At 39.8% G+C, this 144,179-nt stretch overlaps 3 protein-coding genes across 3 annotated transcripts; 1 reads left to right on the forward strand and 2 right to left on the reverse strand.

The window, feature by feature from the left end:
• Positions 1–5,103: 5,103 nt before the first annotated feature.
• Positions 5,104–14,573, forward strand: SUMO1 (small ubiquitin like modifier 1). Its single transcript, XM_088135653.1, has 5 exons — positions 5,104–5,262; positions 7,078–7,152; positions 9,348–9,425; positions 9,636–9,707; positions 12,648–14,573. The coding sequence occupies exons 1-5, from the start codon at positions 5,251–5,253 to the stop codon at positions 12,714–12,716; spliced, it is 306 nt and encodes a 101-aa protein (XP_087991779.1). The 5' UTR covers positions 5,104–5,250; the 3' UTR covers positions 12,717–14,573.
• Positions 14,574–14,684: 111 nt separating this feature from the next.
• On the reverse strand, positions 14,685–83,627 carry KIAA2012 (KIAA2012 ortholog). Its single transcript, XM_088135813.1, has 21 exons — positions 83,276–83,627; positions 78,185–78,457; positions 73,008–73,011; positions 71,399–71,557; positions 70,773–70,928; positions 70,230–70,423; positions 67,691–67,880; positions 66,484–66,614; positions 65,283–65,433; positions 62,847–63,144; positions 61,831–62,097; positions 43,527–43,603; positions 42,560–42,721; positions 30,404–30,497; positions 28,548–28,722; positions 23,524–23,713; positions 21,888–22,276; positions 19,998–20,200; positions 19,337–19,509; positions 16,813–17,032; positions 14,685–15,858 (listed from the first exon to the last, which is right to left on the reverse strand). The coding sequence occupies exons 1-21, from the start codon at positions 83,384–83,386 to the stop codon at positions 15,711–15,713; spliced, it is 3,765 nt and encodes a 1,254-aa protein (XP_087991939.1). The 5' UTR covers positions 83,387–83,627; the 3' UTR covers positions 14,685–15,710.
• Positions 83,628–114,364: 30,737 nt separating this feature from the next.
• FZD7 (frizzled class receptor 7) lies at positions 114,365–119,300 on the reverse strand. The gene has a single exon (XM_007422021.4). The coding sequence runs from the start codon at positions 118,467–118,469 to the stop codon at positions 116,757–116,759; it is 1,713 nt and encodes a 570-aa protein (XP_007422083.1). The 5' UTR covers positions 118,470–119,300; the 3' UTR covers positions 114,365–116,756.
• Positions 119,301–144,179: the final 24,879 nt, after the last annotated feature.

Raw genomic sequence — 144,179 nt, forward strand, 5'->3', positions numbered from 1 at the left:
TGTGGAGGCTCACCAAAAGATCCAAAATAGCCTCTCCATGTTCACAGGCTAGAGCATGTTCTCTGTCTTAGCCTCACTTCCCCACATGTTCCTCCCCAGAGTCAGCTGGTGTACAGTACAAGAATCAATCAGTGGCTGGCAACTGGTTTACCGAAGCATTTCAATAATACAAGTATACATGTGGGTTCTAAAGTTCAGAAAAAGGGATATTGAACATGTCTTAAGTAAAGTTTCTAAGTTTATAAATGAAAACTGGAAAGCAATCCCCTTCCCCCTGCCACAATTGGGAATATGGTGGGAAAAAGAAGGGAATATGGTAATGTATGTCTAAAAATGGTATTTCATTGGACTGGAGATATACTTGCCCCTAGGTCCTTAATATTGAGAGTTTTCTACTGAAGAACATTCTTGGCAGCAGGTTTGTGCTAAGAGTTGTTATTATCATGGGGTACATAACATAATTTGAATTGTAAATAAATATTTAATATTGGATTAAATTTTTTGGTACAAAATTCAGTTTAAAAAGATTTTTAAATGTGACAGAATTGAGTTAAAGGGTTTCTTCCAAACTAATTCAACTTCCAATGTTTCTTTATTTAGAGTATGTAAATCCAGTAAATGTTTACAAGAGGATTATTTATTTCTTTGGCACTGAACAGAAAGAAAGCCATGCAAAAAACAGGATATATTGTTGAATGATTTGAAGCAATTATAATCAAGACACAAGCAGAATCTGATGTTGCATATAGAACAAAATTGTCACTGTAGTCAGCCAGAACTTCTGGAAGTAAATGAGACTTTTAAGATGAATTTTGCTAAGCAGAAATATATTGAGATCTGGTTACAAACCAGATAAATTGTTGGTCTATCAAATGAGAAAAGAACAAGAGAAAAGAATTCTCAGTTCAGTTTCAGACAGTAAGAAGTATGTTTCAACCTTGGAAGAGATGATGAATCAATTTGTTAAATACTATTCTCAGCTGCATGGAAAACTGACATCAAGTTCAGAGAAGATTTTAGAGTATTTGGATACAACACAGATTATCAAATTTACAGCAAAAGGAATTACATAACAAACCCGTTATAGAAAATGTCACAAAAGAAGCAATACAGAAGTAAAACTGATTAAATCTCCAGGACCAGTTTTTTTCTCTGCAATATACTTGATGATGATAAAACTATTAACACAAGTAATAAATGAGTTACAATGTCAAGTACTTCCTCCTTCATGGCAGGAAGCTTTCATATCTTTGATTTATACAGAAGGGAACAACCTAATTCTTCCAGGGTCTTACAAGACTATCTCCTTATTGAATACAGGCTATAAGCTTTTTACATCCATTCTTGCAAAGAGGTTAAATAAACTTTAGCCAACATAATTCATCCTGGAATTTTTTCCTATTTTTTCCAAAGACATACATAATGGATAATATCAGATATATTGACACTGATAATATTAATCAGAAAAATAAGAAAAGATTTATGATTTTTCTTGATGTGGAGCAAGTTTTGGATAATTTGGAACGGCCTTTTATGTTCATCACCTTCAAAATGAATTGGGTTCAGTTTTATTTCATGGATACAGAGTATTTACAATGAACTGTAATTATAATATATAATATAATTATAATAATATAATATAAGTTGATAATTATAAATGGATTTCTATCACAAAAATAAATGTCTACAAAAGGGATAAGACAAGGTTGCCCCCTCTTTCCTTCTCTGATTTTATTGGCATTAGAAATACTAGCAAGGAGCATATAGCAAAAGAGTAATATCTCAGGAATCAAACTGGCAAATCAAAAGCATAAAATTATATGCTGCTGATGTTGTACTTAACTTTTCCAAAGGGTTCCTTAGAATCAACAATGAAACACATAGAACAGTACAGTTTGGTATCAGGATAATGGAGTAACAGTTTACATGAAATCTATCTGAAGAGGAAAACAGCACTTGAAGCAAACAACAGGATTTAATATCAGCGTTAAACTGATCACGTTTGAGAGAATTTACTTAATTAGAAACAATAAAGACTTATTCAACCTGAAAAAAAAAATCTTGTCTAGGAAGAATATCAGCTATAAAAATAAATACCTTACCAAGAATCAGCATTTTGTTTTAAATAGGAAGTTTTTTAAAAAGCCATTGAATGAATGGCAAAGACAAATAAGTAATTTAATTTGGTCAAATAAAAGCCCAGGAATCACTCAGGATTCTACAAAATGCAAAGTGAGTGGACTGACTGTACCAAATGTTAAGCTATACTACTGAGCTAGCTGTTTAGTCAGGATCACAAACTGAATTATATCACAGTTTACTTTTATGGAAGGGACAGGACTCTTAGAAGGCTTGCATAAATATCTACAGTACAAACAGAAGTGCTCACTATATAAGAGATCATTCAATTATAAGTAGGATAAAAGCAAATAAAAATAAGTATTCCCAGAATTATCACCTCTTGCTTCAATATTAAATATTTATTTTCATGAAGGCAAATATGCTAAAAATATTGTTCAGTGGAGAGATACACTGATACGCTGCATATACCCTAACCTTTAATAAACAAAGATGACATATTTCAAGATTCTCTCCTTGGAATGGTTTTAATACCTCCAAATAAGTAATATAGTTTAAAAACAAAGAAGCATACTTAGAATTTGATTGAATATGACATGCTTGTAACACAAAGCTTAGAACATCTGTTAGGGCACATATATAAGTTGCTACTGAAATATGATTCAGAAACTGAACAAGTCAAAGGATGGATATAGAATTTAAATAGGACAGTTGATATACAACAATCAAAATATCAGTGGAAGACAAATGAAATTCACCATGAAAATTACACTTAAAGAAAATTGATTTGTTTTTTATTGGTATATTACTCCAGTGCTGATTGCCAAAATGGATGATACATATTCAAAAAACTGCTTCAAATGTAATAATCAGGTTGGAACATTCTTTCATATTTATTTATCAAATTTATACAGCCACCCATCTCATTACCATGACTTTGGGTGGCATACAATAAAACCAATATATGGACATTATCATCACATATTTGGTGGTAATATCACAAAGCTCAGAAATTCTGAAAGATGATTCATCATAGGAGGAAATATATTTTTAATATTCACTTTCCATTCTGCCAGATGTTTTTCTATTAAATATTAACAGCCTTAAATTCCCATAAAGTATACTGAGTTGGCTGATATACATAAAGTATACATAATAACAGCTGCTAGGATGATTTATGTCTCCCATTGGAAATTACATTCAATTCCTTCATTGGAAGACAGACAGATTAAGCTTTGGAAGTGTGCGACAATGTCAAAAATAGCTTCACATTTAAAAAATAAGCCTGATACTAATTTTAATTTGGAAACTGTTTATGGAATATAACTTTGCACAGATTTCTGCCATACCTGAAGTTTGGATTTCTACATAAGATTTTAAAACACTACATTCTCTCTGGCCATAAAGGAACTGCTTCAGAATTCTTGCTAGTTCTTACTGCGTTCTTACTATCTTGACTGACAGTTCTTACCATTTTGGCAGTTCTTGTCAACTTTTAAATCTGATTTTAACATTAGTTCTTAAAGTGTCAAACTGATCAATTATTTAATATTTGTTCCAGTTCAATGTTCCTTGTAAGAATGGTGTTTCCCCTTTTTTTAAATACATGTAATTTTATATTTTATTCATTGTCAATGTATTTTTTAATTTTTTTTCTTCTTCTATTTTTTCTTTTTTCCTTACAATAGAAGTTTTTTTTCCCCCCCAAAAATGATGGAAATAGACAGCATTTGAAAATAGACAGGCTAGATCAAGCATATGCCCTTTCTATCTAAATGATGGCCCACAAGGTACATCTTGGAAGCCCATTGAGAGCTTCCTCCTATCCCATTGTTTCTCCTGTGTGCTTAATACATAGAGGAAGAACTTTAGCAAATAATGTGAACTTCCATGCTTTTAAAGATGTTGGTCTCTGCATTTTCTGATTTTTTTTTCTGTTGTGCACAACTGCAGAAATTTTGAGAACACTCACAAACGGTCATTTGTCTCACTCCCACCTTTGCTGCTGCACTTCAGCTCCCCAAAAATATTAGCTTGACCATTAGGATTTTAGAAAGACCAACCATGTAGCATTCAGAGACCAAGCTTTCGTGTTCTCAGGTGTAAGTTGGGGTGGGGGGAGAGAAGAAAGTAGGGTGTGACTTTAAAGCTTGAAATCTGCAGTTCTTGTTGTGACACCTACATGAAGATGCAGTTCAGCATGTCAGCCAGGCATCTTTTTTCCCTAGGTTGAGTGGCCACATATCCTCCATAGTAATATATGTCATCTGCTTGAAAGTCTAGTCCCAAATAACAAGGGAGAAGGGGACTCTAGTTGTTGCTTAACAGCATCTGCCTGTACCAAACTGAGCAGGCATGCAAGCTGTCATAACTTTACCTGCAAGATGAGACAAGATGCATTCCTATATAAATATTTCTGAGTTTGCACATTAATATATGCAAACAACATGCCATTCATATGTTTTGCAACTCGTTTTCTTTGGCAACGAGCACTCTTATCTGCTGCCGTCCAACCATGTGGATTGCAAACTCGACATCATCACCCCTATAATGTGACGTGGTTATACTTGAAATGTAGGTAGACGGCCCCTCATCGAAAACTGCATAGCTTCACCTCTCTCTACCCAGGCACAAGATGGGGGGAGGGGTAATCAATGGCTGCTCTGTTTCAGCGAAGTTGGAAAATACGCCGCTTTCCAGGTCTTATGAAACGACAGCTTCCAACCTCGCTGCTAGTTAGGAAGGGTAGCTTCGCAACCTCGGGGAAGGCCGATGAACGATGCAACGGGGAAAGGCTACACGTCGCAACCGCCCTCCGCTCCTAGGAGGCCTTGGGCAAAGCCCCCTAGACTTAGAAGCTAAGTTGCGGATGTCAAGAGAGCCGCACGCGGGCGGCGCGCTGCGAAGCGTGGGGCGCGAGCGGTTCCAGAATCTGCGCGGGGCCCTCCCCCCAGTCCCTCGGCGGGGGCGGGGGTCGACGGGGGCGGAGCGGCGCTTCTTCGGGTGGGCTGTGCCTGGAGAGCGGGAAGTGAGCTCAGGCGCAGAGGAAATCCCGCCCGCCCGCGCCCGGCCTGTGTGTTGTGCTCTCCGTGTTGGCGACACCGAGAGCGAGGTTGGCGAGGCGCTTCTCCGGGCGGTGGCGGAGGGGCCGGCTGCGTCTGCGAGGGAGACATGTCGGACCAGGTGGGAGGCTCGCACTTGCCCCGCCGGCGCCGGGCAGGAAGCAGCCCGCAGGCGGCCGCCCCAACTGCCCAGCTGAAAGGCGGCCGGGCGGCCAAGCCGGGGCCACGGCAGCAAGCCGGGTCCCCCTGGCCGGAGGGGCTCGCAGGCAGGGGCACCCGCGGCGACCCTCGCCTGGGCCGGCTTGGCGGCCGGCCTCCTGCCTTTCCGCGTCCCCAGCCTGTGCTCCGTTTCGTCCCCCTAAGCCGCTTCTGGGGCATGAAGTAGGGTCGCCTCCTTCTTCCGAAATGCCCGCGTGGGATGTGGTGGAGCCGGAGGGATAGACTGGAGTTGTCTCCTACGGAGGAAGCCCATCGGGAGAAATAACAAAAGGCCAAAGTTTCTCTTTTGGCTTCGTTTTGTCTGTCCGCTCTCTTCCGCCTCCACCATCCCGTTTTTCTTTAGACGCCGCTTGTCTTTCAGTCTGGCTTTCAGAAAACGGGGCGAAATTTTTTCCGTAGAAACGACCACGATTATTGTAAATGAACCATTGTTTTGAGATACTCTGTGCTCTGGCACTTTCTGAGCCATATAGAGTTAAAAGGTCTAGCCCAGGTTCAAATAAGCAGAAGGGAACATACATTTAATTAGGAACTTCCAGTAGGTTGTTTTTCCAGTAAGTAAGTACACTAGGTCTATTTTATGTATTTACTGTATTTTCAGGTAGTCGAAAATTCTGTCTGCAAATAGATTGTGGGTAACAGAAATCTCATATTTACTATTCATTAGCAAAACAAGCTGAAATTTAACTGTGCTCTACTTACAGAAGAAAGGCATAAGCTTGTTTATTTGCTAGTACATATTTTACCATAACCTTTGTGATTTGAGTTAAAGAAGCAGGTAATACATATTTTTATAGCTGTTTCTTAGGAGCTGTCAGTTCTCACCTCAGTGAATTTATTGTGGTGAGAGCTGCTTTGTCTGGACCCTGTGAAATATAACACCAGCAGTCTTTAGACTATGGATAAATATATAGGCAAGCTGAGTGCAAAATAATAATTTATACTACCTTTTACTGTCCCACATAAATGAATGAACCTGTGCCTCATGAATGAATGAAACTCTGGTTTTGTGTATGTGTTCGCCTCCCAGAGTTTCCTGGATAGATGGGTGGCCTTATAAATTGGATTAATAAAAATAAATACATTGAACCAACCTCTTCATTGTGTTTGTGCTAAATAATGGGCAATTTTGTATAAACCTTTGTTAGCTGAATTCTTTCAGGATCTTGACATTTAAAAAGAATACATATTTGTAATAGTAATCTTAGATATAATCTTATATCTAGATATAATTTTGCACATGAACCAAGCATCCAGACAGCTATAATTTTGCTCATTGAGGGTATTTGATTCTCAGTTATTTTTCCTCTCAGTTTGCTAACTATATTGTTTGTTGCATAGGAATTAAAAAGTTGAACTTAGAGCTTTTTTGAAGCCACATTTTCTGAATGTGTGCTTTATCAAAAAGTATCTTCAACTATAAAATGAATATTATTGGAACTCTAAAATTTGGGAATCTTCCAATATTGTGTAGCATCTTAGTTGCAGCTTTAACAGATATTTTATGTTTTTATTAATGAAGATAGCCTTATTGTGTTTTTGTTTATGCTATTCCTCTCCCTCTAGTTTTGTCCGAGGAGGACAGAAGAGCTAGAGGAAAGTCCAAAAAACTTATTATGGAGCTAATCCACTGTTAATATGCAAAAAAGAGAACCATAAATACAGTATTCTCATAGTGTTCTGTGTGTGTGTGTGTGTGTGTTGTTTTTTACTGCAGGAAGCCAAACCTTCAGCAGAGGATTTGGGTGATAAAAAAGAGGGGGAATACATTAAACTCAAAGTCATTGGGCAGGTGAGTTCTAATATATTCTATTTAACGTTTATCCTTCTTAATTTCACAGGTATAAGCATGTAGATAGTTGGAATTATATATCAGTTATGTCTGTTACAAATATGTTTGAATGTAGTATATATCTAGACTAGTAAATGAAGTTTGTATTTTGTAAACGTAAATATTCTTGCGTAAGAGGACTGTACAAAAATTCAGTTTCTTACAGTCCTGTAATAATCAAGGGTATGATTTTGTACTAGATTTGAGCTTTGTTGGTAATATACAAGTTGTAATTTATAGAAGCAAAAATAGATGTGGCCATTCTTCTAAGCATGCATCTAAAATAGACATTGGGAAATAAACAAATTGACGAATAAGAATCACTGGTGTTGTGAGTTTGGTCAAATCTTTAGAAAGAGTATGTATAATTATTATTGCCTTGAAATTTCTTGCACAACATTTCTTTTCCCCATAACGTATTTAAAGTTACTATTAGGTGACATAACACCACCAGTTTTTATAAACACATATTTATTTACATTTATATAGAACCATCTATAAAGTGCTTTACAAAACAGAGTGACAGAGCATTGCCCAAGAAGTTTGGAATCTAAACATAGATATAATGAATCCATAAATAATAGGATAAATGATTAAGCAAGGGAAGAATGTTTTCATTTCAGTTACTTTCATTACAGTAGTGTATTTTTCAAAAGTATTGAGGTTCATCCTGTTGTGAATTATCCCTTCTAGACAACATCTCTTTTGTACTGCTGAGCCTGTTTTGAAGAGCTCCAGTCTCCATGGCCAATAATAGAGTTTTGTGGAATAGGTGATCCTCTAGACATTGCTCAACTACATGTTATAGAGCTGTAGTTCAGCTCAATCTACCTTGTATAACTTTCCAGCCTACTGAAAATTTAAAAATATAGCTGTTAAAGTAATGGACTGAATGGGCAGGTAGAAGTTTTTAAAATCCAAAATGGGTGGTGGGTTATTTTTTGCTGATTTTTCCCTTCCTCTTTAGCCCCCATTTTATATTACACAAATATATTCAAAATTATCCACCAATCTCAGAAGTAGATTTCCTGCAGGGATCTGCAGGAGAAAAGGAGTAATTGATGGAAAATACTTATCCCCTTCTTAATTTAACTTTAAAAAAAAAGGATTTTTAGTGTTAGATTATCCATTACCACTGAATGTATAGTGAAAGACAACTTGCAAGTATAATTTTCCATTGTAAAAATTGTGTTTAAAGGAAACAGAGGCACAAAATAACATTTTGTTCAAAGTATGAAACAAAGCTTGAAATACTTCAGATGTTCCTCTATAAAGGAATAATGGGAAATTGAAATATGGTCCGTTTTCTTTTTTTTTTTAGGTCACAAAAGTTCCCATTGTTCTCTGTAATAGAACATTCGAAACATTTCAAGCTTTGTTCCAAACTCGGAACAAAATGGTATTGTGTCCCGCTTCTTTGTTTTTTTAAACCGTATTTTTACAATGGAAGATTATACTTGCAAGTTCATCTTTCAATATGGATTCAGTGATAATTAACTGACAGTAAAAATCTATTAAATTTAAAGCTATTTACTTACCAAATCTATGCTGCTACTTAACACCTTGCCTACAGAAAAGTTGACAGGGTTTTTTTCTTTAAATTAAAATTACTATTTTTTTTTTTATAATAAGTTGGGAAACAGTTAAATCTGCTTTTTGCAGCCCCTATTGCCAAAAAACCTACAGAATTGACACCAGCAGCACAATGGATTCACTTCAACACAGCCCATGAATAATCAGTGAAGTCTAACTTTCACACACAGCAAAGAATGTAAAAACGTAGGAAACCTATTTCAAGCAGGCTGCAGTCTTTCTTTTCTGTCCAAAAGACCTCTCAGCGCATGCTCCAAAGGGTTCTTCCTTATTCCTAACGCCACTGCAAGCTACTGGCAGCAGGTATGCATCCTGTTTTATTGGAGAGTGCCTTCCCCAAACCTCTGTGTGCGGAAGAATTTAAGACAAAGCAGATTGTGAGAGGTTAAGAAAGCCTGAAACTCAAAAAGTGTGGAATGACTCATCCTGTTATATCTCAAGCATAGGACCAAACTTAAAAACAAAAGGTGGCAGATCCAAGCTCAAAACATGTCGCATACCAATAAAAAGTGTCATTTTAATAGTATGTAGAAGAATTACTATATTTTGTGTTCAATTTGTAGGACAGCAGCGAAATTCACTTCAAGGTGAAAATGACAACGCATCTAAAGAAACTTAAAGAATCATACTGTCAGAGACAGGTTTGTGGCTTGAACTTTTCCTTGCTCACATGGTATGAAATATAAGAGTGCCTTAAAGTACAGTTTTCATGCTACTTTGCATCTGACTGAATTTTTAAGTACATAACCCAAAAATTAAAAGAAATGGAGAAATGGATGGTAGACAGTAGTGAACATCTGGGGTTTGGTTCATTTTAAATTGATTCTCCACATTTTTCTTTTATTTTTTAGGGAGTTCCAATGAATTCACTCAGGTTCCTCTTTGAGGGTCAGAGAATTACTGATAATCATACTCCAAAAGAGGTAAGTTTTCATAGACATCAGTTCCTAATACTATTTGTATTATTTTAGTGTTGGATAGCTTCCAAAATAAGAAATGACAATAGCTTTTGTCACTATTCAAAGAAGCTAGATTGACCTAAAAGAAGCAAAACACCCTGATTATTTAACAGTAGAAGCAACAAAATGAATTCCCATTCTAAATTATACTGCTGAAATGAACAAAGCTTGAGGAAACCTGGGGTGGACATTTGCTTTGAAGAATTGTGAGCACTTTTCAGTTATGCAATACAAAATACATTTCTGGATTCATTATTATTTATTTATAAATATCTATCTTTTGTACCAGACTCTAATTGATACATCTTAAGCTTTTAGAAAAACCAGATTAGATCCTGGATGTGTGCAGTCTCTTATCTCTCATGTAAATGCACTCAAGAGCGTGCACTACCCGGCAATATTCAAGAGAAGTTTTCTTGAAAAGCAACCTGCTCCCTCCAATATGTTGTAACATAAACTGTGATTTAAAGTCCTCATGTTTGACAAGGTTCTCCAGAATGGTTCAAAAACATCTGACTGGAGACTATTAAACTATAAAACTTACATTTTCATTTTCTGGAGAGGAAACATAGTTGATACAAATGCACTGACCTTAACATTTTCTAAAAATGTCCCTGGTATGTAGTTTTTAGACATCTGTTGTGCATGTGTTTCCTCTGGCATATAGTTTATCTAGTCATTTAAAACATTTTTCATCTGTATGAATACTAGGATGATATAGAATAGTGAATAAAAGTTTGATTAAAAGAAAATTATATAAGCAAACATTGCCTGAAAGGGCACGTTCTAAAGGTTAATGATGGCTCTGAAACTGTCCTGTATTCCCTGAATGGATTCAAATAAATAAAAATTATGTCCCAATATATTACAGAACTTATTTTCAAGTACGTTAGTTTAAACTTTTGTTTCTAAGTATTTATAAAATTCTGTCCTGACTGTAAATTAAAGGTTGTACGTGTAATTCATGTGCTGCCTTTGTTGATACATGACGGAATAAAATATATGGTTTTCCAGAAAATGATGTCCAGACATTTTAAAGATAGCAAGGTACTATTAAGAAGCCTTTCCTACATGTGCAGTCCATGTGATTATTACCATGACAGTTCTGTTGGATCTGACCTCTTCTGGAAGGCTTTACCAGTAACTTTTAAAAGTTCATGTTTAATTTTTAATGTGTTTTCTAAAATCAGAAGAGTTTCAAATGTTACCTGAATGTTAAATGATAGAGCAACATTTGCACTTTATAGACTGATTTTCAAAATTCACCCATTAAATTGGCAAGTGTTTGGTTTTTCTTTCTAGGAAAGAATCCTCTTCCAGGAGTTAGGGAAACAAAATGTGAGAAAATTCATTGGTCTTTGGAAATTGGAAGGGAGGGTGCATGAAAATCTGCTTTCCCTGCTTTCTTTCATATTTATAACTCTGGATTCAACCCGTTGTTCCCCTAAAATATAATTAAAATTGGTAACAAACACAGCTTGGATGATTTTATTAAGTAAATAGTAAAATTCTGCTTTGGGGGATTTGAATGTATATGTACAATGTGTATTGCTTGCTAGGTGGCAATGAGTAGTCAACTTTGGTGATCTAACGTACCAGATAGGCTCAAACCTGGCTAGTACTTAAAAGGGAACCCTCAGAAGATCTAAGGCTGTAGGCTAGATTAGATACTTAAAAAACTTCTTAGAAGGTGGCAATGGCAAATCACTTCCGTTTTGTTGCTATGAAAATTATGAAATTCCCAGGAGTCAAGCTTAATGTGGAGATTTTACCTCTTATTATAGGTGGTCTTTGTTTAAAGACTACTCATTCAGCAACTGTTTGAACTTACCATGATGCTGAATGAATGGTACTTACAACTGCTCCTCAAAGTTCTGCCCATCATAGTGTCCCTGTGATCATGTGATTGTGACGTCACAGTGTCCTGCAGTCACATGATCACCATTTGCGACCTTCTTTGCTGGCTTCCTACAAGCAGAGTCAATGGGGAAGCCAGCAGAGGCAGTCAACGTGACAACCTCGCTTAACTACCTGCAGTAATTCATTTAACAACGGCAACAGGAAGTGACAGCATTTCCATCGCTAAGCAGCATGGTCACGTGACTCACGCTTTACAACTATATTGCTTAGCAATGGAAATTCCAGTCCCTATTACTATAATGATGGTAAAAAACTGTCAAGACACTAAAACACAGCTGCTGTTCCTGGAGATACCACCCTGTATCTTTCCTACATTATCCACAGAACTCATGAGAATGACCTTTTGTTCTTATTCTATGCCCATTTATTTATTAAATTTATATGGTCAGCCATCTCAAGTACATGATTCTGGGTGGCTAACAATTAAAAACAGAAGAAAAACAGAAGAAATTATCACCCGAGCTCTGCAAAGCATTTATAATCTACACTATACTACCAAAACAGCACTGCGTTTCACAGAAGACATTAACTTCATACTTTCTTACACATGCGTGGAGAAAATGAAACAGATATCTGTGGCTTATATAAACAATTTGATAATTATCTTAATATAGTTGACAGAAGACATAACCAAAGAGTAAGTTACCAATATGTCTGGTATTATTTTTTAAAACTAAAAACTCGGGCTTAAACCATGCTTTGTGATATAAGATTTTTATTTACTTGTAAAGCTATAATTTAAATGTTTATATTGAGCAACGATTCTGCATTGTAGGGTATTAATTTTTTAAAAAACAAAGTTTTAGAAAACCTGATACTTGCTGAGAATCTCTTTATATAAGCAAAATAAATGTTTACTTATCAGTTTTGCTACTAGTTTCTGGCTATTGCAGAAAATCCACTGAACTGATGTGCATGCTGAACAACCAACATGGCTGTGCATTTTGGCATTTTTAAAATAAAATTGTGATTTTTATTTTACAGCTTGGAATGGAAGAAGAAGATGTGATTGAAGTTTATCAGGAACAGACAGGAGGCCATTCAAAAATTTAGAATGTTTGCTTTTTTCCCTTTCCCCTTCCCCTTTATCCTTTTTTATTTTTAAATAATAGTTCTTTTGTAATGTGGTATATAACACTGAATTAAATCCAATGCCCCATTCCTATGTTTGAAATATTATTTCCAGTTGTCTGTTTTGAATTCTTGTGCTCATTATACACTGTCATTGTGTCAGACTCTTGTGATCCTACTGCAGTTGTGCTTCCCAATTTTTCCTGTTTTCTCTTTAGAAATGCAACTGTCTACACATGTGGTTATGTGTTGGCAAGGCTTGCGTATTCAAGCCTGTTGACAAATTTGCCAGTGGGCAAAGATTCCTAATATTCATATTGGCCTGAAATTTAGGTGTGTGACTTTTATTTGTGGATTTTAAGATAAAAAGGTATGAAAGATTTTTGAAATCTAAACAGAAGGATTGTGTCCTAAAATTAAGAGTTTTCTGTAGGTTTTACTGGGAAGTATTCAAATGCTGATGGCAAAAATGTAGTTTCTTTATGGTAATATTATCTTTGAAATGGCTTCACTGAAGATAACATGGACATTTTTAGGATTTTTGTCAACAGAAGATCCTAGGAAGTTCTAATTTTTAGTAATGTACACCTTCATGCAACAAGACTTATGATTTTTATGTTGTACCTGTTTGCCTGGAATGTGGTTTTTCAATGGACATAGATTGTATTGGCTTCCCTTTAAATAAATAAGAGGAAACAAATTCATACACCTCCGCATTTTCTTTTAAGACATGAATCTGGAAGATTATTTGAAAAACTAGTGAGGAATATTAAAAGTAGTTTCATATCAATACTTGAGGATGTAATATAGGAAAAATTGTTAACTTGATTCATTTTTGAGAATTAGCAGTTTCCCTGCTGCTTGCTTTCAGTTTATAAGTAGAAATAAAGAATTTATCTTTCACTGGGAGTTGTATTTTGTACATGCAATGTGTAGCTCCTGAACTCTGAAAATTCATGTTACTGTAAAGTAACGATGGAAAAATGAAGAAGAAATGAAAATAAATGAATACTCAAAACATCCTTCTTTAGGTGTTTAAAAAACAGGGATGTACCAAGTCCTCAGTTTCAGAGAATCACATAAAATACTGGGACTCAGTTATGAATAACCTAATCTATTGATTTCAGTGAAATTTAACCTTGAAAATCCTCGGTACTTTGCAGACAAGTGCATCCTGTATAAGATGCACTTATTCTTCAGATGCTTCAGAAATTCTTCAGATTCTTCAGAAATGCTGAAAAAACATTGACCTAAGATCAAGATTCTCACCTTTTAAAATCCAGAGCTTTTCCTTTTGACTTCAGTAGGTTCAGGATTGAAGACCTTGCATTAAATCCTGTTTGTTTGTATAAAGAAGTAAACTAATTGATTTTCAGACAGCTCACGTTGGCAATCTTAGAGTATAGATACCTCTAAAAAAAAGATGTCTGGAAATAAGTTACTCATTGATGTTTGGAAATTATGTGAAATAGTATTCTAAAATGAGGGCTGATCAACAAAACCTTTGTTTCCTAAGTGATTGTCTAATTCAAAATTTTTTACCTTCGTATCTTGGTTTACTGCAGAACTGTCATAGAAAACCTGTTAATGCTAGAAAGGTTTTTTGGCTCAGGTTTGCAATATTGATGATGGCAGGACTAGAAACATATTGCTCTACCTCGGGTTTATTTTCGTTGCCAGGGGAATGGGAAAAGGTCAAAAATTAAGACTGCAATGTTCTTAACCATACTTTAACAAACCATTTAATTGTATTTACTTTTTGGGCACTTACTGTAAAGTGTTAAATGGATCTTCTCCAATGCTTGTAGTTTCCATGTCCCACTTCTGATGCCTTTTTTGTACGCATGCCGAACTTTTTTTAAAAATTAAAACTTGTTTTCAAAAATCATAATCTGGGGTTAAGTGTTATCCATATCTTTAACTTTAAACATATGAATGAAGTGAGTGGAAAAGTTTTGTAACCTGGCACTTGTTCTTTCAGATGACTGCCTCTTACATTGCTATTCTTCCTAGAGGAGGGCAGCAGTTTGCAAGAGAACAATTAAAAGTCTTAAAACATCCACTATAAAACCCAGAGTCACTAAACGCCTTAAAATAAGATTCATTTTTTAAAAACAAAAGCAATAGCATAGTCAGTCTGAAAGAAATTTTGGGGACCATCTGAACTTCCCTTAGGAGAGTTCCTGCCGCTGAGAAATTTCTTACTCCTGATCAGTACATTAAACCAGACCATTTCTAGGACCATAAAGATTCATTCACAGTGAAAACTCAAAACACTGCAGAAATGGAAGTAGAGTATGAGTCATACTCTTAGGTCATCTCAAATAGAAATCCCAAGGCCCCTATTTCTGGAGATCAAGGGCAAGAAGGGTTGAAATTGCTTTGCTATTTCAAACTACATGTTATTGCTCAGGAGGGTCTATATTTCTATTATAACAAAAAAGATAGTTCATGTCTTAAATATAATCTTGAATTCACAGCCTGATTCAAAGACCGCGAGTTATTCTCTTATACCTTAGGACTTTTCAAATGAAAAAGCCTACTTGTAGCCTAAAAAGAAATAGAAGAGGAGAGAAGAAATGATTTCACAAGTATAGATATGAAACTGCATAGGAGCCAATCAAAAGCAGGATCCAAGGGTGTTTGCCTACCACCACCTCTCAAGCTGGATTGTGGTTTAGTCAGTGCTCAAGGGAACTCAGCATATTTGCACTAATAGCCTAGCTGTGATATTTACATGCATCCACACATACCCCAGTATGGGTCAGAAAATACTTAGAACACTGTCTAGACAGTGTCACTACTAGCTTAGGGGCCAGACAAAATTTGAAGGAAAGTGCTTAGAAGTAGTTCTATATTTTAGTTCTTAGCCTGTCAGAGAACTTGTCAGAATGCAACAGTTTGCTACTGCTTTTATAAAATTAAATGAAAAGACATTTGCATGTGGCTAGGACAACAACCTCACTTAAGTGTTCTTTAATCATCCTCTCCTGTTGTAAAAAAAGGATGCTGGAAATAGGAATAAACCCACGGACGCGAAATATCCTGTCTTCGTTCCAGACCATATGATTCTACAAGTAGTTGATATTGAAACTGTTGCTTCTTCTCCAGCTCTGCCATTTGTCTGGAACCAGAGAAATTAATATGAGAAAATCTGTAATCTTAGCAAGATTATATGGTACGGCAGGTTGAAATGGGCTGAAAAGCAAAGGTCCATCCATTAAAACTACATTTTCTAGCTGAACAAGAAAAGCATAGAGACTTCCTGAGCAGACTCCTGTAATCCAGGAGTCACCACCACCAAGTCTCTTGCCCATGTTAGACTGGCAAGGGACTTCTAACTCATCTGCTGCTGGGACACAAAGTAGAGCTTCCTCGTGGCACCTTAAGGTATGGGCAAAGTAGTTTCAAAGAACCAGTCTTTCCGGAATCTTGACCTCAAGTAATGTACTGCATTAATGCAATAATCAACAATCTGAGTTGTAGCTGTTGTAAAATAAGAATTACAGTATGCATTCCACTAAAATCCTTGCCATAGCATTTGGGACTAACTGAAAATTAGGGAGAATTTCACAGGAAGCTCACCATCATTAAAATTATTAAGCATTAATAATTACCAGGTGGCAAAACTGCGTTGCCAATAAAAAGTCATTCTGTACTACCACAATCCACAGGGGCACATTCACTGGTAAGGGGCAGAAACACATTAATATGATGAATCCTTATTGGATGACTGGACATCAAAGTGAAAGTGAAACTTCCTGGGTGATTCCTGCCTATGAAATTGGCTTGAAGGTGATCCAAGGTCCTTCCCTTGGCCCATCCATTTCCTTTGTAAACCCTGAGCCTTGCTCCCGGCCCAGTCAACGTAATGTGGCTGGTGAATATAGTATTTGCTGGATACGGGAAGGGGTTCTACTCTAGAAATGTGACTCAGGCTATGGAGGAAGACTGGAAGCCACCTGATATTAAGTCAGGCTCTTGGTAGATCCAGTGCTGTTACGGCTGATAACCAGCATCCGCTAATCTGCCATAATTCAATATTAACAATGCATTTCTCCTCGGAAGTTATGTATACCTTGAGAGTAATAACGCTTGCTTTCTTGCTTCCTCCAAAGCAACTCTAGCCTCTTCCTCAGCTCTCTTCCTTCTCTCCTCAGCCGCAAGCCTCATTTTTTCTTCCTCCTCCTTTTTCTTCTTCTCATACTCCAACCGTTGCTCCTCGGCCATCTCTGCTAGCTGTCGCCGTTCTTCCTCCAACTGCAGCTCCATTTCTTTCTGCCTGCGTTTTTCTGCTTCTAAGGAACAGAGAGCAAGGGAGCTACCAGCTGTTTCTATTTCAAGTGAAATAAAATAATTGAAGTGAAAAGACAGGGAAAAAACATTTTGGGGAAACCTCAAATGCATGATTAATTAGCAGCTGTTTTATTGCAAAATGTTTATATTTTTGCACTGTTGTGTATTATGAAAGCTAGAGGACCAAAGGGAAACATTGTTCCAAACAGTAAAAAGCTCTGGAGTAATATTTGGACTGAATAAGGAGAACTGGGTTTAAATAAAACTCCAAAGCACAAAACATGAGCTTGGGCCAGCCTCTCCCGCAGCCATATCTACCTCTTGTGGAGATAAGTTGATATTAAGGTGATCTCTTTCTGGTATTTTCATCAGATATCAAAAACTTATTTGCCCAGGCAGGCCTTTCATTCAGCTATTGTGTTGTTGTTATCAAAATTATTGGTTTTAGTGTTTTGTGCTCTTTACTGGTTTAGACTACTGTATATTTTATTACATTTATAATACCTATTTTGTCAGCTTGCTTTTTTGTGAAAAGCAGTATAAAATGTTGGAAATGAATAAAATAAAGGAATTGTGCATGATACAAAATTTTGCATGATGCTCTCTTTGGAGATATAAAATATGGAATTAAAAATGAGGAAACTACAAATCCTCTGGAAAAACTGAAAAGAATTTCAAGAAAACAATATTTAACACCAGCAATCGGATCCCCTACAGAGTTAAATGAGCTCATATTCATTAATTCAATAGCCTTAGATATAACTAACTTCATAGAACTGAACTGCTAAAGAAATGCCAAAGAATCCCATTGGAGACAAGAACGAAGGAGAGGGGAATTGAAAACAGTCTTCAAATAAAAAAAAGTTTTTGTTAAAACAGGGAAATACAACTATCTCCAGGCAAAGGACCACCCTTGGTCTTTGAGAGGTGTGCTGAGAATAGAATTTTAGAAAATATACATTAAATCAGATTAAGCTTACTTAAAACCTAATTACTTAAATAAAGACTCTCTGTGTATTTAATATTTTTGTCCTTTCCACATAGTTATTTGGGTGAGATTAGAGGAAAATGCATAAAGCAGCCATTAGTAGAAATGCTACTTGAGACCAGAAGATATGAATCCATGTTTTAAAGATTATAAAAACTAAAGTAAATCATGAAACAGAATGCCCATTACTGTTTAAGGGAAAATGTGAATTAGTTAAAAAGCTGTTTGAAGCATCCAAAGTTACAGGAAAGGCAAGCTTCTACAATATGGATAGATATTTCTAGTAAAGTAAGTAATATTTTGCCATGAAGTAAAACCAAAGAAATAACCATCCTTCCCTGGCCTGTTTCTGTGACTCTATTCCCTAAACTTTGCCAAATATTTTATTCCAGATCGGTCGTCACCACCTATTAACCCAAGAAAGTTGTCACTGATGCTACCCACCAAAAAACAAAACAAAACATCTGGGTAACAACTATAAAGCTTAATTTACTATAAATGGCACAAGGGCCTTACTGATACTCTAGAGCAGTGTTGTCCAAACTTGGCCACTTTAGGATGAGTGGACTTCAACTCCCAGAATTCCCCAGCCAGCCCATGCTGGCTGGGGAATTCTGGGAGTTGAAGTCCACTCATCCTAAAGTGGCCAAGTTTGGACAACACTGCTCTAGACCATTGGGAAAATTAATATTTGTCAGAGAAATTTTTTTGGACTTATCTGTTAGAGAGAATGTGCACTGAACTGATGAAAAGGCATGAAAATGTTTCCATCCATATACCAGGAATAATGACTCTGATTCCAAATTTTTAAGGGTATATAAAGCTGTTACTCAGAGTTTACCGTTTCCTTTCCTTCCTTGTGGTTTTCTCCCTTGCCCCCCCCCCCCATCCTCTGTGTATTGTCGTGAATTTGGGGAGTGGTAGTAGTAGATGTGTAGGCAAATGATAGGGAGGTTGATTTTTTGAAAAAGGGTAGGGCACTTTGTCAAGGATAGAAAAGGAATGGGATGGGATATATTTGAACTGATTTTGGCAGCTTTTCGTAATATTATCCCTCTGTTTAAAACAAACACAAATCCACTTTATGTTTTAAAAAAATACAGCAACCCAGGGCATTGTGAGACATGCAAAATAGCAGTCCCGCCTAGTGGGCCCTGCTATCTTCACTGGTGACATTGCCCCCAAATGCCACAGTGCCAGGCACTTAAGAACTTCCTGGGGAGTTTAAAATGCAGCCGGGGAGTCCCTGACAGGGCCTCGTTAAAGGACCTTCACAGAGCTGGGGCTGGCTCTGACGTCATGGCCCGCCTCAGGTCACCTGCCCGCTCCAGTTCCTCCGCCTGCTTCTTCTTCTGCATCTCCAAAAACCTCCGGCGCTGCCCCTCCTGGAGCCGCCGGGCCTGCTCTTGGGCTGCCTTCTCAGCTTGTCGTTCGCTTTCTGCCTCCTCTTCCTGGCGCTGACGCTCTTCTTCAAGCTGCTCTTTTCTTAAACTAAGAGAAAATAAAGTCAGCCATAAAAGTCCAGTAGGACGCAGGTAAGCATTGCCAGGGAGTGCATTCTAGAGGAAGAGCTGGTAATACCAGAAGAAAAAATTAGAAATAATTCTTCCCAAGCCATAGCTTGGAAGTTTGTCAGGAGACCTCAGGGGCAGAGGATTAGCAATTTACTTTTTCCTCTTTTCTGTATGGTGGGGCGAGAAGACTCTTGTTACACTAGGAGCTGCGGTGACTCTAAAGCAGGAGCAGCATGCTAAGAACAATACGTTCACTCTCCTGTAGGGTTGGCTGGAGGGAGCACTGACTGGGTTCACGGGGTCCCCTGCCTGTTCTTAATTTCCAAAGCTTCAAAATGCTTTGGGGGACTGGGGAGAGGTAAGCACCCTATGGTTTCCTGGTATCTTTTGGATGGGAAAGGGGAAGGCGTGGAAGAATCCCACATCTTCTCTTGTCAAATAGGATGTTTATTTCTTTCTGCTAACCGAAACTCCTCAATCCTCCTTTGCTTCTCCTGTTCCATTTCTTCTCTCATTTTCTCCATACGCTCCTGCTGTTCCTGCTCTTTCCGTTTCTGCTCTTCCCGCTCCTTTCGTTTTCTCTCCACTGCTAGCCGTCTCTCTTCTGCCCTTTCTGCTATTATCCTGTCTCGTGATAGTTTCAGCTGTTCTTTGTGCAGGGACAGATCCTGGTCAATTGAAAAGGAGAATAAGAATGGATTAGGATCAAAGGCTTAGTCTGGCCTGGACTTCGCTAATGAATTGGAGAAGAGCATTTCCAAAACATGGGGTTTATTTCAACTATCAGACCTCTGACAAACTTTATCAAATTTATAACAAACATAATCTTATATACATTTATAGTCTGCTTTTATTCCAAGGGCCTTGAAGTTTATTACCTTAACAATTCTGTAGGACAGGTTACATTGAGAGTTAATGATCGGCCAAGGGTCATCCAGCGGGATTTATCACTGCATGGTGATTTAACCTGATAACGCACTGGTCGTCCCTATGCCTTTTACAGAACTTCCATGGGATGACTCTGCACTAGTTTCAAAATCAGTTTTCACAACATTGCCAGAGTTTGAGAACTGTGGCATTTTTTTTCTGGCTTAATTACAGCGCACTGGAAATTGTAGGAAAGCTAGTCTTCTCTCTGAAACACTACACTTCTAGGATGCTTGTTAGAGGTCCATTTCCTGATGTGTAGAAATTCTTATTTCACCCTGACTTCTGCCTCCTTCAAAGCAAAATAGGGTGCGGTAAATGGATTCCCTTACCAGCCAGCAGTACTGAGACATTCCAAATCTATATTTGCAAGAGTTATGTGCCTGGGTCATGTACAAAGTCAGATTAAAAAAGAAAAGAAAGACCTCTATTTCTCCTAAAGAGAAAAATAGTTTGCCTTTTTAAAAATTGAGCCAAGGCTTCTGGCTAAAAGTCTGGAAACTAGTAGGATTTACCATTTCCACTCAGCCATAGATTTAAACAGGAGTTTGCTCATATGTTATGTTTTCTCATAACAAAATTGGCATAGAGGTAAGATCTGTCTCAAGAATAGTTTATTCTCTTGAGGAGCATGAAAACGTCAGCTGAGTTAGTTTAATTTCTTTCCTCTATCTGCCAGTTAATGCTGTATTGTATCTGGTGATTATTGTATCCATACAACTTCAGCCTTCCTGCATTTTATGCAAACTTTTACCTCTTTATATCAGACTTACCTGTAGACTAGAAGCAGACCTGCATCATCCTGTGCTCTGTCATAATTTTAACTTTATCTATTGGAGGACCTTTTAAGTTGCTGTCTGTGATTTTAGCAATTCTATATTTTGAACTCCTCCACCATTTAACGTTTTACATGTGATTACATGATGTTAAAAAGAAATATTTACCTTTGATTTGTTTATTTGAAAATAAAGTTTGATCCCATTTACACCTTGTCAAACAAAGCAAGCAAGCTGTGGCACGACGACTACTATAATGTTTAGAATTAGCAGGAGATTCAATTTTGCATTATCTTCAAAGTCTGCTTTTTTCTGTATAATTTTGTTTTCTGAAACTATTTCCTTACTTATGGAATGACGAGGAAGGCAATGTGTTCAAGGCCTTGCAATATCCTATTAGGCTCTGCAGTTCCATACACAAATGTTGGAGTAAATCCCACCAGGGCAGAGGAGCTTACTTTTCATCAGACATTCATGAGAGTCTGCTGTTAGTCTTGCAGACAATAAACAGTGTCCACTTCTAATTCAGATAAATCTGATACAAAGGTGGCCATGAAACAGTCAGTTTCCACTTTATCATAAGCTATGTTATGCATAAATTATATAAGGACAATTTAAATGTGCCTCTACTTGAAAAAAAAGCAAACCTTACCTCCATAAGCTGATTTCCCTGAACTGCATCAGCCTGGAAACCATTCTCAGTGGAGGCTGCTTTGTAGGTAGTGATGGATGTCTCACTAGCAGGCCCTGGATGAAACCCAGAAGTATAGCCAACTTCTTCACTAAAAGTTTGGTGCATATCAAGTGTCAAGGAATGCTCCTCCATAAGGGTGCTAGAACCAGGAAGACCTTGGTCACCACCTTCTTCTTCTCCTCCTTGTTCTTCTACAAGACAACGTATAGGTTCTACTTCAGCATCTTCTTGTCCCGAATCTCTCTCATGGGTTTGCTCTTCCACACTGGTTGATCTTTTGGCAACGGTTGGCTCCCCTTTGGAGTGAGCAACTGTTTTCTTAACAACCCTTTTCTCTCTGGGCTTCCCTGTAAGAAAGAAGTATTTTTATTCCACAGACCTATAGTTGGGAATGAAATTACCTTTTGTAATTCATATTTTTGGGACATCACAGAGATTCTTAAATTACTAATTGTAGGGTCAAAGACTATGCTATATAGAATTGTGTAATAGCAGCTTCATAGGCCTTTGGGAGAGGACAAGAACAGTGAAGTGACAGAGAAAAACATTGAGTTTTTCTGTTCCCCAAATCTGTGCCTTAAGAAGGAACCTTCTCCTACCTGGTTTTCCCCCCCAGATCTGTTGAAGTATCACCATGTGTGTTCTTATGCTTTTCTTTTATAAAATGGGCTGTGAGGCCACCAAAGCTTTTCCATTAAGATAATTTTATTCAGCTGATCATTAGGGCTGAGCATGCTTAGAAAACTATTCAGAAGTACTTTAGAACTCACAGGAGAGTAGCACCTCTCCGCTATTCATTAAAGCAGCTGATCTTTATTTAGATTTCTGCCTGAGCCTAGAAAAAAAATGTAACTGGTTTAAAAATCCCACCCCCCATTGAAGTTCATAAGCTGGCTTATTAAAACCCCAGATCTTGTGGAAGCCTGAAAGACATGTGCTGATTTATTACATCATGTAAATTCTGAAGTATTTCCTTGAAATCATTTTTGAAATATTCACTCCTTTTGGTATGTGGAAAGAGAATGAGCCCTTCCCCAGTGCTTCATTTGTAGATGGTTCTGATTTTTTTTTTTTAACTTTAGATTGCGTCTCCGTTGTTGTTTCAGCAACAGATCTTACTGATCCACACAGTGTTTCTAAGAGGGGGATACTTACAATGGAGCTCCTTTCCCAGAGGCAACGCCAGTGACTTCTTTATAGCAGTGGCCAGAAAAGCCAAAGGGAAACCAGAGAAGCTTCATCAGGAAAGGAGTCCAAGGATGGCACAAGTGTGCAAAACACTTGCCCTACTAATTTAAATGAGTATTTTCAACTTTAGAAAAATACTTCAATTAAATAGAACTACCGTAGTGGAAAACTTGCCCACTCTGTTATTCTGCTCTCCTGATGGATAGGCAGCTTCCCAGTTTTTCTTTATTCATTTGTTGACTTGTTTTCTTTAGATTCACCTTGAACCTGATAGCTCTTAAAACGGGGTTGCTCTTGGTAAAGTAAGATACATGGCCACCAATCTAGCCCTTGCTTACTGAGAAAGTAAGTTAGAACATTCTATCATTCATGTACATACATCTCTCTCTCTCCCACCCCACCCCACCCCCCTTTTGTGGCTTTTTTCCTAAATCGTTGATATGTATTAGCAAAGTCGTACCTACAACAAACTCTGTCTGACTTTGGTATTTCTCTTTCTTCAATCTCTTTTTCTGTCTTTTCAACCCATCTCCAGCTTTCTGTACTGGCTCTTTCTTTTGCCTTTCAGTCCCTTTGCTCTTTAAAACACCTTCAGCCTGGAAATAAGAAAAGAAGAATCAGATATAGACCTTCCCTTTTTAATGTAACCCACTGCCTGGGGAGGGTATGCATGAACAAGGGTAGGCCTTGTTCAATTCATCCTTATTGTAATTTTTCCAGAAAGTAGCATCTTTTTCTCATCTAGAACAAAAGGGCTTCCATGCAGCTGCACTGAGCATATAATCTAACATCTCTGAAGTGAATTGCATCAGCCTACCTACCTACCTACATCTATTGTCAATGAAAGAATAAATAATACATGGACCACCAGTAGCAGAAGGTATATTTTGGTAAAGCCACACTCACTCTCTTTTTAAATTATGGCTGGCTTTAACTTCGAAGTCTGCTTGATGATGACGTCCACAGTAAGATAACAGGTATATGGCAACAGTGTACCTCTGCATTATTTGCTGGTCACTGACCATAAATAAAAATTCAGTTTCCTCTATATAGATTTCATCTCTTCAATCCAATATTGCTCTGATATGGAAATGGTCAAAATTGACACAGAGGATCACTTCTTCCAGGAAATGTTGATGTAAAGTTTGATTCTACAAATTCTATAAAATTGAGAGATTGAGGGGCCTGTGGCAGCACCCCTGGACAAAAAGGACACTTGGGTCAGTGACTCTGTTCAATGGCCCAAAAAGGAAGTGAGATGGCTCACAATGAGTGGAGATTACATATCCAGCTTCTCCTTGGAAATGTAATAGGAAGGGTAGTGAGTGAGGTCTCTGCATGTAGGTCTCAGTCTGTACTGGAACTGAGTGAGATAGAAAGCCAGGGAACACTGGCTTCACTCTCCAAAATACTTTGCCCAAAGGACCTTTCAGATGAAGACAATGGCTGGGAAGAGAGGGCAGACAGAATGGCCACTGCAAAGACGATGGAGCAGGTTCTCTTGTGTCATTCCTGCTGAGCGGAAAAGTCATAGTAAAGCTGTGTAGAAGTGAAGAGACATTGCTGTGCAGCAAGTGATGTCATAATGCATCTCAGCATGGCATTTTTGTAGCACTGCCTTTTCAAAATGGATGTTTTCTATTATTTTCTCTTATTTTAGGAGTGTGATCTGCTTGACTCTATAAAACAGGCCTAGGAGATTTTTATTCCTGATGCAGAAAATCCAGACAAGCTCCTCCTGTTATGGTTAAAACAATAAAATACTTGTCGATCTGCTTTCACCATTCTTCTGCTGGCATGGATATACAGTTCAGGAGGAGAATAACATCACTCAAACCTCCTTTGGATTTTCCCAGGAAGAGATTCAGCTCTTCACCTGTACAATTGCTAAAAGCAATAACTTTGTGAACTGGACAGAATGTAGAAAACCATAGTAGCTGGCAATCCTGCATAAAATGTATTTGCCTTGCAATGCAGCATTCTTTTTGCCGGATACACATGCAAGGTCAAACTGTCATTTCCTTGACACTAGCAAGACCCATTTTCTTTACCATATAACATCCTCCTTGTGTCTAGAGGAAGCTTTAAAATATATATCAGATGTCCTCCAGTTATGCTGATCTACTCAAGGATAATGAACTCAGGCTTTCCAATATTTCCAGAACAAGAAGAATCACACTGTTATGATAATATGAAGGTGTACGTCTCAGGGCATCTGTGCTTTTGATATTGCCTCTGTGTTTGGATTTCTCTTCTCCGAGCAAGCAGGTATATTCTCCCTACTTCCAAAGATGACATCCTCTACTTCCTTATCTGGATGATCAAAAAACAATTATTCAATTTGCCTATACTCCTTAGATTGTGATGTAATGTGATGGAACCCATATAAGATCTGTGTTGTCCTAACGTAGGGGCTCTGGGCTTCACTTGCTAGGAGCCTGGTGATCACTGTAGTCTTTGCTAGCTTAATAGAGGAACTGGTTTCAAACTTCCTCAATTGCTTTGCCTCAATTCTTTAAGGTGAGGTTTTTCCACCCCCACCCTGTGGCCAGTACCAACCAGGTGGTAGTTTTATCTTTCATCTACTTTATTGACAAACACAGCCCAATAGAATCACAAAACAATCATGAAGTTTTGAATCAGTCTTCTATAACTTCATATTCCAATCTAGATAATCCTCAACCACAGTGAGCCATGAATTATCACGTAACATTTCTTTCCCAATTTAATGGAAACTTAATTTGGTTTAAAATACTGGTGATAACAAATCATCATAACCTTATGATGGAAACATATTCTATGGAAAGTTTAAAAAATAAATCAGGACACAGTTAATAAACATAGATATTTTGAAAGTTCTGGACAGAATGTTAACTATATTCTAGGATCCTGAAAATACCTCCTAGTTGTTGGGATACAGGTAACACTCTGTTAGCATGCAAGGTAGTTTCAAGATTGGAGGTCCTAGCTTACATAAAATAATTTGAACATGTTTAGGGTAAATGTAGGCTTTTGTTGCTCTTGTGGCATACTAGTGAAATTGTGCCAACCTTGACCATTACTGTCCTTATTGTTAGCAGAGAATGCTGCATATGGCACAGTTTGGACTAAGGCTAGAAATCTGATCTACATCTCTCTCTTTCTAAAAATCATTATGCAAAAGACTTGATTGACAAGCCATAATGGGCAGTGGAGGTGAATCTCTGTAGGGCCATCTATTGATGGCCATGGTGTATAGAAAATTGTGGCCTAGAACAGGAGGAAATGGTAACAAGCATGAATTAATGAGTGACAGTAAAATATAGGTATGTTGTTTGTGAAGACAAGTGAAAAGGGGAAGATGAAATAGATCTGAGTGAAGTTGGTCTGATCTTGGGGCATGATGTCAGATACACACAGGGAGTGAAGATGTTGGGTAAAATAGGAATGAAGGACTAAAATATATTTTAGAAAATATGATATTGCTTAGATTATTGTGGGTGCGGATAAAAATGACATGTTGCATCCAAGTGAATGGTGATAATGAAAGAATCTGGGAAGGAAGAGCTTTGAGAAAAATTGTGCAATATTCTGAATGAATGAATTAGGGAAAAATATCTTATGTAACATGAATGGATTGGTGGGAATGAGATAAGAGAATACAGAAAAAATTATAGGGCCCTTTAGAGACCTAAGAATAAAAGAGAATGGTAATTGTTTGAGGCATATATGCTTAGTTTGTTTTGGGTGCATGGTTTAAGAATAAATATATTCATGAGAATACACAACAAAATGAATCTAAAACTATGGTTTATTGTTTCTGATGAAAGACTGAGAAGTAATGAAAGCTGCAAGAGTGATGAGAGTTTCTGAATTTGAGGTGGACCATTTTTTGGAAGTGAAGAGTAGATCTTGGGGAAAAATGGACATGGAAGAAAAGTAAAAAAGTGAAACAATTGAGAATACAAATTGAACAACTTCAGGAAAACAAAACATGAGTCCTTTCTGGAAAAGTATTAGATTATAGATTAAGCTCCAAACAGAACGACTGGAAAGAGGACTTGGAACTGCTTGGATCAAAGTGAGAAGGATATTACAAAGTTCTCACAGAGGTATATTGAGTTATGCTAAAGGGAAGTATGCAAAAGGATGGCTGGTGGAATGAAGTGAAAGAGGCTGTGGATGAAGAAGAAAAAAGCATGTTTATTGTTCAATCTTAAGAGACTCTAAGTGGTTTAGAAAAGAGCAACAGTGACATAACTAATGCAGACAATAAAATACAATAAAACCTATGACATTACATTACAGTAAAAACACATTGCCATATAAAAAAATAATGCCTGCAAAAATAAGGAAGAGAAAAAGGAAGATAGTTGCAAAGAATGTAGTCAAAGAAGCAAGGTACAATTAAGATTAAACGAGCAAATGCAGTCTGATCTTGATGGAAATAAAACATTATTTTGGAAGTGCATCAAAGACATATTTTTTCAGTACATAGCAAATTACAAAGCTCAGGCCAGCATTCCACTGAGATAATCTTCCTTACATAATAAAAACTTATTAGGAATTGTAAGATAATCACAATGATCTTTTACGAAAAGTGATTTTAAAGTCTGTTCATGGTGCTGAATTAATAAAGCAGAGCAAAGATGTCAAACAGTACATTCTGCTGTTCCAAGATCTGTGTTGCTGCTATTATACTATCATGGTTTGCAGCTCATTATTGCCACATTTAAAATGTTTGTACAAATATAACAATACGTTAGAAGTTAATACTGTGATTTTTTTTAAAAAAAGTTTTAAAAAGGGCAGAAGTTTGCATATATTAGAAATACTGTAGGTGGAGAGTCGTGTTAGTTTATGGTGGCAAAAAATCAGGGTCTGGTAGCACCTTTTCCAAATAACAACTTTTATTAAAAGGCATAAACTTTTGTGAACTACAGTGAGCTTTCAGTGTGCTGTAACTCACAAAAGCGTATGCCTTTTAATAAAATGTGTTAGGTGGGAAAGCTATTGCAAACGCTGTTGACACTAGTTACTTATGTACAATTTATCATTTTAGGGCAAAGGAAAAGACCTCAGTGAAAGTCTGCTTCTTTATTACAGAACAATATCTTACTTGCTAACCTTGCCAATATTTTATTTGTATGGTTTTCTTAGGTTGCATTAGACTATAATGCTGGATTCTTCTCCTTCCTTTTTATTAAAAAATACCTCTGTTAACATTGCTAATAATATGCACAGAGAAAAGGTTTTTTTCTAACTGTGATGAGATAATGGTACCCTGAAATTTATTACCAAATAGGTCCATTTCACCCAATTTAGCTTTGTCTCTTTCCTTCCTCCCCATTTCCTCAATAATCTAGATCCAGATCAGTTTTGTTTGGGTTTGCAGAAGAACATGGCTGCAAAACAGAGCCATTCTTTTCTGGCTGCGAGCCCCAGCCATACCTGTTTGAGTCTGGCAACCCCAGCTTGCTGGCTGGTTGGCTCTGACAATGTTGTCATATCTTCCTCCATTCCAAACTTTTCAGAAGCATACAGGTCCATTCTTCGATTCTCCATAATATCTTCATGGTAATCAAAAAGCTTTATGGGAGCACTTTCAGGTTCAGGATCTTGCTGCCTTTAAAAATGCAATTATTGAATCATGTTTAGATCAGATAAATTATTAGAAAGTTCTCAAGCACATAATCTGTCCTCCACCTTGTAAAAGAAGCAAGATCAACCAGAGAACAGACAGCTTTGGCTGTCTTCTTTCAAGCTCCATTCTCTTTATGTTTACTTTTAAGTGCTGGTACCTTTTGAGCTATAACTCAGGAGCGGGCCCCTGCAGGTTCTCTTGTCTCCTCATTACTGGGAAAAGGAAGAAATATCCCCCTGTAATATTAATGGCAGTCTCAAAGCTCACTTAAGTTGAAAGTTGCCAGAAATATTCTAACCTATTTTAATCTCTGAATCTCAAAAAAGGTCTTCCCAAAGCAATAAGCCTTTCTGGGGCAGTGCTATCTGGTTCAGCTCCCTGTAGTGAGTACACATTGAGCCTGACGGAGTCTTTGTAATCTTTCATTATTTGAAAATATACTCGCAGAACAAAAGTGGATGCAAATAGATAGTCCTGAAAGGCTACCCTGTTTTGGATCCACAGAAGTGGAGCAGAGATTATGTGGCCCAAGTTGGTTGAACCTCAGCCAACTCACGGCTCTTGCGCTGGGCCTCCAGAATGCCCAGTGCTATTTCTTACCTGGCAGACCTCAGTAGGATAGAGGAATTGCCATTCAGAGATGGCCCACAGGCATTAAAAGACACTTCTATCATTTGGTTAAATCCCAACCTCTATCATCAAGGATATTTCTAGATTAATAAAACAAACATACAACCAACATACTAGCAGATCCATTTGGAGTAACTATGCCAGGTAGAGAGAAAATGGTAGCCTTATCTGCTTTTGTCTCTGGACCCGCCCACCATTGGACAGGAAAAAAGGTTGCTCAGCCCTCCTGCACAGAAATTCTACTGACATCAACGGTAGTTTGTGAGACAGGAAGAACTTCAATAGGCTTTGTCAGGGAGTCCAGAGCTTAAACTGAACTTCACCTGGTGAAATATCAGTGATGGGGTTCCCAAGGTACTGAAGGGATTAGAGATGGCTAAACAAATCCAGCCAGTATGACTAGAAGAGATCCTGAGGCTTCTGGACTGGCCATGTTTAATGAAAGTACTGGAAAAAAAACCCTTGTTTTGTTGTTTATTTAATTATTACTGGTATTTCTATGCAGTTCTACTCCAAAACAGCTCTGAACAGTGCACAGCAAAACAAAAAACAAAAACTTACAAACACCCAAATAATAACATTATAATGGTATGAACCAATGGAGATAGAGCCTAAAAAGAAACCTAATGTCCCCCGAACATCACAAATGTTGACTATTCTTAGCTATTTTAGTAGTGTAGCACCCACCAGATATATTGGACAATATTCCTCAAAACTGGCAGCTAGTTTAGCCAATTTGGAATTCTGGAGCTTGTAGTCCTACACATCTGGAGAGTCCCAAAGGCTATTAGTTGGAAAATAGACAAATATACAGCCACTATACTCATCTAGTTTTCATCAAGTCTATATTAGACTATGACTCTTCTTATGGTTTATGCCTCTCAGGCATCTAATTAAATCTTCTAACCATCCAGAATTTAAAATGTTCTTCCAGGTCTGCTGATGCAACAGATCTATGTGCTTGACTATCTACTACACCTTAGTTTCTTACACTTAGCTCTTCTACAACTTAGTAACTGTCACATATACTTACATTTCTGATGCAGAAATCTTCAGATGAGCAAGATGTGGTTCATGGTGCAAGAGATTAGTTGATTGAGGTAAGGAATCCAGTTGTTGTCCTTCATCTACAAAGGAGAAAGGGTGGTAAAGGAGCTACATTTTACATAGGTTACACTATAAGACTTTGCAAGGAACCAAGTAAGCATGCAGATCATCGCCCATATAAGGCAGCCCTTCCTGAGAAAGTTGGCCCTTCCATTAAGCAAAGTGAAGTGACCCTCTCAAGCAACTGATCTGGGGTGTCATGAACAGCAGCATATTGTTAGTGATTTAATGTGGTGTTAACTGCATTGTGTTTGCTCAGCATGGGAGAGAATGTTGTGGTATTTCTGGATTCATTTGGCAAAATTAGATGGCAAGGGTTTGCAAATTCTCCATTTCTCATATAAATTAGAACCTATTAAAGTTGACTTTGTTTCTATCCTAATCACATAAACAGATCCCTTGACAGATGGAAAACCAAAATCAGCTGCAATCTTTATTTAACAAACTGGATATAATTTGGGTTGTTGGTTACTCAAGGCCAAATTTGATGGGGAATTAGCAAACTATTGTTCCCTTCTTCCCATTGAGCTTATGAACCCTTCTCATAACTAAACTGTGATGAAATCCATTTGCATGTTTGAAGGTTCTCAAGAATGCATCTGGCCACATAGGCTGGCGTAGAGATAGCTTTATAATCAGCCATGTTCTTCTCACCCTTGCCCCTTTTTAATTTTTTTTCCTGCCAATCAATTTTCATAATGAGCTATTGAACATTTTATTTTCTTTATTTAAAAGACATATGGTGGGCCATCTTATGTACTGCAAACCTGGGTGGTTCACAAAACAACAGTAAAACATCAAAGAACAATAAAAACCATTAACAGACACTCCTGGCACCCCAAAAAACAACCACTCCTCCATACATCAAAATCTGATTTTTTTTTTCCTGGGCTCTAGCCTCACCCTACCCCAGCTTGAAAGCTTGAAGTGACTTCTTCAGCTGGCCTTAGAAAGACAGGGCCTCTATGGCTTTTGCTTTCTGTGACATGACCCCATCATGGGTAAAGGCTGACTGACTGCATGGGAGCAACTTTTTAGAGTGAGCTGCTGAGGTGAAGAATCTGGAATAACTGCAATCACATTTGTTAATACAGGCATATCTACAACAGCATTGCATGGCAAAAGGAGAATTGGTGGTACCAGCTTTAAAAGTGAAGTCTTTGGAGGATTTTCTTTTTTTTTAAAGCGTAATTTTAGTGGTTTTTTTCTGCCCATGTTTTTCATATAAGAACTTTCCAGGCCAGACCAAAAACCTAAGCTGAACAGCTTTTAGTCTGTTACATTAACAGCTATTACCAACAGAGGGAGCACGTGATCCAAGAATAGACAGTAAACTACACAAACTGTTTCTCCAACCCCTTGATTTAAATCAGATGCAAAGACCTAGCTTTGGCATCTAAAGGGGCTTACTGTCTTTTGTATTAAATCAGCTGACTCTCTAATACCCTTCAGATGTATAAAATTACAAATCCCATTTCCTCTACCATCATCCCTCCCCAGCATGGCAAGAGGGGATAATTGAAGCCCAACAGAACTAAGGGGCCTCCAGGTGAAAAATATAATTTTAAAGAAATACTAACATATATTTCAAGGTATTCTATTCCTCCAGCCCTCTTGTATCATATAACTGGTATAGAACAAGTTGGTCAAAATTTCACAGGGAGCCACCAGCCACAATTCCACACAGAGTTTTCAGTAGCCTCTTAACTTTTAGGCAAATTATGACCACTATAGAGGTTTGTGGAATCCTTGGGATTCTCTGAGCTTGGTTGTTTTCTTGCAGACATTTTGTTATCCATCTAGGTAACATCTTCAGCAATAAATAAACAGCCATGTAATGTGTGACAGCTGACAACATCTGATGTAGTAGGAGTGGTTGCAAAAAGAGGCGGCATACAAATAATGATAGAGAAGTAGAAGTAGAGTCATTTTTAGCCAGTGCAGCTCTGGGATACATAACCACATCTTTCCAGTCCATTGGACGCCATCATTCTTATGGCTGTCACTTCATAGCAGCTCCATGTAGCACGGAGAATGTTGCTAAACCACAGCTAGGGGGACTGTCTCCCAATGGAGGCCCTGTTTGTGAGAATTTGCACCTCCATATGGACATTTAGAGAGATGGCAACTACCCCTTGCATAATAGATCTAAAAGATTTGGTTGCAGTCATGTAAACCCAGCAATTGCCATCTAGCTCCCACCTCAGTTCCCACCAATGCTCCCTCTCTAAAGTCAACTAATCCAACTTACAAAACCCACTACTATAACCACCTTGATAGCTGACCATTTTGCCTCAACTGAAAAAGCTCCAGTGAAGGAGTATGAAATCCGATGCATTTGCTTGGAATCTTCTGTTTATATTGGGTCTGTCTACTCATTCTCCATGTGATAAATGGGCCATTTAAGAGATATAAATGTTCATTCACAGTCAAGCTCCCCAGGGCTGCCACTAGGACAAAGATATTGTACAAAATGGAGAATCAAAAGGGATTTGGGCACAGAGTGATGAAATATTTTGATTGCTTTACTATGTACCCAAATAACTGCCAAAAATTAGAGAAAAAAGTAACGTTGCCAATGTGTCTAAATGACAGTAAATCAATGAGACACTTAGTTGGACTTTGGACTGTTTGCAACCTAACTGTGGGGAGACTTTATGGCGCCCTGGCTCTTCGTTTTCACATTTGCCTGGCTCTTTGCCAGGCCCCACTTGTAAGGCAGGAAATGGGAAGATCCCACAGGAGGGGTACGTGATGTGGCTCCTTCTGGTGCCAATGCTGGTGAGGCAGAAATCTGTCAGAAGTGACTCCCATTTTCTGAATGATGGAACGGCAGAGCAAGTTGCCTCACACAAGCATCAATCTCCTGCCTAAGGTAGTAGAAGAGACGTGAAGAATTTGTGTGAATGATAAAAACCTGGATAAAGTCAAAGTATGCTAGTTCCATTTCACTGAGGATCACAGTGACAAAAGTATAGACTTCTTACTCAATATGCAAAATAATTTGGAGATTAGTTAATTGGGATATTTCTATAATTTACATCAGTCCAGGATCCTGTAAAGAAAATGTTCCATTAGACATATTGTGTATAAGTTAGACAGGAAGAAAGGAAATGCTACTGCTCATTATTCCCAGGAATGCTGGAGATAAAACTGTTACAGATTAAAGCATGGAAGTCAGACTCTTGATCACATTCTGACACTTGGCTCCCTTCACACATATAGTGTCTTCTCAACAGCTACCTATTTGCCTACCCACTGAGTACCAAATCAGCACTAGTTACACCTTTTTGGTCGGGGGCCATCAGTCTGAGAAACAATTTGCACCCAAAGTTTAATCCACTGTACTGCTAGATCAAATCTGGCAAGAGTTTCAGCTTCTTGGTTTAAGACTTTAAATATCTATGCCCCATATTGTGTGCCTTTAACAAATGCCCATGGTACTTCTCTCTTGGAAATAGTGCCTGAAAAGCAACTACAGGAGGCAGGCCTTATGTGTAGTTGTCTGTAAGAAGGCAAAAATAGTTTGTTTTCATAGGAGTACAAATATTCTGAAATTTAAACAGGAAGGAAGTCTAGAGTAATTCAATAACATAGCAATATACAGAAACAAAAAAGCACATTTTTGTTTCAAATCTAAAGCAGTACTGATTAGTGGTTTGTTGAAACCAGAGCTGGGTTTCAAATTATGTGGTATTTAAAAAATGGCTACAGCACTATTGTTTAATTTATAAGTGTTAAAGATAACTATTTGACATTGATGAGTGCTAGCTGGTTATAAAGCACTGAAATGCAAACTCTGTGTGGATAAGGATCAAGACAGATTTGACACTGAGTCAAATAAACTGTTTGTGGATAAGGATTGAGACATTCGACACAAGGGTCACATCATGCGCTCACTTCCCAGCATGGATTTGTGTTTATGTACAATGTATTATGCATACCTAGACACCCTCATTATGCATTTAACACATTGCATTTGGCAATCTTACAAGTCCAGATCCAAGAATCACCCCGAGGGGAGCATATTGGTGGCATCCATTTATATCCCTTCTTACTGTGAGAAATTAGGGACAGCTCCATTTAAATAGAGCCTAGGGGCCCTTCCCCTTTGCTGAATTAAAAGCTACAGTATCTACCCATTCATCAGTCAACAAAAATTAACTGCCTCCATGGCAGATCCTTATCCTAAGTTCGTTGTCTCTATTCTGAGTCACTGCCAAATAATGCTGTCCTGATTGTGGGTATGCAGTATGTGGTAAGTGAAGCAAGTGGTTGACTCTATCAGCTTTGTTGTTCTCTCTCTTTAGAACATCACCAGGGGCAGGAAAGTCATCCACCAATCATTACTCTGCAGTAGGAATGGGGCATGTCTGGCTGCAGGTCTCTTCTGCCCATCCTGTCTAAGCTCCTTGCTATGTTCCTCCTACACCCTGTTCTGTCAGCCTACTGGCAGCAGAGAGACCTGACTGGGGGACTGGAGGGGAGGGGAAGACCCATTACCCATCATTTTGAGATGGTCAGTAATTGCCTCTCTAGCCACACTGGTCCCTGACTTCACCTCTGATGTAATGGGTAGTGAAGCATAACAGATTTTACACACCTTCAGGTTGCCCTTGGATTTTTAAATCTTTCACATCTTTGGCACAGGTGTCCTTTCCTGCATATCTGTAGAACTAGAAAAGTCTATTGACAGATGTGAAGATTCCCTCCCTTGGGCTTCATTGGGCTAGCTGTTGTAGGAAGAAGAAAAGGAAAAAGGGGGGAAATACTAACACAAAATGAGCTCTTTGGATACAACTCTGGAGGGAGTTTTCAGAAATTGTCTCATTGTTACAGGCTTGTCTTACAAGAATTTCGCTGTGTGTGGAGTTCAGAACTAGAAATCAACTGAGATAAAACCCAGGTTGCGCAAAAAGGTGTGCTTTAGGAACTTCCCTGGTGTGAGCAATGGATAGCTGGGGTTGTTAAGCAGTTTAGAAAATCACAGATCAAGAGAATGAAATTCCCCTGCTAATGCACTGCACCATTTTTTTTAGCACTGCCAGCAGCAGCAGAAAACTGTCTTTGGTTAGCTATTGTCTGATATGTACAAACAGATCTTAGCTCAATACAGCTAGAAATCTATATGAATCTAATTTAAAATTTCTTTTCCTTTTTTAAAAAATAACATCGGGCTTCCTGTAGCTGTACGCGACTTTTATATTGTGACTTCTATTCTGAGTTGAGACTTCAGCTGTGTCTGGATGTGAAAAGAAGAGAAATACGAAGGAGTGAATTCTGGCTTATATAAGATAACTTTGTACTAATTAGGTATGAAAAATTAAACTGTTCCAGATCCATGTACCTGTAACATGGTTTCACCAATAGATCCATCCCATTACTACATCAATCTATTGCTTACGGATCCTTTCTTGATCAGAAGCTTGAAAAACACTTCTAAATGTTCAGAAACTGCAAGATAACTAAATTCTAATCTGCATATTAGTTCAGGATGGGTGGATCAGGTTAAGTCATATCAGTCTTTATGCAACACCTGATTGGCAGGTATGCTACATCTGTTGTAAAGGGTGCATGTGCTTCTAAATGCCATTCTTCTTTAAAATAAATGGAGACATGGTGAGTGGGAAACAGCTAATACTTCAGGTCACACATTATGTTAAGCTATGGCTTGTTTAATCTAGGCGGCTAGGACTGTAAAATCATAGGCTATAATTTTGGCTAGGTTCACACAAGAGGTAAAGCCAAAAACCAACCAATCACATGTTGGCTTAGTGCAATAGATGAACTATGTCAGTATTGTTGGTGTATATTGTGGAGAAAAATGATATAAACAGGTAAGCCCCATTCGAAATGCTGTACTTTAAGTTCTCATCTGCACCCAAATACTCATCTATTCTTAAATAAAAACAGGCTTTTTTAGTCAATAATCCCTGTGTTTAGTCCAGTTGATATAAACTGTGTTCCTGGTTTGTGCACAAGTTTATATCAGCTACTTCCATAATGCCAAGTGCTCATTGCTACTAACAAAATCAAATTAGTCTCACAAAGCTGATTTTTCAATAGAAGAGAGTATATGTAGCTCGGGATTGATTCTTGGTGCTTCCTTCCTAGAAGGAAACAAACAGCCTAGAAGACTGTCCCTAGGGCCAAAATGAGGCAGTTGAAAATCAGTGTTCCCAAGATGATGATGATAATGATGATTGAAAGAAATATAATTTGATTTCACAACAGAATGAACAGGAACATTCATGATTTTTTTTTTTTATCCGCACTCAGTCGTTACCGACCCTATGGTGACTGCCTGGACGAGTCCTTTGCAGTTTTCAAGGCAAGGTGTTTCGGAAGTGGTTTGCCAGGGCCTCCTTCCTAAAGCAGAGCCCAGCTGGCGAGCGCAGGAGGCGGGGTTTCTGTTGCTTCGCACCTTTTTCGGGTGTGTGCAGCTTCCGCGCTACCGGCAATTGCTCCCATCTCCTTTTTCCAAGGCGCCGCCAGCATTTTTCCTCCCACCGGAGTGAGAGTACCCATTTATCTACTCACGTAAGTTTTTGATCTGCTGGGTTGACAGGAGCTGGGGGAGGAGGCAGGAGCTCACTCTGCTGCGCGAAGGCTGGGCTCGAACTGCTGAAGCGTCGACCATTTCTGGCCGGCAACTTTCAGCATCATTAAGCTGCTGCGCCACCGCGTCCCCACATTCATGATTATCATCAACAAATATCAACCTGTTAATCACTTTCTAATTCTTTCAACCCAGTTGCCAACAACTCTGTCATTTATCACCTGGAGTAAAGTAGGGGGAAGTGAAGAAGCTCCAAGATACCAGGGAGCAGTGCTTAGAACCAGGGATGAATCCAGGCCAAATTTCTGAAATGCTGACTCAATGAGTGAATAAGACCTAGAAGACTTTCAGTCATAATTTTGTCCAGAGTTTTTGGAATTGTAATTCTTTGTGAAAATTTTAATTGCAATGTCACGCATATGCCTCTGGAAACAGATACATTATATAGAAACCTTATATATTATATATTATAATATTATATATTATATATTATATATTATATATTATATATATTATATATTATATATAATATTTATATAATATAATATTATATATTATATTATATATATATATATTATAATATTATATTGTATATTATATAATTATATATAATATAATATATATATATATTATAATATTATATTGTATATTATATAATTATATATAATATAATTTTTATATATATATATATATATATATATATATATATATTATATATTATATTATATATTATATTAGAAACCTTATATGCATACCACTTTGAATTCCTGGAAGAGAGGTAGGATATACTTCTATATGGATAGATAAATATTAGCTCTTTCTTCTGCTGCCTCATCAAAATGCTCATGAGCAATTGAGAAAGCTGATTGCTTTCAGTCTTCTGAAGATGAGAAATAATCAATGGCTCTGGACCTAACTAGTCTGATCTTGTTGACATGGAGATATTTTTGAGCTGTTGCATATTCTACATTGTTCTCTCACAGCTTCAACCAGCTGGCTTTCTAACAACTGTGCCCTAGATAACTCACACTCCTCAGAATTCATCAAAGTTTATATTTTGACTGATCTTCCTTTGCAGAAGCTGTTTAAACTTACTGCAAGTAAATTAGGATCAGAGTTAATTCCTAGGAGCATATGCTCAGGCTCTTAATTCAACATTCTCCTGGAAGCTAAACAGGGATCTCTTCTTGTGCAAGAAGAAAACAGAACATTGTGTCTAATTTAGGAAGGGTCCTGGGATAAGTGCTCTTTGTGTTAAATTCCAACCTGAACATAAGTTGTAGATCTGATGCCATCTTCTTTGGCTAATCTATGGAAATAGAAGTCCATTTAACATGTGATGGCAGTAGAATGTATTCAATGCATCATTGTACATATACCAGATGACACAGCTTAGCTAACAATGTCTGTATGGTGAATGTACACATAGAGGATTAACAGTTGCTTACAAATGTTTACAGAGAATGAACAACATGCAACTAAAAAGCATGGAACTATTTCTACATATTATACATTTATATGGGCATGGAAAATCTGTATAGATTACAGATGGGTAGATCAACCCACACATGCATCACTCATGCCTTAGAGAATGCAGCAAATGAGCAGTTAGAGATGTGCCTCCGTATGCCCATATAACACCTGTGCTACATGAACTGCACTGGTTACTGGTGAGAATCCAGATGCAATTCCAGGTGCTGGTTATCACCTATAAAGCTCCTCATGGCATAGAGCCTGGCTATTGGTGGCACCACCTTTCTCCCACTGTTTTTGTCCAACCCTTAAGATCTGACAGAGCAGGCATGCTTCCAGTCCTTTCCATTAAGCAATATCATCTAATGGGACATAGAAGGCAAGTCTTCTCGGTTGCAGCTCCTGCCGTCTGGAATATTATCCCCTAGGAGGTTTGAACAGCCCCAACCCTGCTAGTCTTTAAATGGGCCCGGAAGACCTGGCTGTTTTCCAAGGCTCTGACTTAAACAAGGGTGTGTGTCAATCTGAATGGATATTGTTGTCTATAATGCATTTGGGCTTAGCTTTTAATTCTAGACTGCCCAGGGTCTCTGTGAGTTAGGTGACCTTATAAATTTAAATTATAAACAATTAAGGAGATTTTATTACCAATAGAGTATGAAGGGGTGGGAATCCAGTTGGAGATGAGTCATAGCAAATGCTCTGATTCTAGACCGTATTTTCTCTTTCTCTGGGCTCAGAAACTAAGCAGGGCTGAATTTGGTTAATATTTGGATGGGAGATCTCATGAGAATGAATCCAGAGTTAACACCAGACTGGGAAATCAAAACAAACAGAACTCAACCCCCAAAAGGCAACAGCAAATCACTTCTGTACTGCTACCAAGAAAACTATATGGCATGTCAGGATCTACTAGAAGGTGATTTTATCTTTTTATTGTCACCCAAGTTTTGTAAATTGTAATGTCTCAGAAAAGATTATGAGAGAGAGCTAAGAGATATTCTATAGAAAGAACATTCCTTATTTTCAGAATTCTTGCCTAAATACTTGAAAAAAATGAAGTATGGAAGCAAAACAACAACTGGTATTGGCATAAAAAAACTTCAAATGACTTTAACTCTACCCAACCTTATTTTTAAATGAAACCTCATCTTAATTATTAACACACACACACACATACATATACACACAAACACACCAGTTTCCCTTCCAAATAAAAATAGTTTAAAGCAGTAAATGGGATTATTAGTATCCCACATACCCCCTTGTTGGTGGGATGAGTGCAAAAGTATGCTGAGATAAAATCAAATTTTGGTTGCATTGGAATCATTTGGAATTCTGGACAACATGTATCAAATGACCAGTAGCGTCATCACCATTAGAAGGGAATTCTACATGTAGCATGGGTATGATTAAGGCTGGTAGTTAATCTATGTACCCAACTGGTGACAACCATGGAATACGGAAGATTGTTACTTGGAATCCGTAGGAGTAAAAGGTAGGAAGAATGACATAATGAAATGAGGAAAAAAATTAGATATGTTGTATGTTTGGGAGACAAAAGGATTATTAGGTCTCAGTAAAGATGGTCTGAATTTGTAGAATGATAAATACATAAAGGGAAATGAATGTGTTTATTTTACTATGAATGAAAGAGTTCAAATGTATGTCAAAAAGTATGACTTAGTATTTGCCACCATGTGAGTGGTTATGAAAGTTAGATTTCAGGTTGATGATAATTGCATGTTACAACCCAGTGAACAGTGGTAATGGATGAGTATGAGGAAGAATTCTGCAACATTCTAAATGAATGTGATTCAGGACAAAACATTATTCTATTAGTAGACATAAATGAATGAATGAGAGTGAGCTGATAGAGTATAGAAAAAGTAATTGGGCCATTTAGAGTCCCAAGAGCAAAGGAGAATGGCAATGGTTTGGTGAATATTTGCTTAGAAGAAAGTTTATTTGTCTCAGATAACGTAAGTCTATTGATGCAAACATGTAAAAGGAATGGATTGAAAAGCATGTTTGATTTGTTAATGCTTTATTTAAATAATTAAGAGGACTAATTGATTTAATTGTTGATGTTACAAAGAATGTAATCAAAGAGAACAAAGAACTGTTAAGAAATGAAAAATTATTTTGGAAGGGGGTGAAAAGGGCTAAACAAAAAGCCTCCACCAAAGTGAATGGAAATTAAAAAAACGTAAGTGGTGAAATGATCTGGGGTGAAAGTGAAGTAAGGGAATGCAGGAAGGAATATTTTAGAGATTTATATGGGAGAGATAACCATATGTCAAAGAGTGAAATTGAAATTAATGCTATAAACGTTAGTCTCCAAGAAAAAATTATGAAAGTGCAGTCACATATGCTCTGAGAACATTGAAAAATGGTATGGCTGCAGTTTAACAGGAGACATGTTAAAATATGGATGTGGTTTATTAATGGGGTGACTGTGGATTAGTGTCATGGGTATGTGAAAACTGAAGCTGTGCCTGACTATTGGAAGAGTATGGTTATTGTTTCCCTAAATAAAGAGACAGGTAGCAAGAATTAATGCAAAACTATATGGGGATTAGTTTATTAAGTGTACCCAGGAAAGCATTTGGCAGATTTCTGACTGAAAGGTAACAAGAGGTGACAATGAGTGTATGTGGCTGAATGCTGTGTGGCTTGATGTGAGACAATGGGTGAGAGCCCTTCAGATTTTTACTCTTCAGCAGGTCATTGAGAAATGCATGAATGTGAAATCATACTCATTGTATGTTTGTTGATTTAGATTATATGAATAGGCCTGAATTATTTGTACAAAATAAGAAGTTGATGATTGGTTGTTGAATGCAGAAAGAGCTGTATTTGATAGAAGCAAAGCATGTGAGAATAAATAGGATGCTATTTATGGGATAAATGTATAAGAAATTCTTCTGGTGACATTACAGCTATATTTGTCAGGGGCATAAACGTGCATGGCCTTTTATTGTATATGTTGATGATGCAGTTTTATCAGCCGATAACCCAAGTGTTAGATTGACTGTATGATGTAACAAGAAGTATTGATCTGAAAGTTAATGTATCAAATACCATGTGCTATAGTTGTGTTTGATAGGGAAAATTGAATAAATGACTGCAAATTATACATCAATGGTGAAAACTAGAATAAATAGATGAATTTATGTATATTGGTAGAATGTTTATTAAAGATGAGAAAATGGATGGAGAAATGTTAAAATATACAAATGCTAGTAAAACGCTAGTAGGTAGCATGTGGTCCATTGTATGGAATGAATGTTTGTAAAAAACCCTCCATACTTCTGTCCACTTTGTTATATGGAAGTGTGAGTTGGGTATGTCAGGAGAAACAAGTTGAATCCAGTGGGAAGGGGTTACTTAAGAAATGTGTGTGGTAAAATAGGAAGAGGTAGGGGTGAGAATGAATGGGTGCTGAATAACTGTGGACCAAAAAGGGGGACCAGAAGGAAAGACGTATGTTGAGGAGACTTATTCATTAGAAAGAATGTATGAGGATCATGTTGCAAAGGAACTTGAATAGAACAAAAGGAAGGGGAAGACTGGGCAAGTTATAGCTAGACAGAGCTGATGTGATCCTCAAAACAAAGAAATTAGAAGTTTAGAAAACCAAAAGCAATATATGTACTGGTGTATGAATGTGACGGAAGCAAGGATGGTTTGTAAGGATAGAATGTATGGAGAATTTGGGAGTCATCTGAACGTGGCAGGACACGAAAGTGAGAACTCCCTTGAGTTCTGTTTGCATAATCAGCATGGTAATGCTTGCAGGTTAGTGAGTTCTCCATAGGACTTGAGATACCTATAGTGGGCAAATGCCTAAGCATATCACTTTTGAAGCTAGTTTGTTGGGTACAGCCATAAGAAAACAGTTGATGCAATTCAAGTATGCTCTTCCAATGACATCCTATCCATACTTACTCAGCAAGTTAGCATTGTTGAATTCAAGGGAGTTACCACCAGGTAAGGGTGTATAGAACTATAGCCTTGGTACATTAGTGAATAATATCTAGCCAATACCTTGCATAATGTCACTACTGCTCCTCTGCTTCATGCTATGTGTTTGTGGCAAGGTGGAGTATCCCTTTTCCTCCTTACTCTGCCATGGGTAGCTGTTTCTGCAGAGACCAGTTTCACTAGGCTGATATCTTTCTCCAAACTCAGCAGAAACACCCTCATTTCCTAGTGCACAAAACGAGATAAAAGTATTAATTTCAGTTTCTGTTCCTGAAGCAAGAATAAATACTTTATGAGAGAAACTGAAGTAAATTTACCTGTGACGTCTTGGTGATTTTCAAAGCCAGTCCTGTTTCTTGGTAAATTTCTAGTCTGTTGAGTTAGGGGAGGTTCCTTTTTAAAAAGATAAGCATCAATTTTGCAAGTCTACATTATTCTCCAGTCTCTTTAATAATATATGTGCTGGGAGAAGCAATGTAGCCTACTGCCTTGTGTTCAGCAATGCCTAGTTTGGGCAGCTTGGAGCACATAAAATATCATCACCCTTAGAAAAATCCATCCTAAGTCCTCACCTGCAGGCTATATTTCTATCACCTCAACACTTAAATGGATTGCTCTTTCATTTCTGCATTGCAACAAGTCATTTTGGTTGTGCCATTGGGCTTTCTACTTCTTGTGGAACAAAATGCTAGAGGTCCGGTAAACATTTCACCTTATTTTATCCTACCACATCTGAATTAAATTTCATATTTTTTAGTTTATTAGCATGCAAAACCTTGCTCCCTTTTCCTTTTTCCAACCAACTCTTACCTTTGCCTATCCTGATGAGGCTGAAATCCTATTAAACAAGCGTTAATTCCAACTTGGTGTGCAGCCTACTTTAAGTAGGTTATTGCTGCAGGCAATTATTCTGAGGAACAGGCAAACAGAACACTTTCTCCTCAACAGAATAGTTTTATCTGATAGGGCCTGGCCTGAAAGGAAGACATGGCTCCAGAGATGGGCCTGATTCAGTCTCACAGGCTGTCACCTCCAGATGCTGAGTACAAGTGACTGTCTCCTCTTTTGGCTCCTGCATTCTTATTACTTTCTCCCTCAGGTAATAAGCTGAAATGAAATGAGAAAAACAGGAAGTGCTAGATTGGGGAGGGAAAGCCATGATTGAAAAGTGATGAAAGAAGCGTCTGGGTAGCAGCCACTCTGGAGGGAGACCTGCCTCGATTCACTTCTCCAGGCCAGAAAGAAAGCTGAAGAGCAGAGTCAGCCTGCTGCTAAGGAGATGTTTCCTACAGCTGGTTTAGTTCAGCTTCATGAGGTCCTTTTGCCAGGTGGATTTTAGGGGCCAGGAAGAAACCTGCCTTCTTGCAGGAGAAGGAAGAGCACACAATGGACTCGGCATGCAGACCATTTCAATCCCAGGCCTGTCTTCCCTTTCAAGGTTCATAGCAACTGATGGGAAAAACTCACCCCTGCCTGAGGCTGCAGAGAGCTGTTACCAGCTGGAGTGGCCCAGGTTTTCCTATCCTGATGCCTGTACGTGTGTTAAACCTCGACACATTTTAACCAAACTGATAAAAGATTATGGGAATTTAAATGCAACCTATCAGGCTGGGGAAGGCTGAATTAGGAAAAATAGGGTCTATCATGATTACAGTGTCTTCCCTACTAGGTAGGTATTAAACAAGGAAACTAAATCCATCTTCAGTAGATGGTTAACAGAAAAACGTGTATGAATCTAATTATTATGTCGCATAAACTATGAATAATAGCTTAGTGTTATGAGTGACCCAATTACTGAAGCTTATTCAACAAACCAAGATTAAAATAAAGTACAGCTTAGCATATCTCTGATCCTGGAGCAACACAAAGTACTGCTTAAACAAATTAGTAAAATTAAATGAAGCTACAAAACCACACAAGCAATTAAGCCCCTGGAAATACTGTAACTTTCCTTCAAGGCCATTGAACTTTAGCTGTCTGAAAGTGCCAGGAGTCTGGAATACGGATCATAGTCTCCAGTACAGAATTATAGTCCCCAGTATGCTTTGGCTAGAATCCTTTTCCACTAAGCACATTCAAAGCTGGGCTGACACACCTTATCTTTGTTTTACAAATGTATTGAGATTGCAAATAGCCCCATGCAGAAAGGTTATTTCTAACAGGCATACCAGACATACATTAAGATAGTGATAGGGAATGTCCCAAATGTTAGGTCAGTATGAAGGGTGTGTGTATAAATGTAATGTGTCAAGGCCGATCCTACCATTTGGCAGATCGAATAGTTATCTCAAAAGGCAGATTCTAGAGGACAAGAGGTGGCAGTTATCAGTTATCTTGCTATTTTCTTTAAATAAGAAAATGCTGCCTAACCTGCCCTAGGCCATCTGAACTGATCCACTGCCCCAGATGGAATGGAAGATGCTATCTAGATGTTAGCCTCTCTATATGTAATGGGCATGTGCTGAGTTTTGGTTTCATCTTGACCATCCCCGCCTTCCCTCCCATACACCAGAATATGCACTCCCAAAACTTTGCCCCAAGTAAAACAGCACTGTGAGAAAAGAACCCACCCAAGACCCATCTTAAGGCTTCAGTCCTACTTGCTGGATCAGTTCAGATGGCCTAGGACAGGTCAGGCAGCATGTGCCCTCCAACAGAGCTGATCATCTGAGGAATCTAAAGAAAAATAAAAATCAAAATTTGTGTTATTTAGGATTTATGTTTAGGATTTAGAATTCTAGCCAGTAAAATTAAGATCAAATGCATTATGAACACTTGAAATTATGTCCGAATAATAAATCTCTCTGATTTTATTTCTGCGGAGTTTATTATTTCCATATTTAGTTTTCTCTAACTGTATTTTAAAAGAATGTATGTTTAAACATGCCAGCCTTTTACGTGCAGGTGGGGCATAGTCTCCATTCTCCAGTGTAACAAAAAGTTGGATGGTTTCCTAGAATGAAAAATACAACTGTAGACATGCTTCATGCTTTTCAGATATAAATAGCTTCTCTCTCTCTCCCTCTCATCATGTCTGAAAATGTTCCACTCCATACTATGGTCCTAAAAGAAATGGTTACTCTAGAGCTGTGGTATTCAAATTGTGTTCCCAGAACTCCAGGGTTGCATGAGAATATCCAGGGGTTCAACATGACATTTCTGTTTACATAGTATGAAGGTATTGTTGCAACATTAGTTGTAACACTTTGTTCAAATAAAATGTATTACATGAAATGCATTAATAGGTTCCAGATTGATTTTTCACATTGAGAAGAGTTCCTCGGATATCTCAAGTTTGAAGACCACTGCTCTAGAGCTACTATTCCTGTGGATGGGAAGCTACTACAGCCATCAAGAGAGAGAATCTGCAAGCCTGATGTGTATGCCTGGACTATGAAAACATACAGTAGGTACTACTATTGGACTGATATAGCCCAAACCTGTAGGAAATGCATTCAGTTTCACTTTCAGAAGATCAGTTTAAGTTTTCTCAGCTGGAAAGGAAAATATTATATTCTAACAGTTGGCTTCCAAGATGCACTGCTCTTCAATGAATTCTTGTACACTAGCAAGTAGAGTACATGAAGCTGTTTAAAACCTTGTGCTAGCACATATTTTGAGACATTGTGTAAGAGATTAGCCAATGTTTGAGCACACAGAGAAACATCTTGGGATCACAGTTGTTTTTTCATACAAGGATCTTGCCCTATTGAAAAACGTTTGTGCAAAGAAGAGGGCTTGGGAAAGTCCTCTGGATCCATCCCCTAGGTTGCAAATGAAGCTTCCACACCAGACAAGTTCAGTCATACAATACACATCCTTGAGGAAGAGGCGTACTTTGTCACCATACACCTAGAGTCAGATTTTGCCAACTCTTCCTCTGCGGGAGTTACAGAAAAGCTTTGGTCATTTTAAATGAAGACAGAACTGGAAGAGGAAACAGAGGAAGAAGCTGTTAACCAAGGTTAGAAAAAGCACAGGATTACGATCATTCCATTTAGTCTCTGGTTGAAGTTGAGACCTTATTGAAATTAATTCCTTTTAAAAAACTTTTTGACCTTTTATTTTATTTACTTTTTGACCAGAAAGGCAGCACAGATTGTAAGAGCTCTATGACTCCCACAGAATGGGATTAGAGGAGAGATGCCAGGTGAGGTGCCCCATGGAAGATTGTTGGTGGCAGCAGGAACTACCAAGCTGCTACCTCAAGGCAGGTGACAGATGTCAGGCTCTTAGGCATCTGCCTCAATGAAAAGCACAACTCTTACAGAGTTTCTTTATCAAGATTTATTGAAAATAAATAGATGGGACATAGGAATTCTGGCAATTGAACAACTTTTCATCTAAAATGAACACATCCCAAAGTGCATTAATGCGGAGACTTCTGGATTTTCTTTTTTAATGCCTTTCTGGGAACTGATAGGACTTTTCACTGACCATGAAGGAGCTTGGTGTGGTTGCTTACATAGCTATCTCCTGACCCTTTGGGAATTGACCATTACACAAGAACAGCACGGAAAGACTTAGAGGGTTTTTGGAACAGGAAGTTTGAGACCCTCAGCCTTCTACCCTACAGGCTAAGCCAGGTTTCTGCTCCACCACAACTCTACTGGGATAATTCAGTATAGATTTAGTATTGTATAAACTGCTTCTTCCCATATAGTCTCTCTTTCTCTCTTCTGACCCTATCCTTGTTAAAGGTTGAACTACTATAAAGAGCTAAGAAGAGCTGGGATGCTACTAACTTGATCAATTAAATGTAATCACAACCATAGTATTATCCTAGAAAGGAAATCCAAACTATTTTAACTCATACAAAAGACACCAGCTCAACAACCTAAAGTCCCATACAACAAAATTTATATTGTTAGTTGCCTATTCCCTACTTATAAAGCTACCCATAATTTTCTGAAAACAATCACTGTTTACAACAGAGATAATTATTTATTAATAAAGCTGACTAGAGGTAGTCCTCACCTAATGACCACAATTGGGACCAGAATCTCAGTTGTTGAGTGAAGCAGTCATTAAGCGAGATGCCCACATGACTGCTTTGCTCAACGACTGCAATTCGGGCACTCCTGGTTGCGGTTGTTAAGCAATCTTCTGGGTCATTAAGTGGACGGAGCAAAAGAGCTGTCTGCTGAAGGATTTCAGTTCCATGCAGAGCTAAAATCCTTCAGCAGACAGCTCTTTTGCTCCGTCCTCTTTCCCCTACCCTCTCTCAGCGGTGAACAGAGCACCTGAAGATTTGAGGTCTGTGCCTGCCCACCACTGAGAGGGGAGGGAAACTTCTCAGTGCTAGGCAGTTACGGAGCTCAGGTCCTGAAGATTTGAGGTCCATTCCTTCACTCTGCCGCATCCCCTCTGTTTGCAACCTTTGCAAATGGCAATCACATGATCATGGGGTGCTTGGCAACCAGTTGTAAATGCAAATCGGTTGCCAAAAGCCCAAAATGCAGCCATGTGACCATGGCAGGGAGGCAGTGTGACATTTCACAATGGCCAGAAGTGGTTTATGGACTGTAAAGCACCCTTTTTGAGGCTGTCATAATTTTGAACCATCATCAAACAAACAGTTGTTAAGCAAGGACTACCTGTAATTAGTCCTGAGATGGAGAATCTTTGGGGTTCCCAAGATAGGCTTAAAATAAAAGTCAACACATAAAGAGAACAGCTTGATTAAAGCTGTATAATTAATTTGTGGCTGGGGTAATATTTAATGAGCTCACTCAGAGTTCATAGTCGAATAGTGCAATCCAATACATATCTCTTCAGAGCAGGAATAAGCTCTAATGTGTTCAGTGGTATGTGCTGCTGGGTGTGGGAAATCCACCATTGACATAATGTGATTTCTGGGAATCTCTCTTTTATCTCCTCTCTTCTTTCCCAATTAATGTAAGCAGAGCACCGGAAGGGGATTCTAGAAATGGAAAGGGAGGATTTGCAAGCCAGATTCAGCCCATGCCTGTTGGACGGGATTGCAGCCCTAGGCATTTTGCTATACTACTATTGTGATAGAGACCCAGAATTTCTAGTCCGCTTTGAACTTATTAATATGCAGATTTCTAAATATTAATTATATTAACAAAGCAAGAGCAATTCAAAAGAGGAAGAAAGCAATCTCAGCTGTAGAGCAGCTGTTCTATATGGTTTCATCTTGTTTAAGTACATGCTTTCTTTTTCCTTTAAATTCTTACCCCAACCTAAATAGATTATTCCAAAAGATAAGCCTACTGAAATAACAGTTCAGGAAAATAATCAGGATCTCACACCATAGCTGTTTGCTTGGGATTTTTGTTTCTGCTTTGTTTTGCTTATACACTTACATACTTTTAGTACAAGTCTTTAGATTTTCTTCCTGATTCTGATACTAAAAATTCATAGTGGAACTAATAATTCCATCTCCCCCATTTTCCAGTGGGGTTGGCTATAGAATTTAACAACTGCTTAACTTTAATTATTTATATATAGCAATTCTGATTTTTTTTTAAATCCACCACTTTAATAATACAACTTAATAATAATACTATAATATATGGGATGACCAGATTTAGCAGAAGACAAGATGCCCACATCTTTTGAATCTTTATAGAAGAGAGTCATGACTTAGGAATGTAGGAAATTATATTAGAAATTCCTGTATTCCTTACTGCATTAGCTAAGATTCTCTCCTATAGAAATTCAAGAGAAGGAGAAATTTCCTGTTCCGCACACCTCTTAAAAATGCAGCATCCTTGATTTCATTGTATCTCATAAGGTCAAAGAAAACTGGGCTTAAACACTAATCATATACAATCAGGTAAATTCTTACTCTTACTTATGCTTTATAGACATAATTTATATAAGAGGATTTTTTGAAGTTCTGCAGTACTTCAATGTAAGGCATTTTAGGACAAAGGCAGAAATAATATTAAATAATATCAAGGTTATAATTCATGCATGCTTACCTAGAAATAAGTCTCAATGAACATAGCAGATCTACTATTTCAGAGTAAATGTTGGTGGGATTGGGCCGAATAAAGTAATTCCCATTAGAGTCTATTCAAAGTGGAAGCCTAGCTTTACTCTACTTCAAAATGTGCTAGACATACATCTAGCCTAATGGAAAAAATGTATAATAGGCTCAGCTATCATGCCTTTTAAAAGCTCCTCTTGGGTTGCTTAGCATATATATTTGGCTTTAATAAGACCACATGTCTTCTAACTGCATAAGGTCTGTATCTGCTTTATTTTATTTTTTCAGAGTAAACGTTTACAATACAGCAGTAAACATGACCATTGATTACATCATATGCACTGTCCACTGCTTCCTGAATATATCTGCAGACCCAATTTTTTAGAACTCTGTTTTGGTAAGGAAAATGTACAGTGTTTCTACTCTGTGTAGTGAAGAATGGACCCACTTTTCTAAAATGTTGCTCCTTTCTGGCACTTCTGGTGAGGAATGGCGAACTAACACCGTGCATTTTCTCCGCTTCACAGATCGCGGGGAGCATTAGAGCCAAAAAGGCAGCTGGATGTAGGATCTGGGCTGCCAAAATTCTCTCTAGATTAAAGAGAGATCTTGAGATTACCCATATGTACTCCAGCCAGCTGTTTTTTGTGAATAGACGGCAGAAACCAATGTTTTTGCAGCTGCTTGCGATCAGCTGGGAGTCACGGATTCCATCATGCTCTGAGCTGTTAATGCAGCCTTTTATGGATTCAAGGTTCAACCAAACCTCATATTTTAAATCACTTTGGAGCTTAATTTTTTTTACTGTTTTTTTTTTTAAGATTGAAAAACCTTCAGAACTACAAGCTTAGTATTTGCTGGGTGAGCCTCTCTTCAATCCATTTAAAAAGAAAGAAAATTATGAGTTTCCAGCTTTGTAAGATCTTTATTTTTTACAATAGACAGCAAAAGAGTAATTATAGTGTTGTTTTTGGAAAGTTTTTAAATGCTAAGGGTTTGGATGAAATTAATTTAAAGAAAGATTTTGAAGTTAATTAGAAAGATCCTCTGGCATGGGAAAAAATTTTCTTGCTTACATTCCAAGCTGATAACAAGACTTTAAAAGTGGATCACTAGAGGGTACCACATGTCTACTTTAAAGGAAATGTTTGATATGTTGGCTCAAGAAGTGCTTGAGTTATTTAACTCCATACTGGAACCAAAAGTGGTTATTGAAGAGGAACAAGTCCCTTTGAAGATAACCAAAATGGACTTTAAGGTGGACTTAAAAATTATAACCTACAAGAAAGAGATGGAAACATTGGATTTACAAATGGACATACGAATAATGTATCAAAAGAGCAAAGTGGGTTACCTTTTTAAATTAGAATGTAAGAGATAGTAGAAGAAAGCAGAAGTTAGAACTTTATTGATGGGACTTAAGGATTGCTAGGAGGAAGAAGAAAAAAATACAAAATTGGTTTATTTGATTATGATTAATTAATGAGTTGCTATCTCAGGTGATGTTTAATGGTAATTCTGAGTGGATAGTTCTTTTTGGAAATGTTCGACTGGCTGTAATGGATGAGTTTGTAATATCTGTGTTGCTATTTTTGATATATAAACAGGGGGTTGCTATTTCTGGTAATGTTTAATAGTTTTTAATTTTTTGCAATGTTTAATTGTTAATTGGGATTAGATTTTGATTATTAAACAGAGGAGTTAGGGGGATTTTGATTAAATCAGTGGAATTACATCAGTGGGAGTGGCTTGTGGGGTAATTGATTTTACGCCCCCGTCATCTTGAATGTCTTTAGTATTTATGTATAGGTTTTGTTTTATACTGGCTTTTTATGGATTGCGTAATTTAATTATTTATGGGGCATTTTAATTGTTTATGGGCTTTTGAGTTTTAATTGTGAGCCACCCAGAGTCACCCATTGGGGGAGATGGGCCACATACAAATTTAATAATAAATAAATAAATGGAAAGGGGGAGCATATATTTATGTTGTTAGGTATTTCTGTTAACTTTTACTAGAGCTTTGCTGATTAATAAGGAGACCTGAAGATTTAGAGATGATTCTATAGAAAATGGGGTGAGGTATGGAATGAAGATGTATTTCATCGTGTTTTAAGAGACAGTGATAAGTTGTTAATGTTGAATATACTTGCTGGGGACGAAGGGGGAAGTTTCTTCTTCTTTCCTTCTTTTTTTCTTTTTTTGGGGGGGGGCATTTTCTTCTGCACTTTTAAAACTTTTTTTCAATGTATTTTTGTAATATGTTTTTGTATCAGTTTTATCTGTTTAATATAATTCTTAATAAAATTATTTAAAAAATAAAATGTTGCTCCTTTCTTTGTGGTAGGATTAAAGTTTCCCCTCCATAGCAAATGATGTACCAAATTGTCAATAGTCAAAAAGAGAACAGTGAAGTGAACATGGCTACATTGCTGCTGAGTATGGCATGTTGTAAGGATGTCTTCACATGTTTTTGGCAGGAGGAGTTAGCAGAAGTGCTCTCTTGCATGGCAAGATGAAAAAGCATTGCTCACAGGGAACCTTTAGCAAAACAAAATAAATATGTGAAAGCTATATAGAGAAGCACTACAGCCTCTGTATATATGGATTTGCTTCTCTCTTGGCATTGTTGACTCCTGGCGACTGCCTGGAGAAGTCCCTGCAGTTTTCTTTGGCAGGATTTCGGAAGTGGTTTGCCCTTGCCTCCTTCCTAGGGCTGAGAGAGAGGGACTGGCCTGAGGTCACCCAGCTGGCTTTGTGTCTAAGGCAGGAGTAGAACGCTCAATCCCTCCATTTCTAGCCTGGTACCTTGACCACTACAGCAAACTTCGCATATTACAGGGTCTGTTTTCCTGAACTAGAGAGCTATACTTTACTTCAAAATGCATTCCTTCATCCTGCTTCCCCAGTGAAGTATCCCTTCAGCATTCAGAAAATGAGCCTGTACAAATAATCATTTCTACCACCTATATATCACAGATCAAACAGTGTAATTGTGGCACCTTTCCATTTGGCGCTTGATTTTCAGAGGAAATCTCTGGTGGACTTCCGGAAGCAGGCCTTCTTACTTCAATGGATAGTTCATCTTCTCCTAAAACTAGAATCATAAATAATTAAAACTGCTGAGTGCCTTACATCAATCAGGGGCTGAACTTCAAGAATTCAAACATTTCCTGCTTAATTAAGTCACAGAAGAAGTATATCCCTTAATTATTATATATCTTAATTAATAACTCAAACTGCAAGATTTCTAATTCCAAAAACTAAATCACCAAATAAGTAAAGCCTTTAATGTGTTGGGCAACAACATTTGATCATAGTTAATATTTATGAATTAGGAAGGAATCACTGAGTCCCTTAATTAAGCAACATTTGCTCTGACAAATTAATCAAATTTACACATTTTGTTTTACCCTATGAATAAAGGTTGTTTAATTTGTGTACAAATGTATACAAAATTGTCTAATAGACACTTCTGGAGATGACTGATGTGGGAACTTTCCAAATGTTACTGTGGGGCAGGAAGCATTTGATTCTTAGCACACTGGAATATTCAATTCGTTCTCAAGTACCTGCTGACATAATTTACAAGTGCACACGCTGTTCTGCCTGTTAGAAAGGGGAAGAGCGGTATATGTAATGCAGACAAGGAAAGTCCAGCAACTGAAGAGGGAAAAACAACAACGAAGATTCACAGACATGAAACAGCACTGTGGCACTGTGAGTAGGGAGCACTAGAATTTTTTTTTACTTTCATGTTTGTTTTGGAGATACCTAACCCCTGCTTCAGATGTTCCTACTGCAGAAAAGTGATGACTAGCTTCTTTGCATGCACAGGTATACACATACACATTGATAATAGTATTGTACTGTACACACATCCTGCTGTAGATACCAGACAATAAGGCTATGACACTTGTGCAACATACACTGTTAAATAGGCATGCTAGCTAGAAAGAAACTGAATCTCCCAGTTGTAAAATGCTTGTGTGTGGGTTGTTGAGAAACACAACTTCTTGTATCAGTAGTAGAGAAGAGATATCTGGATCATTCTTAACAACTGAGTAACAATTGATTAGGTGCAAAAAAGCCTCCACTGCAGCTGTTTAAACAATGATAGAAATTCAAGATTAGCCTAACAGCACCATGAAAATGCCAGATTCTATCATTAGCAGAAAATGAATGCCACATATATATATATATATATGTACACGTACAAAAAGATCCCTGATAACAATGCTTTGTGGCCTTTGCTCCTTGATCCCACGTCCCTAATTGCTCTTTAGAGGGAGGGAAAAGGCCAAGCACAGAACATGTGTCTTGAGAAGGTGTCCTGGGAAAGAAGAATTATCCAAAGAATCAGAGTGGAGAATTATTCCACATGGGTGGGAGCAAGACCTTCAGTACTAGGACAGCTTTCACATTTTTTTTATTATTTTTTTTATTATTATTATTATTATTATTATTATTATTATTATTATTATTATTATTATTATTATGCCAATTCCACTAGTTGTGTGTTACAGCTGATGTTGGCCGGTTTCCTTAAATCATAACAATAGCATCTAATTACATATGAGGTACTCCACGGTGCTGTTTTTTGTAGTTAAGCTGTCATAGGCTGTTTCAATTTTGTGTGTGTGTGTGTGTGTGTGCCTTTGAGTCAGTTTTTGATCCTGGAGACTGCCTGGACTGGTGCCTGCAGTGTTCTTTTTCAATTTCTTATCTTCAACATTACTGTTTCTTGGAATGGAATTAATAAACCAACAATGGTTATTTTCAATTTCAGTAATGTCTGGGATGTTATGTTCCAAGTGTCAATCAATCTGAATTTTAAAATCCCATTAATGTTTTTGTTCTGTCATTTCCAACAACTTTACCTGTGGATCTGTACTTTTTACATAAATGCCAGTGTCACATCTTCCCAACTCCATCATGCCTTTTTGTCATTAATCTGTTCAGTTCTGCCATGCCCAATTATTATATAGTCAACTGTTTCATCCCTATTTCAGCACAACCAACATTTACCATCCAAAGTGGTCTTTTCTATTTTTGCCTTGATATGTATGCCTAATGCTTCTCCTTGGGCAGCAAAAAACATTCCTTCTGTTTCCTTTTTAATGTACCCTTCTTAAGCCACGACCATGATCTGTCATTCCCCAATTTTCCTTCAGTATCTTTCAAAAAATGCCCATGGCCTTTTTAAGTTTTCTAATGTTCTAATGCCATTTCAAGCTGTTGCTTTTATTTGTTTGTTATGCTATAAAGAACAATCTGCATACTGTAATTAAATATAATCAGCAAAATTATAAGGGGGGAGGGAAATAACTAAGCAGCCTGATGGGAAGAAAAGAATCTTCCCAATTCTCTGTAAGGAATCTGCATATGAATACAGGCTAGTATTCTTCACCTTCTAGCATCACTTGGATTCTCTTCTGCCTAAGAAAAGAATCTATAGCCTACAGCCACCTTTCTCAAGTTGATACCCTCCAGGTGTGTTGGCCTGCAATTCTGTTAATTTCCATCTACCAAACTGTGTTGGTTTGAATTCTGGGAGTTGGAGTCTATCCCTTCTCAAAAGCAAGAGGATAGTGAAACAGCCCACACTATCTCTGTAGGTCAACAGAAGTTCTGTGCTTTAATTCCTGCATCTGCAGTTACAACAAAGGTGTTTCAGGAGAGGAAAGATCTCCACTAGAGACCTCAGATTCTACTATCACATGGGATGGACTCGATTGCTCAAGGCCAGCAGAGGGGCAGGGCTGGGATGGTTCCCAGCCACAAAGGAGGAGATGGCCTTGATGAGTTATTTGTGCTTGTAGCAGGGAATCTGTGCTTACTTACATGTTTAGTGCTTCTGCTCAGCAAAACCCAAAATTGTGATCTACATCTTTCAGCTAGACAGATAAATATCCTAATTTAGAGCAGGGACTATCTCAAGGCTATAGCTGGGTAGTTGCAAAAAGAAAAGATAACATATCTGAAATCTCATTAACAACCGTACTGACATGCAAACACCAAGTTCCAGTGCTATTTTCAAGTAGATAAATATGTTATCTGAAAAAACAAAGCATTTAAATACCAATCCTCTTTGCCTTATTAGTCTCAGGATTATATTTATTGCAGGCCTCTATTTATTGCAGTGGAAATGTTTGTAATCTCAGGAATGTGGATAAAGGCAACCATAATTAAAGAGAAAGAAGCCTAAAAAGAAAGATTTTGTGTAAACATGCTAAAATTGGATTTGAGGGAACTAGCACCATGCTGTGAAGATTTAATTAAATGTTAATTCTTTGGCATGAGTTCAAGGGTAAATACTCTGGAGCATGAAAAATTAAAAGACTTTCTTGAATGAATTTTGAACTTGAAATATATTCTGACTGAAAATGCAACATGAATTTATTTTTGCAGTAAAAAACTGTAGATTAATCCTTCCGAAAAGGATGTAGTAGCAGAAGTAGGGGAATTCTCCATATAACTGTATAAAAACACGTTTGAAATAAAATATGTTAAAACTGCAGCACAGGGCGTCTATATAATTCCATTTGCAGCCATGAAGGTTGGTGGTAGGTGCACAAAGAAAGTGTGGGTGATCAAAATGCTTGAAAATGTTGGGAAGTCCAAATCCCGATGAAGCTCCTAATTTAGCAGCTCCTGAATTCAGTTGCAGCTGGGAACATGGCATGCTCTAGACATTCCACATTTTTCCTGAGTTTTCATTCATTCATTCATTCATTCATTTTATTTTTATACTGCTGAATCAATAAAGATTCATGATGGTTTATAGACATCCAATAAAAACATACAACAATTCAAACGTCCATGAGAAGCATCAGTAAAATCAAAGTGTAACTAGCGTAGAATAGCAATGACAGCAATAAATAAGTAACACAACCAAAATACAAAACAAGAACAGAACTTGCATTGGATTGATTTGTGTGGATAGGTAAAAACTGACATCACATAACTCTACAACATGATTACTTCCTTTATTTCAGACACGACTTGTATCTAGTGTGTGAGTACCATACGTGGCCCTCTGTCTGTATCATAGCTAAATAGGCATTGAGCTTAAAATAGCTGCTTTTGACTTATATAACCACTTTCCTGAACAGTTTTATAACAGTAGATGACAGCACCTTGTCTAGGCTCAGAAGCTAAGCAATATTGGGCCTGATTAGTATTGGAAGAGAGATCTCCTTAGGAATCCTAGGGCTCTAGGATAGATAGGGAATTTTTTTTTAAAAAATCCCAGAAAAATGTGATGGCAAACCATATCAAGGAAGCCACATAGATGTTTCCATGAGTCACCAGGAGTTGAGCTTGACTTGAAGGGGACTTTACGTCATAAGGCAGTCAGTATCAACATCCACATAATAACAACTGGGTGGTAAAAGTATAACCTTGCTCAAGGCCATCTAGTGGCAAAAGAAGCTTTCAACCAGAAACTGTATGATTCACACCGTTCCCATCTTTCAGCTGCACAGCAGGAAGTTTGCATCAATTTGTACCCGGTTAATCTTGCACATCACCATGGCTCTGGTTGGAGTAAAGACCGTGGCATTTGAGAACATCTCCTGCATTGGGCTAATTGGCAACATGGCTTCTGGGGTTTGAGAGCTGTATAAAAGTATGGCCCCTTTTTCTAAGAAAAGCAGTACAAAGGCAAAGCAAACATTAATGAACCAGACCATTACTAGAATCCATCTGACTTAGTCAAAGGCTTGAGAATTAATTGCTCAAGCTGTGCAATTTCACTGCTTGAGCCAAGAAATACAACAGATCCAAGGCTGCAGCATTATATGAGTTCTGATCAAAGTCCCAGCTTGGCTCTTCTCTAATTATTGCCTAAGCTAAAAATCTGGAGAAGGAGACATCTTGTCCTTTCAAAACTCAAGCCCAAATCTAGGATTTGTTAAACACCATTTTTCCCTATGTACCATTTCCCCCTCAAAACAGAGCAGACCCCTTCATTCATTAAGATCCAGGACGAATCTTAATTAAGAAAGGGCTTGATCCAAAGTCAAGCCCTTTCTGTCATCACTGCCCAGCCTCTGGCTTTCAAGTCCTGCACAGTTTGGCAAAGTCAAGAAATGCCATGGAGATCCAAAGTGCATGAAACTGGGACAGGTAAAGCTTTTTCTGGTATGGCAATGAATTGTTGACTAAGATTTATTAGTCTGATGTTCTGCTTCTCAGCTATTGGGAGGCAAAGCAACTACATTTGAAAAAGGGAGGCCACTCTAGGTATCAGGAGTTTCCTTGAGTCAATGATCTGCATATTAATTTTGGTGTTCAGGAATGAGAGTGATAATGCTCAGAGACATGTTTAGGATATGACAGTCCCCATTCCCATCTAAAATGCAGTCATGCCTCCTTCAGAAACATTTCTTTTCTGCAACAACCTTTTACTTTATATCACCTCATACCATGGATGGTAGTAATAAAGTGACAAGCACTGCTTCAGCAGCCTTCCTCATTCTCAAGGAAATAAATCTTGCAGTTAATTGAAGAATGGATGCAAATAATCATTTATATGCCCAGGATCTGGGTGAATATGGGCAGATCTCAAATCATGTTGGTGCTGGAATTTTGGCCCTAGGACAGAGCAGGGAGGTTATGAACAGAAGGGAGCTCGTGCTTATTCAGCCCCAGATCCCATCCCTAATAATCACATTTTGCTGAAAAAGTGGCTTTACCATGTAATTCTTTTCTTTTTAAGTAATTGTTATTGAAATTTTTTTAACAATAATAAAAGATAAGACTAAAAGAAACAAGAAAGGTAGAAAAAAGAAAAATGGAAAGGAAAAATAGAAAGGTCAGATAGTAAAAAAGAAAAAAAACCCAAGATATTTAAAGAAGTGACTTCCGATCTTCTTTACAGCAGCTATAAACTTAATATTGCTCCTCCCCCTTTGAAATTATATTGCATACATCACTTCTTCCCATATCCAACACTTTTCAATTGGCAAATCCAAAAGTTATTAACTCAGTTCTATTTTCAGCAAAAAGTCCATAAAAGGTTTCCAGTGTTTTGTAAAAGTATTTATAGGTAGTCCTTGCTTAACAAACACAATTGGGACCGGAAAATTCATCATTAAGCAGGGCGGTCATTAAGCGAGGCATCTTGTTACTGCACCTGATTTTATGACATTTTTGTGGGGGTTGTTAAGCGAATCACTGGGGTTGTTAAGTGAATCATGCAGTTCCTCATTGATTTTGCTTGCTGCAAGCTGGCTAGGAAGGTTGCAAATGGTGATCATGTGACCCCCCCAGATGCTGCAACCATCGTAAGTGCAAGCTGGTTGCCAAGCCCGTATGTGCAAGGACCAGTCGTAAGTTACTTTTTAGCACCATCATCACTTCGAATAGTTGCTAAACAAATGGTTGTTAAGTGAGGACTACCTGTGTTATCTTATCCCTGATCAAACAAGTCAATTTGCATTCTTTTCTTAATACTTAATGCAGTATTCTGGCATTATTAATTCTTAACTTGACATTAAGATATTGTTGTAGGACCTGATATCCATCCATATCTTCTTCCTCCCATCCTAATTTTTTTTTAAGGCTTCAACAGCGCTCTCCTTACTGTTTTCACCAAGTTGTTCTATAAGTACTCTTGGTCTCAAACAAAATTCTTTCTCTTGTAAATGTAGTAATAGTCCATTATCTACATCACTTTTCATCTCCTAACTTAATATTTGTATTTCCTCTCTGTTTGTTATTTCTGTTTTGTTTTCCAATATTTCCACCTTGATTTGTTTCACCTCTCCACTCAGTTGTCCTGCAGATTCTTCAAAGTTATTCTTCATCTCATCTTTTATCTTTCTTTCATATCTCTTTTAAATGATCCATCCACATATGCAGTTATTGATGTTGTTACTGTAGCTGTAACATTCTTTTCTAATTCCTGAAAGACCCTTTGGAATGTGGAGTCCTTGGTGTTCTCTGAGCTTGGTTGTTTTCTTGCAAACGTTTCATTACCTGGCTAGGTAACATCTTCAGTGCTGGAATGGGATGGGGTTTGCTCTCTGTTTATATATTGTGGCATGCCCTGCCAGTGTTGGGGGAGGGGGTGTTGATTGAAGTACGAAAACAAAACCCCCACCCCCACCAACACTGGCAGGGCATGCCACAATATATAAACAGAGAGCAAACTCCGTTCCATTCTAGCACTGAAGTTGTTACCTAGCCAGATAATGAAACATTTGCAAGAAAACAACCAAGCTCAGAGAGCACCAAGGACTCCACAGTTCAACCCTGAGCTACATATATTCACTTCTGTTGGTACCTTTGGAATGTCTCAAGCGTAATAACTTTTTCTGTCATTTCTATAAGTTTCACTGCTTTTCTAGTAACAGCCACTTGAATCAAGAAAGGGGAAATAAAAGTAAAAGAAGAGCTTTTTCTTTTCTTTCCCCCCGATTTCTCTAGATCATTAGGTCTTTAGTCCCATTCAACACTTCATAGTTCTGCAGTCTGATGGTCTTTAGCAACTTCCCTTATCTTTTGTTTTGCAAAGCTAACCAATCATTGCCTCCAACCAATCCAAACAAAACTCTTTCCCACAGAGATATATATTAATTATTTGTTTCAAAAATACTTTAAAGTCAATAATTCCAAATTCAACTGTCCCCTTAGTTTGTTTTAAACTTTCTTAGTTTAAACTTTTGGCAAGCTTTTTGCCCTTAATTATTTTTAAATCCTTTAAATTGGTTTTTTACTCTTATCTTTAATCCAGGATGAAGGATCACTCACCGAGTGGCTTGACTGCTGTGCTGCTTCGAAGATCTCTTTAAGATAATTGTCTTCTAAATGTGTTTAAGAAAGGAGGAGAGGTTTGCGAACCCAAAGCCCTTATGCAGGCTCCGCTGCGGCTGTGAGCTTGCTATCTCTTTTGTGGCTGCTGGCACTCAGACTTACAAGACAACCACAAAAATTCTTTCAGATCTTGTGGGTGTCCTCATGAGAAGCAGCCTTTTGGAGGCTGGTGGGCAATATCCTGGACTCTCCTTGTCCAGAGAGGCACTGTTGACCCAGGCTTAATGCACAGACACCAATCTTTGCCACATTGTCTCCGCTGTTTTGGAGGCACGCAGTTTGCCATTTTTCCCCCACCCGGAAGACCTTTGCCATTTAATTCTATAGAGAATCTCATTCTTCAGCTCACAGCCACCATGGAGCAGAGAATCTGGCACTTGATTAACTCTACACCATTGCACAATATTAAAAATGAATAAACGCCAGTTGTGGAGCTCATATCTTAGACAACAGAGTATAGATATAAGGTTCTTATTATATCATTTTTATTGTCATTACTACTATTACTAATAATTTGTATACTGCTCTCCTTCTCATGGAGCCCAGAGTATTATTCTGTCTTTCAACATATTAGTAGGGATAGGCTGAGATGGAGAGCATTTGTCCATACAAATGAAGCCTGTTTGAATGGCACCTATCTAAGTAGCAAACTATCATTGTTAATAGAGTCACAGAAATGCTCTGTTAACTTTGTACAGGTGTAAGTGTATGTGCATATGTATTGGAAAGGAAGAGTGGGCAGCATAAAAAATAAAACAAATTAGAAAATAAGAAACATTCTTTTTCCCCCTTGTACATCAACAACTTCAATCAAATTCTGAAAATTACATCAAAGTACCTGTGAAAAGCTTGGCTGGCTGACACAGAATATCATTACCTGACCAGGGTATAAATAAGCTGCCTTCCCCTTTAGAAAGATCAAAATAGTGCAGGCAATGGTATTCCTTGTGACACTCTATGGAAGTGAAAGTTTGAAGAAGCAGGATAGAAAGAATATTGGCGCTTTTGAATTTTGGTGTTGGAGAAGACTCCTGAGAATAGTATAAAGAGTCAAGTAAACAAACAAGTGGATCATTGAACAAAGCAACCTTTGGGTACCAAAGGGTACAAATGACCAGGCTCAAATTATCCTTTGTATGAACACATACAAAGACCTAGCTCTCTGGAGAAGGCTCTAATGCTGGGAAAGGTGGAAAGAAAGAGAAGAGGACAAGCAACAGCAAGATGAATGGACTCAGTTACAATGGCAATGGATGCACTGTTGGAAGACCTGAAAGACCAGGTTAGGGACAGATCATTATGGAGAAAATCTATCTATCTGATTGCTAACAGTCGAAACCAATTTCTTAGCACATAATCAATCAATCAATCAATCAATCAATCAATCAATTCTTCTTTAGAGATTTGCTATAAAGAAAAGAAAATATTGCTTGTATTGAGCAAGTACCTATGATTTACATAAATGAACACATACTTGCTCACACACATAAATTAGCTGTTTTGACTAAAGTACCAAAAGCAATATTGTCTGAGGAAGATACAGGAATCTGGCTACATTATTTCTTCAGGCTGACTGATATTTAAGTTATATGAGCGATCTGTTCTTTTAAACCAAAGGTTTGTGTCCTTACCTTCTTCACCTGTAGCTAATTCAAAGTTCCTGGGATTTTCAGTAGTTTGGACAGATCTCAAGAGTGATGGACAAATGATTTCTCCATTAGGACCAGTTAGAAGGATACTGAGTGAAGTGCTTTTACAACTTTCTTGAGAATAAGAGAAAAGGGGTGAGAGAAAGAGGAATAATATTATGAAAATGTACTTCCTGGAAATAAATTATCTGAACTAAGAGACAATCTCATATTTAACTAGTGTTGGACATGGCAGCTTTTAAAACCCCAACGTATTTCTCTATAGTTTATTATTTCTTCCTAACAAATCCTTATTTAAGTTTAGATGTTATATTCAGGACTATGTGCACTCTTCATATCTGTAAGTTTGTGAGTTTGACATATAATTTGGAAAACCATTTACAATCTCTAGGAAGGAAAACATAACCATTTAAGAAAAACTGTGTAAAATCAAATAATTCTAATTGCTCATGTTTTTTTTTTATCCGCACTCAGTTGTTACCGACTCTGTGGTGACTGCCTGGACGAGTCCTTGCAGTTTTCAAGGCAAGGTGTTTTGGAAGTGGTTTGCCAGTGCCTCCTTCCTAGAGCAGAGCCCAGCTGGCGAGCGCAGGAGGTGGGGTTTCCGTTGCTTCGCGCCCTTTTTGGGCGCGCGCGGTTTTTCGCGCTTACCGACAACTGCTCCCGACTCCTTTTTGCAAGGCGCCGCCAGCATTTTTCCTCTCACTGGAGTGAGAGTACCCATTTATCTACTCACGTAAGTTTTCAATCTGCTGGGTTGACAGGAGCTGGGGGAGGAAGCAGGAGCTCACTCTGCTACGCAAAGGCTGGGCTCAAACCGCTGAAGTGTCGACCATTTCTGGCTGGCAACTTTCAGCATCATTAAGTTGCTGCGCCACCGCGTCCCCCTAATTGCTCATGTTATTGTTGAGAAAATTCTTACTGACCTATTTGTTCTGTGTTGTTGGTTCCAGTAGACATCTCTCTCTTCCTTGTCTTCCCATCACTTAGAGCAAACTCTTCTGGATTTACCAGAGGTAGATGGAAAGTACCTTGGGAAACCCATGGGAGCCCATCATTGATAGTCTGGTTTTGCCTGTTTCTATGTTTGGTGTCCGAAACAAGATCATTTGGCAAAAGGACTGACTTTGGCTTATCATAGACATCAGTCTCAGATTTGGGTTCCTTAGAACAAGTCCCTGAAAAGTAAGAGAACAGATCATAGGAGTTGTGGACCTCCACTCAAAATATAGACATACCCAAATTAAAAATGACATTTTAAAAGTTTATGATTAATGAACCTTATTATTTATTCTCACAAAGAGATTATTGCACACATACAATTATCTGAAGTAAAACCCACTGAATTCAGGTAAAGATATATATAACTGTGGCTTACTATCTCAGTTGCAGCAGGTATGGACCACTTTAGAATTACATAATGCTGACAATGGTACATAGCAATGCACTCTCTAATAGGTATCACTATGTTTTAGCTCAGTTCCACAACTGCTTGGTGTTATTGCGGTAATGCCTAAGCTAAGCAGAAAGGAAGCCTGTAAGTAGCACTTATAATGTACTCGTAGTAGAACGGCAATACGTAACAAATACCACTCTTTTTGCACAGTATTGATTGAATAAAGTGAAATTGATGTTCATCCTCAAAGAAATGTGCAAGTCCTCACACAAAAAGAAAGAGCAAGAGTTACACTATGTGGTATAGTGTAACAGTATACCACATAGATCTCTGAGCTGGTGGTACAATCTATTGGCTTGCAAGGTAGTCTAGATAAGAGGACTTAGCTTACACAGAACACTGTGCCCATCTTTGGAGTAAAACTGGATTTTAGTTGTATTTGTAATATGCTGGCCCAAATGGGTATGAGTATATATGTTGTGTGTCTGTAAAACTAAGAGAAAGGGGATATAATAGATCTGAATAAAGATAATCTGATATTGTGGAATTGAGTTGATAAATGCATTAGGGAAGTGAAGATTCAGTTTTAACTATGAATGAAGGGGTGAAACTGTGTATCAGAAACTATGAATTGGAGATGATAGGTGGTTGTAGATACACACTTTCATACATACTTTTGATGTATGAAAGTAGGAATCCACAGGTTGTGGTAGTTCTGTGTTACGCTCCAGTGAATGATGATAATGGAAAAGCCTGGGATAATTTTGGGGAAAATTGTACAACATTCTGAATAAATGTAATTTAATGGAAGAAAATGTTCGGTCATGAATAGTTGGGGGGAAACAAGACAGGACTGTACAGAAAGAATGACTGGGCTATTTGGAGACCAAGGAATGAATGAGAATGGTGACTATTGTGAGTATCTGCTTTAAAAAAAAATCTGTTTTGAATATAGTTTAATCATAAGTCTGTTCATACATACAAAGGCAAGGGAGTTCCAACAAGACCCCTATTTTTGTTTTATTGATGATGTAATGACTTTTGATTATGTAGATCATAACAAATTTTGAATAGCCCTAAAAATGTATGTACTGGGCCACCTCATCTACCATTGAAAAATTTGTATCATGACAGGGAAGTAACAAAATGTGGAGTAAGGAAATGGCTCAAAATTGGGAGTACACCAAGGTTGGATACTATCTATTTATTTAACCCATATGCAGAATATATCATAAAAATGCTGGACTGGAAGAAATAAAAGTTGAAATGAAAATTTCTGGAGAAACCTCAGACTCAGATATGCTCATGAGACCACTTTGATGGCTAGAAGTGAGGAAAACTTTTTTATAGTTGTTAAAAACAAATGTTTTTATATATTTATTGGTTTTTTAGTTAAGTGTTGAACACCACTCAGACTCACTTTTTAGTGAGATGGGCGGCCATACCAATCTGATAAATAAATTAAATTAAATTAAATATAAATAAATACAATAAAATAAAACTTTAAAAAATCTCTTGCTGAAGTGAAAGAAGAGAGTGCAAAAGCTGGTCTGCTGCTCAATAGTAAAGAAAGCAAACTATCTAAGATTATGTCAACAGGCAATGCCCCTCCAGAAAATCAAGGGCATTCTGGGAAAAGGGAGATTAAGATTGTCAACTGTTTTCTTTAAGGCTGTGTGAGAGAGGGCAAATAGTGATGAGGACCCAAAAGATAAAGGCAGAGAAAGAATATGTGTTTGGAATTAGGCAAGTGTGCTGGTGGGAGCAGCACCCTTTGAAAGGAGCTGACAGACTGCCTTTGATGTATACGGCTGAGAAGGGAAAGACCACCCAAACCAAGCCTATCCTGGGCAAGGTATTTTAAGCAGACATCAAGTCATCCAACACATTCTGGAAGTTCTGTTTGAGTGAGCCCCTGCCTGGAATGAGCATGTACCCCTCATTCAAGGGGTGTAGCCGTACCTCTTGACTTCTTCACTTTAGCTTGGGACTCCGACTGAACCAGCAGTGGAAGGATCACAAGTTCCTTTGAAAGCTCACTGGGTTTTATTTTTTCCCTTTGAACGCTGGGTGAGCTTTCAGCTATTTGAGGTAACTTGAAAAATTCTGGCACCTGGAGAAAAATAGAGCTTCAAGGCTCTTTTTAATACAGTGAATGCCACAGATCTTTGACAGTTTTTGTACAACCCATTTCAAATTGTTCCAAATGACAGAAAACACATCAGAATTATATGCGTGAAAATATACACTTGCCCTGCTATGGACAGATTTGATAAAGCGTGTGGGTGTGTGTAGGGGGGGTTTCATCTTTCACAACCTGATGTCTCCTGATGCTGGGCATTGCTCCCATAGCTCAACTAGCATGGCCAGAATTGCCTGGGGATTAGGGGAATTGAAATCCAATTCCTCTGGAGGGTACCCAGTTGGGGAAGCTGTGTTAAGCTTTTTGCCATGCTATTTAGGAGAATTTCTGTTATATATACAACATGAAGAAAGTATTCGGGATGCAGTGCAATAAACCATTAAACAGGCTTAATTCCCTTTGATTTTAATGAGACACATAGTTTGATCTGTTCACTGAGTTCCCTCCAATTAAAATTGAATTGCAGCCTCAGGGACACAGAACTACGTTGAATTGTACCCCAGAGTACAGTTTCTCCTTAACTGGGATGTATTTTTGGAATGATTAATTGCCAGAAGTGCTGTTGTATTTCAGTCCGTTTCAGCCAATGTGTGTTGACAACAGTGCTACAATAGGGGGCCATGTAGAATGATGAAAACTAGTTCACTAGCCATATTTATTAAATGGCTAGCCTCTCTTCCGCTCCTAGACTTATTCATTAATTCATTAATTCAATATTTATCTTAATTCTAGAACAAGCGTATCCTGGTTTTCTTTGTACAGGAGACCGATGGAGGCATACTTGAAATCTCCCATCCAAACCAGTCCTGCCTCAGACCTCTGTCTTCAGCAAAACAGGAGCACCCTGTAATCTCCAATTTATTCCATATACGTATGTATGGTTTGTCCAGGAAATAATATTTTTTAAAAGCTAGCAAATGCTAAGCGTCTGAACTATTTTTATCGTTCTTAGACAAAGCCATTCAGAACCGTCCTTCACCCCCAAAACAATAGGATTTGGTGTGGACAAAAGAAACTGACCTGCTTCTGGTGCTTCTTCGTGACTTCACCTTGTTCTTTGCTGGCTCCTGGATTAATCAGAGGGAACATTTCTGTACCCTCTGAGAGTCCTCTTCCTCTGCCAGCTGTGTCCTTCAAGTGATTTTCATTAACTATGAAACAAAGAGGAAGACAGAGATCCAAAACTACCTTCCTTCTCTCTAGCCATGGTTAGATCTCATCAGAATCTATGAAGGAAACTGTTAGGGCTGAGCTGAAGATTGAATCAGTGATCACTCTATGGTGGGCTGTAGATGTTACATTGGAAATGGAGTCTGCATGACAGAATGCTCCTTTATAACTTTACATGCAAAAAAATAGCATGCTCTTTTCTCTGATATGTTTCCCCCCTTTTGGGGGGGGGGCAGGGGTATAGAACACTATCAATCAGGTGGATACTACCTGCAAAGTGAATTTTTATGTTCCAGCTTGACAGTCTCATCAAGGATTAAGCCATTTCTTTGTAGGGAAGCTCTCAGATTACACAAGGCAGCTGTGTGGGGCAATGTAATGTCTGAAACAGCTTTATATTACTGTAGAATATGCTTTCCACCCAAATGTTAAACAAGCTGGCAAAAAGCAGTTTCCAGTTCTTTGGCTAATTTGTGTCTCTCACCTTTCCAGATGTTGCAATACTTGCTTCTGACCTAAATGATGCTATTTACCAGAAAGCAAGTATAATCCATCAGAGGGATGGCTCCATTGTGATATTTGTTGGTTTCTGTTCTCAATTCAACAAACGCCAGCAGAGGGAGACATAATGGCTGTGTTTGCACAACATACTAACTCTGTTAGCTGGCTGTGATTTACTCAACTCAATGTTCGCAATTCACACCATACTATGAACTTTTGTTTGTTCATCTTTCCTCCACTTTGGATCTAGGTCTTCCAGACTGTAGTCCAATACTTGAACCACTACACTATGCAGACTCAATTTTCACCAGACAGTAACTACAATGTGGTTGGCATTTCAATTTGTGGTTCAATGTGTCATGAACCACAAATATGCAAATACAGCAAATTCACTAATTCCTGCATTTATTCCTACATTTTGGAATACTGAATACCTATATTTGAATGGCAGAAACATTGGTTCTGTTAATAATGCTCAACTACCCACTGCATTTAAATATTAAAAATATAGCTGGTGGCTTTTAATTTGGCTCGTCAATTTACAGTATTTTCTTACCACTGCATGTGATCTTTCTTCCAGGAAAGATGCCACCATAGAAATTCACATGGGATTGCTCACACCAAAGTTCAGAGGTGTCAATACTTGTATTTCCCAATGCTAGAAAATTTACTGATTGGTTCGGCATTTCAGAGTTATCTGGATCCTTCTTGGTCTTTGCACCTTGGAGACATTCTACTCCTCTATCCTAGAAGATGGTGAAACAGAACACTCAGAAGGCTGCCTTTAAAAGCAAGCAAAGTGAAAAGAAAGCAACTGTTCCATTCATAAGAAAATAAAGAGTCCTCTTGCACTAGCAACTTATCACATCATCTACCTACCACTATGAGAAGACAAAGCTGCAGTGATAGACAGTAGTACCACAACAATGGCTGGATGTGCTATAAATTGCTAGCCTGTCCAGATGAAAGACATTTCTGCTCTAGCCCTCTGTTCTCACAGTGGTCATCCAAATGCCAATGAAAAGCTCACAACACCATATAAGGACCATAGCATCCTGCTGGTTGTGTTGCTCTGCAACTATTACTGAGAGGTAAGATACTCTCTCTGATACTGGTAAGATGATGAAGCAGCCATTAAGTAGCAACCTCACCTTCCATGAAGCAGCCATTGACATATCCTCCACAGATCTGTCTAATTCCCTTTGAATTGTTGGTGGCTAATGTTGTGTAAAGCAGTACTTCCTTTTATCTATCTGACTTCAACTTCATTAGATGAATCCCAGCTCTTCCATCTGATGCCAGCAGGAAGAAGTACATAGTGTACAATTCACTAGCTAAACAAAGCTTAAGGGAAGATGGATTCTCTATACAGTACCAGTCTGATAGCTTCTATATATCCCTTCCTGCAAACTGCTAAATGTAAGGACCCAGATAGCTTGTAAAGCTATTGCACCATATACAATCATCCAAGTGCAGATGTCCATGAGTTCAATTCCCAGTAGAAGGTTTGAACCCCATAGAATAACATCTGGCTATCCACATCTGATGATACCCAATAAGGATGAAACCAGTAAAATAGTGCCCCCTGGTGGTCAATGTAACAAAAGAGATAAAAACGAACTAAAGGCTGTAGGATCTGCTTTCTCTTGGTTATCAAAGAGAACAGAGAGACCCTTGTTCGGGGCAGTTTATAGTTCTCCCTAAAATGCTGGGAGATCTTTCCTAACACATATACAAAGTTTGATTTACATTCACAAGTTGCCATGTAAAAGTAAAATGCTTGCCTTTATTTCAAGAGAAAGCAATATCTTCAGAAAAGGAAGACAATATTTGAAGGGCAAAGGTCATCTTTCTCATAGGAAAGAAAGAAATACATTTTTATAAAGGAGATGGAAATTTAGGGTTATGCTGTTCTCATCACTTTACCACTAGCTATGGTTTAAAGCTTTTATTTGGTTTACATGTGGAGATGCGCCAATTTACCCATATATTTGAGAGCCTGCTACTCCTGAACACTCCTACCTGGGTAGGCCCAACTTTCATAATTTACATAAGCATACACACACACACACGCAGAAACTCCAGCTCACACTACATGTGGGGAAGCTAAGTTCCAAGGTCATTTTTGGCCTGTGGCCCTATGTAAGCCACCCTAAGAAAAGTATGAGGATATCCACATTTTATTTTAAATCTCCCTATCTTTTCCTTAGCATGCAGATAGTCCTACACACTAAAAACGGGAGACATATGGTGAACAACATCTACAAGCCTTGTAAAAACTTGGGGGGAAGCATATAAGAGTTAGCTACCAAGGGAGTGTTAATGATAAAAATAACTATAATACAAGAGGAGGAGGAGGAGGAGGAGTACTAATAGTACTAAGATCATTACAACCTCTTCCTGTAATACTTTTTGTGATTGCAGTAGATTGTATGTAAAACATAATACAACCTTAAAACAATCTCACTACACTAAAGGAGGGAGGGAGAGGCTGCAACTCATCTCCTACTTCCCTACGTTCCCTTTCTCCCATCCCTCCACATGATCATGCCCTCACGTGTTCTAGGATATACCTCTTTCCAGCTAGCTATTAAAGACAGAGGGGCTAACCAAGATAGAGGAGCTTTTCAACTGCTGCCCCACTTCTTTGGAACAGCATTGCCTTTTCTATAGCCCCACCTAACTGAGCTTTAGAAAGGCCACTACAACCTGTTTTCCAGCAGGTTGGGGATAGGTGGGTCATGAAGGTTTCCTGTTGAGGTGTGGTGCTCCATGTTCTGAAATGAGTTTGTTTATTGTCCCTGGCAAGAAACTGGGACAACTGTCATTCAATCCTGATGAAAAAAGTTTAAGTTTATTTTATGGAATAGTGGATATAAGCCACTCAGACCCAGTGATGATAGGAGCAGCATATAAGCTCAGCAAATGCATACATACCCACATACAGTATGCCCTCTGAGGCATTCAAGCTACCCTTACAGTTTCTGCGAGAAGAACGTTCAGCTCTTTGTTTGTTTTACTGATGGGAACAGGGACATCTTTAAGCACTTAGGAGCTAATAGAAAACTATCTGATGGGGGAAAAAAGTATTATACCTCAGAGATCTGCCAGTATGCTTCATTCTGGCTCCAGGTAGTTTCCCTGGTATGTTGTGGTTGAAGATGAAAACTCAGTTTTCTTACTGAAATTCTTAAAGGGATCCGAGCTGTTCCTCTTGCATTATGTTCTGTGTCACCTTTCACCAGGCTGGCTCTATTCTCTGACTGTTTTTGTGGTGAAGGACCAAGACCTAAGAAGCAGGGAACATCACAGCCCTGAAATAAGTGGCCAAAGTGGCTGTATTGTACAACAAGGAACAATTACAATTCAGTCTAATCTTGTCTGTGCTATTCATAAATCTGTCTAAGCATGTTCAGCTATGGGGGCATCTGCAGAGGGGCAGGGCAAGAGCAAATGATTTACATGCTTCTGTCAGTCGTTGTGATGCAAGGACATAATCATGGCTTTTGTGTGATGATATCATGCATGTTGCCATGTTGACATTGTCATAAATTGTTATGGATGCCTTTGCACAGCCATTTAGAAATTAAAATCCAATCATAATTGACCCTGTTAAAAACATATTTATTGCACTGTACCTGAATAAGTCTGTTCTTTTAGTTCAGTCTGCGAGTACAAGCAAGGAGAATAGAAAATACGTAGATTATATTTTGGTGGAATAGCTGATAGATCCTGTAATTTCTTCCTGAGATCTGCTGCGTTTTCCTTAAGCAGTAAGGGATCACTGATATAGCCTGAAAAATATACAGTATACACCGGCCATGGGGTAAAATAACTCAACATTGATCTGTCTATTGAGTATTGTCTACAATACGCCAACTGGGAGTGGAAAGGGATGGAAACTGAGGCCATCTACTCCCAAAGCATATGTTTTAATGACTTAAACAGATGGGACTGGAGCCTCGGCATAGCATAGTAGAAAAGAGCCAAGTATTTCCTCTCTCTTACAAATTAATATTGAGCACAGTCTATTAGAAATGTGCAAGGCACCTAGTTCCACATCATCCAGAAATGTAGCAGTTTGGGTCCCGTCTACTCTCAAGTACAGTGGTATTATCTACCACTTGTTTCAATTGATTCTGTAATGAAGGCCATGATTAATCTGAAAATATACCCCCTACCATTTTATTTTATTTTATTTTATGTCTCGTCAGGTTAGAATTGCTATCTTAACCATCTGGACTAGTTTCCTTGTCACACTAACCTGCATTCTGAAGCTTTTGCAAAACCCTTGGATCCCAGCTCTGAGCGAGTTTGAGGAGGTACCTCTTGGCTGAATAGCCTGGTCTCATCGGCCTGTCCGTCTCGCGGTTTGAATCTCTTAGGAAGTACAGATACGGCTGCTGAGCGATTCCTTTCTCATCTTTCCATCGCTTTAATGTGAAAAGAAAATATCAAAAGCTTAAAGTGGGTGTCTCTAGATGACTGATGAACAATAAGACTTATTCAGTTTCCCCCTATCAATCTTTGAAAGCATCTCCAGCTAGCTGAGTTACAGAAGGAACAATGTGGTGGTTCAGACAGGCAGATAACAGAGAGCCTCCTTTATGGGTTGTGTTTGGGTGTCTGAGGGTTCTCAAATGCCAAAGCTCTTTGTGACTTCAGTGTAATTGCTAATGTTTATTTTGTTGCACCGTTTTTTATTTTTAACCTTCCTGCTGAAAAAGAAGAACGTGAGCTGCTCAGAGTTCTTTCAGAATGGAAAACCTCACTAAATAAATAAATAATGGAAAACTACAAAGAAGCAAGCGAGTGTGAAGGGAGGCATATACTTATTGTAACAGCAGTTTAGAAAGCAGCCTGACATATGGCTTTTGCCGCACGCGCTCAGAAAAATCCAGTTTTGAATTTTCAGTGTATTTTGAACTGGAAAAAGCCAACTCTGAATGTTGTCTTTTGGCTAACAGCTGTGACATAATCAGCCCTTTGAGTAGTTTTGCAACTGTTCTTGAAAGGTTTGCAATTTTCAGTTCACTGAAGCAAGAATAGATACAGATACATACATATTTATCAGCTACTGCCAAGTATTGATTGTATTGCAAGGCTGGTGGCTAAACCACCATTTGAACCGTGTATTACTGGTCTCATGCTAGTTCTGGAAAATAAACAGGTTTTAGCTTGCAACTAGCTGCAGTGGGTTGAGGATGGGGATGCAAATTAATGATCACAGGACGCACGGAGAGAGCGTGCATTTTCACTTACTTGGTCGTGGGGGTTTGTTAAGGGACGTTCCAGACTTCATGCATAGTGGGAAAATAATCAGTGGTCAAAGGAGACTAAATAGTCCATGCAGCCAATGCCTGCTATTGCATTCAGCAAAATGAAGCATTCTCACTTGTTTATTTTAATCGCCCTCGCTTTTATATAGTTGCTTCATTTTAAGAGTAATCCGGTTTTGGTACTGCAGCACGATGAGATGCTTACAGAGTTAGCTAAGAACTTACAACACACAGGAAGATAGGTGAGATTCTTTAGAGTCTTTCAAGTTTATTTAACTTTAAATGAAGGCTGTGCCTATCATAAAACAAACAAGAACAACCTAAACATCCAGGAAAAAAGGGCTCATTTGCTCTCTCTTGAGAGAAGGGACCAGGAAACCCAGGTCCAGATGGGGATTCTGTAAATATGCCCACAGTGGCCTGTGCGTGTGTATCTCACTGGATTAGGAGCAGCACACGTAACCGAATGTGGTAGGACCATGGTTCACCGCAGTAGATGCTACGTTCACAGGATATAGGCGATCGTGCTGGAACTGAGATTTCACTGCCTCCTGCTTTTACCAGTACAGATGATAAAAAGATTATTTTTCAAACTAGCCTGTCTGTGAATAGCCCTGGCAACTGTCTGAGTCTTCATTGGATCAGGACCAGTTTGACAAATTCCTGGACTTCCAGAGAGATTTGCAATTATATGCAACAGGCACACAGGCCTTTGGTTTCTGTAGTCCTGCAAAGCTGAATAAGCAGGTGTATTTGTGAAACTGAATGAATGCGTTCCTTGGAGGATGTGTGGGGAATCCTCATAACGGTAAAGGAGTTTTCAGGCTAGGAAATGTGAGTTGTGCTAGTGGGGAATAGTCTACCATATCTGGGCTGAAAAAATTCAGAAGAACACAAGATGGCAACAAAGAGTCAGCTTTATGTATCGCTTTGCTCCCCTCTACCATCTTGTGATCGTGTGGAGTTTTTCTGCCCAAATATAGTAGACCTATAGAGGAACTATTTACATTTCCTAAAATAGTATTTATAGCCAATCTTCTTTAATTCCTGAAACAATGCTGAAGGAAGGAGGGAGTAATTTTATATGATTTTAATTTTAATTTTATATCACAAGCATTTTAAGTTGAATGGAAGTAAAACAAGGCCAGGTGCAGGCCTTCATGCTGATGGACCCTCCTATTTTATTTTATTTTTTAAGGAAGTGCTTATCTCAGAGTGCAGTAATGGGCTTCTCCCCCAGCTTTTAAATTTAATTTAATTTAATTTTTTTCAACTCATGAAAGGAGCATCGGGGTTCTTTTCTGGTAGCCAACACTATTTCCCCCTACCCCCAATGTGCCAGCTGCTGTGTCAATCTGAGACAACAGAGGAGAAAGAAAATGACAGCAATTACAAGAGCATGGGGTTTCCTCCTACGCACAACTATGCAGATTAGTACAAGACCTGGGCCGATGACAGAGCACTCACCACCAGCAACAGATTGCTATGAAGCTCAGTTTCCTAGCCAGGGAATAATGGGCCTTGCCAGGACCCAGGAATGCTGCAACTGCTTCCAGATACCTCTTACTGACATTGAGTCTGGTCTCGGACACTTAAGAACACATGGAAACTTGTCCATGGACAGGGAACAGAGGCTACATTTTTGGCTATGATCATATCATGTGCATTTGTGAACAAGAACCCACCCTAACTGTGAACAGAGCTTTTGAGTCACAATACATCTTTTCAACTTGTCTGATTCTGTGGGGCCCTAGAAAACATCCTGTCACTGGTCAGATGAAGTCGGAGGAAGGGGAAGAGACTCACAGAATGGATTGTGCTTAGAGATCACACAAAGATGTTTGGTTCAGAATCCTTTCTTCTTTCTTTCTTGAGCAGAAACGGTCTTCTATTGCAATATGAATACTTAATTTGCATTGTAATATTGCAGTTAAATCTCTCCAGAACTGAAACAGTTTCACTGAGTCAGTAGCTGGAGCAAACCATGGCCTATGGCTTCCATTTTATTTAAACTTCTCAAAGTAGTGACTTAGGTTACCTCTCTGAATCATGAAATATGGTTCCTGAAGGCTCTGATTCAAATTCCCTTTCCCAAATTATGCGGGTAAAGAAGACTTTCTCCTCTCTATAGTCCTCCAGTCCCCATATCTTCCCTTTCAGATGAATCGAGACCTGAAAAGCAGGGAGCTGACAAAACCTAAATCGCTCTTGGTTTCTAACTGAGCTGAATGCTACTTTGTCTTGTATCACTAGTGCGCACTGGGGCTTTGTTAAGAAAATGACTCAAGTGGTCTGAGTCAAAGCAGACATGCGTAGACCTGTTTGTTTTCTTTGGTATCAGCCAGTTATTTTCGGTTCTCAGGTTTCAGTTTATACACTTGCCCTCCAGGGTATTTGTATAGGCATTTCAATTTCAGTACTTTGTAGTTTCAGCGGTAAATCTTCAACAAGACCAGTAGGTATCGGTTTAATGTGGAAGGAGCTTAGCACCACTACTAGTTAGTTTCAAATTTTTTCTCATCATCATTCATGTTCATAGTGGCTACCCATTTACAATAAAATGTAACAATAAAAAAGGAATAAAAATGTTTCAAATTATGATTAGTGCCATTTAAAATACTTGGTCAAAGAGAACGTTTTCAACTGGAGCATCTGCAAGATGTCGGCTGGGACCAAATGATCGTAGCCCTGCTCCTTTTTCTGTGCATTGATGCATATAAAAAAGAAGTGGGGTTTTTATTGTGCAGTTGTGGCTGCCATCTTGACTTCTTTGACCTCACCCCCAGGCGCTCCTGGTTTTAGCTCCTTTCCTGAAAGTGGAAAGAGACCTAAATGCAATTCCCAGGGAACTGTCACCCATAGGAGTGACACAGGAGAAGGGTGCCTGATGACAAGCCATGGAGAGTACTTATGAATGTTGCATGTGGGGTGCTTCTAGCTGAGGATTTGAACACTAAATCTCACTGATTTATGGGGCTAGACATGTTTGCCTGCCATCTGTAATATTCCCATGCTTTCCTAACATTTCCTCATTTTTTTTTAAATGGAAAAATGGTTAAGGAGAAAAGGGCAGCAGAGCTCTCCATCTGGAAGTAGCATCTGCCTACCTCTACCTCACGCGGGGACAATACTTAGCTGGGTCTGCCTCCCGCCCCTGAATTCCTTACAGTCCCTTAAAGATAACCCTTGACTCAGCCTTTCTGATGTAGATTTCAGGGAGCAACACATTCTCTGAAAGTGGTCTCTGCCACCTCCAATCCAAGATATTTTGCTGACTGAGGGAGATCAGTAACTTGCGGGTTGCATTTCATTTACTGCACTTTCAGTCACAACTTTTAGCATAAGCTGCAGATAGGCTTTTGCTTTGGCGAATGCTTTGGGGTGATTTTTTTTTTTTAAAACCCAATTATAATACAGCGTCAAACCAACCCCCCTATACCTTCCATACTGTAAGTGGGAAGGCAAATCTCCTATTTTATAAACTAACAAACAAAACAGAATTGTTTTCCATGTCAGTAACTAATTTGGAAAGGTAATAACTTTCTACCCTCTAGATCCACATGGGAAAGAATCTTGTTTGACTCAAGGGTCACTCTGAAAGGGGACTTCCACAAAAGCAGTCTTCTAAGACTATTTCCTGATAAGAATGCAACCCTGTGCCTGATCGCAGCCTATGTTCTATCTTAATTTTCCGCCTCCTCTGATGGCAGCGTGCACTGAAAGCGCCTGGAGTACCCCTGCTGGACTCTAATTGTTGGTGGCAATCGGCACAGGATTTCATCTGTTTCATCACAGCAGTGCTCTTTTCTGCTCCTTTAATCTTTGATGGATGCCATGCTTGGGTACACTGATGGGGCTCGTACCACAGGCAGTGATTTTAGAGGCATTTTTTGTCCACTGCTGAGGCACGGTGTCCGCAATGGGTTGGACAGTATTTCTGAATGGAATCCCTTCCCAGGGCCTTCATCAGGGAACTGACTGGAAGAGAAATGTATTCGGATATGCCAAATGCTTCTGGCAACTGCTAGCTGAAGCATCTGGAGGCATCCCTGAATTGTTTGAGTTCTCATTTAAAGGAGCATTTGTTTCAAACTCCCAAATGCCCAAACAGTGGCCTGGGCTGGTTTCCCTTCTCATGAAACCCAAGACCCATAATTCTGCGCAGAAGAACAAGGGGGTTCTCAAAGCGATGAGTCAAAGTACTTTCCCAAAGGAAACTTCCCAAAACATTTGTGGGGAAACAAGCCATGAAGCAGTTTGTATAGTTACTTCTTTCCCACAAAAGTGATTCTTGCTTAATTAGATGTGAAATTGACAGCTGATGCTCATGTTGCTATTATTAGCACTAATTTGATATACATAACACTTTTCTGCCCAGAGCTACCACTATTACTACTGTTAAAATCTGATTAAAAAAAAAAAAGTAAAAATCATCATGAATGACCATTTTTCTCTTAAGTGGGGAGCTGAGTGCAGGTCCCAAGGGAATGGATTCCCTAGGCCAGTGTTTCTCAACCTTGGCAACTTTAAGATGTGTGGACTTCAACTCCCAGAATTCCCCAGCTGGTGCAAAAGGTGTCTCATTGTATGTACCATCCACGAGGAAAGAGCACTGAAGCGTGCTCTAGAGAAGGTCCAGCAATATGGGGAATAGGGTAACTTGTATAGGTATGGTGTGGGTTGTAGTTTCTTTTATTTGTTATTAAGTCAGTTTAGCCTTGGGCCAGCTGCAAGGTCATTCTGGAGTTCCACATTTTCTAGTCTTTCTTTGGTGGCCTCCTTTGTTTTATAAAATCTCATGGTTAAAAGGCAATCAGGAAGCATACCCCAGTTGAGCAGCTTGTTGGCCACAGCTCCGCACCATCTGGACTGGAAGATGTCCTGCACTGAAAAAAGGCGGGGTGGAGGTGGTCAAGAAGCACTCCCAGTCTCCGGACCTGTTTCAGGGCCAGCGCACAGAGAGGCTGAACCTTAATTACAGAGAAGACCAGTTTTCTCCTGACCACAATACCTTAATTGGGTTTAATTTCAACTTGTTCACTCTCATCTGGTCTTGTACCTAACTTAGCACTAGTCAAGAGAATCTGCTGCTTGCTTGGAGTTGGATGGCAGTCACAGTAATGCAATAGCCACGGACTGCAGATTGCTGTTTGATAGCCACATGAAGATGGGGTTTGTACCTGCCTTGTGGAATGACCTCCCTTCCATTGTTCTCCAGGCTTCAGTGATGATGTGATTTAGGTATTTTTAAAATATTCTCCTTCCTTTCTGTCTTTACCTCTCCCTTGTGTTTGGGGATTTTATGAACATCCATCCATCCATCCATCCATCCATCCATCCATCCATCCAATTTATGTACCATGTCAATCCACAGGGACTGCACATAGTTTAGTGATATTAAAATAGCAATGAAATAAAATTGCATTTTAAAGCTTAAATAACAAAACTATAATGGATAGTATCAAATAAGAAATACTGTATACAGAGGTCTATATATGTGCCTGTGGTTCCACAATCACTTCCTGAAGACCTTCTGGGAAAGCCAGGTTTTAACAACTTCTGGAAGGCCTTGAGCATGGGGGCCATTTGTTTTAAGGGCAAACTATTCCAGATATAGGCATCTCTGGTTTTCATCCTTTTTTTCTCTTCTGCTTTTTTAATGACTATAAGCTGCTTTGGGATTTTTAAAATGACAAGTAGTATAGAAATATTTTAGATAAATGCCATCAGCCTAACTAAATGTGTATATATCTGAAATACATGAACAATACCTGTTTGCTTCCATATACTAAGATAGCCCGTGCCAAATCTTGGAGTGTGTGAAGTTCTACACAAAATGTCTGGCTTTTGTTTTGACATCCTTGCTGCAACTTCCATTTCCTCGATGGTTTAGCTAGATCTTCTGAATAGAGAAAGAGTGTGCCTCTTCTTGTGCTGTAAGTTTTTGGAAGATACAGCCCCCAGTACTCGTTCATCATCTGCCTGTGATCCAGCAGTCTGCTGACATGGCAAAGGGCTTCAGGAGACATCCAATTCAGGTCATCCTAATATGATTAAAATGAGAAGGAGAAGATGCAATAATAGAATGGATCTTAGAAACAAAATTCAATACAATTTTCTCTTTGCACATATCATACAGGGTAATCCTACTGTTGACAGCCAGTTTGGTGTGGTGGTTAAGGAATCAAGCTAGAAACTGGGGGAGTGTGAGTTCTAGCCCCGCCTTAGGCACGAAGCCAGCCCTAGGAAGGAGGCAATGGCAAGCCACTTCTGAAATCTTGCCAAGAAAACTGCAGGGACTTGCCCGGGCAGTCACCAGGAGTCAAGACTGACTCAAAGGCACCAAAAAAAAAGAAAAAGAAAAAAGTGTCCTATTGTTAAGATCTGCCAGTTAAAGAACCATCGGATTTATCAGTCACATTAGTAAAATGTGAGATGGCACAGCAGATGCATGCATGAATCTTCCCATTATGCCAGTAGCATATTTGATGAGACTATTTTCTGTTGTTATTTTGAAACATTTCATTTTATCTGAAGCTCCTTCTTCCTCCCAAAGGAGCACAGTAGAGTTGACAAACAAGAAAAAAAAACCCCTTCAGTTAAAACTATTTGATAAAAAGAGTAGACTATCAAACAAACTCCCATAAACAGGAGCAGAGATTGGCCACCTAATATCTTAGGTGAGAAGTTTTTGATTCTCTGCTTCTAGCTGGGGTGAATGACTATTGTGATCCAAACATCTGAAGGATATCAAATCACCAACCCCTGCTTTGACTTGAAATTGTTCACTACAAAAATAATCTGAATAAGATGGGTAATATTTAGGGATATGAAGGATATATATGTACATAAGTACTGTATTGTCATGACTATCATCCAGTGAAGCTCTGAGGCTTTTTTCTGGATGTGTGGGGATGTGTTGAGTTTAGAGAGGCCAGGAGGTTTTTGAAATTGGTTTTTAACTTTTTTACTGTTTTATTATTGCTTGCGAGCTGCCCAGGGTTATGCTGCATAAGATGGGCAGCTATACACATCTTTTAAATAAATAAATAAGGTGCATAATTTTATATAGCCAATTAATTGCACAGTGGGAAAGGCCTAATCCAAGACAGCACGATATGCACTAGGCCTTGAAATAGGATTTGGGGAGCTATTCCCCACAAATTAATTGGTGAGTTCAAGTCAAAACCTAAATTTTATTCCATTATATTTAATTACAGATTACTCTCCGGTCCTGCATTGTATCATTTTCCTTTCTGATTGCTTTAAAATTTACAATTTGAGAACAGCTCCTGGAGTCTTCTGTGGGCTTTAAGAAGCTGCAGGCAGTTCTGGCGTCTGAACGAGCATCTCCGGATCACTGATGTAGGACCCCAGCAGCTTCTCAAGAGCATTGCACTGGTTGCACACAACAAGCCTATGAGAGAATGAAGGGGTAGTCATGTGGCTGCTTAGAATGGCCTAGGGGCTGCTGGAAGTTAGCAAAAGTCTGACTTTTCCTGTAATTCCCACACAATGACAGAGTCATGAGATTGCAACCTCAGAAGGAAGGATTACAGTTCAGCATCCACCATGGTCTTTCAGTAGTGATTTACCCAGACTTAGCCGTGGCTCATGACTTCCGCTGTGGACCGTGGAGGAAGTCCTGAGGCATAGCATTATGAGGCATTGCTATTCAAGTGGCAGCTTCTGAAGACCTTTCCAAATAAGGTGTCTGTCTGTTAGAAACATGCCTTTGCTACATCATCTGATGTGAGACTAGAGTGTTGACCCAGCGGTACTTTGTGATACTTTCTCAGTGTCTAAACAGTAGGACTGTGGAAAGCTATTTGGAGAGGCGCTGCAAAACAGTTATTGAAGAACCGCATCCTCTTGAAAGCTTGGTACAACTGCTGCAAGGGTCTCCCTGCATCCTCTGGGTATGGGTGTGCATGCACACATGGCCTTCTGCTGCGATTGCAGCCAAAGCAAAGCAGCCGAGATGAGCCTTTAGAAGGAAGCGTTGCTTTGATGATTCGAGCAATGGGTTTGGAGAGGGTGCTTCATAATGTCCCCCTCCCAATGGTTTTGCACACCATGGTAAATATGAGTCTATTCCTAAGGACATCCACTGTTATTGTAAGCACTGTGTAAAAATGCAGTTCTGAACTACAGCCCCCCTGTCTTCACGTCTTTGATGGAGAATCAAAGGGAGCCCTCTAATGCATTCTGCAGAACTCTTGACTTTTCTGCTCCCTGGAAGGAACAGAAGTGGATTGGATAAATTCTTTCTAGAACGTACATAATATGCTCAGAGACATTGGACCAACTGTAATTTACGCTCCTCCTTGACAGTCTTTCTCAGTTTCTGGTTCTGTTTTGACCCTCACCATGATGTGATAGGTTCTTTCATTTCCCATCTGATCCTGCCTGCATGAACCACTCCTGGATATTGTTTATGGCCCAGCGTGATGCCATCTCTGCACATGACTGATCTCTGGAATGGGGGCTTGTACTGTGTGAACTCCCCAGGATGTCAGAGATATACATGGACAATGGTGCTTGGGGGGCTTATAGATTTACTTCAGCCACTTGTCCAGTAGATTTATGCTAGGTTTCCTCCTCTTCCTACATGAATGATTGCCTGAATAAATGAGCCATGCAATCAAAGACTTTGAGAGTCAGAAGACAATAAGCCAGGGCATTAATAAAGTTGCAAGATTTCAGCATATGTGTGATCCATGGGGTAGGCTTGAGCCTAGAGTTTCCTTCTACTTTTTTTGTAAAAAAAAAAAAAGAATGTGAAAATTGAAACCCAAAGCTTAATAAATCTTTTACTGCCATAAGAACATGAAGGAAAAAAATAAATAAAATTGCTGACTCAAAGGTAGCTTGGTTTATTGTAGCACTTGTCATTAAGGAAAATAGGTGTATAAATACTTAAAAATAGAAAATGAAATTATCAACATTGTAATAACCAAAGGAAAGGTTTCATTATACGGACTTAGAACAAAATGAAAATTTAAAAGAAAATGCTCAGAAAATTAATATCCATAGAGCCCAATTAAGGAGAAACAAAGAAAGATTATTAGTTAAACTGTGTAACTTCTCTGTTTCAATAGTATATAATGATATATTATAAAGCTGCAAAATATTCACACTGAGAGTAAGTCCCACTAGATTTTATGAGATTTGTTTTCAAATAAATATCCATAGCATTTGGAAGGAAGCTTATTTGTATCCATGGCCATAGATAATACAACTTGAAAATAACACTGGGACAATTTAAATTTATTTTTCTTACTAAATCAGCGATTGAAAGATCTATAATATATCATTTTAAATATGTACTTTGATTATTACACATTATTTCTCTTCCAGAGTTCTTTGGTGCTGCTATCGACACTATAAGTAGCTGAAATAGAATAACATTTGGAATTTGATACATAGGATTGTATGACATTATCCAATAACAATCTGGATGACCAAGATCATCCTATGTTGTCTGCTTACAAAAGTTCCTTTAGGTATAATGTTAACTGAAAGCTTCCTGTTAGCAAATTCTGCCCATTGATTGCTTTACTGCTCAGAAAAACTGATCTGTTTTCCATTATTTCTCTTTTTCTCACGTTAGCTAAATAGATACTCCATATGAAAATAAACAGAAAAAAGAAAAACATGGGCAGAAGTCTGATACGTCCATATACCAAAAAACAAGCATAACAAAAACCCCAAACTGGGAAACAAAGCAGGGAGTTTTGTAATAAAAGGAATTTGTGTTTATCCTGAAAATACAAATACCACATTTCTTCTTGCATTACTTTAACACTTGCATTTTTAGGCCAAAATATATTCATAGATGAGGTCTGAGGAAACTGGGGATGATAACAACAGCAGCAGCAGCAGCAGCAAAAACAAAATTCTAGAGTGTAATGATTTTATGTATTTTATGCTCTGTATGGATTTCCCTTTCTAGAGCAAAAGGCTAGTATGAAACCAGAAAATTCTGAAAATTAATTTTTAGCAAGAATTGCAAACTTTTTTGATATGTTAGCAGGTTCTTTGATCCTATGGTTCCCCCCCCCCCAATATTCATCTATTCCACTGAGTACAGAAGACAGGGCAATAGTGAGGAAAGTGCCTAACTTAATAGTAGCAGGTCCAGATATTATTACAGCTGTGACTACAATGAGCTAAATTAATATTAGCTATTCGGTTTGTAGTTGTACTTCTGTACAACTGTCCATCTTCCAAGACTCTGCAGCGTCAATACTATTTTGGCATCCTATTCTTATATTAATTATAAGAATTATTAATAATAATTATATAATTATTATATATTAATAAGAATATATCAATATTCTTATTGATCTACCAAATTTGCAGAATCAGTGTGGCCTCCCCATAGTTCTGATACAACATCATTACTATGCATCATTACCCCACTGGTGCAGAAGACGTATCTTAAAATACTTAATTGCTAAAATACGAAACCCTCTAACCAAGGCTTAAGCACCCCCAAAGTCAGTCAGTTTGGAATCACCGGAATACTGGCATGTGTTCATCTTGCAGATAGATAAGACATTACAGTCAGTTTTAAAATAGAAGAGGACGATTTCACAAGAATTCCTCTGCTGAAATGCTACCTAGGCAGAAGAAAAAGGCACCCTATCTCCCAAACAAAACCAAACCAAGAAAACATAGCCTCTCTTTCATTTTGGAATTATTTTCAAGAGTCAAGAATCCTATTCTTGTTTAGGCTTTATCCTAAGACGCTGCGCAAGATGATCTGAAGCTGTAAGAGACTCAACACACTGGTGGATGGGAAAGCACAGGCTGTCCTACATTAGCAGCTCACGTTTTGCATTAAAACCTCAACTCACCTGGGGATCAAAATGCACTTCCAGCTTCTCCTGTTTCTTTTTGATCACCTGCCCAGTGCCACGACTTAAGAGAGACAGACTGGACATTTTTAGATGAATGCAGTGCCACATCAGGGGTCTTCCCCTTTGCTTCTAAAAGCGGAGTTATATTTCATTATAGGACATCCTCATCTGACAGAGCTTAACAATGCTATTAAGTATAGCTCAATTTAATAACAGCAACATTAATCCATGAAGTGGTTTTGTATTAAACTAGAATTAGAAAAATAGAGAAGGCTACTGGAAAGCGTAGCCTGGTATTATCATCTCTCCTTGAGGTTACTTTTGTAATGTTTGTCCTGTTGTTGTTTTTAATCCCGTTCTGGTTGGTCCCAAGATTCGTGAAAGACTGCCATCCATTTCACTGTGCTCTGAGGTTGTTTCCATGTTGCTATGGCAGCAAAAGGAAATTGTTTAAACTACAGCAGAGGGAATGTTGGGAGGGAAGAAAGAAAATGAAAGATTTTTTAAAGGATCAGGATCAAATTTCAAGGCTCTGTTGCCCTGCAAAATCCCCCCTGCCATTCAGAAAGTAACATTATCCTCCATCTCTTGCAACTCTTGACATCGCATTGTCTCTCCTCCTCTTCATTATTACTATCAAAGCATTTTATATGACCTGCAGCCAGTGAATACTTCCCTTTGTGCTGCTCCAGAATTAACTCTGCTCCTCTGTTTTCACAGTATTATGTTTGCTGGGCAGCTAAGCTGATTGATTTCCCATTCAGCTGCAGGATAACCCAGAGAAAAAAATGGTATTTTCATTCGCGTTGTTGAAACACTGCAAAGCTTCTAGAAAACTGGGGTTCCCACTGGTGAGAATTCTCACTTCAGCCCACTTCTTGGCTCCTAGGCTTCAGCTGATGTTGCCTCCTGCCCTCAATCCTTCAACGGGAGAGGCAGCATGATGACTTGAAGGACTACCTCAGAGCAAGAGCACTTGAGTTTTTTGGAGCAGATAAATGCTCATTACTCTTCTGATTCTGCCAGGAGTTACCTAGCCTGGTTTGTTTGTTTGTTTATTACATTTGGATGCTGTGAAAAATCCAGACTGAATACCTTGCAAGCTGTTGCCAAAGTGTCTCAGTCTGGACAGGATTCTTTAAAGCCAGTTTAGAGTAATGTTGGCATGAACATAGGACAGGAATGACTTAAGGGGCATTGTGGCTATGCCCATTGTCTGCAAGCCCTACACTACAAAACCATATCCATGGCCATGCATGATAGTGTTATGAGTGTCAGCATACAGCTAATAAAGGGGGAAAAAATAAGGTGAAAATATTCTGATAATAAATGAAAGTGGCAAAAAGTTTGGAGGTAACCACAATCAGCTGATGCATCAAGAAAGAGAAAGAGATGGTCAGCCTGGATACTGTTTGCTTGTATGTCTGCTTTTTTAAATGAAGATGCTGTTCAAATGAATTCTTAAAAGTTGTCTGAATTTACTGCAAGTGGGATGCTTGTTCTAGCAGAGGACTGAACCCTGGGCAGTTTATGATAACCCATGCAGAAACTGAGATCTAGTCCCTTAACCAACAGATCATGGATATGCTGGCTGGGGAATTCTAGGAGTTGAAGTCCATACATCTTAAAGTTCCTGAGGTTGAGAAACATTGTGCTAGAGGATGGTGAAGGTGGATTGTAATGGAAGCTGAACAGGTAGCTCCTGTTGGAATTAGCCATCAGCCCTTTTGTACTCTGTAAGTTAGAGCATCTGTACAATAGAGATGTTGTATTGCTGTGATTCTGTTATTTTGTCCTGCTGTGATTCTGGTCTCCTTTTTTTTCTTCTTCACAAAAGCCATAGTGTTGATATCCTCATGTTAGGATTGGAGCAGATAAAATCCCTTCCTCCAAATCTTGCTTTTACAACTAATTGTCAGGAGAACAAATATGAATCTTGCTCTGGGGGTGGGAAAATGCTCTCCTTTTCCTTATGCAAGTGCCTTCACTGCCAAAGCCAGTGTAGTCTGTCAAGCACACTTGAATGTCAGTCTTCCAAAACAGCTCCCCTGCTGCCGTGTACAAAGCAATACAGCAGGCAACTTTCAGCTGGATTTTGTACAGGGCCTTTCAACGCAACAAAGTAAGTAAAACAGCACTAGAAAACATACAAAACAAACAAGCCCTCAAACAGGTGATCTGGTCCCTCAAGCAGGCAGCTTTTTAAGATGAGCGTTTGAAAAGAACCGGAGCTCCCAAGTTTTGATGTACTGAAACATTTAATTTCTTATAAGTAGAGATCGAAAAGCCATGAATCTGGGCGTGGATCAGCAAAATCTGACCTGATCCAGAGATGGTCCTCCTTGTGTGTTTTCCCTAGACCTATCTCCCACCACCACTTTTACACTTTTCTAAATCATATATATGGTGAAGGAATAGGATGACTATGTATCCTAGGTTAGAGGGAACACTGCTTTATTTGAAAAAACAGTCCTGTTGATTGTCCTGACCAAATCCAGTTCAAAACAAAGAATGATGAGAATGGTCTTTATTTTCTTCTTTTTAATGTTTATCTTTATGCTGGATTCTAATCTACCAGCTGCTTTAATAAACTGCATGATTTCATTAAGTTGTATTTTTATATTGTACTTTGGGAACCACTTTGAAAGCCATTATTAGTTTGTAAGTTGATTTGGGAGCCTCTGTGATTAAGGGCAGTAAAAATGGAAAACTTCCATCATATCAGACTCATTGGCACAATCATGTAGTGTCCCTGGAAAAATACAAAGTGGTATGCCATTTCCTTCTGAGTGTGATTTTAACTTCCTAGTCTTTCAGTATGAAAATGTTAACTTTAATAATAACCATGAAATGCCTTTCAGGCCCTCTTTCTTCCCATTGCTATGGTTTGTGCTTATTCCCATTTGAATTTTTTTTTAATGTGCCTTTGAGTCAGTGTTGACAAGTCCCTGCAGTTTTGCTGGCAAGATTTCAGAAATGGTTTGCTATTGCCTGCTTCCTAGGGCTGAGAGAGAGTGACTGGCCCAAGGTCACCCAGCTGGCAGGACTAGAACTCACCATCTTCCAGTTTCTAGCCTGGTGCCTTAACCACTACACCAAACTGGGCCTTCATCTGAGTTTATCTCACTTGAAACACAGATGATAAAATGTGAATATTATTCTGAGATTCAGTGGCACCTCACTTGGGTATTAATGTTTCACTGCTTTACTGTAAAAAAAATAAACCCACAAAAACACATTTGCACCATATATAAATAATAATAACATAATAATTCTGAGAATACACTTAACAGCTGCTGTATTCTGGTCATTGTGGTAATAGCTAATAATGGGGACCTGACTGGCACTACCCCAGGTGACAGCAGAGTAAATATTGCAAATGTTCCTTTACATCTCACCTCTGAACTTTTTCACTGGCACCTGAAGACACTGCACCATAAATTGCTTCTCTTTTAAATGAATATTTGTTCTTTTGAAAGTTTCTGAATGTTCTTGAATGTTGAAGGCAACAGTTTCAGCTCAGCGCCCAAATTAGGTTCAAGAAAACAGAGTCCCAATTTAGCCTTTCCAGCTGATATGTCTGAACCCTGATCTTGTCAAGAGGGCAAAGAGAAGGCAAATGACTCACTTGGCAATGTCCAATGCTCCTTGTGAGGTTGTCAAAGGGGAATCCAGTTAGCACCAGTTATGGCAGCATGGGGTTCTTGATGTTTTAATGCTGTGGATATACAGCATATGATATGCATTGACCACCACCAGGTTAAGCAAGCATGATTGGAGGCTTTAAATTGTAAGCAGGAGTGGAAGAGGGAAGACTTCGGTAGAGGGAAGTCAAAAAAGTCAAGGTAATGGCTGCAAGTGCACAATTGAAGTCCATCTACCTTTTCACGTGCATCATGCATGCCACCATCTTGGCTTTTTTGACCCCTCAATAGATGCCCCAACTGTAGGTCTTCCCCCTGCAAAATAGAAAATATGCATTTTGAATGGGACTAAATACAGGTAGTCCTCATTTAGCAACTGCCTCAGATAGTGACAGTTTGCAAATGTAACAGTAATAAAAAATTCATTTTCCAACCAATGCCTGCATTTAGGACAACAAAAGCCTTTAGTATGAAACTGATTAAGGTCTGGTCAGTTTCAAGCAGCAGCTGCAGCAGGCCAGAGGGTTCTAATCAATTAAGATCACAGAACTGAGCTTGTTAACTAGCCATTAGTACCTTTTTAGGAAGCCCTGCACTGGGAAAAAAGCAGCTCAGGAAGAGATCATGATCTCCTCCTGCAAGGAGGGAAAAAAGGGAGAAAAAACAGGTCAGGCACAGGACACAATAGGAGAGAACTTTATCTGAATAGACAACAGCAACCAGTGATCTTCACAGCATTTCTCTCTCAGTCACATGTTCACTTAGCAACCATTTCACTTAACCAAGTCGTCAGAACCAATTGCAGTCACTAAACGAGGACTACCTGTATTCATATCTATGCTGTGACTCAAAACTAGTTCTCTGTCAGTTTAACTATTTGTGATTTCTGCAGGGAAGAAAATCTGGGAGTTATCTCTAGAGCTAACTACAGAACTATAAACAAACAGAACTATAATAAAAAATTTCAGGATCCTGCAACAGGTGTTTCTACTAGAAATGTGGACATTACTAATATATAATTCAAAGATTCTGTATGAGTTTTGACTCTTATATTTATTAAAATGTGAGAAAGTTGTATAGCACGGTGTTAAATTTTGCTTGCACAGTGGGGGGTGCTGGTAGTACTGCTCCTTCAATGCATTTGTCTCTGCTACCTAAGTGTTCAGCATTTATAGGTCTTGTCTTGCAGATACTTACAAATATCCAAGCCACCTTATAATGCAGATGAATGTTACATCATTCTATACAAAGAGATCTGACTGGTAAAAGGCAAAATGAGCTTTCATTTGATTAAATGAACTCAGCAACATTAACATATTAAATCTGGGCTCTGTTTAAAAGTTTATCATAATTAAATATAAAGTCGAATTCAGTATGAGATTGTGTTGTATTAAAATTTCAGAGGCTCAAAGTACTTGGGCTGTAATCCTTTGTTCAATTAGGCTTTTAAACAAGGATGTGCAGGATTTTTGAATAAAAATAAAAACATATGACAAATGCATATGTTTCCTTGTGGAAATTGTCCACAATTGTCCCCCATTGGGGGGAGATGGGTGGAGATTAAATAAATAAATGAATGAATGAACAAACAAACAAATTGTCCACAATTGTCCCCCATTGGGGGGAGATGGGGGGAGATTAAATAAATGAATGAATGAATGAACAAATAAATAAATTGTTCACAATTGTCCCCCATTGGGGGGAGATTAAATAAATGAATGAATGAATGAACAAATAAATAAATTGTCCACAATTGTCTCCCATTGGGGGGAGATTAAATAAACAAACAAACAAATAAATAAATTCCCAACTAAATTCTGGAAATGCTCCCTTTGGAATTAAATTGAGGTGAGTTGAGCTAATTTGATAAATCTCAATTTCAGCATCCCCTGGGATTCTAAGTTGTTGTTGCTTCTGTTTTTTGTTGGAGGAGACAGGTCACCTTTGGTACGACACAACTGATGAACATGAGACCAACATTCCAAGCATTCTTCTTAGTTGATAAAATAATTGAGTCGTATAATCTGATAACCTTAATTGTTTAGGAAACTATTGGACATAGACAAAAATCAATTTAAGAAAATATTCACAAAGGAATTATATACGAATAGATTTGTGAAAATATGATTACGTGTATTTGATCGATAGGAAAGCTAACAAAATAATTCTTGGACTATTTTAATGACTGTCTGGATTATTGTGTGATCAGAATTTGATTTCTGAAATCTACACAATATGCATAGAAATGCTCCTTTCCCATTTACACATTCAGAAATTGGGGTAATGAAGGAAGGGCCTGCATCAAATCTTTATAGCTGTTCTACTGGAGTAGACTAGGACAACAGACCAAGAAAAAAAATTAAACCACGAAAATGTATTTTTATATAACATTATATACTTTTTGTGCATTTATGTCGGGCATTCTTGTTTCAGTGGAGTTCTTGGGGTTCTCTGAGCTTAGTTTTTTTCTCGCAAATGCTTCATTACCCGGCTATTCGCCTCTATTGGTATTCTTGTTTCACTTCAACTGACATCTCTTTTTATGAGTGTTAGTTGTATACCATAAAACACACACCATCGAGGGCCTGCTTTCTGTCCACATTTTTAGTTCATGTGCTCATTTCTCTGGCGATCTTTAAAAAAAATCTGAGGGGTTGCTATGTCAGTAATGAGGCGGTTGAAAACTCATCAAGGCACCATCCCACTTTATAAAGAGCTGATAACAGGGGCATCTGCAAGGGTAGCCATTGAAGTCAAGGTAGTGACCTCAATAATGAAGTCATGGCAGCCATCTTGACTTTTTTACCACCCCCACCATGGATGTCCTAACTGGTGAAATGCTGGTGCCAAGCTATGGCAGCCTAACTGCTCTACAAGTTTGGGGGAGCTCAGGTGGGCTGAGGCAAGAATTCTCACCAATGGGAAAATGACCAGAGAGATCCAACACTAATAGAAAAATCAGATTCACTGCCACTTTGGGAAGCACCACAGCTGAGTCGGAAACAAGTGAACTCACCTGCTGAACACAGATGACGGTCTGGCATCATAGAGGTACACAGAGGTGCCAAACTGGGAGCAGCCCAAACACCAGCTGTGGAAGTGCACTGAGATCTTCACTGTAGCACTCTGCTTGAAGGCTGAGATTTCCTATATCAAGTCCATGTGCTCTGTCTTTGAGCCATCTCTCTTCTGGCTCCAGTGAGATCTTTGTCCTTAATACATATCATAATGTTGCTATCTCTTTCTGTGGTTGAGTTTACACATTGTCATAAGCCATAATGTAATGGGCTTGGCTTTAGCATAGCACGTTAAACCTAGTGATTGTGGCTTACTGCTACAGGTAAACCCAACCAGTGGCTAAAAAGATCCTTGGATTTATGGCAGGAATGGTCACCTAAGGATGCTTGCCTTAAACATCTTTTCCAGATTTCCATGTCCATTAAAGTGCTTGTTCGGCCTCTACAGCACCTATTTCATTTTTTTTTTTAACTGCAAACACACACACACAAAAACACATCTCACATCTAATGTATTTTGACCCTAAAACTCAGTTCTGTGGAATATAAAGTGGGATGTTTAGACATTCTTATCCTTATTACTCTTAACTGGCTTTCAGAAAAGCAAACCAGTTTTACTAAAAGCATGATTTTATTAGTTTGGAATTGGGTAAGACTCATAAAACATTTTGAAAAGATTACAGCTTTAGACTATATGGCTAAACACAATTCACTGCAACCCTGTGTCATTCCAAAATTTCATTTGGAATTTCTTATAGCTCGGTATATTCATGATTTCTGTTTTTATGTGACAGTGCAGAAGATACAGAACGTTATGAAATTCCAGTAAAAATACTTTCAAGAAAGGCAAAGGTTTTTTGTCTTTAAAAAAGGGCTAATTAGCTGATGATGCTCCGCTCTACATCTCTACCCCTGGCTGGCCAGGTGAGGTCTTGCCTGAACGGGGACTACCTGTACACGAGCTGACAGATGATCTCAAGGGTCACCTGGTCCAACTTCTGCTAATGCAGGAAATATGGAACTGATAAAATTGTCTTAGTTCACATCAGTTTTTAAAAGAAACTTTCTTCCAATAAGATTAAAAATTGATCTTTTTCTCAGTGATGGTTTACAAGGGAGAGTGAAATGAGGGCAAAGAAGTTTTCAGTCACAAGGCAGCAGTGTTTCAGCTGAGAGTTAAAAATGAGAAAATAAAGAAATGGGCTCAGTGGAAATGCCATGGTTACAAATGATTATTCTTACTTACCTTGAATATTTTTTTGGTCACAATTACTTTTTTTTTAGGCAAGTTAAACTATCTAATCCTAAACATGTCTGTGTGAACAATGTCTTGGGAAAAGGGTGCTCATTACTAAGAGACTCAAAGAGCAGATTCTAGCTCACTGCAAGAGTGAAGGTTGCAGAGGTGAATTGAACTTTCAACAGACAACCCCACCCAGAATGGCCAATGATAAGGGGTGCTGGAGGTGAACGACATCTGAAGGTATTCTCTAGGGCAAGGGTCTCAAGCTCATGGCCTATGGGCTGAATGATGTTCTGGATAGGGCAGGCTGAGAGACCACGGTGGAGCCATGCTTATGTTACTAAAGCTATAGCAGGACTGTGGCAGTACAACAGAAGCAGGCCCTAGCTCTGATGGCACCTTGAAGCAAGGCTAGGCGCACAGCCACCATTCAGCCTGCCTGCTGCACTTCATATTCTAAAGCTGCAGCAAGGAGGAACCGCAAGAGGTGGGGAGGGGAGACCAACTCTCAGCCTCAGCCCTAGCTTTCCTAGAAGAAACCTTGCATTGGGGAGTGGGGGTGGGGAACAATGACAGGATCTGTGAAACCAATGCAGAGTGAAAACTTGGCAAAGACTCTAGTAGGATCAAGGTAGAAGCCACCCACCACAAGCCCAGTTCCAGCATGCATTGTAAAAGCATTTTGGGATCCCTCCAGACTCCATTTTGGCTGAACCGCAGCAGATCTGAGGTGTAGCAGGAATCTGGAGCGCAGTAGTTTACTTGAAATCCAAAAGAAAAACTAAGTTCCATCCTGGGCATCCCTAGAAAACCCCTCTTTGTGGCCATCTGCATTTTTCCAGCCAGATCTGATAGCCCTAATTTGCCCAGGTATGTGCTAAGGGTTTCAAGGGTTAGAAGCAAGAGGGCAGGAATGCAGCAAGCTACAGCTGTTGAAAGCATTACTACTGCAAGGGAGACTAGACAACCCGAGTAAAGCACTCTGCACTTTCCCGCGCAATCCTATCCAGGCCTTAAGAAGGCGGCTCCACTGAACCCAAAAGGCCTGATTCCCGGGTTACGGGGCAAAGGCTAGCGGTGCCCGCTCTCTGCTTAAACCCTCGTTAGGCTAGCCCCTTCCCGGATCATCTGAGGTACGGGGAAGCCCCTCGGGAGCTGCGAGAGCTAATCTTCTGCGTCTGCTCCCCGCACGCGCGGAACGCTCGGCCCGGGCTTTCGGGTTTGCCTTCTTAGCTCCCGGAGTGGCGCGTTCGCAGGTCCTGGTTTCCTGGCAACCGCTGCCAGGGCGCCTTCCGAGCCTTTCTTCTCGGAACGCCCCGCTGCGACCACTAATCACCCCCGTAACTGAGCGTTTAGGAGGCAGCTGGGAGGAAAAGGCGCCCGGGAGCCGGGGAGGCGCTGGGCTTGGGCTGGGGCTGGCGCTCGCGCTCCTCTCCACTGGCTGGGAGAGGCGGCGGGAGAAAGGCGACTCCCCTCGGAAACGATCGTTTGCGGGGCACATGCCTGGAAGCCTTGATCTCCTGAAGAGCAATTTCCTGTGCTTGCAATGGGGTGGCGAGGAGGCGTCCTCGGCTCCGGCGAGGGGCGCCGCGGGGGGCGACATGGAAATCCATATTGCCCAAGCCTTGTCTGCCAGGGAGGAGGGGCTCCCTCCATGCCCGCACTGGAGAAAAGTGGGAGGGGAGCGCGGCGTTTCTGGGAAGTCCCCTCCGGGCCGTTCTCACAAAAGAAGCAAGTTGGGCCTCCTTTGCAGGTTGCACGGAGGCTGGAGGAAAGCAAAGCTGCGGTCTAGCTCGGGCTTGAAGACCGATCGCCCCCCCCCCCGAAAACTCTGCGCCGCTGCCTTGGGAATAATGCTTTTATCTGCCGCGACTTCTTAGACGGACGTTCCTGATTCCAGGCTTTTTATCTTCGCCGGGTGGGCCCTGACGACGAGAAAGGCCTTATCCCGCTTGATAGTCCGAAGCGTGTGCATTCCTGGAGAGTGAAGCCATCGGGACGGGGTCCAACACGGTGGGGGCGGGAGAGGAGCGAGGCGCCCGAAAGAGGAGAGGTGGGCGTAGATGCCGCCAACGCTTTGCGATAAAGAAACAGTAAAGAGCTGATACTCCCAAGATAGTGCCCATATTTGAGTGGATATTTTTCACAAGTAATCTTCTAAAGGAAGGGAAATTCACCGTTCTCCTAAAGTGAAGAAAAGGGCTATTTATCTAATGCTGCATGGGATTTCCATGGATTGCACAGCCAACGGAAAGGATCGCGAAGTTGCAATAACTTTACCCATTGTTCATGTATTCTTTGCTGCCCTGTATCTACCTCCTACGCCTGCCTACTGATAAGGAAAAAAAAAACCTTTCCCCGATTTAGTCTCTAGATACTAACCCATAGGATTAAGTCTGTTGAATTCAGTGGAACTTATTTTGAGTAAAGAAGTGTAAGTTTGATTATGGTGCAGTCTGAACACACTAGAGGATAAGCTTCGTTGAACATGATAGAACATACCTTTCAGTGAAGGATTATATTTCAATAAACTGTTCCCAAAATATGTAAGTTATTTGGGAGATTGAATTGTCAAAGAATGTAAAGTTGAATAGATAGAAAGCTACTATCTTAGATGCTATAAATAAGAACATGTTGCTCACATGTACATCTGATACTACATAGTCCAAGCAGTTTTTGACAGGCAGCGCCCCCCAATTTTGAGATAAAACTTACTTTCAGAATCTACTGCAAGTATGGTGTGTGTGTGTATTGAGGGGGGGCGTGGGGGCCAAAGCAGCCCCAATCCATGTAAAGAGTTTTAAACTAGAGCTACCAGATCTGGGCTGCAACAATATATGCAACTGCTAACACTTTTCTACTGCCCAGATCTAGTGGCTTTGTTTTAAATTCTGTCTCGCCTGCATCAAATGTGGGGTGCCGCCAGTGGACTTCAAGAGGATTATTGTGTTGAAATAATTTGAACAGTTATCTTCAGAAATATGCACAACATGCATATAATTTGCATGGAATAAATTTTATGTTTCAGGTTTTAGTTAAACAATAGTTTGAATATTATATACCAAGAATAAGATGCCTATTGTCAATACACCCCTCTGCTCAAGCAGAGAAAGGAAAGGGCTAACCTTGATAAATAATTCATCTGGATCATGGAGAAAAGTGGAAAGTTAAACAGATGATGGGGAAGTGGGTACAGGTAGTCTTCACTTACTGACTGCCTTGTTTAGTGACTGTTTGAAGTTATAACAGTTGAAAAAACAGTTTTGTGACCCAATCCTCACATTTATGGCCACTGCAGTGTCCTGTGGTCACATGATTGCCATTCGGGTGTTTTACAACCAGTGCACATTTACAACCATCGCAGTGTCCCACGATCATAACTGCTTTACAAGAAGCAAAATTAATGGAAGTGCAGAAGTGAAATTGCAAGTCGCGGTCCTGTGATGTCTTGCTTAATGACCGTGGTGATTCACTTAATGATGGAAGCAGAAGTGATGTCATAAGTCCAGCACAGTCATATGACTTTTCACTTAGTGACTGCAGCACTTAGTGATGGAGTTGCCAGTCCCAATTGTGGTTGGAAGTGAGGACTACCTGTATGTATGTAAGTGAATCTTGACCTTAACCATCCCCAGACCGTGCCTGGTTCCTTCCCCTGCATCATGTTATATTCAGATAAAACAGTTGCCCACCCCTGATATACCTAATTAGAAATTATGCAATTTATGTAACTAAGCTGTCAAAAGTTGTAAAAATTGGTGCCCATTAGGAATATAACTGCTAGGATGCTCCACTGCTTGCTTTCAGGTAATATTAACCTTGCTGCTATATGTGTTCCAGCTGGAGAAGTAAAGCATGGATGTTTCAGAGTAATTGTTTTAGGGATAAAGAAAAAGCTGTATTTTTTATAGAAAAATTACCATAATGTCCTTATTTGGTAGCAATGAAGGAATCTGAATTCAGGAGTTTATCTCAGAGTAGCTTCAGGTATTAACAGGAAGCTGAATGACTGGCATCAGCTTTTTGGAATTTAGCTTAACACCTTAAGAAGAAACTTGTTGAGAGATGTGAGGTGTTTCTGTGCAAGGCGCCAGTCCGTCTCACTGCAGGGAAGTCGTGTGAATTCCCTCTTTAGACATCACACTCTAGATGCACAAATCACACCTCTGCTCCTCATTACTTCCTCTTGCGTGCAAAGCCATATGTGTTTTCTCAGTTTTGATGTTAGTGAAAGCACTCTTATTCACAATTCCCTGATGTTTAGAAGTGAAATCGTTCAGGCTTCCTTAGTGGAAGAGCATTTGTAATGGCAGGCATGCAACACAGATACTGAAATCCTGTTCCTTCCAGAAAGACCATCTCCATTCCAACCCCCCCCCCACCAGATTTTCTTTGGTCTTTTATACTTAGGTTGAAGCATTAAGCATTTTCCCAAGTAAATTCCAAGCAGCTTATATAGCCATGTTTGCAAATACCACAAGTTGGGCATTGTCAAATATTCATGTAATTTTTTTCAGTACTGAGACAAGATACTATTTTCTGTTACACAATCACTGCCCCTTCCTTCCTTCCTTCCTTCCTTCCTTCCTTCCTTCCTTCCTTCCTTCCTTCCTTCCTTCCATCCATCCATCCATCCATCCATCCATTAAATATTAGCACTAACTTTGGAATACTGGAAAGGTATGCTCTGTATTCTGATTTCTTAGTAAATAGATGTTTCCCTCCCATGCCATCCTCAATCAGCATTCCTTTTCTTCCAAGAAAGAATGGTTATAAGTGGAACATAACTGAGAAATATTAAACCTGTTTTAAATATACTGTTTTTGGCTGACCTTTCTGCTGGTTGATGACATGGTACTGAAATTCCGGATCAGGGTTCAGGCTCTTTCATCTCTCTTCTTGTTGTTCAGTCAGTAAGTCGTATCCGACTCTTCATGACCCCATGAACCATATCACGCCAGGCTTTCCTATCCTTCACTGCCTCCTGGAGTTTGCTCAGTTTCATGTTCACTGCTTCGGTGATGCTATCTAACCATCTCATCCTCTGCCGTCCCCTTCTCCTTTTGCCTTCCATCTTTCCCAGCATCAGGGTCTTTTCCAAAGAGTCTTCTCTTCACATTAGGTGGCCAAAGTATCTGAGCTTGAGCTTCAGTATCAATCCTTCAAATGAGCAGTCAGGGTTGATTTCCTTTAGGATTGACTGGTTTGACCTTCTAGCAGTCCAAGGAACTCCTAAGAATCTCCTCCAGCACTACAATTCCAATTCATAACTAAATAACTAACTAACTAAATAATTCCAATTCATAACTAAAAGAGTCCCCCATTACGGGGAGATGGGCAGAGATAAATTCAATAAATAAATAAATAAATAAATAAATAAATAAATAAATAAATTCAAAGGCATCAATTCTTCGGCGTTCAGCCTTCCTTATGGTCCAGCTCTCATAGCCATACATTGCTACTGGAAAAACCACAGCTTTGATTATGCAGATCTTTGTCAGCAAGGTGATGTCTCTGCTTTTTAATATGTTGTCTAGGTTTGCCATAGCTTTCCTCCCAAGGAGCAAGTGTCTTTCTCTAGATAGTGCTAGATTTGAATTCCCAATAGTGCTAATTTAAATTTATTAGATTTAATAAATAAATAAAATCAATAATTAATAATTTATTTTAATTTTAATTAATAATTAATTTATTAGATAGTGCTAATTTAAAATCCTGGGTTAAATGGTATTAGAGGAGGGGGTGTTCAGTAATGATATGTATTTTTCATTTCAGGTGGTAGCCTAATCTTATGATGGATGCAAGGTCCCTGGCCATTCTGATGGTCTTTGCCTCCAGATCTTACCCTCACAGAACCCCTGATTTTAGCACTTTGACCTTTGCTTCTGAAAGAGGCAAATGGTCCCTTGCACACGTAAAAGAAAGAAATAAAAAGAAAGACAAACAGTCAGTGGTGATTCTACATACACTTTCCCATGTGTGTTGTTTGCCCTCCATATCACCAAAACTGATGTAAACAAGCATCCAATTCTGTTTTGTACAAAAGTTCAGCTTCCTTCATTCATTGTCTTTTAATAGGTTTATTAATTCCCACTTTCTGCATATTGCATCTTGGTTTTGCTAAACAAATTTAGTAGGGATTCAGCTATTGCACAAATTAGTAATAAGCAGGAGCAGGAGCTTGACTACACTCAGTTTTGGTATGATCCATATGGAAAAAGAAATTTAATTTCCATACCTCTCCTAGGGCAACACAGAAAATGATTTCTAGTACCGTATGTTAACTTGGCTCCTTCAAATGTTTTGAAAATGCTGTTTCTCTATCTCTAGGGAACTTGTCGTAAAGTCTGATTTGTTTGGTCTCCCTTATTATGATGTGTGTGTGCGTGTTAAAATCTAGCCAGCTTAATTTATGAGAATATCAGTAATTATGCATTGGCATACTTAATAAACCCTCTGGCACTGAGAAATGACTGGGTTCTTGTGCAGCATACTCACCTATGCACACACACACACCCATATGGGAACATAGCCTGTCCTTGACAATGACGTGAAATTGGTTTTGCACCACAAAGGCAAACTGCCATATCAGATTAACTTCAGACTTATTAGCTGTATGATTGCTGGAACTTGGTCATCCTTCTTAGAAAACAGCAGGAATCATGACTCCCTCTCCCTAGGAGTCAGTCACAGAAATTCAAATGATTACTATTTAAATAAACAGTCGTTTCTCTGCTTCCCTTCACAGAAGGTCATTATTCATAACTAAAAGCTAGAACTAATTAAGCAATCTGATAATGTAAATCCTATTAGGAATATTTCTTATGCAATTTAATTAATTCTCTCCTGAAATCACAGCTACTTTTAGTAAATGCTAACTAGTTTTATATATTTATTTGAAAATCCTTTGGTGTACTGTATGCTTCTCCCTTGCCACCCCAAGTTTGCAAAGATTTTCATTCTTTCAATAGATGTATGAATTTTTACAGCAGGAAACAAGGAACCTGTAATCCTCCAGGTGTTGTTGGCTTCTAATCCCATCAGCCTTAACCAGACTGAATCATGGGAGTGGTAGTCCAACAACACTGAAAGGATCACACCTGCTTTACAGACCTCCTTTCATATCGTTCCTATCCAAGTAGCCCTTCGTCTGTAATGCCTGGAGGAGCGAATACATCAAATGTCAAAGCAAATAAATTGTACATTCAGATCATCACTTTGAGCTCAGAATTGGGACTTAAAGAACCTGTGCACTAATGAGTTTCATGCTGGTGCACTCAGCTTATTTTCTTCCATGTTCCTTTTTGCCAAGCTGAGAAAACAAAACAGAATATGTTAGAACAATAGTGTGCATAATGAACCCAGGATAGTGATAAATGGATTGTATGTATGCTTTTGAGTCAGGGTTGACTCCTGGCGACTGCCTGGATGAGTCCCTGTGATTTTCTTGGCAAGGTTTTTCAGAAGTGGTTTGCCCTTGCCTGCTTCTTCCCAGGGCTGGGAGAGAGTGATTGGCCCAAGATCATCCAGTTGGCTTCATGCTCAAGGTGGTACTAGGTCTCCTGGTTTCTAGCCTGCTGCCTTAACCACTACACCAAATTGGCTAAATGCATTGTATTATGGTAGAATTGGGCTTATATTGGTTTACAGTATTTTATTGTATTTTTATGTTTTTTATTATGTAAACCACCAGTAATTGTTTTCTGAGTCTGAACTTATATTAAACACAGTAAGTACATAAGTAAGTACACAAATAAATAAGCCTGTGATGAACTCCCATATTATGATGTGGGTCAACAGTACCCTCTAGCACATTTGGAAATGTGAAATCCTGCCAAGAAACTTGAATGAGAACTTGAATGAGAAGACATCCTGGTTTTTGTCTCTGAAGACAGATCCAAACGATATTTTCCTTTTTTATACTAATGGTTTTAACCCTCTTTTTTGAGATCTGAATTAAAGACCATCAAGAAGCGGAGTTCAACCACTCTGTTTTGATGACTCAGTCTTATATAAATCTGCTTAGAAGTGAATGTCATTAAGTTTGATAGGACTTGCTCCCAAATAGAGGGTAATAGCAGTACAGCTTAATTTAACTATGAACAAGTGGAAGAGGAAATCTTACTGTTGTAACCTATATTGAATAAAGCACAACTGGCTGTGTTCATAGAACACATTAAGCCATAAGCCATGAATAAACCCCCATAGCTACAGTTATTGAGGGTTATTCATTGCATAAAGCCAAATCCAAACAAATAAGATTAGGTTAACACTGGGGCTGTGCAAAGCATCCAAATGAAGTCTTGAAATACGCAGGAGGGTGTATGAGGCATTTCTCTTCAAATCATTAAAGCAGCCATGTCTTTTGCAAGGTTCATGCAGCTACTTCAAAAGCTGTTCCTGACTCCAGATGCACACATACAAAAACAGCTGGCGGCAAAATTGACTTGTTTGATTAGAGAAAAGACAATAATTACATTTATGAGTGACTGGAAACCTTCTATGGACTTTTTGCTGAAAATGGAAAAAAATGAAATTGTGACTTACAGGTTTGATGATTAGAAAGGGTGGAATATGGGGAGAAGTGAGCCACGATATACAGTAACTGTATAGAGAAGAGGATAAAATATAAATGTATTTGTAACTGCTGTAAAGAAGATTAGAAGCCGCTTCTTTCTATCTTTTCCTTTCCTTTTCTTTCTATCTTCTTTTTTATTTCTTACTTATTAACTTATCACTTTTTCTTACTTTGCTTTTTCTTTTTTCCGTGTGTATTGCTTTTAATCTGTAAAAAATTTCTCCAACAAAAATTAGTAATATTATTTCTTCTCTTTTCTAACAGCTCTCTGAAATTCTTTGTTAAACTCCTTGAAACCTTTACTTTTTTTGGCTTTGGCTTCGGCTTCTCTTCTCTTCTTGGCAATTTCACTGTTTGTTCTGACATCCAGTTTGCTTTCTTCTGTTTCTTCATCTTTGGCAGTCTTTTTTCACATTCATCCTTAACAACCTCTTTAAGGTTCCTCTTGTTCCCAGTCAATGAGGTTCAGGAATTTAAAATAATTCCTGATGTTCTCCTTGAAATTGGTGGATTTCATGGTTTTCATCCATGGATTTCAAGGTCATGTTGTGGAAATTGGTTGGCTTTCTTCTTCCATTTTAGCTGACTTGCAACTTGCACATGAGCAGTTTGTGATCTGTTCCACAATCACATCTTGGCCATGTCTTTGCTGCTATAACTGAGCACTTCCACTCCTTGTACCAATAATGTAGTCAATTTGATTTCTGTACAGTATATTCCATCTGGTGAGGTCCAGATACAGAGATGTTATTTTGGTTGTTTGAAGGCTGTGTCAATAATGAAATAATTGGATTGGAAGAAACTGATAAGTTGTTCTCCTGCTTCATTTCTGTTTCCTAAACCATACATTCAAACTATGTTTTCTTTGTTACTTTTTCCAACTTCGATATTCCATTTTCCAACCACAGGCAGCACAACTTGCTTGCATGTTCTGCCAATTTCAGACTGACCTTGACCATAAAACTCATTAACCACCTCTTCTGCATCAGTGACTGGAGCATATATTTGAATAATCATTGCATTAAAGGATTGCCTGGAAAGTGTAATCAATAATACTTGGTCACTGACTGCATTGTACCCAAGCACATTGCTACACTATATCCTTCCTGATGATAAAATCAACACTGTTCCTTCTTTATTTTTTGTGTCCTGAATAATAACCAATATAATCTTTTGACTCAAAGTGCCCAATTTCTGTCCATTTCAATTTGCAGATGTCTAAGATGTCAATCTGTAGTCCGTTCATTTAATCTTTACGGCGCTGAGCTTTCCCATGCTTGTGCTTCTTATGTTCCATGTTCCCACTGTAACTCTATCTTTGCAGCTTCAAATTTTCTTTTCCTGCATGGCAACGTCAGCAACTAAACATTCCAAAGGCTTTACACTAATCGCTTCATAAACACCATTAGTACTCCAAAGATTCTTAGCTCTTCCTCAGTAGCATATTGAGTACCATCTGACCTGAGGGGCCCATCATCCAACACTATATTGTCGATCACTTTATCTTATCTATCCATGTGGTTTGCTTGGTAAAATACAGGAGTGGTTTACCCTTGCCTTCTCCCGCATGGTATGAATTGATGCCTTTGCCATTGTTACCAAAATGATCATCAGCCTTCAGCATCTTGTGATGTTGCTGCTACCCAATATTAGGGGCCTGCTTGCTTTACCTCGGCAGCTGTAATGACCTTCATGTCTTGAGTGATCCTGCTGGGAGTACACACTCTTGTGTTACATTCCCGGCGTTCTTCGCTCATCCTTCCCAAGAACACCCTGCCTCCTGTGATGGCATAGCAGGGCTTGAGAAAAGGGCAGGATGGTATACTTTTGTGAGTATATTGAATTTTTAAAATAAACTTATTTTTCCTTTTTCTCAGTGTCTGTTATATATGGCAAGACAACCCTGTAAGAGTCACCACGAAGGCATGAAAGTCTCCCAGTAAGTGATAACATTGACATAGCAAGGAAAACAAACTTTCAGAAGAGGCCACTTGGCAGGACTGTTGTTTTGAAGTACCTCCCATAGGCTTAAGGGATTCCCTGTTCTTCTAGAGTAGATATACAAATTCCCCTACTCTTAAGCTGTTTCAGTTCATTTGAGTAGATCGTGCAAGAGTTTGTAACGGCAACAACACTTTCTATTCTGTATGTTTCTGTTTGTTCTAGAAATATAAAATACTTACTGTAAACATTTAGGACATGGAAATCAACACTCCCTAAAGATATATAAGCAACAGTAGTAAAAGTGTATACTAAATTCAGTATACTTACTGAATAATTCTTATGTTTAATCAATGATGCCACCAGATCGTGCCGGAAGTAACGTTATCAGGTTGTGCCGGATATGACCTGCATAACCCTCCTCCCCACGTGATGCAGCACTCACAAGGTCATAACCCTAACCAGACATGACGTGTTGAACCTAACCCCATCATCAAGAAAGGTGTGACAGTCAACCCTTGGGTGTCTGATTAGCTTAACCCAAACCTAATTCTATGGGCATTCAAATCAAAATTAAGTAAAGTGAATAATTAACAGAACGCTAGGCTGCGCTGTATTTGGGAAGCAAACTCTGTTTGGGCATTGTGAAATAAATAATAGCCTAATGATGCTTTTGATTTTAATTTTGTGGAGTTTTAAAATCAGTGCCTTGAATGCAGGAAAAGGTGATCCTAAAATGCAGCCACAGACTGCATTTGCCCCCCTTTCCTAAAAAGTTTGTGTCCACAAACTCACATGAGGAAACTTCATAATAGGGCACAAAAAGATCTTTGAATAATTCCTCAGGGTTTGTCACCACAGATGTGTTCGTGTGATTGGTGCTCTGCCCAAACTTACCCCACAGCGAGTTTAAAAAGAGCTTGCCAATCTGCCTTTTAGCAGGGTTTACTTCAATATGCTCATGTCGTAAGCGGACACTTTCCAACTTTTCATAATCTTGAATATACTGATCTTTATCCAGTTCTGTTTTGCACTAGTCAGGGTAACCACTGGCCTCCTGCTTTTGCCTGAAATGCGTATTAATGTAACCTGAAAAAAACAGGTCTGTCTTTCTTTCAAAATGCCAGATCTCATAGATTTCTGCAATTCTGTAACCTTTTTCTAAAGCCACATTCAGTCCAACAGTATACCATGTCCCAGTCAGGGGTTTTTCTTCATTGCTGTGTTTACATAGAGTGACCTGCTGCTTTTCTGTGCAGGTTGCACACAGACTAAACATTAATTTACCCCCAGATTTATGGGGTAGGACTGGGATATAGAGGTTCTTTGGTGGGTACACTTCAACTTTAGCAAGTCCAAAATACTGTTTTATGTCTCCAAAGCTTTGATAGATGATTTGTGGATGGCCAATAGGGTACTCGTTCTTGTTCACGAAGGGGTACAAACTGGTGAAATCATAATTTGTTCCCCAGGTTTTGGTTTGTAGTACAGGCATGTAGCATTTGTTTTACCACCAAAAAATGCATCTCGTGGATTCAGAGGAGTTGGGAGCTTATTCTCAACTAGAAAGTGCTTCAAAAATGTGTCGGTCTCCTGCAAGGCAATCTATTCGTGTTCCCAGATGCTGCACACAGCTTAACTCAGATCCCTGAGGTACCCTTCTTTAACCCTAGTATGGTAGTGCAGAACCCCATAGGTCAAATCAAGTAAACTGTTGAAGGCATTTGCTGAGTAGCAGACAGGGCAGCCATGAAAGAAACAACCATTCAATTCAAAGGTTGTGGGGGTCCGATTTATGATAGTAAAAAATAATTACCTACCTGTTTTTCACCTCCTTGCAGAGTATACTGAATATTGAGTATACATCAGCCATTGTATGGCTGGTGCAGAATACCTTTTCTGGGTCTGCTGGTAACTGTCCAAAGGAGCTAATGCGATGGTGTTACTCTCCAAATACATGAAGCGATAGTGGGCCATGCAGACTGAGGCCAGTGTTGCATACTGGAAGGGGTCAATGCACCAAGTCTCAATCTTCTCAGCAACATCTCCCCCACACCCCGTGAGAAACTCGCGCTCTGTCATTTTCATCACTTGCCCCCTAAACTGGTTACAAGCCTCCCTCAATATTTCCACATCCTGTCTGCAGTAGTAAGCCAGGGCCTTTTTTAGTTTAAACACGGTACCTGTATTAGCAGCATGCCATTTCAGAAATTCTTCTCTCTCCCCAGGCATCATGGTTTGAGGACTGTAATACTTGGCATCGGGGAGCATCCCTACATAATCTTGATTGTCCATTGTATTGAACAAATGGGGGAAATATCCCTTGCTCCCCTGAAATCCCATAGCTTTGGGTAGTTTGCTTAATTTAAGGGGTAAGAAGAAGAGACTATCTATAAGCCGAATCTTAAAGTACAGCAGGGTAATACATAGCAATTTACCACCCTGACTTAAAAGTTCAACCTTGGACCTCAGCTGTCCCAGGACTAGATAACCGTCATAAGCTTTGGAATTGTGAGCAATAAAACTCCTGATTTATAAATTTCTTCACAAATTGATCCAGGCACCTATCGCCATAACATTCCCACCTCATCACATCCTCTTCCTCCAGCGTGTCCATGGCATAGACATAATTTGGTATGTGTACCCGTTTCTTAACAACATTCAAAATCATAAATGATGTATCTCATGCCTATTTCTGGTCAGGGCAGCAGTTTCAGAAAACATAAATGCCCTTCCATGCTCTCTACTTTCTCATAGCATTGCCCGCACTTGCTTTTCTTACATTTTTTGTGAGGGGTAAAGACATAAACAGCACACGTGTCACAAAACCCCTTATTCTTACAAACAATTTTTCCTTCCTTTGCCAGTTGTACGTGTCTTTCAAGGCATGCCTTAGAGCAACAAGACAGTTTGCACTTACAGCATCCTGTCTTCTCCACATCCACCTCGTGACATGTATGCTTTAGACATGCACGACAGAAATATTGATAATCATGGGTAAATGTGTGGTGGTATCCTGTGTGGCAGAATTCACAGAAATAACGTTCACCCAGGAAGCCCTTGATGGTTAGGTTCAACATGTCATGTCCTGTGAGTGTGTATTTTTAGATTAAAATTTGCGAGCAATATTTCTTTAGCTTTTAGAAAAGGTAAAGCTGTCTGTGATTTTCACTTCGCTTAGGGTATGGATTGGGGGTTAGGGTTAGGTTAATCACTCTGGGGCTGCTGTGGTTTAAAAAGTTCTTTTTCCAGCATTCAAGGGGGCGATTTTAAAACTGCATACTATAGAAATAAAGCCATTTTAGGAAAGTTGGGGGCAAATGCAGCCTGTGGCTGCATCCTGAAATGGATCTCCTTTTCCTGCATTCAAGGCGCTGATTTTAAAATTCCACAAAATCAAAAGCATCATTAGGCTATTATTTATTTCACAATGCCAAAACAGAGTTTGCTTCCCAAATACAGCGCAGCCTAGCGTTCTGTTAATTATTCACTTTACTTAATTTTGATTTGAATGCCCATAGAATTAGGTTTGGGTTAAGCTAATCAGACACCCAAGGGTTGACTGTCACACCTCTCTTGATGATGGGGTTAGGTTCAACACGTCATGTCTGGTTAGGGTTATGACCTTGTGAGTGCTGCATCACGTGGGGAGGAGGGTTATGCAAGTCATATCCGGCGCAACCTGATGGCATCACTTCTGGAACAACCTGATGGCGTCACTGATTGAACAAACAGATACGCCACCATTGAATTTAGTATACACTATTACTGCTAGCAACTAATATAGTGCTGTCATCCAGATTTTGGAGGAGGAGCCTTTATCTGAAGGCATCTTCTGCTTACAAAGGTAAGGACTGTAAGCTTCATTCTGGAGACTGATTCTATACTGTTGAACTAGATTGGGAAAATTTAAAAAAAAAAATCGACAGCCACAGTGGCAAACCATTTCTACATTATTGAGACAACAGTACAGAATCAGTCTCCAGAATGAAGCTTACAGTCCTTACCTTTGTAAGCTGTCTTCAAATACCTGAAGGGCTGTCACACTGTAGAGGGTTTAGTTAAATCTGGCTTTCTTACAGCTGTTTAGATTTCTTTCGGTACATTTAAAACCAACAATTTTTATTTTCTTTTTTAATTCTATAGATTAGTCTTTATTACTGCAATGCTAGGATAAGGAGAATCATGGAATCACTGAATTGGAAGGGACCTCAGAGGCATCAAGTCCAACCCCCTGCACCCTGCAGGATTCACTGCACCACCCCTGATAGATGACTATCCAGGCTCCGTTTGAAAACCTCCAGCGAAGGAGAGGAAACCACTCCATGCAGTAATCTATTCTACTGACTGACAGCTCTTTTCCTAATGTCTAATCTGTATCTACATCCTTGAAGTTTCATGCCATTAGTTCTAGTCTACCCTCTGGAGCAAGTGAGAACACGTCCGAACCCTCTACAGTGTGACAGCCCTTCAGGTATTTGAAGACAGCTATTGTGTCCCCTCTCAACCTTCTCTTCTGCAAGCTAAATATGTACCTAGGTCTTTTAACTGTTCCTTGTAGGACTTGCTTTGCTGCAGTTTATCAACGTCCTTTTTAAACTGAAGGAAAAAAACCCAACAGGCAAAGTGTTGTGCTGAAAAGCATGCTGGGGGTCTTCCAAAATCCCAGGCAGGGCATCTACCCTAACCCTGACCAAGTACCAAGAAACTCTACATCCATTTCTTAATTTTGCTTGGGCAGGTCCTTCTAAAAGGCATTTTAGAAGACATTTCACTGAAAGGGGAATGCACCCAACAGGGAAAAAAGCCCCTCTTATAAATAAATGAAATATAAATAAGTGAAAGATCAAATTAAGGGAGTGAAGTGTGTTCCAAGCAAAAGCTCCCCAAAGCTGAGTTCTGCAAGTGTTCAAGTCATTTACTGCTATTATTTCTTTGAATATTTACCATCTCTTCCACTAAATGCATATAAATAAACCATTCAGTAGACACTCTTACATCAGTTGGGGAAAGTGACATAACCTTTGGGGCTGCAGGAAAGGGATGTTCCCATTAATACTGAAGGAGGACCACAAAGACAGCAAAGGCAGCCATTCTTCTTCGATGCAGCCCTTCAAGTGAGCAGCAGCGCTTCGATGGCTCTCAGTTCAGCCTGAGATCAGATTGGTTGCTTGGTTTTATGGCACAGACATTTCTGAGACTCCCTGGACCTACTTGCATGGACTGGAGTTGTGAATGCTCCAGTACATGTTGCAATTGTGGCTCGTGGTATCTTGAGACAACAGTGGTCGATGCCCTGAGAGCAGGGAAGGGGTGAGTCACAACCTTGAGGAAGAGGGGGAGAAGATCTCTCTCTGGTTTTAGAAAGCTTAGCAAAAGATTTTCAGCGGTGCTCAGGAAGGCTCAAACGCTAATTTCTTAATGGGGGAGGCCCAAGAAAATGACTTCCAAGCATTCCTGCTCCTCAGAATCTCACCAGTGGGGCAGTTAAGGGTGGGCAATGGGGAACAAATAATTGGTCACTGACCCAGAAGCCCACTAGCCTTGTTCGGGGGTTTTTTGCCCAAGAGGCCAGTGGGGAGGAAGCTCTGATGCAATATTATGAATGTCACATGCATTCTCTCCCTGCTGTCCTCGTGATCATATGCAGAAAGTGGCCTTTGGCCTTTGCATGCATAGAACATATCAGCCAGTATCCCTAAAGCGCAGGACTCTGGCTTGTATTTCCCAATCCATGTAGCCTGGTATCTCCAGAACCTCCAAGTTGCAGATTCAGAGGATAGATAGTTCATCTAAATCAGACCTGAGGCCTTCCGCAATCCACATTTGCACATTGCACATTTTGTGCAACCCACACACAGGCAACCAAAGGGGAATGGTGAAAAGTAGCTCTGTTTCACAGTCAAGTTACTTCATTTAATGTGAATACTCTTCATTATCTTCAGTTTTGACTCACTGGAGTTAATTGTGTCGATGTAGGAAAAGACTTCAGTGTTGCTGCCTCTAGCTAGTGGATCTCCCATGGCATTCATGATGATTTGTGTTTGAGTTCACTGACCTAACTCCTGTCAAGAGCATCAGAACAGGGCCCCCAGCTACAGGGCGGGATACCAACAACATCATGGAAACTGCTTTGTGTAGGTGTGGAGGGGGATTATTCTGAACATGAACAGCCCAGCACCTTTGCTCTACAAACCCTAAAAGCCACAGCAGGCCTGGTCAGGATTTGGGGAAGTTGTAGCCCCAAACATTTAGAGTACCCCAGAAGTTTACCCTTGATGCAGGCATTTGAATAGTGCTAATTGTTTTCAGGGTGCCGAATTATAATATCACTTTCTTCTTTGTTCTTACAGTGTGGATGAAAGATATATACATATCCAACATGCTAGTGAAAAAAGCATGGAAAAGGAGGGACCAGGCTTTATTCCGTCATGTTATGCTCCAGCTAGATTGGCTCAGGTAGTTTAAGAGTGGGGCTAGATCTTTAGCTTTGGTACAATGTTCTGCCAGTATCTCCCATTTGGCAAAACAGCTTTGCCAGCAGAGGAGATGATTAAAAGATCGAAGGAGGCTGTCAGAGAAGAATGGGCTTTGCCCAAAATCTAATCCCCTCCAGCTCTCCCTCTTGGCACCTCTGCAGGCACAGAAGGGCAGCCTTTTGCTTAAAGAGGCTGGCCAGCAAATGCTGAGGCTGATGCTCCTCTTCTGATCCTGATGAGTGCACTACTTCAGGACTCTTCTGCAGCTCAACTCAGCTCTGCTTTTCCAACTGGGAATGCAGGGACTACCCACCTAATACAGGTGGAAACCATTGGAGTTGCAGGTGCAGGGCGGCAGGTTGCAGAAGGCTGACTAGCGATGCAAAGGGGATCCTGAGATCTGAGAGCAGAAAAGGCCCAGGAGCTCCTCCCACTCAAAGTTGTATCCTGGACCCTGCTGTGGTAAGACGCAGGTCCATGAATCATGGGGAAGGAGAAGCAGTGGTACCATTCACAATGGGGATCCCTTTCCTTGTCTCCCATCCAGGATTTGTCCTTGTGAAAACACTGTTGTGGCCTCGTTTTCCATCTCTGCCAAAATACCCCTTTTCCCTACACATGTTTGCTGCCAGCAAATCTGGGAAGCTCCTGATTGCCTAGCAGTTGTGTCCCCTGCGTACGTGTGGGTTAGTCAAAAGAGTGCTTATTTGTTGTCTGGATGGAGTGGAACTGTGTGTATTATGGAACTTTCCAGTTTCTGTGTTGTTACTGCTGGGCTAAAGAAACTCCTGCAGCTGACAGGGCTGTGGTGTTCTTATTGTGCCCGCAGGGTGATATTCTGTGTCTGGTAGGGCAGGATGATGTTGTGGGGATATGTCCTCAACACATGGTGTGATTGGCTCTTTTGGACCATGGCATAATTAGTCTAGTCTTCCACAATAGGTGCTTGTATGTGCCATTACAATGGATATTGGAAGGATAGGATGACTGTTGAGTTCTTGCCTTTCTGATGTGTTTCTTGCTTCCCTTCCTGCCTCTGCTGGACCTGCATCAGGACCTGAATGAGCTATACCTATATCACTTGACTGAGTGATACCTATATCTGGCCGGGCAGATCAACTGGATTGCTTTGTCTGCCACTTAAGGCAAGATATGAGATCCTTTGTAGCTGAAGGATCACCAAAGATGAATGGCATACTTCCAAATAATCCCAACACCCATCAGTTCTGAAAAGCAGACCTGGCAAATGTAGCATGGACTTTAGAGGCCAAGGATTTATGCTTATTCAAGCTTGGTTTTTCCTGAAATATATGCACGGGACATGGGAAGGTTGGATTCACAGTTCCTTACTCCATCTTAGTGCTGGCAAGGTCTGTACTTCTTCTTGTTACCTTTAAATACATTCATGTTAGGGAGGAATATATTTTTTCCCACAAATCTTAGGGCATATACTGGGTGTCTGCTTAACAAGAGAAAAAGCATGATGAGCAACAATTAGCCCCAAAGTAGTTTTTCCATCCACCCACATAATCCTGCTCTGTTCCAAGCAGTTCTGTGTATGCGTTCAAGGGTGTCAGATGACATTAGTCTTACTGGCTGCCAGTCCCAGTGGAATGCTGTTCATAAACAAGGACAGGAAATGCTGGTTAAAACTTCTGGGTCTTTTAAAAGTAATGAATATAGCATTACCAAGACTTTACAAAAATTAAAATTAAAAAAATCCCTTTTCATCATAAATTACATTAAAAGATCCCATCTTCATGAGTTCTGGCTGTTGCTTCAAAAAATCAAAGCTAGCTTTGAACTTCTGGTGTGCTTGCATGCATACACATATTTTTCCTTTTAAAAATAGTCCTTTACACTCTTGCACACACATACACACACCTTACTGCCTTTCTTCTTTTTTTTTTTCAGGGTTTATTTTTTGTGAAAATGGGAAGATGAGCTGAGGCAGCAATATACTTATACATTTATCTCAAAACATAGCAGGATGTAGACAAACGATGGCCATTAGCACCAATGTTTAATTGGCAACCAGCTGCAGTGACTAAGGGGAATTTTAATCCTGCATCTTTGCTGTAAATTGTTGATTTTTACCTGTGTTGGAACACTGGGAAATGCTATGTTTATAGGTGGAAAAAAAAGGGTGTGCAAGATATTCTTGGATCAGGGCCATGGAAGACACCCAATCTGGTTCATGGTTTAGATAAATATTTGGGAAGCTGTTCAATTTGACTGTCTCCAGTACAGACTCTCTATTAAAAACAAAAATATGATTTTGGGCAGGAGTATGCTTTGAGGTGTATAGAAAAAGAAAAGAAAAAAATACTGAGAATAAGAAGTCTAAAGAAGTGTGGGTGGCATAAACTTCAAAAAATGTGCACATTTTACCATGGATAGCTTCATCATATTTATTTTGTTATTGTGATGTGTCATAAGCTTCAGGTTTTCTGACCTCATTTGAACAGATCTGAATATAAGCAGAGGATAACTTCAGAGCAAAAATATGTGTTAAGTCTGCACTCTCATGGTAAATCCTTTCTAAGTAAAAGAGAAATCTTTGGACTCTGCAGAGACACTGAAAATGGTGGCTTAGCTTTCACACCCATTTTTTGTACACGCATGAGTTAGTAGTAGAGTTGATTAGCAACTGGATCTGGAGGCCCAATCTATGGTATATGGACTGACGTATTGCTTTGGACCAGACACACTAAACCCCCAGTTGTTTTACCCATGGGTTGTTGTACAAGTCACAATGGCTGGATCCACATATAATACTGAACTATAAAGCATGGTTTATATAAAGACTAAATTCACTCAATCTGCTAAACCAAAATCAGCCAAACCACATTATGAATATATGGACTCAGCCACTATATGCCTGTATGTAATCAGGGGTTGGCAACCTTCTTTTGCATAGGGGCCAGCGGCCATCCTGCCACCACTGCCATTCTTCTTCTTTCTCTGCCTCATGGCTCACTCTTGCTTTCTCCAGCACTGGATGGGGGACTTCTTACACTGTATGTGCAGAGGCAGCTGGTGAATGTGTTGCCACCATGGCTGCCTGAGGAGGCAGTGAGCACTCACAAAAGGAGCTGTATGCTGTCCTTTCTTCACACAGGCCAGGTGGATATATTTCTTTTGGAGTGATTTCCAGTGGTGGGCCACATCCAGCCCATGGGCCTTAACGTTGCCAACACCTGATCTAAGTGAAGGTTATTGGAGACAAAAGGGTAGATCTGGGCTGAACTGGACGTAGAGCAGATCTACTGAAATTGGTGCTACTGGATTTTGTTACAGCTAGCTTAGGTCCTATTGATGTCAGTGAATCTGCACTAAGGAATCTGGATCCAAATTTGGAATGCTGGATTTGGTGAAATGTTTTTCTGAATGTATTTGTTTTGCTTATTAAAAGTACTCCCCTAAACCCATTCTCAGCCCGATAGAAGCAACTGAGAATGGGCAACTGAGAATGGCTGCTAGAATTTCCTCAGAGCATGACATGCTTGTCAAAGCCCCGTATCAAGCTGGAAAGAGGAATCCTGGGATTGGGCAAAGGAAGATTTTAAAAAATGGCCCTGCATTCTCAGGGTGGAAATCTTACCTCATATTAGTACTGTCCTGGACTTTAGGTGCAACCCCCTTTGCTGTGAAACTGAGCAAGTCCTTCTTTCTGAAGATCCTCCAAGTGCTGGTCCTTCCCTTCCCTGCATTCTTCTTTGACATTCTTCCACATTTATAGGCCCCTTGGAAAACCCTCCATTTGTATCTCTAAGAGTTCCCTCACCCAAGTGGCTTCTGAAACTGATTCTGTTGCTTGATAAACAGGCACCTCTCTTGGTGGGAATGACTCACAACTTTCTGCCTGTCTGAAGGGAAACCTTGTGGGCATGAGCTCCACCCATAGCACCACACTGTCAGGATGGTGCCATTGTCTGCATTCAGCATCCCTTCCAGGAAGAGCCATATAAATCATATAAGAGAGAGAGTGGGAGAGAGAGTGTGTGTCAGCCTCAAAATGTTTATTGCTAGGTGTGGGTGCTTCAGGCATTATGAGGGACAGAACACTGTGAGTTAATAAACACATGCCTTAATAACAGTTGTTAGCTGGAAAAGGTGCTACCAGACTCTTTCTGATTTATTGCAAAAGAAATGTCATTCCATCAGGGCCTTATAAAGCTGACATATTTATGATTGCACAAGTCTCCGTGGACCCAAGTCCATTTTGTTTGATGCAAGCTTATGCTGTGGTACATTTGTCAAATGCTCCAACACTCCCCATTGGGTTTGCAAAACATAGTAAGATAGCTACCCTACCTGCTAGAAATGTGCCTTGTGATGGTTATCCTGCATATAAAATTTCAGGATACCCGTAGAAGATTAATCTAGTATCTAAATTTTTGTTTGTTTGTTTGTTTTGAGGTTTTGTTTTTGTGCCTTCAAGTCAGTGTTGACTCCTGGCAGTGTTCTTTATTGTCACTCCTGGCAACATTTTTCCTAGGAGAAAACCACACCCCCACCAACACTGGCAGAGCAAGCTCCTGTATATTAAACGGAGCAAACCCCACACTCACTAGCACTGATGTTAGCTAGTCAGGTAATGAAATGCCTCCAAGCAAACAGCCAAGCTCAGAGAGCACCAAGGACTCCACAGTTCAACCCTGAGCTACAGATATTCTCTTGTATTGGGACAAATAAGGAATAACCATGGAGACAATACATTTCAGAAAAGAAATCTGTCATCTGGCTGTGAAGCCCCTGGATTGATTACAAGTGCAATTTTTTTTTTTTATTGTGCAATATTGTCAGGAAAATCCCAGTAACAGTGAGGAAACTGTGCTGTGTATTCCACATGTACACAGAATGGCAGAGGGGCCTCTGCAGGTGCAAAGTAATTTTTTTTCAAGTCTTGTCTTCTGCTATCCCCAACTGTAAGCTGAAACACAACCTCTCTGAATTAACAGGGGCCACCTGTTTTGTGTTTTAAAAGGCTATGAAGCACTTCTATACCTTCTTCCTTAGAATGGAAAATAAGTTTTGACATACCAGCAACTTCCTTAAAGACAAGGGGACAAAGCATGGAAGAAGTGATGAAAGACAGATAGCGAAGAGGTGATGCTTCCTTTTTCAGTTCAGCAACCTTACCTGAAAGCTGATTGTTGCCTAGAAGGGATAGGAGACTTCCAGCTGTGCTGTTAAGTTCATCCAAGGTGACTGGAAGGCCTAACCAAGCAATGCCCAAAGAAAACCCTGGGTCTTCCCAAATCCTAGACATAGCAACAGCTGCCTTTTCTGTCCTGGTCCCCTTAGGAGGTGTTTGGCTTACAGTCCTCCTTATCTTCAACAGTGAAGCTTACTTTCTGTCTGGGCCAGGCCTGTTTTGAGGAAGGTGGGCTCAGATAGAACATCTTGAGTTTCTTGAGATCAGAAATGCTTTGAATAATGGCTACTAATCATGATGGCTCTACATTATCCCCAATGTAGGAGGCTGGAGTGCTTTTCACTATCAGTTGCTGGGAAGAAATCACAAGGAAGAAGAGGCTTTTGTGCTCCTCACTTGCCTGTGGGCTTCCGAGAGGCATCTAGTTGACTGCTGTGGGAACAGGAGGCTGGATCAGACAGGGCTTTGGGCTTTTCTTAGTTCTCAGGGAGGAGAGCAAAGGGACTAAATAAATGCCCAAAATAGAAGACACACTATGAAATCCAGAAAATGTCTGCTTTGGAGGCAATCCTTACTGATTTCATAAGAGCTATTTCTACTCTACAGTAAGAGTTATTGCCTAAGACAAATATATTTTAATCCAGCCGTTTAGGACTTGGCATCCTCCAGATGTGTTAGACTAAGTTCCCATAATCTTCTGTCAGTGGACAAGGCCGCTTAACCATGCAGATCACAGCAGGAGGCCCTCTCGGAAATCAGTTGGAATCCCTTCAAGCAGACACTTGCAATCAAGTCTGAACATGCTGTGTTGTACTGCCCAGTTCTAGCAGTATTCATTTAAAAGACCCATTCAGTCCAACAATACTTATTTAAAATAAATATGCTTAGGAACTGCTCTTTAAACCAACAAAAATGGTTTTCTTCAAGCTGATCTAGATTTAACAAATGTTTAACTAGGCATAGGGGGAAAATATCAAGTTAAAATACAACTGTTCACAAATTACTTTATATTAAAAATCCATTTATTTTTGTATCTTGTACATTACACAAGAAATGAGTCTTACACAGAACTTTTGAAAACAAAAAAGTTAAGTAAAAACATAAATACATATATATTTTCTTACAAAACATCAGATTTACAAAATATACATACTGCATTTCCAGCTTGTCTGATGCTCATTTTAAAAATTCCCAAACAAACCAAAATCTCAGAACCAGGAAGATCAGATATTACTACAGAATCAATGGAAAATTTTTCTTGCTGTTTCACCCCCAAATACTATACCTGACATGCTTTTTCCTCTTCCTTACCAATTCTACACTTCTGAGTAGTGGCAATCTTTTGTAACGATATCCCTTCATTAAAAAAGAGAGATCAATGCACCCTGGAGAACGAAGGGGAAATCCAAGTATGGCTTGTTAAAGCCTCCAGGCCTCGAATTATTCTTCTACGTAAAAATAAATAGAACCCCCTTATTATTTCCAGAAAGCTAGCTTGAGAAATGTAGCATTTCAGAAATGCTTCTGAAATTAATTTATTTCCAACAGTGGACTCTTTGAGGAAATGTTATATATCATGATGTAAAACTTTTACTTCAGACATATTTAATAGGCTGATCGTTCAAGAAAGGAATGCAGGGAATTTTGAAAAGAAAACACAACAGTTTAGGAACAAGACACATCAATTCCAGCATGTCCTTAAGCTGCAAAAGCCTATCCTTATCAAAAAGTAGATTCCACTGAATTCCACAGGACTTTTTCTAGATATACATTCCTAAGACTGTATAGCACGTTCAAAAGAGTTATTGTGTGTCACAGTGGGGCCTAAATGGGTGATGAGTCTCAACCCCTGAATCTGAACTGGACCCAGGATATAGCGAGTGGGATCTTTTCCCAGGCACACCTGCATAGGGCTGCAGCCTTAATCAAGACACTCTTTTGTTGTATAATTAAGGCTGCATTCCTAAATGCCCTCACTAATGAATAAACTCCCTGAAGTGGTAGCACTTAAGGTCCATGTAAACATCGAGGAACTGGTTTCCAATGGAATGAAGGCCACAATTAAGAACCTACTGGTTTCAAGGGAATCTAAGCACATTACAGGGAGCACTGAGCACTGATTCAAGCAGGAACGCAAAATATCCTTTTCTCCTGCTTCTCAGCTGCTAGGTCCTTCCCTCCGCCCCAGTTCCAAATCAAAGGGGGATACAGATGATCAGCCAGGGAAACCAACTGCAACCTTGTGGAAATAAAACATGATAGATGCTTTAAAAGGCTTGTTTCATTACTGGCTGCTTTGTCAGTTGTTCTAAAAAAAAAAAAAAAAAGGTTGAGGGAGAGAGACAGCCTCGGCTTTTCTCCGGTTACACAGGAGACTTTCCTGAAAACCCTTCCCCTTGTTTTCATAAAAAGAAAATAAAGAGCTGCATGATTCGCAGCTCTAACTGAACCTCAACAAATTCTTTGTTAGTTTCCCCATAAAAACCAAACCCCTGCTTATGCTTTGCTGCAGAGAAACCCACTTTTGTTTCTCTTTTGTCTCCTCTAACAAAAGACAAGAGAGTTAAAGCCATTCCACCAAAAATCAACATGTCACTTCTTTTTCAGACCCATTTCTTTCCTCCTCCCCCTTTGCTCCTCCCTAAAACCCCAGCAAGACTCTTTTGCCAAAGCCCAAATCAGCCAGGAACAAAACTTTGAAACTGGAATGGAGAGTTTTCCCTGTAGCCTGGCCAAGCCCATGCACCGCGGATCCAGAAATTAAGCTCCACAGAGGCAAGTGTGCATAGGCTGGAAACCATTATGCCTTCACTCGGGAGCAAGTCGCACTGAATCCAGTGGAGCTTTAACTTCCAAGTAGCCTTGCAGTGGACTGCACTGCTACAATATGTAGGTAGACTCACTTGTCAGTTTCCTTTTTTAAAAGGAACTCTCTCTCCCCCTCCCTCCCTCCCTCCCTCCCTTTTCATTGCCTTCCTGGGTAAGTTTAGGCAGACTGTAAATTAAGACTGATCTGGGGGAGGGGGTCTGATTTGGCACCTTATCATGCGGTAATGTGATCACTTTTTGTAAGAAAAAAAAAGATAGCTCGCTTTTCTCTTTTCTTCTCCCAAACCTCCATCCTTGGCACCATTCCAGCATCCTTTAAACAGATACTGCAGTACCATTTAAAAGGTGAGGAGGCCAGGATGGGGGAATAAGCAAATTCTCAGAGGGTAAGATATTTACTGCCCCGAAGAACAGTCTTGCGAAGGATGCTCATTCTGTGCTCCTCAAGTTAACCAGCAAGGAGAACGGAGCCAGAACCTTGGTCTAGAGATGGGGGTCTCTTGGCAAGAAGCAAAAGCAGTCTGGAGGAACGCACGCCCAAGTCCTTGTTCCTTGCCATACAAGGGGAGAGGAAGCCAAGGGACCCTCATACGGCAGTTTCCCCTTTGCTTCCTGTGCTGAGTCTATGGTAAAAGCGCCGCCAAGACTGGAGAGTTTTGCCAGTCCAAATCCAGAAGCCAGTCGTGATGCCCACAATCATGGTCATGAGGTACTTGATCAAAAAGACAGTGTAGTCAGGGCTCATTGGGGCAAAGTTGGTGGGGCAAGCAATGGCGTAGCTTTTGCAGCTCTGCAGGAGCCAGGTTTTCTCCCATGTGTCTCGGAAGGCCTGCTCATAGAAGTAGCAAGCCAGCACAATAGTGGCAGGCACCGTGTAGAGGACACTGAAAATGCCAATCCTCACCATGAGCTTCTCCAGCTTTTCGGTTTTGGTGCCATCATGTTTCATGATGGTCCGTATGCGGAAGAGGGACACAAAGCCGGCCAGGAGGAAGGAGGTGCCAATGAAGAGGTAGACAAAGAGTGGGGCCAAGACAAAGCCCCGCAGTGCATCTACGCTGTAGATGCCCACGTAGCAGACTCCACTGAGCACGTCCCCATCCACCTGTCCCATGGCCAAGATGGTGATGGTCTTGATGGCAGGCACGGCCCAGGCAGCCAGGTGAAAGTACTGGGAATTGGCCTCAATGGCCTCATGGCCCCACTTCATGCCAGCTGCAAGGAACCAGGTGAGGGAGAGGATGACCCACCAGATGGAGCTGGCCATGCCAAAGAAGTACAGGATCATGAAAAGGATAGTGCATCCTTCTTTCTTGGTGCCCTGTACCACAGTGCGGTAGCCATCTTCTGAGAAGCGTTCCACACAGACCACTTTGTCCTTCAGCAGGAAGCCAGCCACATAGGCCACCGCCACCATAAAATAGCAGCCAGAGAGGAAGATGATGGGCCGCTCGGGGTAGCTGAAACGTCTCATGTCTACCAGGTAGGTTAGGACAGTGAAGAGGGTGGAGGCACAGCACAAGACTGACCAGATGCCCACCAGTAGACGGGCAAAGCGAACCTCGGCCTCCTTGAAGTACATCAGTCCATTGGGGAGCTCTGGCTCACAAGGGGCACCACAGTCCCTCTCACCCAAGAAGCGGTAGCCCAGGTATGGGGGTACTTTCAGCTGCCGTGGGCAGGAGAAGCCAGAGCTGGTGGGGGGCAGGGGATGAGAGGGGGGATCGGGCAGATACGGGGTGGGATCGACGGTGGCACTTCCGGCGCCCGCTCCGCCCGCTCCCCCTCCCGAGGTGTCCGAGGTATTCTGCCCCACGCAGATCTCACCTGCGCCGTGGACGGGGAAGTTTTCGCAGCGGAGCCGTTCGGGCCACTGGAAGCCAAACTTGTTCATCAGGGCCTCGCAGCCCTGGCGGGCCCGCTCGCACAGGGACCGGCAGGGCGGGATGGCCTGTTCCAAGACGGTGCAGACGGGCGCGTACATGGAGCAAAGGAAGAAGCGCAGCTCCGGCGAGCACTGCACTTTCACCAGCGGGTAGAACTGGTGGACCTCCAGCCCGGCGTCCTCCTGGTTGGTGTGCCCCAGCAGGTTGGGCAGGATGGTCTGGTTGTAGGCGATGTCCGTGCAGAGGGGGATCGAAATGGGCTGACAGAAGCCGTGATCCGGCACGGAAATCCCCTTCTCCCCATGGTAAGGCTGGGCGCCAGAGCCCCAGGGGACCCCGCACAGGACGCCCAGGAAGACGGCCAGGCCCAAGGAAGCAGGGGCCGTCCTCGCCGCTCTCGCTCCCCGGCCCATGACCCGAGGCAGCAGCGAACGACAGGAACGAGCGCAGCCGGCGAGAGCAAGCGGCAGGCAGCGGGTCTTCACAGCCCAGAGGCGCTCGGGTCCCGAAGCATCGGCGGCGTCCAGCCCAGCCCCGCGAGAGGGCCAGCAGCCGAGGGGGCTACGCGGGGGCGGCGGCGGCGGCGGCGGCAAGGCTGGCTTCGCTCTCCCAGCCGTCTGCTCTCGGGGGGAGGAGGTGAAAGAGGCGGATCGCTCGCCAAACCGGCTCTCTCGCTGATCGCTCGCCAAGGACCGGATGATAATTCTTCGCAGGAGTTGCGAGCCAAAATGCTGCCCCGATGTTTTTTCTTCCTCCAAAGAACGATCTTGCCCGAGCCGAAAAGCGTTGCGTTTTCCCCCTCGGTCGGCCACGAAACAGTCCCGGGAGGGAAGGGGGATCGTTCACAAGTTCGTCCGCAGTAACTGGCTCCACTCCCCAGCTGGCTGCTCAGCCCCGCAAAGTTTGGGAATTCAAGAATTTGGCTTACTGTTACTTCTCTGTTTTAGCTGTGCTTTAATCGAGGAGTTAGGTCTTTGGGAAAAAAAATCCAATCACTCCGTCATCTCCTTTACCAGCAATGCTGCTAATCCTTCAGAGACACACACGGGTTAAGAGGTAGTCCAATATCCCGCCGGCGCCCCCATACTTGGCAGACGAAATCTATCTCTCCAGCAGCAACATGCCGCTCGAACAAGCATCATCCGCTCTAAAAGCAAAAAAATAAAGAACGAGGAAAAAAGACATCCATGCCCGTATATATATATATATGTGTGTGTGTGTGTGTGTGCGTGTGTGCGTGTCTGTCTGAGTATTCCATGGAGCTCCACCCCTTCGCCCCATTCACAAACCAACAGTGGGCGGGCCGTAGAACCCCAGCTCCTACCAATTGCATAATCTGTTGCTTCCGTACCTCTGTTGAGGATTGGGCAGAAAGATAAAAGTCTCTAAGGGGAGGGGCGGAACGGAGGCGGATTCTGTAATGGTGGGATTCTTCTGCCGAAAAGTTGAAAGAAACTTTCAGGCTCTTGAATGGAAAACAGGCGACGGTACACGCGCGGAAGAAGTGGAGGAGGAGAGCCGTGATAATCCGTGGTAGGCAAAAATCAGAAGGAATCTGGTAAAAGAAAAGGCGCCGAGAGAGTGAGAGCGAGAGAGCAGGATATGTCTAGATCCGGATGCCTGGATCGCATACAACTGTGCTCGAAATTAACTCTTTTCTTCTTATAAAGAGATTTTCCGCATATACCACTGCTACGTCCCTCCTCAAATAACCTTCTGAAAGCCCCAAATTCACATTCATGGTGGCCTGAAATAATGTCTTTATTCTCTGAGTTTTATTTAGTTCTTATGCTCTCAACTAACTGAATAAGACTCCCCTCCACCATAAATATTTAAGGGACAGGATTAAAAATAATGGCACATACTTCGAACGTGTAAAGCAATAATTGGGGCTGTGGGATATAAATGTGAAGGCCATGCAAGGCTTGAGGCTTATCTTTTAAAATGTTTTTTGATAGGAGGCACAGTCCAATGCTTTAATCTCACAGTTGCTTACTTTTGAGAAATAGCCTTTTTGAAGTGGTGCAAAATTCATGAGGTTGGCAGTGCTCTACATGTTTAATCATGAAAACCTCATCTCCCAAATATGTGTACAAGAATTTGATTAAGCACCTTCCATATAGCAGAGGATATTTAAATCCAAATTCACAAACCAAACTGGTTTGTGGCTTAGTCTCAATATCTTTAGTAGGGCACCAAAAACTTGAGGAAATGGTTTGAGGAATGCAGCTTGAATGAGAAATATCTATTAAAACTCATGTTATGCTGAAAGCATTTCCTTTGCTCATAAATTCCCCTTTAGCAAATAGTATAAAATATTGAAGAACACTTTTTTTGCCATAATCTAAACCTGCTGGGGGTCTGGAGGTGGAAATTACTTGAAAGATAGACTTGATTAAGAACTAGCCCCATGGAGCTCAGTCAAATACGCTGTGTAAATATAAGCATCTTGCCCCATAAATATATCCTAGGGATTTATCACCCAGCACAAGGATTTGGGTTTGCAACTTTAGCTTGCCAATCCTATGTGCACTTTCCTGGGAGTAAACTTCACTGAATTCAGTAGGAAGTTCTAAATTCAGAGATATGCTGTTCATCTCAGGCAATTCCGGTCCAACCCAAAACTAACCAGTAAAACAATGGATTAGGGTGGCAGAATTCCAGTGACTCCAACATCTTTTTCCTTGTTTCATACCATCTGCGGAGGAAAAGTGTATTCACTTCTTACAACTTTGCATTATATAAGATGCAGGGAATAAAATCCCCAAGTGGAGAAGACACAGTCACCTGAGTCAATTCTACATACATAGGTGCAGGTCTGGGTTTGTTTTAAAGGTACAGTCCTAACCTTATTTCTTAGGGCAAAACCTTTTACATTCAACAGAGCGTGCAAGCAGGCAGTGTAATATCAGGCAGCTGGGCACTCTGATCATTTTGGTCCTCTTCTAGCATACCCCCAGCCACTTTGCTAAAGGTACTCTGGTTCTGGAATATGGAAGTAAGGAAGAAGAGAGGGCTATTTATTGCAGCAGCTCTGGAACTGGAAGGGGCCTGCAGGTTACCACTTCTACATTAAATTCTGTTATGAGAATTAGAATATGTGTATGAAACTTCCAGGAAGAACTTACTTGTGAGTAAAAAAGACAGCCTTTTCTGCTGAAGCCTCCACACTTGGAATTCCCTTGCTTGGAAAATACAGGAAGCTCCAACTCTTGGTATTCTTTAACAGCTTTATTAAGAGAGAGGTTTTATTTTCAGTATTTTAATCTGAAAATGTTGGCAGTCTTACACCTACACAATTCTATTTTTTGCATGTAATCAACTGTCATGTTGCAATATATTTTTAATGGCAGGATTTGACTTGCTTCTGGTTGATCCTGGAGAGAAAGCAGTCTTACCTTTTATTTGTAATTGCAAAACAGTGAGGCTAAAGCTTTGTCTGTGGTTAAAAACATTTCTTCTTGTAGCCACGTGTAGCTTAGTCATGTGAAACTATTTTAGAAGTGTTACCACTAGTGACATATCAGCGGTAAGGTCTTCAGCAGGAACCATTGTGTTTATTAAATCCGTGCTAATATTTATTTTAGCTTAAATAGGATTGAGTTTAACCCAGAACGTTTGTCATCCATGTTCAATTGTCTATATAGAATGCTTATCTATCACAGATTTGAATTTCTCCTAAAACATTTAAATACTTCCCTAATACTGTAATATTTGCTTTTAAATGAAGCCTTGATCCCTTTTGTTTTCTTGAAAGCTCAGTAATTTCACAATCATATAAAGTTTTCATTTAGCTTGATAATTGTTAGAAAATGTCTGGTTTGATTAGAACATTTTGCATAAGAATAGCCATATTAATCTGTTGCAGCAAAAACAGCAGAATCTTAAGGATTAAGAAATACTAACCAAATTAATTATAGCCTGTGCTTTTGTTGATAAACCTCTAATGAAGTGGACTGTAATCCATAATAGTTTATGTCATAAAAAATAATTGGCAGTCTTTAAGGTGCCACAGAACTGTTGCTTTGAAACATTCTTCTTACTTTAGGTAGCTGCAATCCAATAAGTGGTCATTAAATTCACATGACATTTACACTGTATATTTATTTATTATATCTATACCCCATCTTGGCTCCAGGAATGCAAGGCAGCTTACATGGGGATCTTCCTTCACTTTATTCCCCACAGCGGTAACTATGTGGGGTAGTTTGGGATGAGACAGGACAGATGACTCCCTGCATTTTCAAGACCAAGGGGGATTTGAGTCTTATCACCCCAGTCGCAGTCCAGCCCCTTCATCAGAAGATGGAATGTTCTCCCCCAGAAGATGTGTGTGGTCCCCACTCTCCCAGTATTTAGGAAAATAAAAAAATAAAGTCACATCTCTTTTGCCACCCTTTTAAATTGGAACTGGTTTTAATGATACTCGTTTTAATTTTAATATCAACCGGGTTGATTTGACTACCTTGTTTTAAATACTGGATTTTGCTTTATTGTTTTTAAGTACCTTGAATGTATAAATAGAAAGTTGGGGACAATATTTAATAATAAAATAAAATAAAAATGAAATGAAATGAAATGAAATGATAATGAGATGTACTGTGTAATTTATTGTGTACTGCTTTTATAAGCCACTTAGATTGCCTACAAACACTTGAAATAAATAAAATAAATAAAACCAGCACACACACACACACACACACACAGCAACAACTCTGTTTACTTCAAAAAAGTAAAAACATGCAGGTTTTACTTTTTTGAAGTAAAAACCCCAAGCTCAGATGGGAAGCTGAGAGACAGAGACTTGATGGAAGTCATCTGGTGAGGCCATGGCTGCAGTGAGACTTGAATTTAAAATGCCCTATATTCAACCCATCTATCATGGAATTTTGAAAAAAAACACCTCATTCGAATTTGTTAATAAATGTGTTGTATTTGTAAGATAATGTATATGATTGTGTATAAAAACAGTAAATAATAAACCATTTCTAGATACAATATCTATTTAGAACATTTAATTGTACTATAAAAATATGATCAGGAGGCTAGAACAGTTTGATTAGGGAAACAGAATGGTCTTCATTTGTTTTTATTACTAGAGTTTGTAAGAAATGGTAATCTTGTGGCAATTAGGAGCCTCAGAAGACTAATTTAAATTCAGAACTAGAGAATTAAAACCTTGAAAGGAGGATTTACAGCTTTGTTTTCTTAAGAGTGTAAAAGGGTCTTCCTCAAACTGGGTGCTTGCAAGAATTGGCAGGGAGCTGAGTTGTATCCTGACACATCTGGTGGGCACCAAGCCTCTTGCAATTCACTTTTTCATGTTGTTAATATTTTTGTAGCCTCTTTGGACTTGTCTTTTGTGCTTTCTGTTTTGTGGAATGTGGATGGGTGATATGTAACCATTACAACGGAATAGTGAGAATGGTTTCGCTTGGCTGGTCTTCACCTTTGGCATCAGTTTCTACCACTTTGTCTCCTTTGCCTTCTACAGCCTGAATATCTACATCCTTTGCAACTTTCTACCATTTTTTGTCCAGCTGCTTTTACTTTTTAGTTTTTATTTCTTCAGTAATTCGTTCTTTCTATTCCCCCCCCCAAAAAAAACGGAATATTTCAGATGTGCTCCTTCATAGCTGCATGACTATGTAGCAACATATAGCAATCTGATTTTATTTTTCTTCAGGAGCACACACTTCAGCTGCACCAAGTTGTTCTTTTCATTTCCTATTTAAGTCTGGAAAAGAGTTATATGAGAGCCAGTGTGGTGTAGTGGTTAAGGCAGCAGGCTGGAAACCAGGAGACCATGAGTTCTAGTCCCGCCTGAGGCAAGAAGCCAGCTGGGTGACCTTGGGCCAGTCTCTCTCTCTCAGCCCTAGGAAGCAGGCAATGGCAAACCACTTCTGAAAAAACTTGCCAAGAAAACTGCAGGGACTAGTCCAGGCAGTCACCAGGAGCCAACAATGACTTGGGCACCAAAATAATAGATGAAAAGAGTTGTATAGGCCGCAGAGTGGGAGATGCATGGGGGAAGCAGTACGTGGGGGAGTTAGTTTACTTCCTCTAAAATGGATATTTCCTTTTTTTTTTTTTAACTGGACCACCTACAATTCGCTTGAATACAACATTCTGACTTTATGTAGACTGTTAGATGAAATCTACTTTTATGGAAAACAAAATAGTGACTTTGCCAACTTAGTGTTGTCCCCAGTGCTTTGTAGTCCATTCATGGCATTCCAAAATGCACTGTACAGGGATCCAGTCTTGGAGGTGATGCAGCTCCAGATGGGACCATCTGAGCAGCAGAAAATGGCAGATGTGTCTGGATGAGATATGTGAACTCTCAGATACCAACTAACTTGCTAACATTGCCAGGTGGACTTTAGTCTTTGGGGGAATATGCCATAGTACTTATCTGCATATAGAAAAAGTGTGATAATTTAATGCAGCTTTTAAGAAACAGTAGGAAACTAAGTTATACCTTTTAGAGATGGCTCACAAGTGCACATTCAAAACTTAACTAAGAACATTTTTCCACCCTAGTAACTACAGTTTCCATAATTTCCTAACTAGCATGGCCTTGTATTCAGAGTCTATCGTTGAGAGAAAGTTAGGCCGGAGTTGCAAAACAGAGGTCAAGACACCCCAGGACTGAATGTGGCTCGTTGGCAGATCTGACCCATTCTCTGGCTCTTAGCTTAACCTCACTCGCTGGGTTGTGAAGCTAAAACTGGAGAGGAGAACCATGTCTGCTGCCTTGGACAATCTAAAAAGAAAGATGAGATATACTTCTAAAAATGTTTAAGTCGTGTTTTAGCATTCTACAATCCTGAACAGTACTAAACATGTATCAGGCTTTGATCTTGTAAACTGAAATACTTGTTTCTCCTACATATAAAACTAAAATTATAGGTTTCTGTATTGGTAGTTCTTAATCCTATTTAAATCAAATATATTTCAGTAAGGAAAGAAAGCCATGATCCAACAGAAACTCTAAAGGCCCTTAGGTGGTGATTTTGGATTATCTTCTTCAGGATTTCCAGTCATGAATGGCTTTTAAAATAACAAAGACTTTTATTTCCATGTTTCCCTTCCATGCAAAGTCTTGCAGACAATTGCTGTATTCAGTATTTATTAATCTTTATTAGCGGTACTTAAGCCAGAAACCTTTCTCCCTCCCCAGATTTATCTGAAATTTCTCTGCAGTTGGTTTACATTTAGCTAAACCTCACCTCTGATATGGTGACCGCCCACATTTCATAGAGTCACGTCCTTCAGGCAAGGTGACATAAAAAAGTCAAAGCAAACACTCTGTGACTCTCTTGATGTCCCCTAGGTTGCTGGAAATGTGTCAGCTTTTGGCTCGCCTATCAGGGTCCAAGAGCACAGGAGTCAAATGTTTGAGATCACACCCTGATTGTCCTTTGAGGAAGGAGTAAACACTCTTCATTGTCTGAATGCTAAGGCAAATGGGAGTGTGGCTGCTTCACAGGCAGAAAAGAGCTAAGCTGCTCTTGCTCCCTCCAAAGAGCAGGCAGGATAAATAAAAGGAAAGCAAGGCTGCTCTTTGGAGGGATTCACGGTCATACAGGGAGAGGGCTCAGTGGAAATAGGCTCCGTAAGCAATAGGACAATAAGAATCCACAAGAATGATCCTCCCGTTGGCAGGAAGATAGATGGCCTAAGTAACATCTCATTTCTGTTGCAGAACACTAGAAATAAAGCAACTGGAAACTGGATCATCATCAGAAAGAATGTGCCATGAGAATAATAGGTCAGCTGAACCCAAGATATTTTGCTATCAGAGGTTATAGAGACATCACGTAATTCCCCTTTCTTCCCTCTTAGTCCTGTTCCAACCTGAATGGCAACTCAATCCTACTTCAGCCCAAGGGACAACATCCTCCACTGCATATGTGGACAGCAGAATAATTTAGGTGACAGCAGGGTAGGCCACATGGGACACTAATTATCAGCCAGTACCTTTCCATCAAGCATCTGTTGTTTGTTATGGTCACCTAAGCCTGTCTTCTGGTACAGCCAGCCCCAGGAACATGCTTGTTTTTGAGCATGATACATTCCAGGTAGGTCTGCTTAAAATGGGAAAGCTAATTAGCCCTAGACAGAGACTGCAGCCATGAAATTAAAAGACGCTTGCTCCTTGGGAGGAAAGCTATGGCAAACCTAGCATATTGAAAAGCAGAGACATGACCTTGCCGACAAAGATCCACATAATCAAAGCTATGGTTTTTCCAGTAGTAATGTATGGCTGTGAGAGCTGGACCATAAAGAAGGCTGAGCACCGAAGAATTGATGCCTTTGAACTGTGGTGCTAGAGAAGACTCTTAAGAGTCCCTTGGACTGCTAGGAGGTCAAACCAGTCAATCTTAAAGGAAATCAACCCTGATTGCTCATTGGAAGGATCGATAATGAAGCTCAAGCTCAGATACTTTGATCACCTAATGCGAAGAGAGATCTCTTTGGAGAAGACCCTGATGCTGGGAAAGATTGAAGGCAAAAGGAGAAGAGGACGGCAGAGGATGAGATGGTTAGATAGCATCACCGAAGCAATGAGCATGAAACTGAGCAAACTCAGGGAGGCAGTGAAGGACCGGAAGGCCTGGCGCAATATGGTTCATGGGGTCACGAAGAGTCGGACACGACTTAACGACTGAACAACAACAAAAGGGACTTTGCATTGCTCAGTACATACAAGAATTTAATCACAGTTAATCATTAAATATGGACATCATTTCTACTGGGATAGAACTGGCATACATTCCCCTAAGAGTTATTTTTTTTCTTAAAGCTTTGAAGTATAAATAGCAGGAATGCACAAGCCATTATCTATTCCTCATTCACATAGCCTAGGAACCATGTGCAGCTCAGAAGTTGCTTGCTTGCTTATTTATTTAGTCGTCATATTTATACGGCCGCCCATCTCACAAAAAGTGGCTCTGGGCAGCATACAATAAAAACTATAAAGCGATAATATAAAAAACAATGAACAAATCTAGAAAATTTAAAACATTGTGATTTAAAAGCAAAGAGGGGGCAGCAGATATTAACTACAATGGAGCCATGGCATAACCAAGTGTTCAGGGACCTCTGGAAAATTAACAGGGGTGGAGCCAACCTCACTTCAATGGGGATGATGTTCCATAAGACGGGCACCATGGCAAAAAGGTCCACCTCCTGGATCCTACCAAGTGTAGCCCCTTGGCAGATGGGACCTGCAGCATACCTCTTCTGCCAGATCTGATGGGATGGACAGAGGTAATCAGAAAGAGGCGGTCCCTCAGATAACCCGGCCCCATGCCATGAAGGGCTTTAAAGGTCAAAACCAGCATCCAAACTGGCAACCAATGCAGCTCATGGAGCAGAGGTGTAACGTGTGCTGTTCTAGAGGCACATATAACTGCCTGTGCCCCTGAACTTTGCACCAGATGAAACTTCTGGATACTCTTCAAGGGCAGCTCCGTGTAGAGTGCATCACAGTAGTCCAATCGGGAGGTTACCAGGGCATGAGTGACTGTTAGCAGAGCCTCCCGATCTAGGAATGGGCGCAACTGGCACACGACACAAAGCTGTGCATAGGCTTTTCTAGCCATGACTGACACCTACTCTTTGAGCAGGAATCATGAGTCTAGAAGGACCCTAAGTTGCATGCCAGGTCTGTTGGGGCAGTGCAACCCCATCCAGCACCAAAGATGGCATCGTCCCAGAACTGGCAGTCCCCAAAACCCAAAGCCACTCAGTCTTGCCAGGGTTCAGTTGAAGCAGGTTGTTCCCCATCTGGACCCTCACAGCCTCCAAACACCCGGGTAAGACATCAACATCATTGCTAAATTCGCTAGGGCCAGAAATGTATAATTGGCTGTCATCAGCGTACTGACGAAACCTCGCCCCATGGTGGCAAACAAGCTCATCCAGCAGCTTCATGTAGATGTTGAATAGGAGCAGAGAGAGCACCAAACCTTGCGGCACCCCACCCAGTAGGTGCTGAGGGCAGGATCTCTCCTCCCCAATCACCACCCACTGGTATTGACGCCAGAGAAAGGAGACAAACCAGCACAACCCAGTGCCATCCATCCCCAATCCTCGGAGCCAATCCAGGAGGAATCCACGTTTGAAGGTATCGAAAGCTGCTGAGAGGTCAAGCAGAGCAAGGATGGATGCACAACCCCCATCTCGCCCTTGCCAGAGATCATCCAAAAGTTTGCTTTTTGACTGTTTTGCACATAGTCAAATTTTTGCCTTCATTGTGTATCAAGCCTATCCAGAACATCTTTCCTCTTTCTATTGCTAGAAAATTATACTATACAAAATTATATTGTATAGAAGGCTTCCAATTGTATAACTTCACCTGCAATGTGCAGAGAGGGGTGAGGAGAGGGGTGGAGTTTCTGGGTATGCTCACTTTTCCTTTGCAGGTCATAAGGAGAACTCCTGAATGGTCACCAAACATGTAGAGCACTTCAAATTAACATAGCATGTTCCAGAAGTCTTGGACTACAGCTTCCACAATCCCTAGTCAACATGGCCTTTGGCCATATTAGTTACAGAATACAGGAGGCATAAGGTTAGGAAAACAGCCTTCCAATAATTCCTAGAACTCTGATTCACTGTGTAAGAGAGTGGAGACTCCAGCTTTATGGGGCAGGGCTCTGCATATGTGTGACCCTGGGAAAGGTGAGATAGGTCTGAGAAATATTTCTGCTCAGTGAGTCTAACATAAGTCAGCGTAGAAAGTGTTGCAAATATTAAATGCTAACTTTATTCTTGGGTTGATAGGATGTTTTGCTGTATAATATCGTGGTTAATTACTGATACTTACAACTTCTCCAATATCTTTAGAGGTTGGGTCGGTTTGCATATATTTCACAGAGTGTCTCTCAGTCTATTTGGACAGAACCAACCTTTCTAATTTCATTCTGTGTTTTCAAACCCACCCATAAGCCGTTTTCGAGAATATGATTCCCAACAAAACGTTTGGTGGTCACATTTGGCAGTTTCAGAAAGTATCGTGGGTGGGCTCTCTTATTGAATGGCTGCCTTGGAGATTGTCCAATTGCAAAATGGCTGCCACAAAATGCACAGTTCCCACAAGTCAAGCTGGTAGATTGGTTTGCATAAAGGAAAAGTGACAACACACAGGGGTAGAGGGAGCATACACAACAGTCAGCTATAGTTTGGGCTGCTTTTGAATATGGGTTCGGCACTCTTCTGGAATTGTTCTAAACACTTGCACAAAACCAGAGCAAGTTTTGAAAGATGGCTAAATTAATCAATCTAGTCATCTGTCAAAACTTACCTCCTCCCTCAGCCCCAGTCTCATCTCACTGAGGAGAACTGGCTGTAGTGTGATACCACTTGGGACATCTGTTAGCTGAAATTATTATCTCTCTCTGCCTAATGGAGGAACTGGATCTGCAAGAAGGCTATAGGTTGATCCAAACCTGGAAGTTTCTTCTTATTACTGCATTTTTCTCATGAAGAACAACCTCCTCGGTTCTTCTGACACTCACTTTACATTTTTTCTCAAGGCTTCCATAGATTGTGTGCGCGTGCATGTGTGTGCATTTAAGGTGCTTATCCCCAGTTGAGCACTATAATATTATGTATTTTAGGTGACTCTGATTTCACCGTCAAGGATAAGTCAGAATCATGCCCATAGTGAATTTTCTGCCAGTAGCCATGAGGTTCTAATACAGCTAAGAGCCTCCTCCATAAAGTTATAAGGAATTTTGAAGGATCAAAACAGGGAGCAAAGCATCCATCTCTTTTACACTAGAAAAGTCCAGGTCACTGTTATACCACCATGGTGGGGAAACAGCTGAGGTTTGTAGCCCAGGCAGCTGAGAGAGAGAGGGTTGAATGCTATGTCCTTATTCAAAATAACTTGGTAATATTTTGGCAGCATATAACTTGCGCATATTATAATTGCATGGCAGTTGGCCATGGGGGCAGAGAATCTGAGATTGTTATTACTTCCCTTTGGAGATTGTTTTCTCACTTAACAGATCCTAGTCTGGAAGTTTTCTCTGGCACTCAAAGAAATAGTTTATCAATGCTTGATTAAAATTCATGGGCAATTCAAGGAGGGACATATAATCTTAGCTCTGAAAGGAAAAGAGCTGTATTCACCATGGCATTTTCCAGGTGCCTTTGAAAGTGTTTAAAGAAATTCCTGAGCTATGTTTACAAAATCTGCCCCCAACCCTCCTCCTCTCCCCCCCTCCCCCAGTGCTCAAGAATTGCTTACATTTTCATGGATAGCTATAGTTTCAGGGTATGGGGGAAGGGGAGGGAAGGGAAGGAAAAGAAATAAACTTTTTAAGAAGGCCAGATTTCAAACTCTTACCATAAAGAAAAACTGATGGCTTTAAACTGCTTGTATTTCCAGTTTCTGAGACAGCTACTGGAAAGTGCTATACAAAACGACGTTTCTTTTGGAACTAAGCAGGTTAGTTTCATTATTGAACTTCACCATTGATGTAAAATAAACTCGATCTCTTGTTAAAGGTTGAGACTGTCCTTAAAATATGGAGATTGATTGATTGATTGATTGATTGATTGAGCCCTGTAAACCAGCTTTCCCCAATCTGGTCCTTGCCAGATATGTTGGACTACAAATCCCATCATCCCAGTCATAATCCAACTCATTTATTCCCACCTCTGCTACTTCTACTGACAATGTGTTCACAGGGTGGGAGGAGAGCTGCGCTAGTCTATGGTGGCAAAAAATCAGGAGGAGTCTGGTAGCACCTTCCCTGACTCACACATTTTATGACATATTATGAATTTTATGAAAAGGCATAAAGGCATCACTTCAGGATGAAGTGAGCTTCAGCTCATGAAAGTTGATGCCTCTTCATAAAATTTGTGAGTCGGAAAAGCTGCTACCAGACTCCTGATTTTTTTGACATGTTCACGTCTGTGTGAAAATACCAAGCCCCCATACCATTTGGAAGGACAAAAGGGCTCTGAAATATCAGCATTTCATCAACCGGGGTTTTTCAGTGCACTCACGGTCCGCAACTTTTGTTTCAGTGGGCACTACTTACATCCTCATAAAAAACATGGTGGATCAGCATATACAAGCAGGTCATCTTATTTATTTATTTTAGTATTTTACATGACAACCCTCCCATTAGGTTTCTAGATGGTTTACAGTTCTTCATATAATTTTTTTTTAAAGGAAAGTTAAAACAATTCCTAAAAATCTCTTTAAATGAAAAGAAAAAACTCCAAAAGGATTGGGTGAAACAAAATGGTTGAAGCCCTCTCTTAAATGATGACAATGAAGGCTACCAAACTCGAGCAGCCAATTTTAACCATTTTAATGGGAGTTCAATGTATATTTCAAAGGGGTATTAAAAATGCAAGTAATTTATTATGCTCACTCATAACCATAATATGCTCCTCATGGTATAGTTACCTACAGCAGCCCTCCCAGAGGGATTATTGTTGTTGTTGCTGCTGTTGCTGTTGTTATTTCACAGGATGATATTCTGTAGATTGCAAATTGGGAAGTGCTGGTTCAGGCAATTGCTTTAGGTTCACAAAAGGCAAGTTAGCTGACAAAGGGATTGCCAAGAGTCTGTGCTCAAAACTGAGAGTGACTAATATTCCCTCCTAAAGAGGTTCCTCCTAGAATATTAATAGCACCGATGAGGGTGAATTTAGCTCTGCCCAGAAGAATGCAAAGGAAAGACGAGGGCACTTGGAATGAGAATTTCACTTCCTGTCATCTCCAGAATGCAGGCTCAGTCTGCTTCCATAAGAAAACTTTACAAAAACACAATTTTGGGATCCTGGAGAGTCCTGCTCTCTACCTGCCCAAAAGGGGTTCCACAGCGTGGCTGGAATAGCTTAGTTTATTTCCCTTGTGGGCAGCTAGCAAGTAGACCCTGCCAGCTTCCTTTCCCCCAGACTAATAATTTGGTGGGAATTAGGCTCTACTTGTATAATGACATGCCTTACACCTCCCATTCTTCTCCTTATTCCCACCTCCCCAAACGCCTGGCAGTAGGTTATTTCTGAGGTTACTTGCAAAAGTGCAGAGGTTTGTTCTGATGGCAGGTAGACACCACGGTTCTCTGTCAGTAGCTCGTGCAATGTATAGTTGGGAATTTCTACTCCTGAACGCTTTTTAAAAATACTTTCTACTCTGGGTTGCTTGCTTAAGGAGAAAAGAAACTTAGGAAAAAGTACCAGAATTCTTTTTTTTTTTCTTTTTTTGGCCCAGAACAATAATTGGAAGCATATGTGAAAATGTGTGTTGCTTCAGAAAAAAATGTACAAAGACAGCCAGTGATACCGCTGTGAAAATGTTTTGCTGTATCTCAAATAGATTTCAACTGTAATTAAAATTCCTTAACACCAGCTAAAATAGAAATTGCTTTCTATTCTTTGATAAACCTGCTAAAAGCAAACACACTAAAAACTAAGGTTGGAATTCAATTTTTGACTTTCCTTTCATTGTGCCTCTCCACTAGGAACAGCTCAGACTCCAAATCCCTTGCAAGGTTGTGTTGATCACAGCCAAAGAACCTTTGCCAATGTGGCCCCTTCCAGTGTATTGAACAAGAAGTATAATGTTGAGCTGAGGTTGTCAAATAGTTTAAGAACACAAACTTCAAATGATTTACGCAGAATCATGGCCAAAGGGTATCTGATGATATATGAACGGCCGGCCTGCCTTCCCTCTTCTTTTTTGTTACAAAGCTGAATCTGTCCATTAGTATTTTTTTAACCTGAGGAACAGAGGCCTGTACTTTGACTAGGAACATCAGGGTTCAGATCCCTGCTTACCTATGAATTCCAGGGCAAGTCAGTCCTGGGTCATTTGCTATAGCTTACATTGCTCAGATTTTAAAATGTACCAGCTGGTGCACAAATATAATACTCATTCATATATTCAGTTAAACACATGGACTTTAAGAATTAACTTTGACTTCAGTAATAAAATGTTCAGCTGCAATGTGTTTTTATTTTCTATTATGGATTTTATTTGTTTTTATCTATTTCATTTTAAGCCATCCAGAGTCATGTATATGAGATGGGTGGCTATATAAATCAAATAAATAAATAAAGACCACATCAGGATATGTGATAATGTTCTAACTAATGCCAAGATACATTGAGTCAAGCTGCACTTTTGAAGCCTGCCAGACTAATATGGAATCACACAAAGGCCTTCAAGTACCACAGTTTTAGAAAATGGTGCACACGAGGCACTCCCAATCTCTTTTTAGGGATTCAGAAAGTTGTCCTGCAGAAATGCAAAACACCAGGGGTATCCACAGGGTGTAGTCAAAAAGTCAAGATGGCAGCCACGAGGGTGTGACTCTAGCTCTGCCCCTTTACATCGCACATGTGAAAAAACGATGGAACTTCAGTTGTACCCTTGTGGCTGCCATCTTGACTGAAAATTGGTGGTGCAATTTCCAAGGGTGAAAGTTAAGTGATAGGCAAAAACTGTAGGTGTGTTAAAAGTGCAATTGTTTTACTTTTTGAAAAGCTATAAAGTGTAGGAAAAAGGTCAACCATTTCAGCCCCAGGCTCACCAGTAGGCTGTGGGAGGAGGAGATTCAAGCCAGGCTGAAAAAGATTGCTGCAGCTTCTCTCATAGGATACCAGGAATGATGTTCTGGTCATAATTCCAGAATAACATTCTGAGCACCCTAAGAACAAGTAAATAAAATGGATACACTGTGAGGTGGGATAAGAGCTACCATGCTTACTGGCATCCTACCCAGTATCATGGCAGAGGAAAGAAGACCCCCATGGATTGCTGCCTCTCATAATCTTTCCTGGATAGTAATATCATGGATGGGAGTACCATGTTGCACACCAACATTTGTGCTTTGCTGCCACAGTGAGTAGGGTACCAGGAACCATGGAGGAAAAATAGACTTATGATGCCTTATCCTCTCCCTCCTGGACATGGTATGGATTCACTTAGAGGAACTAGTAGGTGCAACAGTAATCTTGAGCAGTGATGTGGATTCACTGCAGTGGGGACTGAGAACAGCAAAGCCAAGGGCCCTCCAAAACTCAGAACCAGCACTATGCAACAGACATAATATCCAATTCCTTTTGTCTGTATGCCCTGCCACATGTCCCAGCTGCTCTGATGCCATAAACCTTTAACCTTTATATAGTTCCCCTCCAATTAGGGATTGGATGTGTGCTGGGCTTCACCATCCCCAGTTGCATGGCACCAAATTCAGTGATGCTGTTTGAGAGACTTGGGAGAGGTAGGTGGGATCAGAGACTTACAGAAGAGGGACTCTAAGAATGCGTCTGAACCAAATCTGTAAAAGTGTGCCTACAATTGCTCCAAAGAACAGATTTATTAGACTTAAAATCATTCAGCAAATGTGTCTTTGTATTTTCTTTTTCAGACAAATTCTTCCTTTTATTCAGAATTACCCCCATTCACCCTTTTGGCAATATTAGCCGAATTATTTAATTAATTCATTGAATCACTTTTCATATGTTTGCATGTATCTGCATGTGTGCATACTGAACAGTGTGTGAGGATCAGAGTGGTCGTGGGCAGACCCTCTGGGAATTTTATTTTGTTTTCTTCCCCTGAACATATCAAGCTGTTTGCTTTCAGGAGCTGCTTTGGAAAAGCCCCCCAGTTTCAAAAGCTATGCATCAGGTATTCCTCCTAAGTTACTTCCACAGCCCCTTCCCTTGGTTGGAAGCACCGTGACTATCACACAGCCTAATCTAAGGACTATAAAGTCACTGTCTAGCTTGATCCACAATGGAGTAGAAAGTTGACCCATTCCCAGCATTATCAGTCAGCTAAAATAGTGGGAAGCCCACCAGGTCCCTGAAGGAAGAGTAGAAAAAAGCTTATTGGAAGACAACGTCCCCAAATGAGGATCTCTTTAACAGGGGAGAGAAGTAAATGAATGTTTAGATGAATTTAAGGAAAGTCTCCAAAGAATGAAGCATGACTTGATGGAGTTGAACAATTAGTTTATTTTACATTTCTTGAAATCCATCTCTAGCTGAGTTGCTGGGGACCTGTAGAATTCTGATAATTATAGAATAACGCTTTGTGGCCCCCAGACCAAATTCTGGCCATAATTACTGAACATTGGTAGTATAGTTTTCTGCTGTTTCGAAGGCATGCAAATACTTCCGTGTAAGCTGTACAAGAGGCTTCCCCTTAACAGCCTTCTCCAAAGTCAAGGAAAACAAAAACCTGGCTCTGCCCCTCTTCATCTTCATACAGTCCACTATGGCCCTCGGGCTCCTCCCAAATGTTAAGTATGGCTCTCAGCCACCAAAAGCTTGCCTACACCTCTTGCAGAGTGACTGTTGGATGGTGGAATGAATACTCTGTGTGCGTGTGTACCCCCCCACACACACACACATAAACGCACATACATAGGCTCCATTTTCAGATTTAAAATATCCCATCTGTAAAATGGAACAGATACACAATATGATAGGGATCAAGAGCTTCCAGCTTCTCCATTTATAATAGCCTAAGAGCTGATATTTTCCTTGTATCTCACCCCCTCTTTTTTTAAACTTCTGGCCCATGTATTATTTTCATGCTGTTTTGATAGCTTTTCTATCTTTAGTTCTATTTTATATTTATTTGTTCTCTTTTTTTCTAGTAGGGAAGAGAAGAGAAATAAAGCTGAAATGACAGAGACGTATCTATGTCAAATCGGACAAGAATGTAATTGGGAAAGAATTTCTTGATAGGAAATGTGAAACGATGCCCCTTCCTTCCTTCCTGATTTGCAAGCTGTGACTGATAGGTGAGCTCTGAGGAGCCATATGGTCAGAAATTTTGAAAGGACAGATCTAAAAGGAGACCAGGACTAAACAGAAGGGAAGGGGAAATAGGCTAGTAATCTGAACCAAGATCTGGGAGATGAAAACTGGTCAGGGTGGGATAAATTGCTACAACCAACTCTTCTTTCACTCACAGTGTTGTTTTATGTACTTCTTTTTCAAGTATGCTGGGAAGAAGTCTCAGTTTCTCCCAGATGTTTGAAATAGTTCTCATAGAATTGTAATCAAAAACTTGCTGGGCTGTGACTGAGTTGGAAGTGTAGGAGTTCAGTAGTATCAATCACAATGCGGAAGATGGAGTGATATTTTAATTGACGGGATTGCTGGAGTGTATTTATTTCACACCAGCTGTCTCCTCACTGTTCAAATGTGGCCAACTTCAGTCTTATTCAGGGACAGGCAATGGGTGTCCTTCTAATGGTGACCTCCAGTCCCATCAGGCCTACCGTTCATGGCTAATACTGAGGCATGGTGGGAATGGAACCCAACTAAATTTGGAGGGCTGTAGATTGTCCCAAAATAGTAGCTAATATTCTACACAGCAGAAACACAACCCTCCTAGAAAAAAAATACTAGCACGGAAGGTGGGTAAATCATGAATATTAGGAATGATAAAATAAACAGGATGGCAAAGCTTCTTACTTCTGCAGTTGTGTAGAATGAAGTTTTTGGTTGTACAGAAGTGCTGCTATGAAAGGAGTTCTATTGTCATTTCAAGGTCACTGTTTCTGTTCATGTGATATTTGATCTATGGACATCCGGCTCATTGCTCACGTTCTTAACTGTTTCACTGCTCCAACATTCTAGAATATCTGAAGCATCAGCTGATATATGAAGAAGGAAACTGGCTCTGATTGGTTATTTTACAAAAAATAGACTAGCTTAAGTGGACATTGGATCACCCTGTGGTACCTTGGCTGTTGTTGCATATTTCAGCATTGGGAGAATTGTACTCAAAACAGAGCTAGTAAGAAACCAAAATATTGTGTCAACATGCTCAGGAAACTCCAAAATTTGCACAAGGAGAACAATATCCTTAAAAATGCAGGTACAATATATACTGTATATTATAAGCCCTAGTGAATGTTATAGATTTGATACTTTCAACAATTCTCTAGCTCTAAGCAGATTTGGACCTGATCTGTATTGTGCCTGGGACACTATTGGGAAAATTATTGAAGAACAAGATACAATATAAATCACAAAATGCATTCTAATAGAGGTGAATATGTGTAGCTCAGGGTTGAACTGTGGAGTCCTTGGGGTTCTCTGAGCTTGGTTCTTTTCTTGCAAATGTTTCATTACCCGGCTAGGTAACATCTTCAGTGCTAGAATGGGATGGGGTTTGCTCTCTGTTTATATATTGTGGCATGCCCTGCCAGTGTTGGTGGGGGTGGGGTTTTTGTTTTGTCTGAATACCAAGCTTCCAAGAATTCTCTTGCATTTTAGACCAAGCTAAATCCAAAAATGCAAGAGAATTCTTGGAAGCTTGGTATTCAGACAAGGCAGCACAACAGACACATAGAGATAAACAGCATCTACACACTATTCAAAAGAGACAATAGATAAGAAAACAAAAGACCAGAACATCTCCTCACCAGCAGTCATCACCCAGTACCCTAATCAAGGAACTACCAGAGGAGCAAAACAAAAGCCCCACCCCCACCAGCACTGGCAAGGCAGGCCACAGCATATAAATAGAGAGCAAACCCCATCCCATTCTAGCACTGAAGATGTTACCTACTCAGGTAATGAAACATTTGCAAGAAAAGAACCAAGCTCAGAGAACCCCAAGGACTCCACAAAATGCATTCTAGTCCCAACCCCATGTGTTATCTAGATCAATCTTTTCCAAAGAAAATTCCTGTTCTTGAGCTGGTAATTGCCAATGGCACCAATGGAGCAATTTCTTCCCATGTAAGTAGCACCTGTTTCACCTCTTGCCTGCAATCCTATATCCACTTACTTGGGAAGAAGTGCATCTATGAAAGGGGGCCTCAAAAACCTCTGGATGATGTTATGTGATTGCATGGTCATGGTTGCTTTCTTGACTTTTTTTTACCTCCCCTGTGAACACCTCTGCCTCAGAATAAGCTCACTGAATCTACTGGCAGTTACTTCTGAGTAAATATCAGAGAATTGTGGTCTTGGTCTTCTCTACTCTTAAGAAGAACTGGTGCCTTCTATGTGTGTTGAAGTTCAGCTCCCATAATCCCCAGCCAAATGGCATTGGCCTGCATCGCTCTATGGAACAATTTAAGGACTTCTTATTTAGCAAGGTCTTTCATTTTTCACCATGAACAATAACAGTTTTAGGTAAATGTGACATTGACTGCTCAGTATTTCTTTTGAAAGCATTAAGTGGGAAGAGAATTTGTATCTATAATGATGCATACAGATGCATTTGTTTATACATTGTAGGGGGAAAGGTGTTACTTGGCTGAACTGCAGGCTTTTAGTATTCTCTTACTGTAAGGAATAGAAGGGAGAAGGAACTAAACACATTCTGAATAGATATTTCTAAGTTTCACTGTCAGTCAAGGATGAAATTAGCAAATGTAGGAGAGAAAGTGAGGAGGAGGAATGGAAATACTGGAAAAGGAGGAGAGAGAAACTACAAGAAGGACAGAGCAAACTAATAAATAAAACAAAAGTTTGGTTGGAAAAATATGTTTTGTCAGAAGAAAAACATTTATCTTCCCTTTTTATCTTTATAAAAGGGAGCTGAGCTTATTAAAAGGAAAACTCCATCCCTGGAGTTCATCCCCATATACAGTCTGGGAGCTGACTCCAAAACTCTTGCCCAGCATAGCCAGTGTGCCATGCACTGATCACATTTTCTCTCCTGGAAGCAAGTCTGAGGACTGGACAAGAAAAGAGGAAAAGGGAAAGCTGCCGTGTGGCCATCTGCATTTCTTCCCTTGATGGAGCTGGTGCCACATAAGGAGGACATCATCACAAAACCCTTGGCTCTGATTAAGTCAGAACTGCCATGGAAGCAACTGTTAGAGGTATCTTTTATATTTTTTGTTGTGGCAAGATCATCCCTGGTGAGGACAAAGCTTGGATAGATGGATGGCTGCATATGCAACATTGGATTAAAGGACTTGAGACCCTGGAGCTGAATCACCTTCTACACCACATCACTCCAATCCATGCATGATATCAGCCTTGAAAATAAGACTCCAGAAAGTCCTAGCCTGGAAAACAAATACTAGTCTGCCAACTGATGAGAAATGGAAAGTTCTTCACCTTCTCTTTTGCCCATTGCTTTTCGATACCTCCTTCCTTTCTGTCCATTGGCCATCTTTAGTTTTTTAATATTGGGTTCAGAGGAAAGACCTCCCACAACCATTTGCACACCCAGCTGCATGTCACGCCTTGGTACTGACACTGACCAGGCAAACATTTCCCTGGACTATCTATTGGAAGCAATGCTTCATTTAGCACTAAGTGGATCTAGGATTTAGCACAGTTTAGAAATCACACTTTCTCTCTGAGACGTTCTTTCCTTAGAAGTACCACATACGTGGGGTGCTATTGTAGTTGCTCTTTCACTGACAAAGTTAATCTGCACATGATGCTCTTTATTGTATTATAGGCAACAAACAATGCACTCTCTACTTTATACACAGTAAGCCGTCTGGTAGCTCTGCAGGTGATCACACAGAAGGAGACATGGCTTCCCTCAGTGTTAACAGCATTACAAGTAGAATTCTTACTTTGTCCATAGGTATAGCAATGGGACAATTCAGTTGTTGAATTTCTATTCATCACAAATTTCAAGAGCATAGGAGCAGAAAACAGTCCAGTGAATTCCAGTCAGTATTTAGAAATGAAAACACGGAGTGCCGTCTTAGTCCAGTCACTTGCTTTATATATATAATTGTTTAAATATGTTGAGCTTCAGTCAAGAGTTAATTAAATTAGCTCCTATGCATAACATAAGTAGCATAATATTATAATATTAATTCATGTTTTACTTCTGAATGTTATTTAATAAAACAAAGAGAACAAAGAGAAAAAGAATAAAACAAGAAAAAGAGAACAGAAAAAAGAGAAAGCAATGCAGCAACAGCAAAAACCATGTATACTGTAATAGAATCATTATAATATTAATTCGTGATAATTCATATTACATCAGATTGGAAAGATCTAGCAGTGGTAGAAAAGTTATTAAAGCGGTGCCAGTTGACACAGGAATCCTTTGGGAGGAAAACAAAAGCTACAATATTTTGAAAAAAACTGAAATGGCACAATACTGTTGTGGAAGAAGAATTAACAGTGCTTCAAAACAGCACATTTTTTTCAAACTGTAAATGCAACAAGTAATATTTCTATCCTAAGTACGATCGGTATGTACATAAGCTATAGGGAAGAAATTGTGAAAGAGCTTAGCTAGTTCCTTCTAATTCCCCAGAAGTTATGTGTGGTCTCTCTTGCATTCACCATAATTAAAAAGTCTTCTCCTCCTCCTTCAATTATTTATTTCAGTTTTTTCCAGCTTGTACCAAGAAACTGCTGTTAGATGTAATGGTTATGAAACTAGATGCTTTTTGCCTCCTGTGCAAGTGGATGGCAGTGTCAGCAGAGACCAGTAACTAGGGACTGGAGTACTGCTCCTAAGAGCATTTATCTATCAAACAGAAAGCCAAAGAATACAACAGAAATTACCATCAGTATCTGTCTGTCTCAAGATAATATGTTTTTGATTGAACTTGTCAAAGCCCAAGGTCTATTTTTGCTCATTTGATGTATAATAGGTTACAAATAATTTTTTTTTTCTGCGCTCAGTCGTTACTGACTCTGCAGTGACTGCTTGGACGAGTCCTTGCAGTTTTCAAGGCAATTGTTTCGGAAGTGGTTTGCCAGAGCCTCCTTCCTAGGGCAGAGCCCAGCTGGCGGGCACAGGAGGCGGGGTTTCCGTTGCTTCGCGCCCTTTTACCACAATTATATTTGGGCTGAATAAGAAAGCTATGCAATGTTTTGGATCTGATGTGGAAGTCACTTGAGAACACGCAGGAGCACAAATGAAGAATCACTTGGTAACTCATTAAAATAGTCTTGTGGCTTTCCAGAATCACATGTGCTGCTGCGGGAACTAACAGTTCCACCTAAAAGTCATGTGGCCAAGTATACATTAAATTAATTTGCTAATCAAAATGCCATGCGGTGCCCTACTGTATGCTCTGATGAAAACAAGGTATACTGTATTTATGGCCATGGCATTCCCACAATCTACTAAGGAAATTTCCATAAAAAAATTTAGATGAGGTTAGTCTGGCATTGTTCTTGACAAATCTACACTGGCTTCTAGTAGTAACTGCTTTCAGGTTGATTACAGATGGTTCCTTTTTTCATCTGCTCACAATCTTCCCAGATAGCAGCCTCAGAAATAACTGCTCTAGAGTTATCAGATTCTCCTTTTTCTCTGTTTTGAAGATAAGGGACAACATTCATTCTCCAAATATCTGATACATCACCTACTCTCCACAATTTCTAAAAAGTAAAGCATAGAGGTTTGCCCAGACACCAAGAAGTAATTGTAGTAGTTTTGGATGCAATTCATCTGGCCCTGGGGATTTCAGTTCAGGAGTAAATAGGTTTTCTTTGAGGATGTTTCTGTCCACCTCAAATTACAATCCAATTTTTCCAATCTGAAACTCGTAATCTTCTGGTGGAATACTTACTTTCTTGGTGGCGGTAGATTTTGTTTTGTTAGCTTTAACAAAGCTTTTTGTTCCACCAGGCTGAGTCATGTTGCCTTCTTGCATTAAGAACTCCAGCTCATATTGTTTATTTCCCGTACTTTGAGCATTAGTACATAGGCAATAAAATTCATGAATTTAAGAGCCAATGTTCTTCCTGGTTCTTTTTTTAAATAAATGAATGACAGGATATATCATACCTATAGTCTCCATTCCTGCTTCAATCACAAATTGTTAAATGAATCCCTTTAGTCAGTCTTACGGCCAGAGTGCCATCTTTCCCCCCATGGAATCTCCTGATCAGGAGCAACCCATTTTGTGTCTGCATTTTCCACTGAAAAAATGCACCCTATGGTCCCAGAAACCAAATACTACATACCCACACAATTTCCACTGTGTGGAATGGGGGTTTACGTGCATTATCCTTTCCCCACTTTCCCTTCCACAGAATGGAAGGGTGGATAAGAATGCCATGGGAACATGTCACAAACCCTTAATTGAGTTGTAACGCAGCACACTGTTTTAATATTTGCAACACACAGAAACAACCACAGTCATGCAAAAAATACTGTCTTCTGCTAGGGATAATGGGAGCAGTAGTTCAGCAGATCTGGAGGGTGCCAGCATGATCTAGTACTAGTGCAATATAGTATCCTTTCTCTTACTTTGAGCTTGAATTTTTTTCATCAAAGTCAGGAATAGGTAACTCTGTTGCAGCCAGTGGTTACACTTTTTAAATGGCAGGGGGGGAGAGTCCTATGGGTATTTGGTTTCCAAAAGCTGTAGGGGACCTAACTGGTGATGTCATAATGTTGCTGGGGGAGCAGGGATTACATTTTCAGCCTAATTTAGGAGGTAAGAGATGGAAAGATTTTGAAATAAAATGGGTGCCTTTAGCATTATTAAGGCATCAGCCCTCAATCTTCCCCTTTATATCCCAAAGACTTAGAAAAGTTGGTGCCGCTTTTTAGGGGTGCAGATTTGAAAAGTCTAAATCAGTGCTTTAACCTTCTGGATGGGCTTAAGCAATTCACCCTTTAACCCCCCACCCCAAGCAATAATGTCCAAAAATATTGGCACTGTGGGGTTAAGAAGCTCTTGGAGGGACACAAAAGTTAATATTAAAGGGTTAACAAACTGGGCCTCACATTTACCACTAAGAACAGGCAACTCTACCGGTAAGATACACATATTGAACCAAATGATGAAGATGATTTTAAAGTTTAGATATAGATATAACAGCATATCAATTAAAAAGTTGAGAATGTTCCCACCTTTATTTTTCCAAAGGAGGATATCTTTGCTTCCTCTAAAAAACAATAGGCCCTTTTTGTAAGTCTGGAGCTATTTCTGACAGATGCCATTACACAAAGAGAAGCACCTCTTGTTCTTCCCCAACAGCTGGCTGGCTGTTGCACCTGAAGAAGTAATTAGAAAGAGAGGTCAGAACACTAATTTGCTAAATGCAAGCCTTCCGTGAGAAGGTATCACCATCACAAAGGGAAAGAATGGAACTCTTAATCCAAGCAAAGGGGAACTGTCCAGAATTTTTCACTCCATTTGCTGGCAGCTCGAGGGTGACCTTTAACCTGTTCCCACCAGCCTCTTAAAAGAAGAAACAAGATTCAGATGAGGAAAAGAGAACACTGTCAGTATACAAAATGTTGAACATGTTCATACAAAAGTGGTAATTATTCCAATGCCCAAGCTTTACATTTCTTTCAGTAGCTTTAAAGGAAGCAACAAATTGTGTTGCCATTTAATCTCTCAATATATTTGGGCTTGAAAAAATTCACTAAGGGACTGGAATAGGAAAGGAAAGCACCCGAGGATCTAAAGAAATGATACGCAGAGCATAATATCTGAGTTTATCATTAATGTCTACAGTTGATAATATGAACGTTAGGGTGCCTGTTCAGTCCCAACTAATAAGTCAGGATTTCTTTATTGGCACTGACTGCAAACATTTCAAATCTGTAGAGAATTGCTTGGAATAGTGCGAAGTCTCCATGCCCAGACAAATTACATCCTCACAGACAGAATGAGTAACCTGCTCACTCTGAAGAGCTCAGAGATCCTCTCCGAAGGTCTCCATTTGTAGCTTTGACCAAACTCTTAGAAGATAAAGCCCCAAGCTATCACTGTAATATGTGTGAGCCAGGCTATAAGTTATTGGGCCTTGATTGGTCAGAAAAAGGCCATTCAAATTAGTGCATTTTTTTTTTTTTTACATTCTTCCCCATACGTGCAGCACACTGAGTGAACCTGGAGTGACAGGAACTATGTCCTCATGATTCCTAATCATTGTGGAAACATCCTGAATAAGGCAGCATTCAGAGTTGTGGGAATCCTACAGTGAATATAGCATTATCAGACACCTCTCCTCCTTTTTCAAAGGCTGAAAAAAACTAGCACGGAAAATCTCATCCAATATTTAAATACACACACACACACACACACACACACACTTGTCTCTAAAGCATTTTGAAGTGGTTTTTCAATCAAGTTTGCTAAAATAATTAATATAAAACATTTCTTTGTATATGAATATCTGGAAAATAAATGCACTTACATGGGATT

The sequence above is a fragment of the Python bivittatus genome, unplaced genomic scaffold (assembly GCF_059951505.1).
Source record: "Python bivittatus isolate LINGU-HERP-01145 unplaced genomic scaffold, Pbiv_v1 ctg000200_np1212, whole genome shotgun sequence".
Lineage (NCBI taxonomy): Eukaryota > Metazoa > Chordata > Lepidosauria > Squamata > Pythonidae > Python > Python bivittatus.

Coding starts and splice junctions, on each gene's coding strand:
- SUMO1 (XM_088135653.1), top strand. Junction 7,153..9,347: donor AACTCAAAGTCATTGGGCAG/GTGAGTTCTAAT, acceptor TTCAATTTGTAG/GACAGCAGCGAAATTCACTT. Junction 9,426..9,635: donor AATCATACTGTCAGAGACAG/GTTTGTGGCTTG, acceptor TTTATTTTTTAG/GGAGTTCCAATGAATTCACT.
- KIAA2012 (XM_088135813.1), bottom strand. CDS start 83,386: ATGTGGCACTGCATTCATCTAAAAATGTCCAGTCTGTCTCTCTTAAGT. Junction 30,498..42,559: donor CAGTAGTGACATTATGCAAG/GTATTGGCTAGA, acceptor TCTCCTTTGTAG/ATGAAGGACAACAACTGGAT. Junction 15,859..16,812: donor CAAGCGTTATTACTCTCAAG/GTATACATAACT, acceptor CTCTGGTTCCAG/ACAAATGGCAGAGCTGGAGA.
- FZD7 (XM_007422021.4), bottom strand. CDS start 118,469: ATGGGCCGGGGAGCGAGAGCGGCGAGGACGGCCCCTGCTTCCTTGGGC.